Source organism: Lithobates pipiens, unplaced genomic scaffold, assembly GCF_037356315.1.
Source record: "Lithobates pipiens isolate NorthernLeopardFrog02 unplaced genomic scaffold, aLitPip1_a1.2 Scaffold_16, whole genome shotgun sequence".
NCBI classification, from domain to species: domain Eukaryota; kingdom Metazoa; phylum Chordata; class Amphibia; order Anura; family Ranidae; genus Lithobates; species Lithobates pipiens.
Window position 1 is genome coordinate 5,514,479 of NW_027507748.1, and position 121,896 is coordinate 5,636,374.

At 47.4% G+C, this 121,896-nt stretch overlaps 1 protein-coding gene across 2 annotated transcripts; it reads left to right on the forward strand.

Moving 5' to 3' along the window:
• Positions 1 to 39,692: 39,692 nt before the first annotated feature.
• Positions 39,693 to 120,202, forward strand: LOC143981558 (uncharacterized). 2 transcript variants are annotated; one of them, XM_077479503.1, is made up of 4 exons: positions 39,693 to 39,835; positions 83,851 to 84,186; positions 87,414 to 87,665; positions 119,581 to 120,202. In XM_077479503.1, the coding sequence occupies exons 1-4, from the start codon at positions 39,712 to 39,714 to the stop codon at positions 119,772 to 119,774; spliced, it is 906 nt and encodes a 301-aa protein (XP_077335629.1). In that variant the 5' UTR covers positions 39,693 to 39,711; the 3' UTR covers positions 119,775 to 120,202. The 2 variants fall into 2 exon arrangements, with proteins under 2 accessions (XP_077335629.1, XP_077335628.1); XM_077479502.1 differs by lacking the exon at positions 119,581 to 120,202 and adding an exon at positions 105,680 to 106,202.
• Positions 120,203 to 121,896: the final 1,694 nt, after the last annotated feature.

Sequence of the window (121,896 nt, forward strand, 5' to 3'; positions counted from 1 at the left end):
ATGCCCCCCCTTGGAAAAAGTTCTGCGGACGCCCATGCCGTGGGGCACGTTTGTCCTTTTTCCTGAAGCTGGCCATCTTATTGAGCCACAACATGCTGAAGAGTTGGTGGAATGGATAACAAAGCCTAATCCTCCTCATCCTCTGTCACCCAAGCTCAGAGTGGTTTGCCTGCCAATGCAGCTGCCAAAGCAGCCTCTTCCATCAGCTCCATGTCAACAGTCACTCCTTCCCTAGACCTACCATCATTCATGGAGGAGTCCCCTGAACTATTAGACCACAGTGTCGGGTGCATGCTGCAGGAGGATGCGCAGCGATTTGAAGGCTCCAATGATGGTACCCAGTTTGAGGAAGGGAGTAACATCAGCCTAGAGAGAGGGGGTGCCCAATAAGGTCAAGAAACTGGCAGTCATGTTCCCCCAGCTGTAGCATACTGCCAAGTTTGCTCCAGTGATGAGGAGGGAGGGGATGATGAGGTCACTGACTCAACTTGGGTGCCTGATAGAAGAAAGGAGGAGGAGAAGGAGGAGGAGGCACATCTCCAATGAGGTAGGATAGCCTCCAGGGGGCAGCTTAGGGGCAGCCACACTATTGTATCACACCACAGAGCTAAGCAAGTGCAGGGCGCTGCTGACTCCTCTCATATTTTCAAAAGTTCTTTGGTGTGGGCCCTTTTTGACACATGTGTAGCAGATCGCACCGTTTGCAACATATGTCTGAAGCGTATCAAGCGTGGCCAAAACAGCAGCCGCTTGGGCACCACATGCTTGACCCGACATATGACGACCTCCCATGCAGTCCGTGCAATAGCACTTAAAAGACCCACATCAAAGAACAAGGTGGACCTCTCCTTGCTCCTCATTGGCTAGGATCTCCAACCCCGGTACACCAACATTGGATTTTAGTAGGCAAAGTTCCCTACCCAAGTTGCTAAACCGTGTAAAGAAATTCAGTCCCAGCCATCCACATGATCAGAGTCTGAATGCTAGTTTGGCCAAATTGCTAGCACTGCAACTGCTGCCTTTTCAGCTGGTAGACTCTGCCCCCTTTTGTGAATTTGTGGGGTACGTCAGTGGCAGGTTCCCAAAAGCCATTTCTTTTCACGGAAGGCCATTCTGGCTCTCTACCATCATGTGGAAGGCAATGTCTTGGCCTCGTTGGGCATGGCGGTCAGCGCTAAGGTGCATATTGCTGCTGACTCATGGTCCAGCAGGCATGGACAGGGAGGTTACCTGTCTTTCACGGTGCACTGGGTAACTCTGCTGGCAGCTGCAAGGATGCAGGACAGGGTTCAGTATTGTTGGAGCTTTTTCCGCCACCACTCTCTCCTCCACCCCCTCCTCTGCTTCTTCCTCTATGGCCTCTTCTGCAGATTTATCCTCTGCACCAGCGGTGCTCCATAAGCGTTCAAGGGCCTGTGCAAGCACTCAGTGAAAAAGATGCCATGCGGTGCTTGAGTTGGTCTGCTTAGGGGACAGGAGCCCCGCTGGGGCAGAGATTCTGTCAGCTCTGCAGGGGCAGGCTCAGAGGTGGTTGACGCCATGCCAGCTTCAGCCAGAAATGGTTGTATGTGACAATGGCACCAACTTCCTCTCAGCCCTCCGACAGGGACACTTGACCCATATTCCCTGTTTGGCTCACGACCTGAATTTGGTGGTGCAGTGGTTCTTGAGCAGGTACCCGGGTTTACAGGATCTCCTGAGGCAGGACAGAAAAGTCTGTGGTCATTTCCGCCGGTCATATAATGCCAGTGCTCAGCTGGCTGACATTCAAAGAGAATGCAACCTTCCCAAGAACCGCTTCATGCCCACCAGGTGGAACTCAATGTTGGCAATACTGCAGAGGCTGCACACGCAGTAGAGGGCCATCAATGAGTACCTGTGTGAGTATGGCACCAGGACAGGTTCAGGGGAGCTTGGCTTTTTTTTTGCCACGCTAGTGGCTACTGATCAAGGATGCATGCACTGTCCTGTCAGCATTTGAGAAGGCCACGAGGATGGTGAGCAGTGACAGTGCACGCATCAGTGATAATGTCCTTCTTGTCTTCCTGTTGGAGCACATGCTTCATGGAATAATGGACAGGGCACTTGAGGCAGAACAGTGGGAGGAAGAGGAAGACTTACCTCTCAAGGCCCCTTTATCCAGATACTAGTATTCCTGCAGGCCCGCCGATCACATAGGAAGAAGAAGAGGAGGAGGAGGAGGATTGTGTCAGCATGTAGGTGTAGGGTAACACTCAGCATCAGCAGCAGTCTTCAAGGAATTGTTTGCAGTCCCCAGAAACCCATGGAGTTGTACGTGGCTGGGAGGAGGTGGTTGAGGATCATGTGATCCTTAGTGACCCAGATGACTCAGGATAGAATACCTCTGTAAACTTACGCTGCATTGTCTCCCTGATCCTGCAAAGCCTGCTAAAGGACCCTAGGATTCCTGGTATCAAGGAGAGGGATCATTACGGGCTGGTAACCCTTCTTGATCAATGTTATAAGGGTAAGGTTGCAGAACTTATCCAGCCTTTACAGAGGGAGCAGAGGATGAAACATCTTCGGGAGGCCTTGCAGAAAGGTTTGTGCAATGTGTTTCCAGAGCCTGGGAGGTTACAATTTCCTGGTGCTGGACAATGTATTGCTTCGTTCAGTCACAGAAAGAGTGGTGGAGTAGGTGGCCGGCTGACTGATGCCTTCAGGCAATTCTTCAGTCCTCAGCACCCAGGTCTGATCAGTTCCAGCAACCATCGCCAGTGTCTGATTTACATGGCGCAGAAATATCTAGTGGCAAGATCAGACCTGGAGACCTTTCCACCAGAACATCCACTGGGTTACTGGGTCTTGAAGATGGACCACTGGTATGTGATTGAGCCACTGGCCTGTCCTGCATCCAGCGCTCTTCCTGAACGCACATTCAGTGCAGCTGGAGGCTGTGTGAACGATCACAGAGTGCGCCTGTCCACAGACTCTGTTGATTGGCTCACATTCATAAAAATGAATAAGTCTTGGATCACCAGCTACCAAGCACCTGATGTTGATGTAACCAATTGATTTATCTATGGATGTGGGATTCCTTGAAGACTGCATATGCTGAGTGACTATCCTATTCCTCCTCAATTTTCATGATGATAGCTTCTAAGAATATTTTTGGTTCAGGTCACCACCACCACTACCTAAGGCCCAATTTTTCTGCCCCTGTTTAACAGGAGCATGTAATTACAATTCTTGATATAATAGTTCACAGCAAGGCCCATTGCTGCACCCACCAAGAGTAACTGTAGTACCTTTGGTGTTGGTACCACCGATACCTGAGTGCATAGGGCAGGCCGTATAATATATACAGGCGGTCCCCTATTTTCAAACATTCGACTTACAAATGATTCCTACTTAGAAATGGATGGAGACAACAGGAAGTGAGAGGAAATCTACCACTAGGAAGGGAAATTTTCCCCTGTAAGAGTTAATATGGGAAAAAGGTGTCTCCACTGATGCTTTATTACAAAGCCTTATTTCCCTAAGCCCTTGTACACACAGTCGGACATTCCGATGGAAAATATCCGATGGAAAATGTCCGATCGGACCGTGTTGTCGGATAATCTGACTGTGTGTGGGCTCCATCGGACTGTTTCTGTTGGAATATCCGACGGACAAAGTTTTATAGCTGGGCTATAAAACTTTCTGACAACATGATCTGATCGGACTTTGTCCAATCATGTGTAGAGAATTCCGATCAAATAAAGTGCCACGCATGCTCAGATCAAATTCCTATACCAAAGCTATTGGCTACTAGCCTGAACGTAGTCCCATCGTAATGAAATAACGTCATCACGTTCTGAACGATCGGATTTTCCGACAACTTTGTCCGACCGTGTGTATGCAACAGTTTCGGACAAAATCCGTCGAAAAAAATCAGTCGGACAAAATCTAACGGATTTGGTTGTCAGAATATCCGACCGTGTGTACAAGGGCTTATAACCCCAAATTTTCAAAATCCAATTGTCATTGGGACAGAAAGTGAGGTGAAATCTTCTGAACAGGGACACAGACAGCAAAACAAATGTTACAGGGGTGATATGTTCCCTATTCCCTTCCCTATGTTATCAAAAAAGCTTAAAAATAGATTTTTTGTCTGTAGCTACACTTACAAAATGTACCAGTTCCAAATTACAAACCGATTTAACTTAACAACAAACCTACAGTTCTTATCTTGTTTGTAACCCGGGGACCGCCTGTATAGTGCTGGGCAGAGTATATAGGGCCCAGGAACCCCCATGCCTTTTTTATATTAATTGGGTGCGGGGTTCACCTTAATATCCATACCAGACCCAAAGGGCCTAGTAATGAGCTGGGAGGGGGGGGGGGGGGGGCAACATTACATTACAGCTGCAAGCAGTTTTAAATGCATTTTATTCCTTTAGAAAAGTCATTTTGCTCGAGAAAAATGCAACTTTACAGGCATATTATAGACACCCCCCAGGTATGATATTTAAAGGAGTATTTGACTTTTATTGTTTCTCTTTAAGCATTATTAAAATCACCGCTCCCAAAAAAAAAGGGATTTTTAAAACTTTTTTGATACATGTCCCCTGGAGCAGGACCCGGGTCCCCAAACACTTTTTATGACAATAACTTGTATATTAGCCTTTAAAATTAGCACTTTAGATTTTTCATGTTGGGGTCCCATAGACATTTTTTGCCTGTTGGCATGTTCTGCTGCCAGTCAAACTGGGGGGGGGGGGGGGGGGAGGTGTTTGGCTCATCCCTAGTGCTAAGTAATAGAGGCAAATAATGGCTCCAAATCGATCTATAAGAGGAATGAATGTAGTTGAGTGTGACCAATCAGATGCTGCCACCTCAGAGCGATAGATAGAGCTCATACCCGTCAGGAATGGAGGAAATCCAGAAGATGTGAGTTGGAGAATGTCGCCTCGTGTCATCAGAAGGTGAAGCGAGAGCACTGAGAGTTCCATGGAGAATGACCTCTCTCCAAAAGAAGGAGGAAATAGAATGAGAGATGTGAATGAATGAAAAGTGAATCCCCTTCTGGTACTACGTGATCCCATCACCCCAGTATGGAATACAAGACCATCCAATAGTGCAGCAGGGAAGACTATCTGCACCATGTGGGGATGTATATATGACCCCGACGTGTCCCCCGGGTAGACATGGGCCGTTTGTTTCATTCCAGATTTAAATTAGGATTTTGGAAATTCTAAATTAAAATTTTTCGGAAATTCTGATGTATCTGAATTACAATAGTACCAAATGTAACCACTTAACCGCTTCAGCCCTGGAAGATTTTACCCCCTTACTGACCAGAGCGCTTTTTGCGATTCGGTACTGCGTCACTTTAACTGACAATTGCGCGGTCGTGTGACGTGACTCCCAAACAAAACTGATGTCATTTTTTCCCCACAAATAGAGATTTCTTTTGGTGGTATTTGATCTCCTCTGCGGTTTTTATTTTTTGCGCTATAAACAAAAATAGAGCGACAATTTTGAAAAAAACGCATTATTTTTTACTTTTTGCTATAATAAATATCCCCCAAAAATATATAGAAAAATTTTTTTTTCCCTCAGTTTAGGCCGATACGTATTCTTCTTCTTCTACAGATTTTTGGTAAAAACAAATCGCAATAAGCGTTTATTGATTGGTTTGCCCAATAATTATAGCGTTTACAAACTAGGGGATAGTTTTATGGCATTTTCAATATAATTTAGTTTTTACTAGAAATGGCGGTGATCTGCGCTTTTTATTGGGACTGCAACATTGCGGCGGACACATCGGACACTTTTTTGGGACAGATGACATTGATACAGAGCTAAAAATAGCCACTGATTACTGTATAAATTTCACTGGCAGGGAAGGGGTTAACACCAGGGGGCAATCAAGGGGTTAAGTGTGTCCTAGGGAGTGATTCTAACTGTGGGGGATGGGGATGACTGGGGGAGGAGACCGATCGTTGTTCATACTTAGTATAAACAACAGCAGATCTGTCTCCTCTCTCCTGACAGAACGGAGATCTGTCTGTTTACATTGACAGATTTACATTCTCTCTCTCAGGAGAGATTGCGGGTGCCCTGTGGACATTGCAACCGCGGGGCACCATTGTTGCGCTGTGGGTGTGCATGCGCCCCCTAGTGGTCTTAAAGTGTCCAACATAGAGCTACGCCGATTTGCCCAAGAGAGACAACCTGCTGTAGTATAACTGCGCGGCTGGTCCTCTAGTGGTTAAACAAATCTGAAATAACAAAAACAAGATTCGAATCATTTTCAAATTTAAATAGTTTTCCAAAGAGAATAAAATAGAATAGAAAATAAAGGAATAGAATAGAAAAAAAAATAGAATAAAAAATAATATAACAGGAAATAAAAGAATATAATATAATAGTGTAAAAGAAAACAAAACAGAATAGAAAATAAAAGAACAGAATAAACTAGAATATAATATAAAAAATAAAATAAGATAACATAGAATATAACCATCTTCTGAAAATTGAATTTCAGATAGAATAAATGGAAATTTGAATACATAAGAGAAGAATAGAATATTAAAAAAAATGGAATAGAAGAAAGAATAGGATAGACTATAAAAGAATACAAACGAAAAGAATAAAATAAACAATAGAATAGAATGAATATAATCATTTCCCAAAATTCAAATAGAATCAATTGTGAATTTGAATAGAAAAGAATAGATTAGAATAGAATAGGAAATAATAGAATAGTATAAAAAAAAACATCAGAATAGATTAGAATAGAATGAATATAACCATCCAGCAAAATTTGAATTTTGAATAGAATTTGAATAGAAAATAAAATAATAGAATAGAAAATAATAGAATAGAATAAACAAATAGAAAAAGAATACAATTAAAAAAGATATTAGAATTGAAAGAATATAACCATTTCCCAAAATATAAATAGAATCAATTCGGATTTGAACAGAATAGAAAATAATAGATTAGAATAGGAAGATGTTTATGTTCATTTTATTCTTTTATTTTCCTTTTTCTATACTGTGGTGCTATTTTCTATTCTATTCTACTCTATTCTTTTCTATTCTATTCAAATTCAAATTGATTCTATTTTGGAAAATGGTTATATTATTTCTATTAAATTTTTTTTAAATTCTATTCTTTTCTATTGTATTCGAATTTCAGAGGATGATTATAATCTTTCTATTTAATTCTATTCTTTATTTATTCTATTCCATTCTGCTATTTTCTATCCTATTTTGTTCTGTTTTACTCTATTATATTCTACTATTTTATTTGCTATACTATTTTCTTTTCTTTGCAAATTGGAAAACTGTTTGAAATTGATTAGAAAAATGTTTTGAATCGATCCGAATTTGAAGTAGAAAATTTGAATATGAACAAAGCAAATTCTGAAAAATGAATTAAACGGATTAAACAAATCTCACTAAACTAAATTTATGTAAAAAAAATTAAATAAAAATTGTTCTTCACACGTCTCCCCCCCCCCGGGCCTCTCCCGGCGTCACGCTGACATGATAAATAGTGGGAGGAGTCCGCCGCCAAGAAATTGGAGCCAAAAACCGCCCCCCACACATGGATCAGCCAAGATGGCGGAAAGCACGCCAGCACAGTGACGCAGAATAATGACATCACACGTGCGTCTCATGTACGGCACCGATGTGTATGAGGATGCCAGCCCGCCCCATCCCCCACCCCCAGAGGGCGGACGAGGAGGGATAGGGGGCGGGGCCTGGTGCCCATCGCAGTTCCCGGGTTCTAGACAACAAGCCCCTCCCACTGATCCAGATGTTGGATTTTTTATTGATTAGTCTCACGAGATTCCAGATGGTTCTACATCAATGTGTGTTATATGAGGGGGAGGGGAGTACACTGTGACCTGACTGGGATCTGTATTCTGTCTGTGCAGGAAAAGTCCCGGAAATATTCACCCGGCCGGGATCTGACCTTCTCATCCCCACCAGACGTCATCTCACCCTCAACCGTACAGATAGAGGGAGATGTGACTGGATTGATTGGCAATATAAATACTCAACCGGACATTATTACCGGTACATCACAATACAGGAACATGGGGGATGTACACTGAGGAAATCTCGCAACGACCCCTCCCCCAATACAAGATTATCAGAGAATGGAAGTCTCATCATATCCAATGTGACTCCGGAGAATGACGGGAGATACAGTGTGGATATATACAACTCTACAGGACCCCGTATACAGATAGAGTATTACACCGTCCATGTAGTAGGTAAGTCCATCCAACCCCCACCCCCAGTCCTAGCAGTGTCCTCCCCACTCCGTGTCTTTATATACACCGTCCATGTAGAAGGTAAGTCCACCCAACCCCCACCCCCAGTCCTAGCAGTGTCCTCCCCGCTCCGTGTCTTTATATACACCGTCCATGTAGAAGGTAAGTCCACCCAACCCCCACCCCCAGTCCTAGCAGTGTCCCCCCCGCTCCGTGTCTTTATATACACCGTCCATGTAGTAGGTAAGTCCATCCAACCCCCACCCCCAGTCCTAGCAGTGTCCTCCCCGCTCCGTGTCTTTATATACACCATCCATGTAGAAGGTAAGTCCATCCAACCCCCACCCCCAGTCCTAGCAATGTCCTCCCCACTCCGTGTCTTTATATACACCGTCCATGTAGAAGGTAAGTCCATCCAACCCCCACCCCCAGTCCTAGCAGTGTCCTCCCCGCTCCGTGTATTTATATACACCGTCCATGTAAAAGGTAAGTCCACCCAACCCCCACCCCCAGTCCTAGCAGTGTCCCCCCCGCTCCGTGTCTTTATATACACCGTCCATGTAGAAGGTAAGTCCACCCAACCCCCACCCCCAGTCCTAGCAGTGTCCTCCCGCTCCGTGTCTTTATATACACCGTCCATGTAGAAGGTAAGTCCACCCAACCCCCACCCCCAGTCCTAGCAGTGTCCTCCCCGCTCCGTGTCTTTATATACACCATCCATGTAGAAGGTAAATCCACCCAACCCCCACCCCCAGTCCTAGCAGTGTCCTCCCCGCTCCGTGTCTTTATATACACCGTCCATGTAGAAGGTAAGTCCACCCAACCCCCACCCCCAGTCCTAGCAGTGTCCTCCCGCTCCGTGTCTTTATATACACCGTCCATGTAGAAGGTAAGTCCACCCAACCCCCACCCCCAGTCCTAGCAGTGTCCTCCCCGCTCCGTGTCTTTATATACACCATCCATGTAGAAGGTAAGTCCACCCAACCCCCACCCCCAGTCCTAGCAGTGTCCTCCCTGCTCCGTATTTTTATATACACCGTCCATGTAGAAGGTGAGTTCACCCAACCCCCACCACCAGTCCTAGCAGTGTCCTCCCCGCTCCGTGTCTTTATATACACCGTCCATGTAGAAGGTAAGTCCATCCAACCCCCACCCCCAGTCCTAGCAGTGTCCTCCCCGCTCCGTGTCTTTATATACACCCTCCATGTAGAAGGTAAGTCCATCCAACCCCCACCCCCAGTCCTAGCAGTGTCCTCCCCGCTCCGTGTCTTTATATACACCGTCCATGTAGAAGGTAAGTCCATCCAACCCCCACCCCCAGTCCTAGCAGTGTCCTCCCCGCTCCGTGTCTTTATATACACCGTCCATGTAGAAGGTAAGTCCATCCAACCCCCACCCCCATTCCTAGCAGTGTCCTCCCCGCTCCGTGTCTTTATATACACCGTCCATGTAGAAGGTAAGTCCATCCAACCCCCACCCCCAGTCCTAGCAGTGTCCTCCCCGCTCCGTGTCTTTATATACACTGTCCATGTAGAAGGTAAGTCCATCCAACCCCCACCCCCAGTCCTAGCAGTGTCCTCCCCGCTCCGTGTCTTTATATACACCGTCCATGTAGAAGGTAAGTCCACCCAACCCCCACCCCCAGTCCTAGCAGTGTCCTCCCCACTCCGTGTCTTTATATACACCGTCCATGTAGAAGGTAAGTCCACCCAACCCCCACCCCCAGTCCTAGCAGTGTCCTCCCCGCTCCGTGTCTTTATATACACCGTCCATGTAGAAGGTAAGTCCACCCAACCCCCACCCCCAGTCCTAGCAGTGTCCCCCCCGCTCCGTGTCTTTATATACACCGTCCATGTAGTAGGTAAGTCCATCCAACCCCCACCCCCAGTCCTAGCAGTGTCCTCCCCGCTCCGTGTCTTTATATACACCATCCATGTAGAAGGTAAGTCCATCCAACCCCCACCCCCAGTCCTAGCAGTGTCCTCCCCGCTCCGTGTATTTATATACACCGTCCATGTAAAAGGTAAGTCCACCCAACCCCCACCCCCAGTCCTAGCAGTGTCCCCCCCGCTCCGTGTCTTTATATACACCGTCCATGTAGAAGGTAAGTCCACCCAACCCCCACCCCCAGTCCTAGCAGTGTCCTCCCGCTCCGTGTCTTTATATACACCGTCCATGTAGAAGGTAAGTCCACCCAACCCCCACCCCCAGTCCTAGCAGTGTCCTCCCCGCTCCGTGTCTTTATATACACCATCCATGTAGAAGGTAAATCCACCCAACCCCCACCCCCAGTCCTAGCAGTGTCCTCCCCGCTCCGTGTCTTTATATACACCGTCCATGTAGAAGGTAAGTCCATCCAACCCCCACCCCCAGTCCTAGCAGTGTCCTCCCCGCTCCGTGTCTTTATATACACCGTCCATGTAGAAGGTAAGTCCATCCAACCCCCACCCCCATTCCTAGCAGTGTCCTCCCCGCTCCGTGTCTTTATATACACCGTCCATGTAGAAGGTAAGTCCATCCAACCCCCACCCCCAGTCCTAGCAGTGTCCTCCCCGCTCCGTGTCTTTATATACACTGTCCATGTAGAAGGTAAGTCCATCCAACCCCCACCCCCAGTCCTAGCAGTGTCCTCCCCGCTCCGTGTCTTTATATACACCGTCCATGTAGAAGGTAAGTCCACCCAACCCCCACCCCCAGTCCTAGCAGTGTCCTCCCCACTCCGTGTCTTTATATACACCGTCCATGTAGAAGGTAAGTCCACCCAACCCCCACCCCCAGTCCTAGCAGTGTCCTCCCCGCTCCGTGTCTTTATATACACCGTCCATGTAGAAGGTAAGTCCACCCAACCCCCACCCCCAGTCCTAGCAGTGTCCCCCCCGCTCCGTGTCTTTATATACACCGTCCATGTAGTAGGTAAGTCCATCCAACCCCCACCCCCAGTCCTAGCAGTGTCCTCCCCGCTCCGTGTCTTTATATACACCATCCATGTAGAAGGTAAGTCCATCCAACCCCCACCCCCAGTCCTAGCAATGTCCTCCCCACTCCGTGTCTTTATATACACCGTCCATGTAGAAGGTAAGTCCATCCAACCCCCACCCCCAGTCCTAGCAGTGTCCTCCCCGCTCCGTGTATTTATATACACCGTCCATGTAAAAGGTAAGTCCACCCAACCCCCACCCCCAGTCCTAGCAGTGTCCCCCCCGCTCCGTGTCTTTATATACACCGTCCATGTAGAAGGTAAGTCCACCCAACCCCCACCCCCAGTCCTAGCAGTGTCCTCCCGCTCCGTGTCTTTATATACACCGTCCATGTAGAAGGTAAGTCCACCCAACCCCCACCCCCAGTCCTAGCAGTGTCCTCCCCGCTCCGTGTCTTTATATACACCATCCATGTAGAAGGTAAATCCACCCAACCCCCACCCCCAGTCCTAGCAGTGTCCTCCCCGCTCCGTGTCTTTATATACACCGTCCATGTAGAAGGTAAGTCCACCCAACCCCCACCCCCAGTCCTAGCAGTGTCCTCCCGCTCCGTGTCTTTATATACACCGTCCATGTAGAAGGTAAGTCCACCCAACCCCCACCCCCAGTCCTAGCAGTGTCCTCCCCGCTCCGTGTCTTTATATACACCATCCATGTAGAAGGTAAGTCCACCCAACCCCCACCCCCAGTCCTAGCAGTGTCCTCCCTGCTCCGTATTTTTATATACACCGTCCATGTAGAAGGTGAGTTCACCCAACCCCCACCACCAGTCCTAGCAGTGTCCTCCCCGCTCCGTGTCTTTATATACACCGTCCATGTAGAAGGTAAGTCCATCCAACCCCCACCCCCAGTCCTAGCAGTGTCCTCCCCGCTCCGTGTCTTTATATACACCCTCCATGTAGAAGGTAAGTCCATCCAACCCCCACCCCCAGTCCTAGCAGTGTCCTCCCCGCTCCGTGTCTTTATATACACCGTCCATGTAGAAGGTAAGTCCATCCAACCCCCACCCCCAGTCCTAGCAGTGTCCTCCCCGCTCCGTGTCTTTATATACACCGTCCATGTAGAAGGTAAGTCCATCCAACCCCCACCCCCATTCCTAGCAGTGTCCTCCCCGCTCCGTGTCTTTATATACACCGTCCATGTAGAAGGTAAGTCCATCCAACCCCCACCCCCAGTCCTAGCAGTGTCCTCCCCGCTCCGTGTCTTTATATACACTGTCCATGTAGAAGGTAAGTCCATCCAACCCCCACCCCCAGTCCTAGCAGTGTCCTCCCTGCTCCGTGTCTTTATATACACCGTCCATGTAGAAGGTAAGTCCATCCAACCCCCACCCCCATTCCTAGCAGTGTCCTCCCCGCTCCGTGTCTTTATATACACCGTCCATGTAGAAGGTAAGTCCATCCAACCCCCACCACCAGTCCTAGCAGTGTCCTCCCCGCTCCGTGTCTTTATATACACCGTCCATGTAGAAGGTAAGTCCATCCAACCCCCACCACCAGTCCTAGCAGTGTCCTCCCCGCACTGTGTCTCTGGGAGAGACGTATGTACAATGTCCTCTGATTACTGCCCCATCCTCAAATGGGATTTGTTTCTGAGAGACCAGGTGTAGATACCCCCCTCCTTCCGAGTCACCCCTTGTCTCCGCCCCCTACCCACCTCCAGACACCATCCCTTGGCCCCACCCCCTACCTACCTCCCAGTACTCCCCCTTTTATAGAATACAAAACCATTCATTTTGTATAAATTATAATTTGTATCCCATCAACAATAGATCCCTAAGTAGCAATGTACCCCTCAGAGCAACAGATTTCTCAGCATCAATAGACTCCCCAGTAACAATAGATCCACCCCTGCAACAACACACCTTCTGCAGCAACAACTGATTTCCCAGCAGCCAGCAACAGTAGATCCCTCCCAGTAACAACAGATCCCCCACAACAAAATTGCCCCCAGTAACAATAGATCTCCACCAGCAACAATTGAGCTCCCAGTGGCCAGCAACAATACACCTCTCCCTCCAAGCAACATAAGACCCCCCATTAGCAACAATAAACCTCCCAGCTATAACAGACACACCCGAAAAACAATAGATCCCTGTGACAATAGATCCCCCAGCAGACAGCAACAATAGACCCTCCAACACACCCCAACCCCCCTTCCATTACACACATTCAGTGCTGGAGGTTCCCAGAACTGCGCTCCCCCTGAATAAAATCCCTGACAATATATATTTGTCTGCAATCCAGTAAATGAGATTTATATCAATAAAAAGGTCCTTTGTCTCCAATCTGGGAAATACAACCAACCCCTCCCCCGTCTCCACTCTTCATTGGAATGATGTTTTCTTTAAGTTTCAGGTCATCAAGTTATCTGTAGAGAAAGTCAATTTATAAATAATCATCTTATTCACCATCTCCATCCATAAAGGAAATTGTATGTAATTGTCTGAGATAAAGCAGTAGAGATCTATATCGATATATCAATCCTTTGGGTTCATCATATTCAATAAAGTGTCTCATTAGGTGGATTTACTAAAGAAGTTGAACATCTTCACTTTGTACAATGAATTCCACTTCTCTTAGTGATTGGGTGTAAGGAAATATCCTGTCTTTTTATTTTTTCCTTGCACATCTTTACTTCATTCACTAAGCTCATTTAAAATGTACCTTGTAGAGTGAATATTCTCTACTCCCTTACTAAATCATCTCCACCATGCCTCCCCCACCATGTCCCTTTTTTCATGTCCCCTCCACCCCGTTTCCCTCACCATATCTCCTCCACAATGTCCTCTCCACTGTGTTTCCTCCATCAGGTCTCCTCCACCATGTCCCCTCCACATTATCACCTCAACCATGTCCCCTCCAACATATCTCCTCTACCACATCTTCTCCACTGTGTCTTCTCCTTCATGTCTCCTTCAGGTTGTCTCTTCAACCATGTTCCTCCATCGTGTCTTCTCCATTATGTCTCCCTTAGTGTTTTCAAGAGTTGTTCTCCATGTCCTAAAAGGTGGTTTTGATGATCTGGAGATAAGAGCGCTCCCCACGGTGGTGTAGAGATAAAGCACTTAAGATCAGCATAGGTTGGGAGGCTAGAGCTAGAGATATTCGGTGCCCCCATACCTCCAGAGGGAATAGGTGTACACAGTGTATTACGTCTAAGCCGTGAGCGCTTTCCATTCCAGATATGAGGTTATGATTGTAGCGGGGTCTCTTTAAGGACTATAAAACTACTGTTCCCAGAACCCCGCTGGTTCCCAGGATGTTTGGAGTTATGCCCTAGAGACTCATGGGGGAGGGAATATAAGGAGGGGGAGAGGCCTAGTTCGCTCTCTTTGGACACCCCCCCTCTCTCCTAGCAAGAGGAAGTCTGTGCTGGACTGCTGGAGGCACAAGGCCTGAAGCCTGGGCCTTGTGCTCTTTTCCAAAGAGCCCTCTGCCAGCCTAGCTGCACCTGAGAGACATTTCTCATCCTTGCTGCGGTACACCAGAAGGATTGAAGACTCGGAGGTCGGTGGATTCCTGTTCCTAGACGAAACGGTGGAGGAGACTTGACTTTTTCCGGGTGGTGAGAGCTGTTTAAAGACAGATACTTTATCTTTATTATTCGTTTGGATTACAAAGTTGTTCTTCAAGTGCACCACCGAAAGATTGCTAGCGAATATCGTTTCACTGGACTTCCATCTAGATCAGTCAGGCCTGACTGCATAGGTAGACAGTGCTGGGTGTTTACCCATGCGGGGAAGTAGCTGAAAAAAGGGCAGCGCTAGAGTTGCATAGCAATACTTTATTATGCTGATTACTCTGTTTATCTTTATTACTGGTTACTGCAGGGACCTGCTTATGTGTTGTAAACCAAATCTTCGATTCATGTTATTCCTTTTATAAGAACAACAAGTAAAGTCAGTTATATACTTTCAAAGATTGTCTATGAGCTTGAGTTATCCACCCACGCACACACACATATTTAGAGTGTAAGCGATTTAATGTGTATTGCTAGATACTAACTGTGCCAGAGTGGGTAGAGCAGATTGCCGGGGGGTTGGCGGAGCTGTGCTCAGGGCCCAAGCCAAACTTGCGGCCCTCTTAAGTGAGGGTATCGCTATACGTGGGGGCTCGTAAATCCGGGATTTCTGAGACAGCGGTGAACACGCCAGAGGTACCGGCATGGACCCACAGGGAGTCAGAGCGTGGTGTGAAGCGGCTAAGGCCGACCTAAGTCAGTCAGTGGTCATTAGCCTCCCAGGGGAGAAATGGTCAACTGAGACCGTAGAGAAGTTAATGAAGTCAGTGTCCCCAGACCACGAACCATGGGTGATGGAGATAAAATCAGACCCAGACATCTCATATCAGTACGCGCTAGTGGAATACTGGGATGGGATGCCGGAGGCTTGCAAGCGCAACTGTGTACGGACACAAGACAACAGATCCTTTAGGTTGGCGCACGCAACAAAGGAGGAGCCATCGCCAACGGGATCATCGCAGGCTGCGGCCCGTACCTCACCCGAGAGTCTCAGATCAGCACCGGCCACCCTTAGCGCAGAACTGTGTGCTGTCCTGGGGAAGATTGTGGCCCAGTGCAAGAAGGATCCCACAGATTACCCGATGTCGGGGTACAGAAAACTCCGGATGTTTTTAGGGAGGAAACCTGTACCTTCGGAAGAAGAGGGATTTGAAGAGTGGTTAGATAGCACAACTCAGGCACTAGAGGAATGGGACGTTCCAGAGCGCAGAAAGAAGCAGAGGATTGTGGAAAGTCTAAAGGGGCCTGCTCTAGAGGCCGTACGCAACCTGAAGATGAGCAGGACAGACTGTAATGCGCAGGAGTACCTAGATGTACTACAGATTGTGTTTGGTATGACAGAGAAAATCTCTGAGCTCGCTTATCAGTTAGAGCATTGCTACCAGAAGAAAGGTGAAAAACGATCAGACTACATGGGACGTTTAGATAAAATCCTGCATAGGATGATCCTAAGGAAGGGGATCAGCCCAGGAAAAGTAGATGAGGCCCGTGCTCAACAGGTACTGAGGGGAGCTCAACCCATGGATCCTATTGCATGGACACTGCTTGCCCAACAGGATGGGAAGAATCTGGAGTACACTGACCTCATCCGAATGATCAGAGAGGAAGAGGCCCTACTGGAAGAGAAAAGGGAAGAACATCTCACCAAGCCCGTCAAACAACCGGTAGCAATAGTTACACCGGCCATGACTCCCGCTAGAGATAAGGAGGTGGACACTTTGAAGTTACAGATGTCCCAGGTGATGGAGATGTTGACTGCTATGATGGCGAAAGGTCAAGGGGGAGCCGAGAAATCAAGTCCTAGGAGGGAGTTGTTTCCAGATACACCAACACCAAGCCCCACTCGAGACCAAGAAGAGATGCTATGCTACAACTGCGGGGGCAGTGGCCACTTCGCCAGTATATGTTCCAGTCCCAAGAAGAAGAAGATAGATAACCGCCAGCCGGCGGGAAACTTCAGAGGGCCCCGGTGAGGGAGTCAACCGGGTGCCCATGCCTTTCAGTGAACTCCAAACTGAATAGAAGGAAGAGAGAGAGAGAGAAAACCAGACCCCTCAGAAGGAATGTCTACAAATAAGAGACAATAACATCCCTCAGTGGGTTTGTACTCCCATTACTGTGGGGAGGGTCAATGCATACCAGGCTCGAAAAAGAATAAAGTCTAAAACCAACTGGATGAAGACGGGTCCCCAGAAGAGGGTGGCCTCAACCCGGCCCTACCCAGAAGAATTGGTCGGCCCGTCCCCCACTGTCTCCATCCAGGTGGAAGGAGTCTACACGAAGGCCCTCCTGGACACTGGAGCTCAAGTGACTTTGTTGTACAGAGACTTCTATAATAGGCACTTGAGCCATTTGCCTATACAGAAGATAGAAGAGCTGGAGATATGGGGCCTGGGAGCTCAGAGTTTCCCCTACGATGGTTACCTGCCCATAAAGCTGACCTTCGATCCCTCTGTGGCGGGGAAAACAGAGGTGTTTGACACCCTGGCAGTTGTGTGTCCTAGACCGCCCGGGGCCAGCAAGATGTCCCTCATCATAGGGACCAATACGGATCTGGTGCGAAGACTTCTGACCCCTCTAGTGGAGACGAGAAACCATCAAGATCCCAATATCCATCCCATGCTGAAGACAGCCTACCAACGGTTGGTCCTAGAGCAGAAGACCCCAGGAGAGGGGATAGGGAAGGTGTGGAGACTTGGGAGAGAGGGAGTGGTGCTGCAGCCCGGAGAGGTAGCCTGCCTCAGGGCCACGGTGAAGCTTACCTGGGAGCAGCCTGGCCCTTTTGTCATGCTGGAATACGATCCAAGGGAGGACCACTCAGGCCTGGAAGTGATTCCAATCAAGGCCCTGAAGAAGGCTCGAGGAAGAGTCCCAGTGAGTGTGAGAAACCCTACGGAGAGACCCATAGAGATCCCTGCCAGGATGCTGTTGGGGCAGGTGAGTCCTGCGGCCCCAGTCAGCTGGTCGGAAGTAAAAGGAACGGGTGAAGGAGGAGATGTTTGGGAAAAACTTTCCATGGAGAACCCGGACCTACCTGGAGCCTGGAAGGAGAGAGCCAAGGCCCAGCTGACTAGATGGGAGAGGATTTTCTCAAAGGATGAGTTTGATGTGGGATGTGCCAGGAGTGCCACCCACCGAATCCGCCTCCAAGAAGACAAACCCTTCAGGGAAAGGGTTAGGCGGGTCCCTCTAGCTGATCTGGAGGATCTGAGGGAGCAGCTTGCGGAGTTGAAGAAGACTGGTGTGATTCGGGAGTCTAGAAGTCCCTATGCCTCCCCCATAGTGGTGGTCAGGAAAAAGAATGGGTCGTTGAGGCTTTGTATCGACTACAGGACTCTCAACAGGAGGACCATCCCTGACCAGTATACCACACCGAGAATAGAGGATGCCCTACAGAGTTTGTCTGGTGCCAAGTGGTTCAGTGTAATGGACCTCAAGAGTGGGTACTACCAAATCCCCATGCACCAGGAAGACCGAGAGAAGACAGCTTTCATAACCCCAGTGGGATTCTTTGAATTCAACAGAATGCCTCAGGGCCTGTCTGGAGCCCCTGCTACCTTTCAACGCCTCATGGAGAAGACCGTTGGAGACATGAACCTCATAGAAGTCCTTGTGTACTTGGACGATGTCATTGTCTTCGGGAAGACTTTGGAAGAACATGAGGCCAGGTTGGAGAAGGTGTTGAGAAGACTCAGCGAAGAGGGACTCAAGCTTTCTCCCGAGAAGTGCCGGTTTTACCAATCCTCTGTGAACTATCTGGGACACATAGTGTCTGAAAAGGGAGTGGCTACAGACCCTGAGAAGTTGGAGGCAGTTACCTCTTGGCCAAGACCGACAACAGTCACAGAGCTCAGATCTTTCCTGGGGTTCTGCTCCTATTATAGAAGATTTGTGGAGGGGTTTGCCCGGATTGCCAAGCCACTAAACGAATTGCTCAAGACTGAAGGAGAAGAGGATGGCTTGGGACCTAGGAGGGCCGGTAAATCGGTTCAAGATCAGTGGAACCCAAGGTGTGAAGAGGCTTTCCGAACCTTGAAGAGGAGCCTTACTACGGCCCCAGTCCTGGCCTATGCCGACCCCACCAGACCATATGAGCTACATGTCGATGCCAGTCATGAGGGCCTAGGCGGAGTGCTCTATCAAGAGTATGAAGGGCAGCTGCGACCAGTGGCCTATGTGAACCGGAGCCTGACTCCCTCGGAGAAGAACTACCCCACTCATAAATTGGAGTTCTTGGCCCTCAAATGGGCAGTAGTAGACAAACTGAAGGACTATCTCTATGGGGCGGAGTTTACCGTAAAGACAGATAACAATCCTCTGACCTACCTCTTCACTACTGCAAAATTAGATGCAACCAGACACAGATGGTTGGCTGCATTATCCGGATTCAACTTCAGTCTAAAGTACAGACCAGGGGCTGGAAATAGGGATGCAGATGCCCTGTCCCGAAGATCTCATGTCATGGTCAATGACTGGGAAGACTGGACCCAGGTAGCACCGGAAGGAGTGCGAGCACTCTGTCAGGGTGCTGAGTTTCAAGCAAGAGGGGGCTCCAGAGCCGAGGAGATAGGAGTCACCGCAGTGGGAGTCCCTCAACCCTACTGTGGGGTAACTCAACTAGCAGAGGAACTCCTGCCAAAGCTGTCCAGAAAGGAGCTGAGCTATGACCAATTGGAAGACCCCATGGGGAGATTGGTCCTTGAAGCTTTGGAGAACGAGAATTCAGAGGGACTTCGACGTCACCCTTCCAAGGAGGCTCGCCTGCTGAGGAAAGAGTTGGATAAGCTACAAGTACATCAGGGAGTGGTCTACCGAAGGGGCCCCTCTGATAACTCAGAAGATAAGTGGCAGTTGTTTCTCCCAGAGAAGCACCGAGAGACGGTACTAATTGCCTTACATGACCAGCATGGCCATCTAGGGGCGGAGAGGACTTTCCAGCTTGTCAGAAGCCGGTTCTATTGGCCCTGTATGAGGGCAGAAGTGGAGGAATATTGCCGTTCTTGTGCACGATGCATCCAGAGGAAGACTCTACCCCATCAAGCTGCCCCAATGGGCCACCTACAGAGTCAGGGTCCAATGGATCTGGTGTGCATTGACTTTCTCTGCCTCGAACCTGATTTGAGTGGATTGGGAAATGTTCTGGTGGTAACAGATCATTTCACCCGTTATGCCCAGGCTTTCCCCACCAAAGACCAAAAGGCCTCCACTGTGGCCAAGGTGCTCATGGAAAAATACTTTGTCCACTATGGATTACCACAGAGAATCCACTCAGGCCAAGGAAGGGACTTTGAGAGTCGTCTGATCCGGAACCTACTGGACTCATTGGGATTAGAGAAGACCAGGACTGCACCTTATCATCCACAAGGAGATGCCCAACCTGAGAGGTTTAATCGGACCTTACTAAACATGCTTGGAACTCTAGAGACAGAGAAGAAGCAACACTGGAGCCAACACATATCAGCTTTGGTGCACGCTTACAACTGCACCACAAGTGATGTGACGGGTTACTCCCCCTACCGGCTCATGTTTGGGAGAGAAGCAAGATTGCCGGTGGATCTGGCCTTTGGCATTTCCCTAGACCATACCTCTGCTAACTCCCACAAGGGATATGTGGACCGACTTAGACACAATTTGAAAGTGGCCCATGAACGAGCTCAGGCGGCCTTGGACCAAAGGGGAGCCCGCAACAAGAGGAACTTCGATCTGAAGGTTCGAGTGCAAGACCTGCAGCCTGGGGACCGTGTACTGCTACGCAATCTGGGGGTCCCTGGGAAGCACAAGCTTGCTGATAGATGGAGATCGGAGCCCTATGTCATTTGCAGAAAGCTACCTGGATTGCCTGTGTATAAGTTAAAACCAGAGGGGAAAGTGGGGCCCTTGAAGACTTGGCACAGGAATCATTTGCTCCCGCTTACTGAAGCAGTCAGAATACCTCCAGTGAGAAATCCACCTGAATCTGTTTCCATTCTGGATACCCCGGGACCTAGCACTCGGTCTCAGACCTCCCGGGTTAGAGATGGACAAGATTCCCAACGAGGTGAAGGTGGAAGAGGAGAGCTTGAGTGGCTGTGGCCTTCATCAACTCCAGGAAATTCTGCCATAGATCTCCCACTTACTGAGGATACACAGGATGGGACACTGAACCCAGAAGCTACAGAGTTCATTCCATCTAGTGGTGTGCCTGAAGGCTGGGAAGATATCCCTAGCATTTACTCAGAAGAGGAAAGGACCGATGTTCCAGAACCAGTGATGCTGTCAGAGTGTGTTCCTGAAGTAGAGCCTGTGGCACCAGAGCCTGAAGTCCCAAGAGAACAGAGAGCTCGCCGAGTTGTGAGACCCCCCAAGAAGCTAACCTACTCTCAAATGGGGGAGAGCTCTGAGGACTCTGTTGTGACTGCTAGAAGAAGTGCTGAACGCTCTAATCCTTCCACTGACCATTTGGTGGAGGGCAACCCCAGCTCACTCTCTGGCACAGTTAGGCAGGCCACTCATGTCAGTGTGACCTGAGGGACAGGGAATCCCACCTCTGAGTTCTGGTGGAAATTCCCTGTACCAACATTATACCCAGCACTTTCAAAATTGGTACAGGATATGTGTTAAAAGTTTATCTTTGGGGACCAAAGAGTTTAAGTGGGGGGAGTGTGTAGCGGGGTCTCTTTAAGGACTATAAAACTACTGTTCCCAGAACCCCGCTGGTTCCCAGGATGTTTGGAGTTATGCCCTAGAGACTCATGGGGGAGGGAATATAAGGAGGGGGAGAGGCCTAGTTCGCTCTCTTTGGACACCCCCCTCTCCTAGCAAGAGGAAGTCTGTGCTGGACTGCTGGAGGCACAAGGCCTGAAGCCTGGGCCTTGTGCTCTTTTCAAAAGAGCCCTCTGCCAGCCTAGCTGCACCTGAGAGACATTTCTCATCCTTGCTGCGGTACACCAGAAGGATTGAAGACTCTGAGGTCGGTGGATTCCTGTTCCTAGATGAAACGGTGGAGGAGACTTGGACTTGTCCGGGTGGTGAGAGCTGTTTAAAGACAGATGCTTTATCTTTATTATTCGTTTGGATTACAAAGTTGTTCTTCAAGTGCACCACCGAAAGATTGCTAGGGAATATTGTTTCACTGGACTTCCATCTAGATCAGTCAGGCCTGACTGCATAGGTAGATAGTGCTGGGTGTTAGTTTACCCATGCGGGGAAGTAGCTGAAAAAGGGCAGCGCTAGAGTTGCATAGCAAACTTTATTATGCTGATTACTGTGTTTATCTTTATTACTGGTTACTGCAGGGACCTGCTTATGTGTTGTAAACCAAATGTTCGATTCATGTTATTCCTTTTATAAGAACAACAAGTAAAGTCAGTTATATACTTTCAAAGATTGTCTATGAGCTTGAGTTATCCACCCACGCACACACACATATTTAGAGTGTAAGCGATTTAATGTGTATTGCTAGATACTAACTGTGCCAGAGTGGGTAGAGATTGCCGGGGGGTTGGCGGAGCTGTGCTCAGGGCCCAAGCCAAACTTGCGGCCCTCTTAAGTGAGGGTATCGCTATATGATATTTTGGAGTTTCTTGTGTTGCACTTGAAGGAAGGGAAGGGGGTCCTTCTAAAGGTGTAAGGTATATGCGGAAGTCGGTACATCTTAGATGGGGCAATTTGACCTGCCCATGACGCTTGAGTATGACGGGGGTCTAGTATTGTTTTAAGAGGAGGTTAGAGAAGTTGAGAGATTAGTTGAGAAGAGGGAGAGATTAGCTGAATACCCAGGTAAGAAAGGGAAGAATTAGGGGTCCATGAGAAAGAGGTTAATTCTCTGTCTGGTAGCTGGATCTAGGTCCAGGGTGTGATGGAGTTCAGGTAAAGACATGACAGGGTCAGTGAGGGATATAATCACCATCATCAGCGTAGAGGCCGATTTTATGCGAGTGATAACCGATTTCAATATACCCGAGATAAGGGGATTAGTGGGAATGGATTGGTCCAGGGGCTCCATAATTAGGGCAAATATTAAGGGGGGAAGTGGACATCCCTGGTGTGTCCCATTGGTGATGTGGAAAGGGTCAGAAAGTATGCCTGATGTTATGACCCTAGCGCTGGGGGAAGAGTAGAGAGATGAGATGGCTTTCATGATCGTTCCAGAGAAGCCAAATCTTTGGAAAAATGTCTCTAAGGTACTTCCAGTCGTCTCTATCAAACGTCTTCTATGCATCAAGGGAGATGAGCAGAGAAGGCGTTCGATGGTGCTCTGCCCATTACAATAGATCAATAAATCTCCTAGTGCCATCCGATGCTTGTCTGCCAGCCACAAAACCCACCTAATTGATATGTACTAAGGAGGGGATGATGTTGGAGAGTCGCATAGCTAGAAGTTTAGTGAATAGCTTGGTGTCGGTGTTCAGTAAGGAGAAGGGTCTGTAGCTGGTAGGATCATCATGTGGTGTGCCTGGTTTTGGAATGGTGGTGATTTTGGTTTGTAAGGATTCTGCAGGTATGGAGCCCGTAGAGGCAATATGGTTGAATGAATAATTTAAGTGGGGGGTAAGAATTTTGGAGAATAGTTTGTAGTAATTGTTACTAAAACCATCAGGCCCCGGGGCCTTATGGGGTGTTAGCGAAGCAATAGCTTTATCTACTCCTGATGGCGTGAAAGGGGATGAAAGAGAATGTATCTGGTCCTGTGAAAGTGAGGGTAACTGTAAGTTATTTAAGAAGCTCTCAATATCAGCAAATGCAGGAGTTGGTGCCGTGGTGGAAGATGTGAGGTTGTATAGCTTGGCATAGAAAGAGAGAAATTGGTCAGCAATATCTTTAGGGTTGGTGTGTCGGGTGCCGGAATGATCAGTGAGATGGGGGATTTTGGCATGAGCCAATCTACGTTTAGGTTGCTTGGCTCCGGGTTTATTATTCTGGGAATAATATTGTATATGTAGTCGTTTAAGGTGGAGATCAAAAATGGAGGTGGTCACTAAGGGATTGTCTAGTAGTGTGGAGGTCAGAGAAAAGGAGAACAAAAATTGTGTAATCCAAAAGAAAAATGAAAACACAGCTGGACAGACTGCCACTGAGAACCTAGAACAGAAACATATCACTTATCTAACAATAATTCTATACAATTAACACACAGCCATATAGTCAAATACACCTTACATAGAAAACTAAAGGAAAGAACACACCATGGTATCAGCAAACCCAATAAAACATAACCCACCATGCTGTATGTGGGACCCTGCCAAGGTTTAACCCCTTGGTGCCAGCTACCGCCGGCCCTTTAAGGGGTTTGCTATTCTGGGAGGCGGGGCAGAGCTTTTGGCCATGTGACCACTGTGATTGGCTGTCATGGCGGCCACATGATCAGAAGTCTCCAGATTGCAAGGAGCGATTGGGAACTTTCACGGCACGCGCTCTCAGCACAGCACTGCTGGTTCTATTGCATACAAATATGCGGCCGCTCGGAGCCAACTGGTTAAACATAGAACAATGGCTGGTGACTCTCTCACATAGTCATGTCCTCACTCGGCCCGCTGTCATTGGGTGATGATAATCTGACCTTCTTCTATCCTCCATGTTTACTGGATGAGTTATTAAATGGCCGGCTATGTCCTTATCAAGACAACCAGAATCTCTGCCCTGTTACCAGTGTGACTGTCCTGTTATACTAACAGAGATTTGGGGGGCGCACCCTAAAAGATGCATTAAAGATGGTGCAGCCCTATAATATTGTGTTCTGTCCTGTTATACTGACACTGCTGTACTGAAGATCTGACTGGATTTCATATATAATATTTACTATTCTGTACAACTCTCTCATTGTACCCCATTATCTCCATTTAGGAGAAGTTTGGCCTGGGATACGTCACCTCCTGCCCCCCATTGCGGTCTTTGTCCTCTACACTGTTCTCCTCATCTTTATAGTCAATGACCTGAGGAAGATGAAGGATGAGAAGAATCGGAGTGAGAGGAAGACAAGGAGAAGGGATCAGATGGAGATGGAAATGGAACCAACTTACTATAATGACAGGAATTGAAACGTCTCCCCAGATTGTCAGCCTGGAAATTGTATGAGAACAAAGCACACCGTATGTAAAGAACTCCAACTGGGGAAACTTACAGGGCCACCAACTTCTCCAATTTCAGCTGATTCAGCAGGTATTGGTAGAAATGGGAGCCATCTAGGGCCAGCTTAAGTCTCCGGCTCAAAGTTGACAAGTGACTTGAAGGATTGGTGACCATTGGTGGCTGTATCTGAATGTTTTCTGATTTTATTTGTGCTTAGTCGTATTATTCAACAGCTGCTTTTTTACTTTCTATATACAATATATTATTTTTAAATGCAGATTTTGATGCTTTTTATCTGACAACCACCTTAGAAGATAAAGTAGATCTTTATTATTGATTAACATACATATTATTTTTTTCTTGTGTATTCTCAATAAAATATTCTTATACCAACAATACCGACTTCTGGTTCAGTTCCACCTCCTTTCCATCTCATTTCCTTCCCCTAGGACTCATTGGTATACCACCCTGATAATCCCCCCACCTTCCTGACAATCACTAACAAAGATGAAGAGCTTTGACTGACCTGAGGAGACCACAATCTCTACTAGGAGAAGAGAGATGAGTAAAGTATCCAAATGTTGTCCTGATTGCAACTTACAAAGACTTGTGATAGAGAGTAAAAGAACCACTCTACTCTTCTGCTACTTCAAGCTCCTCCATTTCCACCCCTCCCCCTCCTATACAAGATTAACTATCATCAACCTCAAACAATAGGGATGAAAGTATTTCAAGGGGTGTCAGAGGTTTTCCTTACAGCACTTCTTGGGGGGGGGGGGGCTCAGTATCAGTACATGAAGGGTGGGGGCAAGTATAGGCTACAACCATGCTCAGATTCAGCCATCAATGCCCTGCCATCTCCAGTATTGAGCAGGCAGGTTTCTATGTCCCAGCTACTAGAACAAAAGGAAAAGTACACCTCTAGCTAACCTCATACCCATCATCTCAATACCAGCTTGGTAAAATTGCCGGATTTACAGCTTCTGCCATTTCAGCTGGTGGATATAGACCTTTTCCATCAATTTGTGGCTTTTGTTTTACCACAGGGGCAGTTTTCCAACCCATAAGGCCATCGCTATCCTTCACCATCACATGGAAGATCATTTTTCCATGTTTCTGGATCATGTGGTCATCTGCAGGGGGTCCACATGACCACAGACAAGAACAGTCAGTAGGTAGAACATTCTCTCTCATTAATGGCCCTGTGAGCTGAACACATCCCCCGCTTTGGTTCGCACCAGAACTTGCAAACAGACAAAAAAATTTGTGTGAACGCCATTAAAGTCTATGGGATACGAACATGAAAAATCCAAGTGCTCATTTCAAAGGTTTATATGCAAGTTATTGCCATAAAAAGTGTTTGGGGACCCGGTACTGCCCCAGGGGACATGTATCAATGCAAACATTTTTTTTAAATGGCTATTTTTTCAGGAGCAGTGATTTTAAGAATGCTTACAGTGAAACAATAAAAATGCAATGCAATATCTTCCCGGGGGGGGGGGGGGGGGGGTGCCTTAGTCTGCTTGTAAAGTAGCACATTTTTCCCATGTTTACAAAAGTACTGCAGCAAAATGACATTTCTAAAGTAAAAAATGTAATTTAAAATTGCTCACCTCTGTAATTTACTGCCAGATCCCGGCAATAAACATAAAAAAATCATTTAAAAAAGCATTTTTTTTTAAATGGCGTTGGGGTCCCCCCAAAATCCATACCAGACCCAAAGGGCCTGGTATGGACGGGGGGAATCCATGCTGTTTTTTCCTTAATTCTGTCATAGGGCTCCCCTTAACCACTGCAATACACTATATTATATATTGTACACTGCACTATATACCCTGCATTGTATTATATATACTACACTGAGGGCACTATATACTCTGAATTGCAGTATATATACTATACGGACTGCACTATATACTCTTCTGAAAAATTGGGCATTAGGTGTTGGTGGTGGCAGAACACAGTAACCCCTCACAGTTACTCTTGTTGGGTGCAGGAACAGTACCTGCTGTTAAATATTATTTCAGAGGCTGCTTGCCCTCTTTTAGTGGCCTGTGAGTGTCTGCCTCTCCTTGGAGGCCTTCTGGACATGATGGGTATGTTTTTTAAACACCACAATACACTGTATTATATACTGTACAACACCAAATGCACTGTATATAGAGCCTACTCTTAATGCAGAATATATATATATATATATATATATATATATATATATATATATATATATATATATATATATATACATACATATATATTGTAGGGGATCAGGGGGGTGAAGAGCTGGCTCAGAGGCAGTCCAGTAATATAAAAGTGTCTTTTATTCAGCAAAACAGCAATAAAAACATAAGACCAGACAGACTTGTCTTATCACATGGATGTGCACACAGGTACAGCTCACAGTCCATCAGCACACAGGCTTAGAGGTAACAGTACACGGATCCAAACACAGCTACAGTCTTTTTGTGGTTTAAGCTCACCCAGCAGGTCCACCTTCCAGCAATGGACATTTCCACACAGCATGCTGCTGTGTCTCTTTCTCCTACTCAACAACTCCACACTAACACTAACAGCACACCTGATAATAAGCATTCCTGAAGGGGAAGTACCTGCCTTCTTCAATTAACCCCCTCTTACCCCTGCCCCAGGCTGACCCTCTACAATACATACATACACACTAGTAGACTGTGTGTGTGTGTACTCTGCATTCATTGTAGCCTATATATACAATGTAAACTTTATATTCAGTCAGTACAGGCAGTATATTTGAGATAGATATATATATATATATATACGCACACACACACACACACACACACACAATACAGTGCAGCCGCAGTACAGTTGATACTACTGTGACGGATCTCGGATACCCCTGCTGAGCATCTCTGCCAGACCCGTGTCCGTGTGTTGATGGACACAGACAGTGTGTGTCATTTGAAGCTGTTGCAATTACAGTCTGTGTGTTGTGCCATCTGCACAGTGTGCACCTGAAGCTACCCCAATTGCTGGTGTTCTGCTGATCCTATCCACAGGCAGCTGCAGTAATTGCAGTCGGTGTACTGTGTACTCTGCACAGTGTGCACATAAAGCTACCCCAATTGCTGGTGTTCTCATACTAATAATACTACAGGCAGGCAGTTAATTCTGCTAGCTGCAGTATGTCAGTATATACGTCCCAGCTTTGTGCAGCTATATCTCCCGGCAGGCCATTAGTATGTCTAAAAAGGCCAACAAGGAGAGGCAGACAGTCAGAAGGCAATAAAAGAGGGCAAGCAGGCTCTGTGTCTAGAGACAACAGCGCTGGTCATGGACACAGTGCATTCTCATCAGCACATGGCCGTGGGAGTTGCTTGTCCTTTTTTTTGGCAGCTGGACATGTTGAGCCGCAACATGCTGAAGACTTGGTAGAGTGGATCAGGGGCGGGCTGGGCTGGGGGGCAGGGATGCATTTGCCCCCTGGGCTGCTCTGATTCAATATAAAAAGGCTGATGTGCTGCCAGCTGAGCTGGGAAGTGCACATGATGTGCAGTTCAGCAGTTGGCCACATGTTACTGCTCGGTCCGGAGGGAGGCTGACAGGGCTGGATAACAGGCCAGAAGCGCAGGAACGTTTGTGCTGTGAGCGGACATCTGTCCTGTCACAGTGCTGTCCCTGGCTTCTGAGCTGACAGTCTGTGTCCATTGTGAGCACAGCCGAATGGAAGAGGGTGGATCCGCTCCGCCTCCTCCAGCCCCCTCTCTCACTGTCCCCGCCCACAGCCTATGTGCTGAGTCTGAATAGGATGTATGGGCGGGAACATTTAAACAGAGCAGACAGTGCTTTCTATGGGACGCTGTGGAAGCTGTGATGACTGAGCCTCGTGCTGGGTCCTTCCTTCAAAGTAAGTGAGCTGTGACCAGCCTCCCCCCCCCCACAGATAAGGAAGTTTCTTTCAGCAGCATGTGCAGTAGCTGGTCCTATGATGTGGCTCACACTGGTGTGCTGCAATGTTGCTGATCTCACTGTCTTCCTGCATGTTCCCCCCAGTCACATGCAGCCACATTGTGCCCACCAAATGTAACCTCACTGTGCCCACCAAATGCAGCCACACTGTGCCCACCAAATGCAACCTCACTGTGCCCACAAAATGCAGCCACACTGTGCCCACCAAATGTAACCTCACTGTGCCCACCAAATGCAGCCACACTGTGACCAACATATGTAACCTCACTGTGCCCACAAAATGCAGCCACACTGTGCCCACCAAATGTAACCTCACTGTGCCCACCAAATGCAACCTCACTGTGCCCACCAAATGCAACCTCACTGTGCCCACCAAATGCAGCCACACTATGCCCACCAAATGCAACCTCACTGTGCCCACCAAATGCAGCCACAAAGTGCCCACCAAATGTAACCTCACTGTGCCCACCAAATGCAACCTCACTGTGCCCACCAAATGCAGCCACACTGTGCCCACAAATGTAACCTCACTGTGCCCACCAAATGCAACCTTAATTTAGCACACCAAATGTAAATTCACTGTGCCAACCAAATGCAGCCACACTGTGCCCACCAAATGTAACCTCACTGTGCCCATGAAATGCAACCTCACTGTGCCCACCAAATGTAACCTCACTGTGCCCACCAAATGCAGCCACACTGTGCCCACCAAATGCAACCTCACTGTGCCCACCAAATGTAACCTCACTGTGCCCACCAAATGTAACCTCACTGTGCCCACCAAATGCAGCCACACTGTGCCCAAATGCAGCCTCATTGTTCCCATCAATTGCAGACACATTGTGCCCATCAATTGCAGCCTCACTGTGCCCATCAATTGCAGCCTCACTGTGCCCATCAATTGCAACCACACTGTGCCCACAAATGTAACCTCACTGTGCCCACAAATGTAACCTCACTGTGCCCACCAAATGCAACCTCACTTTGCCCACCAAATGCAACCTCACTGTGCCCATCAATTGCAGCCACATTGTGCCCATCAATTGCAGCCTCACTGTGCCCATCAAATGCAGCCTCATTGTGCCCATCAAATGCAGCCTCACTGTGCCCATCAAATGTAACCTCACTTTGCCCACCAAATGCAACCTCACTTTGCCCACCAAATGCAGCGACACTGTGCCCATCAAATGCAGCCTCATTGTGCCCATCAATTGCAGCCACATTGTGCCCATCAAATGCAGCCTCACTGTGCCCATCAAATGCAATCACACTGTGCCCATCAAATGCAGCCGCAGCGACCCCCCCAGCAGCATTTAAGCAGCACAACCCCTGCCCGCTCGCTTTCTGACTGCCACTTACCGCATCTTGGTGGTGGGTCAGGCAGCAGATGATGGGGGTGAGCCGTGGGACGGGCAGTGGGTCAGGCAGTGGCTCCTGTGTCCTCCATGCTTCCTCCTGCTAGATGTCCAAAAGGAGCGCCTGACCTTCCAGCCAGGTGATGGGTATTAGACCTGCGCTATCCTGATTGGTGGAGAGCTGATTCAGTGTTAAAAAAAGCAAATATTCATTTGCTTTTCTAATATACCTGGGTGGGCTCCAAGTGCAATGCTCTGCACTCTGAGTCCACCCTATTTTGAAGCCTATTAGAGACTATGGCTCTAATCAGGTGCAGTGAAATGTGGAGCAGGGTCTCTCTCTCGCTGTGCAGAGAAATTTGGAGCGGTGTCTCTGTGTGGCATAGCTTTACTCACAAAGTGACCCTGCTGGCCAAGATGCGTTTGTTCCACTGCTGGCCGCTATCGTCTGCAGGGGTTGCTAGGATTGCCTGGCATCTAGCAACCAGTGATGTCACAGTCCCCAGGAGGAAAGGATCTTCCGCCTCCTCCACGCCTATTAGGCCGCGTACACACGGGCGGACTGTTCGCCCAACTTTGTCCGCTGAACAGTGTTTCAGCGGACAGTCCGCTCGTGTGTGGGCTTCAGCGGACAGTTTCAGCGGACAGTCTGACGAACAAAGTTTTTCGGAATTTCCGAAATTTGGTTTGAGCGGACAGTCCGCCTCGTGTGTAGGCTTGTTCGTCAAACTAAGTTCCGCGCATACTCAGAAAGGATTTACACGCCGAAGGTTGCATTGCAGTGTACAGGACGTCGTTTTCTAGTCCCGTCGTACGTGCCGTTCACGTCATCGCGCACGGTTTCAGCGGACTGTTCGTTCATCGTGTGTGGTCATGTCCGTCCATGCTAATTTTGAGCGGACTGTTTGTCAAACTGTTTGACGAACAAAGTTAGGCGAACAGTCCGCCCGTGTGTACGCGGTCTTAGTGTTTTATCCACCCACCTCCTCCCTCCATCTTCTCCTGTGCGGCGGCATGCACCTCGGTGCCTGCCTGAGGGAAGGGAACGGTCACTGACTGACAGAAGCACCTCTGCCTGAGGTGAGGGAGCAGTGAATGAATTAGAACATATGTGTAATGTGGCGCATATGTGTCATGGGAGAATGAGCTGGTAGCAGAGGAGGAGATTACATCCTTAAATCTCAGCCAGGGGTCATGCTGGGACTTGTAGTCCTTTACTTTTGGGGATGTGATATCCCAAAAGTAAAGGGCTACAGGTCCCAGCATGAACCCCTCAGAGCTCAGGACCTAAGGGGACACATCCTTAGATCTCAGGGGTTCATGCTGGGACTTGTAGTCCTTCACTAGTTGGGGAGTCAAATCCTTAAATCTCAGGCGGTAATGCTTGGACTTGTAGTCCCTCACAGGTTGGTCTGGGGGGGGGGTCAGGTCCTCAGCTCTGAGGGATTCATACAAGGACTTGTTTGCACTTTAGTTTCTGGAGGCCATGGTGGTACAGGTCCTCCACGGGCCCTGGGGGGCCACATTGTCCTCCCTGACCCTCCTCCCCACCTTTGTGATCATGGAAAACCTTAGTCTGTTTTCCCTATCCATCACTTTGCCACCACCGGTTATATGGGCCACTTGACTGGACTTGCCCCCCTGGCCTAGGGCTGCCAGCCCTCCCCTGGAGTGGATGATCAAGCCGTCCTCATCCTCCTCATCCTCTCTCATCCAGGCTCAGTGTACTGGCAAAGCAGCTGCCAACATGGCCTCTTCCCTCTGCTCAATGGCATCAGTCACTCCTTCTCTAGCCCCACCATGTCCTCCTGAGGAGTCCCCCAAAAAGTTTGAGCACAGTGTTGTGTACATGCTCCATGAGGATGCCCAGCGTTTTGAAGGCTCTGATGATGATACCCAGCTGAAGGAAGGCAGTAACATGAGCCCAGAGAGAGGGGATGCCCAATAAGGACAGCAATCTGGCAGTCATGTTCCCCCAGCTGCAGCATACTGCCAGGTTTGCTCCAGTGATGAGGAGGGAGGGGATGATGAGGCCACTGACTCCATGTGGGTGCCTGATAGGAGAGAGGAGGCACATCTCCAATGAGGCAGGGGCCAGCTTAAGGGCAGCACACTGACTGCATCACACTGCAGAGCTCCGCATTTGAAGGGCACTGCCTCTACACGTTATTCCAAAAGTTCTTTGGTGTGGACCTTTTTTGAGACAAGTGCATCAGATCACACCGCTGCTATTTGCAAGATATGTCTCAAGCGTATTTTGCGTGGCCAAAACATCATCCGCTTGGGCACCACATGCTTGACTAGATATATGTCGATCTGCCATGCAGTTCGAAGGCGATTCCAGATCTCTACCGGCATGTGGAAGGCAATGTCCATGCCTCACTGGACAGGGCGGTCCGCGGTAAGGTGCATATTACCGCTGACTCATGGTCCAGTGGGCATGGACAGCGACGTTACCTATCTTTCACGGCGCATTGGGTGACTCTTCTGGCAGCTGGGAAGGATGCAGGACAAGGTGCAGTAGTGTTGGAGGCTGTTCCGCCACCACGCCTCCAAAATGATACTACTGGTGATTCTGACACACCTCTCTCCTCCACCCCCTCCTCTTCTTCTTCCTCTATGGCCTCATTCTGTGCTTTGTCCTCGGAACCAGCGGTGCTCTGTAGGCGTTCAAGGAGCTACGCAAGTGCACAGGCAAAAAGATGCCACGTGGTGCTTGCACTGGTGTGCTTGGGGGACGGGAGCCACACTGGGTCAGAGATTGTCAGCTCTGCAGGGGCAGGCTGAGAGGTGGTTGACGCTATGCCAGCTTAAGCCAGGAATGGTGATTTGTGACAATGGCACCAACCTCCTCTCCGCCCTCCGACAGGGACAACTGACCCATGTGCCCTGTTTGGCTCATGTCCTTGTCAGTACTAGAATCCCTTTAGGACCCAGCACAATTCACCTGACACAGCCTTTGTCTGGGAAACAGTGATTGGCCAGCTCACCTTTAAATCACCTGTATCAGCATTCAGCCAGTGCTCATGTTAGAATTTACATTTGTGTTTGATCCAGCTTATAACTGCTCTGTGTCTTTCATGTATGACCCGGCTTGTTTGATCCTCCTTGCTCGCTTCTGATTCGGTACCATTTGGACTCTGATCTACCTGTGTATGACCCAGCTTGCCTAGACTATGCTTTGCCTGATTCTACTGTAGTACCTTCATCTGCAGCAGTGAACAACAAGGTCCAGCAAACATCTACCTTCATCTGCAGCTGTGAACTACAAGTCCCAGCTGACCTGCTCTGCTTAGTCCTGCTCATGGTATGTGCTCTTGTTCTTTGAACTCTTTGTATAATCAGCACACCTGAACTGTTACCTGTTATCTGCTCCTAGTGGTTCTTGTGCAGGTACCCGGGCTTACAGGATGTCCTGAGGCAGGCCAGGAAAGTCTGTGTGCATTTCCGCTGGTCATATAATGCCAGTGCTCGGCTGGCTGACCTCCAAAAGGAGGATTGTGTCAGTATGGAGGTGGAGCCTGGCACTCAGCATCAGCAGCAGCAGCAGTCTTTTAGGGATATTTTACTGTCCCAAGAAACCTGTGGACTTGTATGTGGCTGGGAGGAGGTGGCTGCGGATCATGTCTTCCTTAGTGACCCAGAGGACTCCGGACGGAATGCCTCAGCTAACCTACACTGCATGGCCTCCCTGATCCTGCAAAGCCTGCGGAACGATCCTCGTATTCCTCGGATCAAGGAGAGGGATCATTACTGGCTGGCAACCCTCCTTGATCCACGTTACAAGAGTAAGGTTGCGGACCTTATCTTGCCATCGCAGAGGGAGCAGAGGATGAGACATCTCCAGGAGGCCTTGCAGAAAGGTCTGTGCAACGCATTCACAGAGACTGGGAAGTTAGAAAATTCTGGCCCTGGACAATGTGTTGCTGAGGCTTTGGTCAGTCACAGAAGGAGCGGTGGAGAAGATGGCCGTCTGACCAATGTGTTCAGACATTTTTTTTTAGTCTGCAACCCCAAGATATGATCGGTTCCAGCAACCATCGCCAACATCTGATTTACATGATGCAGGAATACCTAGGGACAAGATCCTACTTGGACACCTTTCCCACCGAAAATCCTCTGGGTTACTGGGTCTTGAGGATGGATCACTGGCCAGAGCTTGCCCAGTATGCAATTGAGCTACTGGCCTGTCCTGCATCCAGCATTCCTTCAGAACGCACATTCAGTGCTGCTGGAGGCTTTGTAACCGATCACAGAGTGCGCCTGTCCACCGACTCAGTTGATCGACTGACCTTCATAAAGATGAATCAGTCTTGGATCACCAAGCTACCAAGCATCTGATGCTGATGTAACCGAATAATTTTTTTTTAAAATGTCAGATCCCTTCAAGACTGCCTATGCTGATGCTGAGTGACTATCCTGTAATGCTGAGTGACTATCCTCTTCCTCCTCAATGATCATGCTGATAGCTTGGAAACAAAATTTTGGTTCTGGGCGCTGCCACCAGTGGCTAAGGCCCAATTTTTCAGCCCTGTTTAACAGGCACGTGCAATTACATTTTTTTATGCAATACTTTGCAGCAGGGCTCATTCCTGTACTCAAACTAGAATATTTGTGAGGTGTTGCAGTGTTGTAGCACCAGTGCCTAAGGCCCAATTTTTCAGCCCCGGTTTAACAGGGGTATGTAATTAAAATTTTTGATGCAATACTTTGCAACAGGGCTCATTCCTGCTATCCAACTAGAGTATTTGTGAGGGGTTGCAGTGTTGTGGCACCAGTGCCTAAGGCCCAATGTTTCTGCCCCTTGTTTAACAGGGACATGTAATTACAATTTTTGATCTAATATTGCTCAGCAAGGCCCATTCCTGCACCCACCAAGAGTAGCTATGAGGGAGGGCTTACAGTGTTGTGGCAACACCACCACCACCATCAAATGCCCAATTTTTCTGCCCCTGTTCAACAGGTGTGTGTAATTACAAATCTTGATATAATATTTCACAGCAAGGCCCGTTCCTGCGCCAAACAAGAGTAACTGTGAGGGCTTACAGTGTTATGGCAACACCACCACCACCAAAGGCCCAATTTTTCTACCACTATTCAATAGGGATGACGCGAACACCCCATGGTTCGGTTCGCACCAGAACCTGCGAACGGACCGAAAATATGCGTGAACTTTAGAACGTTCAAAATAAAAAGTGATAATTTTAAAGGCTAATATGCAAGTTATTGTCCTAAAAAAGGATTTGGGGACCCGGCTCCTGCCCCAGGGAACATGTATCAATGCATAAAAAAGTTTTAAAAGCAACCGTTTTTTCAGGAGCACTGATTAATGATGCTTAAAGTGAAAAAAAAATGAAATATTCCTTTAAATATGGTGCCTGGGGGATGTCTATAGTATGCCTGTTAAGTGGCACATGTTTCCCGTGTTTAGAACAGTCTTTGCACAAAATGACATTTCTAACGGAAAAAAAGTCATTTAAAACTGCTTGCAGTTTTAATGTAATGTCTAGTCCTGGCAATATGGATGAAAATCATTGAGAAAAATGGCATGGGTACCCCCCTGCCCATTACCAGCCCCTTTGGGTCTTGTACAGATATTAAGGGGAACTCCGTACCCAAATAAAAAAAAAAGGAAAGGCATGGGGCCCTCAGGCCCTTTATATTCAGAACAGCAGTATACAGGCAGTGCAAACAAGACAGGGACTGTGTAGTTTTTTGTGTTAAGTAGGATCTGTTTGTAATTTTGAACTGGTACATTTTTAAAGTGTAGTTCCAGTCAAAATATCTATTTTTAAGCTTTTTGGAAAACATATGGAAGGGTTATCATCCCTGTAAAAAATGTTTTTTGCTGTTTGTGCACCTCTTCAGAAGATTTCACCTCACTTTCTGTCCCAATGACAGATGTTTTTTGAAAATTTTGTGTTTTTAGTAAAACAAGGATTGGGATAAGCATCAGTGGAGAGGAGACACATTTTTTCCATCTCAACTCTTACAGGAGAGAATTTCCCTTCCTAGGTGTAGATTTCATCTCACTTCCTGCTGTCTCCTTCTGTTTGCAAGTCGGAGATGTTTGTAAGTTGGATATTTGAAAGTAGGGGCCTGCCCTATGCCTCTGCAGAAATTTGAACCTAAGGTGTTGGTGTTGCCACAACACTGTAAGCCCTCAAAGTGACTCTTGGTGGGTGCTGAAATGCCCTGCTATGAACTATTATATCAAGAATTGTAATTGCATGCCATTGTTGAACAGTTGTAGAAAAATTGGGCCTTTGGTGGTGGTGCTGCTGCCATAACACTGTAAGTCCTCACAGTTACTCTTGGTGGGCGCTGGAACGGGTCCTGCTGTGAAATATTATATCAAGAATTGTAATTACATGCACCTGTTGAACAGGAGCACAAAAATTGGGCCTTAGACACTGGTGCCACAACACTGCAACACCTCACAGAAACTCTAGATGGCGTGCAGGAATGAACCCCGCTGAAAAATATTGCATCAAAAATTGTAATTACACATCCCTGTTGAACAGGGGCTGAAAAATTTGGCCTTAGGCACTGGTGCTGGTGCCACGACACTGCAACCACTCACAAAAATGTTAGTTGAGTGCAGCGATGAACCCTCCTGCAAAATATTGCATCAAAAATTGAAATTACCCGTCCCTGTTGAACAGGGGCTGAAAAATTAGGCCTTAGGCACTGGTGCTGGTGCCACAACACTGCAACCCCTCACAGGTACTCTAGTTGGAGTGCAAGAATGAGCCCTGCTGCAAAGTATTGCATCAAAAATTTTAATTACACGCCCCTGTTAAACAGGGGCTGAAAATTGTGTCTTAGCCACTGGTGACGTTGCCCAGAACAAAAAATGTTCTTCCAAGCTATCAGCATGATCATTGAGGAGGAAGAGGATAGTCACTCAGCATAACAGGATAGTCACTGAGCATCAACATAGGCAGTCTTGAAGGGATCTGACATTTAAAAAAAAAATATTCGGTTACATCAGCTTCAGGTGCTTGGTAGCTTGGTGATCCAAGACTGATTCATTTTTATGAAGGTCAGTCGATCAACCGAGTCGGTGGACAGGCGCACCCTGTGATCAGTTACAAAGCCTCCAGCAGCACTGAAGGTGCGTTCCAAAAGAACGCTGGATTCAGGACAGGCCAGTAGCTCAATTGCATACTGTGCAAGCTCTGGCCAGTGATCCATCCTCAAGATCCAGTAACCCAGAGGATTTTTGGTGGGAAAGGTGTCCAACTCTGATCTTGGCCTTAGTTATTCCTGCACCATGTAAATCAGATGCTGGCGATGGTTGCTCGAACCGATCATACCTTGGGGCTGTGTACTAAAAAATTGTCTGAACGCATCGGTCAGATGGCTACCTTCTCCACCGCTCCTTCTGTGACTGACTGAAGCCTCAGCAACATATTGTCCAGGACTAGGAATTTGTAACCTCCCAATCTCTGGGAACGCATTGCACAGACCTTTCTGCAAGGCCTCCCGAAGATATTTCATCATCTTCTCCCTCTGCGATGGCAAGATAAGGTCCGCAATCTTACCCTTGTAACCTGGATCAAGGAGAGTTGCCAGCCAGTAATGATCCCTCTCCTTGATCCAATGAATATGAGGATCCTTCCGCAGGCTTTGCAGGATCAGGGAGGACATGCAGTGTAGGTTAGCTGAGGCATTCGGTCTGGCGTCCTCTGGGTCACTAAGGACGACATGATCTGCAGCCACCTCCTCCCAGCCACGTACAAGTCCATGGGTTTCTTGGGACTGTAAATGATCCCTGATCAGCTGTATCTGCTTACCTGTGTATGTCCTGGCTTGCCTTTGGACTTCACTTCTGCTCCTGCCTCAACTCTGTTTCCCTGACTATCCTGACCCCGGCCTGTTTACTGGACTTGTGTTTGCCTGCTCATTCTGTACTGCTTTTACCAGCTGTTACTGACCTTAGCCTGACTCCTGGACTCGCTCCCTGCTGATTTGGTTCCTTTGCTGCCCAGTTGTTGCTGACTTCTGCCTGTCTCCTGGTCCTGCTTCTGTCTCCTGCTCTGGTGCCAAGCTGCTTCTGCATCTATTCTGATGGCTGTGACTAGCAGCTCTACCTACTTGGAGAGTGGACTTCATCAGCCAGCTAGTCCAGCACTCATGCTACTCTTTGTCTTCACACTCTTTGTCTTCCAGGAGTGGTGGGCATGAGGTGGAAGGGAGGTCGCCACAACATTCCAGTCCTCACCAGGTACATGATAGAACCAGTGATGTCACCTGGCCACATCCATTTAATGGCTGAGAATAACCCATCATTTAAACAAAGGCAGGGATAGTGTGACATCACTGACCGATTATGGCCCACATTTAGGCAATGACGTCACCCAGGAGACCCCATCCCTTTGGTTGCTCTTAGTGGTGGGAACAAGAGATGCAATTCAGTGCCAGTAAACAATGAGATTGTATGTGTCTGTCAATTGGCAGGTTTTTGTTTTTCAGTGGCTGTCATCATTCTGCATCGCTGGATGATGTGATTGTTGATGAAGGTCCTGGTATGAATATTGGGGAGACTTCACCTTTTTTGCACTTTTTTGTCAGCTGACTGCTGAATAGGCCGGGTGCGGATACATTGTGGGTTGTAAGGACACTGGCAGCCACCAGCTCCCTAACAACCAGAAGCCCTGAGCAAGAAGCTGTCACATTTAGTGGCGGTAGTAATACTGCTGATAAATCTTTCAATTCCCATTGCAGCTGGAGGATAGGTTCAGGCAAACACCCATTTAGTTGGGCCATTTGCCATTTCTTCAGGGGATTCTCCTGAGTGACCCAAGAGGATGTTGTGGCCATTTGTCTCCTTTCTGCCATCATGGGACAAACTAGTGACCATGGTGGATTTTGGAGTGGATACGGCATTTATTGTGGCGGAACAATGGAATAACCAGCAGAGATACAGTCTATAGTTATCCTGCCAGTAGAAGTTCTGAGGCCACTATATAAGGAATTCTCATAACCTCATATATCTCAAATTATCTACATGGGATTATTTGCTGATTCTATGGACATCCTTGTTGTTCCTTCACTGACCGCCTCCTGTCCTGAGGAAGTGGGAAATATAGTCCATGAAACTGTGTACATTGAGGATTCTTAGAAATCCAAGTATAAATCTGAGATATGTGATACCATTCAGGAGGGACAAAGAGAGAGAAGGGATGGAATATTTTTGGTTTCATGTTTAAAAAGTCTGTACAGCCTCAATATTCTAATCAAAACTTTTATGGAGATCAAATAAACTTACAACGTTTTTTGTGTATTATTACCTAAATGCCCCACGTTGGTATATTGATATAACTCCTGATAGGGATGTTGGTACCTCTTATATTAGACAGTCAGATACCCTCCTGAGGTCATAATCTCCTACAATAGAAAAAAAGAGGAGATTTGAGATGTTCAGAGCCATGAGAAGCCGAGAACTCATCTCTTCAGCATCTACCAGACAGAGCAATATTGGTTGTGGGTGTATTAACACATCAGGTTTATATATAAACACAAGGAAATACAAGTCACACAATGCAGAATCTTCTTCCTCTTTTATTATTTTCTGCAAATTCTCATTCATCATCCACACAGACCAGAGACCCCGACTGCAGCGATGTGTCCCCTCCATGTCCTCCTCCTGTGTCCCCTCCGTGTCCTCCTCCTGTGTCCCCTCCGTGTCCTCCTCCTGTGTCCCCTCCGTGTCCTCCTCCTGTGGGCTCTTCTCGGTCCAGGCACAGGTATGTAAGAACATTATAAAGAGGTGATGATAGAGTATTTTGCTTAAAAATTTTTTTAAAAATATTGAAACCCCCTTTCAATTGCAGCCCCACTGTGCCCATCATATGCAGCCACTGTGCCCATCATATGCAGCCACTTGTGCCCATCATATGCAGCCACTGTGCCCATCATATGCAGCCACTGTGCCCATCATATGCAGCCATGTGTGCCCATCAAATGCAGCCACTGTGCCAATCATATGCAGCCACTGTGCCCACCGACCCACCCACACGCATCTCTGACAGCACCCAACCCCCACTCCCACACGTCTCTGGCAGCAGCCCCCCGTGTGCGGCTCTGGCAGTACCATCACCCCCTCGCATGGCTCTGGCAGCACTGAACCCCCCCGCGTGCGGCTCTGACAGAGGGGACTTACCGCAGCAGCTCCTCCAGCATGTCTCCTCCGCTCCTCTTCCTAAGTGCCAGACACAACCACACAATTGTCAGTTAAAGTGATGTAGTGCAGTATCGCAAAAAATGGCCTGGTCATTAAGGGGGAAAATCGCTCCAGGGCTGAAGTGGTTAATAAAGGACTTGTCAAAAATGTCTAACTTTAATTAATTGTAAGAACCCGCAGTACAAGGATTATTCTACCTGTGCTCAAAAACAGTAAATAGTCCCATTTCTGCCCCCCGGCCCCTCGCTGAACAAATGGGGCTCAGGAAGTTTTTATTTTATTGTTGCAAAGTTGGAGATTACTCTGTGGTGCCCTGATGCAAAAAGCCTCGCTCTGCCCTTCGGGTTCCCTGATGAATTGCAGGGGCCCAGACCCTGTACAGGAGAGCTGACTCCACCCCCTTATTGGCAGCCATAATTATGTAGGAAAAGTAATAAATAGAAAATAACATCAATTTACTTTTTCCTACAAGTTTTTATTTTGTACAAAAAATGCAACGAGCCCCCAAAATGTCTATACCAGACCCTCATTGTCCTTGACCCCCCTGGATGAGGGTCTGCTATATATATTTTGGGGGTTCCTGTTGAATTTTGTGCAAATAAAGAAAACTTACAGAGAAACAGGAATTATCAGCATTTTAAACAGATTTTTTACCTTTTTAAATGTACTTTTGCTGTACTGCCTGTTTAGATGGTGGAGATGGACCACTTCATAAGAAGGTTTATGGGACTTCTTTTTAGCATTCAGCTAACTTCTCCTTGCCAAACAATCATTAAAAAGAAATAGTTTTGTGTTGGTACATGTCCCCAGAGGCAGGGCCCAACCCCCATGCATTTTTTTTTTTTTGCCAATCCCTTAGCTATTAGCCTTACAAATGGAGAACATTTATTTTGCCACCCACAACATCACCCCCAACTACATCTCCAACCTCCTCTGCAGATATCGCCCAAATTGTCCCCTCCGCTCCTCCCGGGACCTCCTGCTCTCTAGCTCCCTTCTTACCTCCTCTCATGCTCACCTTTAGGACTTCTCCAGAGCTTCTCCCATCCTCTGGAACTCCCTGCCCCGGTATGTCCGATCAGCCCCTAACCTTTCCACCTTCAGAACTTCTCCAGAGCCTCTTCCTTCCTCTGGAACTTCCTGCCCCGGTATATCCGATCAGCCCCTAACCTGTCCACCTTCAGAACTTCTACAGAGCCTCTTCCTTCCTCTGGAACTCCCTGCCCCGGTATATCCGATCAGCCCCTAACCTGTCCACCTTTAGGAGATCCCTGAAAACTCACTTATTCAGGGAAGCCTATCCCACACCCACCTAACAACCCCATCAAATCATTCCCTGCATCTATTACATTTTGTACCACCACCCCCTCCCTTTAGAATGTAAGCTCTATGAGCCGGCCCTCTTGTCCCTTCTGTATTGTACTGTAATTGTGCTGTCCCCCCCATACATTGTAAAGTGCTGCATAAACTGTTGGTGCTATATAAATCATGTATAATAATAATAATAATAATAATAATAATTTTAATAATTTGACAGATTCAGCTCCCAATGACTCAGGGCTGGCAATAGGGGGATACAGGCAGTCCCCGGCCCCTATAACTTCAGCATGGGTGCGTTACCCTTTAGGTCAGCGGGGGTGGGGTGGGTTCACGTCCTGCAGGGGCTGCCTGTGGCTGTCTCCCCAAGGTGCGTTGTGTCCCCCAGTCTGCAGTATATTTGCTCCAGAGCCCCCTGGTGGTGGAAGCCGGCAGACAGGATTACAGAGCACAGAATCTTCTCCCTAAATGGTTGGAGATGGTGGGCGGGGCTGGGGTGTGGCCACATTCTACCTGTCCTCACACAGGTGACCACTGCACTCATTTCCCTGTGGTTATACACCCAGGCTACAGATTCCATTTTTCCTATCAATTGAACTCACATCAGGAGTCATTAATTTATTGAATAACTTTTTACTGACTTACTGCTGTCATATTGTCTTAATTGTGTCCCACTCCTGGACAATTTTAACCCCTCCCCCCTCGTCCCACATATAATACAGCCTTGCTCATATTTGATATCTCTAGTGCAACAAAACACGGCATATTCCAGATGAGGTCTTACTAATGATTTGTACAGATGATGTCTCTCTCTCTGGAGTCCATACCTCTCTAATACAAGAACTGCAGCTTGGCATTGCATGTTATTATGCTCTATGATCTACCAGAACCCCCAGATCCTTCTCCACTATGGATCCCCCAGATCCTTCTCCACTACGGATCCCCCCAGATCCTTCTCCACTATGGATCCCTCCCAGATCCTTCTCCACTATGGATCCCCCCAGATCCTTCTCCACTATGGATTCCCCAGATCCTTCTCCACTACGGATCCCCCCAGATCCTTCTCCACTATGGATCCCTCCCAGATCCTTCTCCACTATGGATCCCCCCAGATCCTTCTCCACTATGGATTCCCCAGATCCTTCTCCACTATGGATCCTTCTCCACTACAGATCCCCCCAGATCCTTCTCCACTACGGATCCCCCCAGATCCTTCTCCACTATGGATCCCCCAGTTGTACTCCCTCTAGTATGTATGATGCATATTCTTAGCCCCCAAGTGCATAACTTTACATTTAATCAACATTAAACCTCATCTGTCACATAGTCGCCCAATTAGACAGAGCATTGAGGTCGGCTGATTCGCCAAACCGGCGGACTGTTCAAGGCAGCCATATTTGTTTACATTGTGAAGAACTTTGACCCATGACACATCCATCATGGGCTACGGTGCTGGTGTGGTGTCAGTGCCCTCTATCTCGGTGCTGGTATGGTCTCAGTGCTCTCTATCACGGTGCTGGTGTCAGTGCTCTCTATCACGGTGCTGGTGCGGTGTCAGTGTTCTCTATCTCGGTGCTGGTGTGGTATCAGCGCTCTCTGTCTAGGTGCTGGTGTGGTTTCAGTGCTCTCTATCACGGTGCTGGTGTCAGTGCTCTCTATCACGGTGCTGGTGTGGTGTCAGTGCTCTCTATCTTGGTGCTGGTGGGGTGTCAGTGCTCTCTATCTCAGTCCTGGTGTGGTCTCAGTGCCCTCTATCTCGGTCCTGGTGTGGTCTCAGTGCCCTCTATCTCGGTCCTGGTGTGGTCTCAGTGCCCTCTATCTCGGTCCTGGTGTGGTCTCAGTGCTCTCTATCTCGGTGCTGGTGTGGTGTCAGTGCTCTCTATCTCAGTGCTGGTGTGGTTTCAGTGCTCTCTATCATGGTGCTGGTGTCAGTGCTCTCTATCTCGGTGCTGGTGTGGTCTCTGTGCTCTCTATCATGATGCTGGTGTCAGTGCTCTCTATCTCGGTGCTGGTGTGGTCTCAGTGCCCTCTATCTCAATGCTGGTGTGGTCTCAGTGCCCTCTATCTCAGTACTGGTGTCAGTGCTCTCTATCTCGGTGCTGGTGTGGTGTCAGTGCTCTCTATCTCAGTGCTGGTGTGGTGTCAGTACTCTCTATCTCTGTGCTGGTGTGGTGTCAGTGCTCTCTATCTCGGTGCTGGTGTGGTCTCAGTGCTCTCTATCACGGTGCTGGTGTCAGTGCTCTCTATCACGGTGCTGATGTGGTCTCAGTGCTCTCTATCTCGGTGCTGGTGTGGTCTCAGTGCTCTCTATTTCGGTGCTGGTGTGGTCTCAGTGCCCTCTATCTCGGTGCTGGTGTGGTCTCAGTGCTCTCTATCACTGTGCTGGTGTGGTGTCAGTGCTCTCTATCTCGGTGCTGGTGTAGTCTCAGTGCTCCCTATCACAGTGCTGGTCTCAGTGCCCTCTATCTCGGTGCTGGTGTGGTCTCAGTGCCCTCTATCTCAGTGCTGGTGTGGTCTCAGTGCCCTCTATCTCAGTGCTGGTGTCAGTGCTCTCTATCACTGTGCTGGTGTGGTGTCAGTGCTCTCTATCTCAGTGCTGGTGTGGTCTCAGTGCTCTCTATCTTGGTGCTGGTGTGGTCTCAGTGCTCTCTATCATGGTGCTGGTGTCAGTGCTCTCAATCACGGTGCTGGTGTGGTGTCAGAGCTCTCTATCATGGTGCTGGTGTGGTGTCAGTGCTCTCTATCTCGGTGCTGGTGTGGTCTCAGTGCTCTCTATCACTGTGCTGGTGTGGTGTCAGTGTTCTCTATGTCGGTGCTGGTGTGGTATCAGCGCTCTCTGTCTCGGTGCTGGTGTGGTCTCAGTGCCCTCTATCTCGATGCTGGTGTGGTGTCAGTGTTCTCTATCTCGGTGCTGGTGTAATATCAGTGCTCTCTGTCTCAGTGCTGGTGTGGTCTCAGTGCCCATTATCTCGGTGCTGGTGTGCTTTCAGTGCTCTCTATCACGGTGCTGGTGTCAGTGCTCTCTATCACGGTGCTGGTGTGGTGTCAGTGTTCTCTATCTCGGTGATGGTGTGGTATCAGCGCTCTCTGTCTCAGTGCTGGTGTGGTTTCAGTGCCCATTAACTCGGTGCTGGGGTGGTGTCAGTGCTCTCCATCACGGTGCTGGTGTGGTGTCAGTGCTCTCCATCTCGGTGCTGGTGGGGTGTAAGTGCTCTCTATCACAGTCCTGGTGTGGTCTCAGTGCCCTCTATCTCGGTCCTGGTGTGGTCTCAGTGCCCTCTATCTCGGTCCTGGTGTGGTCTCAGTGCCCTCTATCTCGGTGCTGGTGTGGTGTCAGTGCTCTCTATCATGGTGCGGTCTCAGTGCTCTCTATCTCGGTGCTGGTGTGGTCTCAGTGCTCTCTATCTCGGTGCTGGTGTGGTCTCAGTGCCCTCTATCTCGGTGCTGGTGTGGTCTCAGTGCTCTCTATCACTGTGCTGGTGTGGTGTCAGTGCTCTCTATCTCGGTGCTGGTGTCAGTGCTCTCTATCTTGGTGCTGGTGTGGTCTCAGTGCCCTCTATCTCAGTGCTGGTGTGGTCTCAGTGCCCTCTATCTCAGTGCTGGTGTCAGTGCTCTCTATCACTGTGCTGGTGTGGTGTCAGTGCTCTCTATCTCGGTGCTGGTGTGGTCTCAGTGCTCTCTATCTTGGTGCTGGTGTGGTCTCAGTGCTCTCTATCATGGTGCTGGTGTCAGTGCTCTCAATCACGGTGCTGGTGTGGTGTCAGTGCTCTCTATCATGGTGCTGGTGTGGTGTCAGTGCTCTCTATCTCGGTGCTGGTGTGGTCTCAGTGCTCTCTATCACTGTGCTGGTGTGGTGTCAGTGTTCTCTATCTCGGTGCTGGTGTGGTCTCAGTGCCCTCTATCTCAGTGCTGGTGTCAGTGCTCTCTATCACTGAGCTGGTGTGGTGTCAGTGCTCTCTATCTCGGTCCTGGTGTGGTCTCAGTGCCCTCTATCTCGGTGCTGGTGTGGTGTCAGTGCTCTCTATCATGGTGCTGGTGTGGTGTCAGTGCTCTCTATCTCGGTGCTGGTGTGGTCTCAGTGCCCTCTATCTCGGTGCTGGTGTGGTCTCAGTGCTCTCTATCTCGGTGCTGGTGTGGTCTCAGTGCTCTCTATCTCGGTGCTGGTGTGGTCTCAGTGCTCTCTATCACTGTGCTGGTGTGGTCTCAGTGCTCTCTATCACTGTGCTGGTGTGGTGTCAGTGCTCTCTATCTTGGTGCTGGTGTGGTCTCAGTGCCCTCTATCTCAGTGCTGGTGTGGTCTCAGTGCCCTCTATCTCAGTGCTGGTGTCAGTGCTCTCTATCACTGTGCTGGTGTGGTGTCAGTGCTCTCTATCTCGGTGCTGGTGTGGTCTCAGTGCTCTCTATCTTGGTGCTGGTGTGGTCTCAGTGCTCTCTATCATGGTGCTGGTGTCAGTGCTCTCAATCACGGTGCTGGTGTGGTGTCAGTGCTCTCTATCATGGTGCTGGTGTGGTGTCAGTGCTCTCTATCTCGGTGCTGGTGTGGTCTCAGTGCTCTCTATCACTGTGCTGGTGTGGTGTCAGTGCTCTCTATCTCAGTGCTGGTGTGGTCTCACTGCCCTTTATATCAGTGCTGGTGTCAGTGCTCTCTATCAATGAGCTGGTGTGGTGTCAGTGCTCTCTATCTCGGTGCTGGTGTGGTCTCAGTGCTCTCTATCTTGGTGCTGGTGTGGTCTCAGTGCTCTCTATCATGGTGCTGGTGTCAGTGCTCTCAATCACGGTGCTGGTGTGGTGTCAGTGCTCTCTATCTCAGTGCTGGTGTGGTCTCAGTGCCCTCTAACATGGTGCTGGTGTTAGTGCTCTCTCTCTTTTTGCTGGTGTGGTGTCAGTGCTCTCTATCTCTGTGCTGGTGTGGTGTCAGTGCTCTCTATCTCGGTGCTGGTGTGGTCTCAGTGCTCTCTATCTCGGTGCTGGTATGGTCTCAGTACTCTCTCTCTCTACTGGTGTGGTCTCAGTGCTCTCTATCACGGTGCTGGTGTCAGTGCTCTCTCTCTTCATGCTGGTGTGGTGTCAGTGCTCTCTATCTCGGTGCTGGTGTGGTCTCGGTGCTTTCTATCACGGTGCTGGTGTCAGTGCTCTCTATCATGGTGCTGGTGTGGAGTCAGTGCTCTCTATCTCAGTGCTGGTGTAGTGTCAGTGCTCTCTATCTCGGTACTGGTGTGGTCTCAGTGCTCTCTATCACGGTGCTGGTGTCAGTGCTCTCTATCTCTGTGCTGGTGTGGTCGCAGTGCCCTCTATCTCAGTGCTGGTGTGGTCTCAGTGCTCTATTTCACGGTGCTGGTGTCAGTGCTCTCTATCACGGTGCTGGTGTGGTGTCAGTGCTCTCTATCACGGTGCTGGTGTCAGTGCTCTCTATCACGGTGCTGGTGTCAGTGCTCTCTATCACGGTGCTGGTGTGGTGTCAGTGTTCTCTATCTCGGTGCTGGTGTGGTATCAGCGCTCTCTGTCTTGGTGCTGGTGTGGTCTCAGTGCCCTCTATCTCAGTGCTGGTGTGGTTTTAGTGCTCTCTATCATGGTGCTGGTGTCAGTGCTCTCTATCACGGTGCTGGTGTGGTGTCAGTGCTCTCTATCTCGGTGCTGGTGTGGTCTCAGTGCTCTCTATCTCGGTCCTGGTGTGGTCTCAGTGCCCTCTATCTCGGTCCTGGTGTGGTCTCAGTGCCCTCTATCTCGGTCCTGGTGTGGTCTCAGTGCTCTCTATCTCGGTCCTGGTGTGGTCTTAGTGCCCTCTATCTCAGTGCTGGTGTGGTGTCAGTGCTCTCTATCTCGGTGCTGGTGTGGTCTCAGTGCTCTCTATCATGGTGCTGGTGTCAGTGCTCTCTATCTCAGTGCTGGTGTGGTGTCAGTGCTCTCTATCTCGGTGCTGGTGTGGTCTCAGTGCTCTCTATCATGGTGCTGGTCTCAGTGCTCTCTATCATGGTGCTGGTCTCAGTGCTCTCTATCATGGTGCTGGTGTAAGTGTTCTCTATCTTGGTGCTGGTGTGGTCTCAGTGCCCTCTATCTCAGTGCTGGTGTGGTCTCAGTGCTCTATTTCACGGTGCTGGTGTCAGTGCTCTCTATCACGGTGCTGGTGTGGTGTCAGTGCTCTCTATCACGGTGTTGGTGTCAGTGCTCTCTATCACGGTGCTGGTGTGGTGTCAGTGTTCTCTGGCTCGGTGCTGGTGTGGTATCAGCGCTCTCTGTCTTGGTGCTTGTGTGGTCTCAGTGCCCTCTATCTCAGTGCTGGTGTGGTTTTAGTGCTCTCTATCATGGTGCTGGTGTCAGTGCTCTCTATCTCGGTGCTGGTGTGGTCTCAGTGCTCTCTATCTCGGTCCTGGTGTGGTCTCAGTGCCCTCTATCTCGGTCCTGGTGTGGTCTCAGTGCTCTCTATCTCGGTCCTGGTGTGGTCTCAGTGCCCTCTATCTCAGTGCTGGTGTGGTGTCAGTGCTCTCTATCTCGGTGCTGGTGTGGTCTCAGTGCTCTCTATCATGGTGCTGTGTCAGTGCTCTCTATCTTGGTGCTGGTGTGGTCTCAGTTCTCTCTATCATGGTGCTGGTGTAAGTGTTCTCTATCTTGGTGCTGGTGTGGTCTCAGTGCCCTCTATCTCAGTGCTGGTGTGGTCTCAGTGCCCTCTATCTCAGTGCTGGTGTCAGTGCTCTCTATTATGGTGCTGGTGTGGTGTCAGTGTTCTCTATCTCAGTGCTGGTGTGGTCTCAGTGCTCTCTATCTCAGTGCTGGTGTGGTGTCAGTGCTCTCTATCTCAGTGCTGGTGTGGTGTCAGTGCTCTCTATCTCGGTGCTGGTGTGGTCTCAGTGCTCTCTATCACGGTGCTGGTGTCAGTGCTCTCTATCTCGGTGCTGGTGTGGTGTCAGTGCTCTCTATCTCGGTGCTGGTGTGGTCTCGGTGCTCTCTATCTTGGTGCTGGTGTGGTCTCGGTGCTCTCTATCTCGGTGCTGGTGTGGTCTCAGTGCTCTCTATCATGGTGCTGGTGTCAGTACTCTCTATCATGGTGCTGGTGTGGTCTCTATCTGGGTGCTGGTGTGGTCTCAGTGCTCTCTATCTGGGTGCGGGTGTGGTCTCAGTGCCCTCTATCTCAGAGCTGGTGTGGTCTCAGTGCTCTCTATCATGGTGCTGGTGTCAGTGCTCTCTATTTTGGTGCTGGTGTCAGTGCTCAGTCTCTATCGCGGTGCTGGTGTCAGTGCTATATCTCAGTGCTGGTGTCAGTGAGGGAGATAGCAGAGGAGAAGTCAATCAGCAGGCAGTGCCAGCACCATGGCTGAGGATCAGCACTGGACTGGCACCTCCGGACCACCTCAGTGGAGCCCTGCATAGGTATGGGTAAGGGCCGGGCAGAGGGAGGGGCTCAAGCACAGGTTAGCACACTGGGACACTGGCACAGGACTGCGCTGCCCTGACTGTGGCACTGATCATCTCCTGCACCCCCTTCATAGCCTGGCCTGACCTTGCCTCTCCTCCATGACCTTCATGCGCTCCTGAATTGTCAAAATTTCACAGATAAAAAAGAATGCTTGTCGTTGTCGATCCCAAATTCACTTCATACTTTTGTTATGTCAGTGTCCATGTTGTGGGACTATGTGTGCACAGCTAGTAAGTATTTTGTGGCTGAAAATATGGCCTGGAGGTTTTTAAGGTTCGCCTGCCATTAAAGTCAATGGGGTCTGCCGCAAACTTTGCGGTTCGTGAGCTTTTGGCCGCGGTTGGTGTTTGTGAAATGTCCCGTCGGAAGTTCGTCCATCACTAATCCTGTAAGGAAGTTTTTCCAACTGCATAGTTTGGTATCATATGCAAAGATGGAAATGTTACTTTTGATCTCAGACCTAGGAATGAGCTTCATGTTCGAGTCGAACGTATGTTCGACTCGAACATCGGCTGTTTGCCCGTTCGGCGAATTCCGAACGTTATGGACCGTTCACGCCAAATTCGTGTGGCGCTCACGGCCATCGCAGTGCATTGCTGGCTCATGATTAGCCAAGCATGCACTGTGACCCCGCATGCTTGGTCAATCACAGCGCCGGCAGCGAGGAGAGCCATGATTGGCCACCGGCAGGATGCCTGTGGCCAATCATAGCTCAGGCTGTGTAGTACACGCCCCACACTATATAAGGCCGCCAGCGCGGTGGCCTTGTGTAGTGTGTTGGCGTCTGTAGGAGTTAGTGGGTGTTCTGTGTACCTTCCATACAGTATACACCGAACGTTATCGGCTGATTTTTCATTCTTGCTCTTCTGTAGTGGCTGTTGTCTGCGTGCCCTGACCGCAGTATACACCGCTATCTTGCTAGTTTTAAATAGAGCTTGCAGTCAGTGGTAGGATATTGTGAGTGCTGTCTGCATGCTCTGAACCCAGTATACACCGCTATATCCATCTATATAGCTAGCTATCTTGCTCGTTTTAAATAGAGCTTGCAGTCAGTTAGGGATGAGCCGAACACCCCCCGGTTCGGTTCGCACCAGAACTTTCGAACGGACTCCGCGTTCGTAACGAACGTTAGAACCCCATTGAAGTCTATGGGACTCGAACATTCGAAATGGAAAGTGCTAATTTTAACGGCTAATATGCAAGATACTGTCCTAAAAAGGGTTTGGGGACCTGACTCCTGCCCCAGGGGACATGGGTCAATGCAAAAAAAAAGTTTTAAAAATGTCCGTTTTGGCGGGAGCACTGATTTTAATGACGATTAAAGTGAAAACAAAAGTGAAATATTCCTTTAAATATGGTGCCTGGGGGTGTCTGTAGTATGCCTGTGAAGTGCCACGTGTTTCCCGTGTTTAGAACAGTCCCTGCACAAAATGACATTAAACGGAAATAACACCATTTAAAACTGCTTGTGGTTTTAATGTTATATCTGGTTCCTGCAATATGGTTGAAAATCATTCAGAAAAATGGCATGGGTAGCCCTCCCTGCCCATTACCAGCCTATTTGGGTCTTGTACGCATATTAAGGGGAACCCCGTACCCATATTAAAAAAAGGAAATGCGTGTGGCCCCCAGGCCCTATATACTCAGAACAGCAGTATACAGGCGGTGCAAACAAGACAGGGACTGTGTAGGTTTGTTGTGTTAAGTTGAATCTGTTTGTAATTTTCAACTGGTACATTTTTAAAGTGTAGCTCCAGTCAAAAAAACTATTTTTAAGCTTTTTGGAAAACATAGGGAAGGGTTATCACCCCTGTATAATTTGTTTTGTCGTCCATCTTTTTTCATCTCACTTCCTGTTGTCTCCTTCCGTTTGCAAGTAGGAGATGTTTGTAAGTTGGATGTTTGAAAGTAGGGGCCTGCCCTATATGCTCTGCAGAAATGGCGGAACAAGGTGTTGGTGTTGCTACAACATTGTAAGCCCTCAAAGTGACTCTTGGTGGGCGCTGGAGCGCTCTGCTGTGAACGATTATATCAAGAATTGTAATTACATGCCATTGTTGAACAGTGGTAGAAAAATTGACCTTTGGTGGTTGTGGTGCTGGTGCCACAACACTATAAGTCCTCACCGTTACTCTGGGTGGGCACAGGAACGGGCCCTCTGGTGAAATATTATATCAAGAATTGTAATTACATGTCCCTGTTAAACAGGGGCAGAAAAATTGGGCCTTAGGCACTGGTGCCATCACACTGCAAACTCTGCCATATACTCTAGTTTTATTGCAGGAATTAGCCCTGCTGCAAAGCATTGCATCAAAAATTGTAATTAAACGCCCCTGTTAAACAGGGGCAGAAAAATTGGGCTGATGGCATCACCCAGAACCAGAAATGTTCTTCCAACATATCAGCGGAGGAGGAAGAGGATAGACAATCAACATAACAGGACAGTCACTCAGCATCAGCATAGGCAGTCTTGAAGGGATGTGGTATTTCAAAAAAAATTATTCAGTTACATCAGCTTCAGGTGCTTGGTAGCTGTGGGTGATCCAAGACTGATTCATCTTGATGAAGGTCAGTCGATCAACTGATTCGGTGGACAGGCGCACCCTGTGATCGGTAACGAAGCCACCAGCAGCACTGAAGGTGCATTCCGAAAGAACGCTGGATGCAGGACAGCCCAGTAGCTCAATTGCATACTGTGCAAGCTCTGGCCAGTGATCCATCCTCAAGACCCAGTAAGCCAGAGGATTTTCAGTGGGAAAGGTGTCCAAGTCTGACCTTGCCCCTAGGTATTCCTGCACCATGTAAATTAGACGCTGGCGATGGGTGCTGGAACCAATCATACCTTGGGGCTGCGGACTAAAAAATTGTCTGAAAGCATCAGTCAGACGGCCACCTTCTCCACCGCTCCTTCTGACTGATGCCTCAGCAACACATTGTCCAGGACCAGGAGTTTGTGACCTCCCAGTCTCTGGGAACGCGTTGCACAGAGCTTTCTGCAAGGCCTCCCGGAGATGTCTCATCCTCTGCTCCCTCTGCGATGGCAAGATAAGGTCGGCAACCTTACCCTTGTACCGTGGATCAAGGAGAGTGGCCAGCCAGTAATGGTCCCTCTCCTTGATCCGAAGAATACGAGGATCCTTCCGCAGGCTTTGCAGGATCAGGGAGGCCATGCAGCGTAGGTTAGCTGAGGCATTCGGTCCGGAGTCCTCTGGGTCACTAAGGACAACATGATCCGCAGCTACCTCCTCCCAGCCACGTACAAGTCCACGTGTTTCTTGGGACTGTAAATCATCCCTATAAGACTGCTGCTGCTGCTGCTGATGCATTGTGCCAGCCTCCACCTCCATGCTGACACAATCATCCTCCTCCTCCTCTTCCTCCTCCTCACCCTCTTCCTGTGTGATGGGTGGCACAGCAGGAACACTGTTTGGATAAAGGGGGCCTTGAGAGGCAAGGAAGTCCTCCTCTTCCTGCCTCTGTTCTGCCTCAAGTGCCCTGTCCATTATTCCACGCAGCGTATGCTCCAAGAGGTGGACAAGAGGTACAGTGTCACTGATGCATGCACTGTCACTGCTCACCATCCTTGTGGCCTCCTCAAACGGTGACAGGACAGTGCATGCATCCCTGATCATGCCCCACTGGCGTGGTGAGAAAAAAAACAAGCTCCCCTGACCCTGTCCTGGTGCCGTAGTCGCACAGGTACTGATTGATGGCCCTCTGCTGCGTGTGCAGCCGCTGCAGCATGGCCAATGTTGAGTTTCATCTGGTGGGCATGTCACATATAAGGCGGTTCTTGGGCAGGTTCAACTCCTTTTGGAGCTCAGCCAGCCGAGCACAGGCATTAAATGATCGGCGGAAATGCACACAGACTTTCCTGGCCTGCTTCAGGACATCCTGTAAGCCGGGGTACCTGCCCAAGAACCGCTGCACCACCAGGTTAAGGACGTGAGCTACACAGGGCACATGGGTCAGTTGTCCCTTTTGGAAGGGCGGAGAGGAGGTTGGTGCCATTGTCGCAAACCACCATTGCTGGCTTAAGCTGGCGTGGCGTCAACCACTTCTCGGCCTGCCCCTGCAGAGCTGACAAAACATCCGCCCCAGTGTGGCTCCTGTCCCCCAAACAAACCAGCGCAAGCACGGCATGGCATCGTTTTGCCTACGTACTTGCGTAGCCCCTGCAACGCCTACGGAGCACCGCTGGTTCTGAGGACAGAGCACTGGAAGAGGCCATGGAGGAAGAAGAAGAGGAGGGGGTGGAGGTGAGAGGTGTGTCACAACCAATAGTAGCATTTTGGAGGCGTGGTGGCGGAACAACCTCCAACACTACTGCACCTTGTCCTGCATCCTTCCCAGCAGCCAGAAGAGTGACCCAATGGGCCGTGAAAGACAGGTAACGTCCCTATCCATGCCTGCTGGAGCATGAGTCAGCGGTAATATGCACCTTACCTCTGACCGCCCTGTCCAGCGAGGCAAGGACATTGCCTTCCACATGCCGGTAGAGAGCCGGAATCGCCTTCCGTGAGAAAAAGTGGCGTTTGGGGACCTGCCACTGAGGAACCGCACATTGTACAAACTCACGGAAGGGGGCCGAGTCTACCAACTGAAAAGGCAGCAGTTGAAGTGCTAGCAATTTAGCCAAGCTAGCATTCAACCGCTGGGCATGTGGATGGCTGGGAGTAAACTTCTTCCGCCGGTCCAGCAGCTGGGGCAGGGACATTTGCCTGCTATAATCGGACGTGGATGTACCACTAGCAGAGTTCCCGGAAGCACTTGGCTGTGACACACCTAATTCTACACCTTCATTCCTCTCAGAGCAGGTTTCAGAGAGGACTGAAGATCTAGTGGGATTGGAGATGCCAGCTGATGAGGATTAAGGAGAGGTCCGCTTTGTTCTTTGGTGTGGGTCTTTGAGGTACGCTTGCCAACGAGCTGCATGGCAGGTCAACATATGTCTGGTCAAGCATGTGGTGCCCAAGCGGCTGATGTTTTGGCCACGTGAGATACGCTTGAGACATATGTTGCAAATAGCAGCGGTGCGATCTGATGCACTCGTCTCAAAAAAGGCCCACACCAAAGAACTTTTAGAATAACGCGCAGAGGAAGCGCTCTGCGCAGGCGGAGCTCTGCGGTGTGATTCAGTCGGTGTGCTGCCCCTAAGCTGGCCCCCGGAGGGCATCCTGCCTCGTTGGACATGTTCCTCCTCCTCCTCCTCCTCCCTCCTTCCAGGCACCCACATGGAGTCAGTGCCCTCATCATCCCCTCCCTCTTCATCGCTGTAGCAAACCTGGCAGTATGCTGCAGCTTGTGGAACATGACTGCCAGATTGCTGTCCTTCTTGAGCATCCCCTCTCTCTGCGCTCACGCTACTGCCTTCCTCTAGCTGAGTGTCATCATCAGAGCCCACCAAACACTGGGCATCCTCCTGGAGCATGTACCCAACACTGTGCTCAAAGAGTTCGGGAGACTCCTCAGGAGGACGTGGTGGGTCTAGGGAAGGAGTCACTGATGATGACATTGAGAGGAGGGAAGACGATGCGTTGGCAGCTGCTTTGCTACTACCCTGAGACTGGGTGAGAGAGGATGAGGAGGATGAAGAGGGCTTGGTCATCCACTCTACCAAGTCGTTGGCATGTTGTGGTTCAACATGTCCAGCTGCAGAAAAGAAGGACAAGCATGTCCCATGGCCACGTGCTGATGACAATGCACCGCGTCCACGACCAGCACTGTTGTCTCTAGACACAGAGCCTGCTTGCCCTCTTTTATCGGCTCGCGCCTGTCTGCCTCTCCTTGCTGGCCTTCCAGACATGGTAATGGCCTGAAGGGAGTTGGGTAAAACAGTAGTTGGGTAGTTTATATTGTGCTGGAGGCACACAACACCCACTAACTCCTGCAGATGCCTTTTTTATAGAACAGCAGAGATAAAGGGGTATATACAGATGTATACTGTGCTGTGCTGGAAGCACACACAACTTCCAAAAACCACTGCAGATGGCAATTGGGCTCAAATAGAGAAGAGCTATGTAGGTGGATATAGTGGTATGTACTGGGTACAGAGCACGCAGACAGCACGCACTATCTCCTGACACTACTGACTGCAAGCGCTATTATTAAAGATGGACCACTAGCTATATAGGTGAGGTGAATATCACGGTGTATACTGCGGTCAGGGCACGCAGACAATAACCAGAAAACAGCAGAGTTAAAGGGGTATACACAGATGTATACTGTACTGTGCTGTGCTGGAAGCACACACAACTTCCAATAACTCCCGCAGATGGCAATTGGGCCCAAATAGAGAACAGCTATGTAGGTGGATTATAGCGGTATGTACTGGGTACAGAGCACGCAGACAGCACGCACTATCTCCTGCCACTACTGACTGCAAGCGCTATTATTAAAGATGGACCACTAGCTATATAGGTGAGGTGAATATCACGGTGTATACTGCGGTCAGGGCACGCAGACAATAACCAGAAAACAGCAGAGTTAAAGGGGTATATACAGATGTATACTGTGCTGTGCTGGAGGCACACACAACTTCCAATAACTCCTGCAGATGGCAATTGGGCTCAAATAGAGAACAGCTATGTAGGTGGATATAGTGGTATGTACTGGGTACAGAGCACGCAGACAGCACGCACTATCTCCTAACACTACTGACAGCAAGCTCTATTATTAAAGCTAGATCACTAGCTATATAGGTGAGGTGAATATAGTGGTGTATACTGCGGTCAGGGCACAGACAGTAACCACTACACAAGAGCAAGATAGGAAATCAGCCAAAAACGATTGGTGTGTAACTGTGTTGAAGGTACACAGAACACCCACTGCTTCAGATGCTAACTAACACACTACACGAGGCCGCCTCAAAGGCGGCCTTATATAGTGTGGGGCGTGCACTACACAGCCTGAGCTATGATTGGCCACAGGCAGGATGCCTGTGGCCAACCATGGCTCTCCTCGCTGCTGGCGCTGCGATTGGCCAAGCATGCGGGGTCACAGTGCATGCTTGGCCAATCATGAGCCAGCAATGCACTGCGCCATCGCAGTGCATTGTGGGCCACACGAATTTTGCCGCGAACGGCCCAAACGTTCGGAATTCGGCGAACGCCCGAACGACCAATGTTCGAGTCGAACTTACGTTCGACTCGAACACGAAGCTCATCCCTACAGTCAGTGGTAGGAGATTGTGCGTGCTGTCTGCGTGCTCTGAACCCAGTACACACCGCTATATCCACTATATAGCTAACTATCTTGCTCGTTTTAAATAGAGCTTGCAGTCAGTGGTAGGAGATTGTGCGTGCTGTCTGCATGCTCTGAACCCAGTATACACCGCTGTATCCATCTATATAGCTAGCTATCTTGCTCGTTTTAAATAGAGCTTGCAGCCAGTGGTAGGAGATTGTGCGTGCTGTCTGCGTACTCTGAACCCAGTATACACCGCTATAGTCATCTATATAGCTAACTATCTTGCTCGTTTTAAATAGAGCTTGCAGTCAGTGGTAGGAGATTGTGCGTGCTGTCTGCATGCTCTGAACCCAGTATACACTGCTATATCCATCTATATAGCTAGCTATCTTGCTCGTTTTAAATAGAGCTTGCAGTTAGTTGTAGGAGATTGTGCGTGCTGTCTGCATGCTCTGAACCCAGTATACACCGTTATATCCACCTACATAGCTCTTCTCTAATTGAGCCATCTGCCATCTGCAGGAGTTAGTGAATGTTGTGTGTGCCTCCAGCACAATATACACTACCCAATTGCTGGTTTTCCCAACTCCCTTCAGGCCATTACCATGTCTGGAAGACCAGCAAGGAGAGGCAGACAGGCGCAAGCCAATAAAAGAGGGCAAGCAGGCTCTGTGTCTAGAGACAACAGTGCTGGTCGTGGACGCGGTGCATCATCATCATCAGCACATGGCCATGGGACACGCTTGTCCTTTTCGGCAGCTGGACATGTTGAGCCACAACATGTCAACGACTTGGTAGAGTGGATGACCAAGCCCTCTTCATCCTCCTCATCCTCTCTCACCCAGTCTCAGGGTACTAGCAAAGCAGCTGCCAACGCATTGTCTTCCCTCCTCTCAATGTCATCATCAGTGACTCCTTCCCTAGACCCACCACGTCCTCCTGAGGAGTCTCCTGAACTCTTTGAGCGCAATGTTGGGTACATGCTCCAGGAGGATGCCCAGTGTTTTGTAGGCTCTGATGATGATACTCAGCTAGAGGAAAGCAGTAGCGTGAATGCAGAGAGAGGGGATGCTCAAGAAGGACAGCAATCTGGCAGTCATGTTCCACAAGCTGCAGCATACTGCCAGGTTTGCTCCAGCGATGAAGAGGGAGGGGATGATGAGCGCACTGACTCCACGTGGGTGCCTGGTAGGAGAGAGGAGGAGGAGGAGGCACATATCCAACGAGGCAGGATGCCCTCCGGGGGCCAGCTTAGGGGCAGCACACCGACTGAATTACACCACAGAGCTCCGCCTCTGCAGGGCGCTGCCTCTGCGCGTTATTCTAAAAGTTCTTTGGTGTGGGCCTTTTTTGAGGCGAGTGCATCAGATCGCACCGCTGCTATTTGCAACATATGTCTCAAGCGTATCTCGCGTGGCCAAAACATCAGCTGCTTGGGCACCACATGCTTGACCAGACATATGTTGACCTGCCATGCAGCTCGTTGGCAAGCGTACCTCAAAGACCCACACCAAAGAACAAAGTGGACCTCTCCTTGCTCCTCATCAGCTGGGATCTCCAACCCCACTAGACCTTCAGTCCTCTCTGAAACCTGCTCTGAGAGGAATGAAGGTGTAGAATTAGGTGTGCCACAGCCAAGTGCTTCCAGGCAATCTGCTAGCAGTACACCCACGTCCGATTATTGCAGGCAAATGTCCCTGCCCCAGCTGCTGGACCGGCAAAAGAAGTTCACTCCCAGCCATCCACATGCCCAGCGGTTGAATGCTGGCTTGGCTAAATTGCTAGCACTTTAACTGCTGCCTTTTTAGTTGGTAGACTCGGCCCCCTTCCGTGAGTTTGTACAATGTGCGGTTCTTCAGTGGCAGGTCCCCAAACTTTTTCACCACTTTTTCTCACGGAAGGCGATTCCGGCTCTCTACCGGCATGTGGAAGGCAATGTCCTTGCCTCGCTGGACAGGGCGGTCAGCGGTAAGGTGCATATTACCGCTGACTCATGGTCCAGCAGGCATGGACAGGGACGTTACATGTCTTTCACGGCCCATTGGGTCACTCTTCTGGCAGCTGGGAAGGATGCAGGACAAGGTGCAGTAGTGTTGGAGGTTGTTCCGCCACCACGCCTCCAAAATGCTACTATTGGTTGTGACATACCTCTCTCCTTCACCCCCTCCTCTTCTTCTTCCTCCATGGCCTCTTCCAGTGCTCTGTTCTCGGAACCAGCGGTGCTCCGTAGGCATTCCAGGGGCTACGCAAGCACGCAGGCAAAACAATGCCATGCCGTGCTTGCGCTGGTTTGTTTGGGGGACAGGAGCCACACTGGGGTGGATGTTTTGTCAGCTCTGCAGGGGCAGGCCGAGAGGTGGTTGACGCCACGCCAGCTTAAGCCAGGAATGGTGGTTTGTGACAATGGCACCAACCTCCTCTCCACCCTCCGACAGGGACAACTGACCCATGTGCCCTGTGTGGCTCACGTCCTTAACCTGGTGGTTCAGCGGTTCTTGGGCAGGTACCCGGGCTTACAGGAAGTCCTGAAGCAGGCCAGGAAAGTCTGTGTACATTTCCGCCGATCTTTTAATGCCTGTGCTCGGCTGTCTTAGCTCCAAAAGGAGTTGAACCTGCCCAAGAACCGCCTTATATGTGACATGCCCACCAGGTGGAACTCAACATTGGCCATGCTGCAGCGGCTGAACACGCAGCAGAGGGCCATCAATGAGTACCTGTACTACGGCACCAGGACAGGGTCAGGGGAGCTCGGTTTTTTCTCACCACGCCAGTGGGGCATGATCAGGTATGCATGCACTGTCCTGTCACCGTTTGAGGAGGCCACAAGGATGGTGAGCAGTGACAGTGCATGCATCAGTGACACTGTACCTCTTGTCCACCTCTTGGAGCATACGCTGCGTTGAATAATGGACAGGGCACTTGAGGCAGAACAGAGGCAGGAAGAGGAGGACTTCCTTGCCTCTCAAGGCCCCCTTTATCCAGACAGTGTTCCTGCTGTGCCACCCATCACACAGGAAGAGGATGAGGAGGAGGAGGATGATTGTGTCAGCATGGAGGTGGAGGCTGGCACTCAGCATCAGCAGTCTTGTAGGGATGATTTACAGTACCAAGAAACCCATGGACTTGTATGTGGCTGGGAGGAGGTAGCTGCGGATCATGTTGTCCTTAGTGACCCAGAGGACTCCGGACCGAATGCCTCAGCTAACCTACGCTGCATGGCCTCCCTGATCCTGCAAAGCCTGCGGAAGGATCCTCGTATTCTTCAGATCAAGGAGAGGGACCATTACTGGCTGGCCACTCTCCTTGATCCACGGTACAAGGGTGAGGTTGCCGACCTTATCTTGCTGTTGCAGAGGGAGCAGAGGATGAGACATCTCCAGGAGGCCTTGCAGAAAGGTCTGTGCAACGCGTTCCCAGAGACTGGGAGGTTACAAACTCCTGGTCCTGGACAACGTGTTGCTGAGGCATTGGTCAGAAGGAGCGGTGGAGAAGGTGGCCGTCTGACCGATGCTTTCAGACAATTTTTTAGTCCGCCACCCCTCTGTCCAAGTATACCACGTGCACAGCCACCCCTCTGTCCAAGTATACCACGTCCACAGCCACCCCTCTGTCCAAGTATACCACGTCCACAGCCACCCCTCTGTCCAAGTATACCACATCCACAGCCACCCCTCTGCCCAGTATACCACATCTAATGCCACCCCTCTGTCCACGTAAACCACATCCACATTCACCCCTCTGTCCAAGTATACCACGTCCACTGCTACCCCTCTGTTCAAGTATACCACGTTCATAGCCACCCCTCTATTCAAGGTTTTACTTACCTCCTCATGAAAAGAAATCATGTTTGTCTGACAACTTCTGTCTTTCATTAATCCATGCTGTCTGTTGCTTAAAATACTTTTTTCCTGGAAGAACCCATCTATGTGGTCTTTTATTAATCGCTCCAGTATCTTCCCAACTATAGAAGTTAAACTAACAGGTCTATAGTTACTTGGTAAAGACTTTGTTCCCTTTTTAAATATAGGCACTACGTATGCCCTGTGCCAATCCAGTGGTACTATTCCTGTCATTAATGAGTCCCTAAAAATTAGATACAATGGCTTTGAAATTACAGAGCTCAATTCTTTTAGGATCCGTGGGTGGATGCCATCAGGTCCAGGTGCTTTATCCACCTTCATTCTGTCCAAATATTTCTGGACCATATCACTTTTGAGCTATTGTGGATTTGGGGCTGCGTCACTACCACCCCCATTATGGACATGAGCCCCCCCATGCTCCTTTTTATACACAGAGCTGAAGAAAGTATTTAATAAGTTATCCTTCTCTTTGTCCCCAGTCACCCACTCCAGATTATTTTGTAAAGGGCCTACATGCTCAGACTTGACCTTTTTACTATTAATATATTTGAAGAATTTTTTGGGGCTTGTCCTATTATCTTTTGCAATCTGTCGTTCAATTTGAATTTTTGCATCCTTGATTTCCTTTTTACATATTCTGTTATATTCTTTGTAACATTATAATGACACTAGTGTTCCTTCATTTTTATATTTTTTAAAAGCTCTTTTCTTATAGTTTATAGCTTTTTTAACTTTGGCCGTGAGCCACATAGGTTTTATTTTTAGCCTTTTAAACTTACAGCCCATGGGAATATACTTTGCTGTGAGTTCACAAACAGTCTTATTGAAGAATTCCCATTTCTGTTCTGTGCCCATTAATGCCAATATTCTCTGCCAGTCCAGGTCCTGGAGAGCAGCCCTCATCTTTGGAAAATTTGCTCTCTTGAAATTAAGTGTTTTTATCTTTCCCGTATGTATTTCTTTCTTAAAGCTAACATCAAAAGAAATCATGTTATGGTCACTGCTACCCAGGTGTTCCTTTATCTGAACATTAGTAATACGCTCTGAATGGTTTGAGATTACCAGGTCCAACAGAGCATCATTCCTAGTTGGGGCCTCAATAAACTGGACCACAAAATTGTCCTGTAATAGGTTTATACATTTTTGCCCTTTAACTGTCCCAGCAGTGCCATTATTCCAGTCAATTTCTGGGTAGTTAAAATCCCCCATTATTATCACCGTCCCAGCCCTTGCAGCCCTTTCCATCTGTGCAAGGAGCTGAGTCTCCACCTCCTCATTAACACTGGGTGGTCTATAACAAATTCCAATGATTAACTTTGAACTACGCACATCTGTATGCAGTTCCACCCATAATGCTTCAGACTCATCACACTCTCCATCCACCAGGTCCTCTTTCTCACTCGCTTTGAGATCCCTTCTCACATACAGACAGACCCCTCCACCTTTCCTTTTTACTCTGTCTTTCCGAAAGAGTGCATAGCCAGGAATATTAATAGCCCAGTCATGTGAGGAATGAAGCCAAGTTTCAGCAATACCGATTACATCATAGCTCTCCTGATGCACCAGAGCTTCCAACTCACCTATTTTGCTTGGCAGACTTCTGACATTGCTGAACAAACACTTTAATGCATTAATATATTTTGCTCTGGTGTTTTTCATATCATTTTTAGTAGTACAAATTGCACTATAGTTTCCAATGACTGTTTGCAACATGGGAACTTTCTTGTCACCTGTCATAACCCTCCCCCATCTATCCCCATTCCACCCTCCATTAATATCTGACCCCTAACTGACCTGTCTGCCCGATGTAATTCTAGTTCACCCTCCCCCCTCAATTCTAGTTTAAATTCTCCTCCAGCCTTCCCATAAACCTCTCCCCCAGCACAGCAGACCCCCTTCCATTCAAGGGCAAACTGTCTTTAGCATATAGGTTGCACCCCAATGAAAAGTCAGCCCAGTGCTGAAACTCAAATCCCTCCTCCCTACACCAGGTCTTTAGCCATGCATTCAGCTCTCTAATCACCCCCCGCCTTTCCTGTGATGTGCATGGCACAGGCAATATTTCAGAGAATATCACCTTGGAGGTCCTTCCCTTCAACTTGCAGTCATTGGTTCCAACGTGGACCAAGACAGCTGGGTCATGCCCAGCCCCTCCCAGTAATTTATCCACCCGGTCCACCACATGCCGGACCCTATCAGTCCTTCTGATTATAGAATCCCCTATTACCACCAACTGTCTAGGCCTACCTGCACTCCCCTCACCACCTCTACTAGATGCATCTAGGGCTGCCACCTCTGTGTTTGCCACCTCCACATCTTCACCCAACTTGGAAAATTTGTTTTGATGCACAAATACAGGACCGGCCTTCCTTTTCTGCGAGCTCCTTCCACTCCCTCTAATGACATTAACCCGTCTTCCTATCTGATAATCCTGACTTGCCCCTCCACCCTCCACATCAACCCTACTGACCACCTGATCAGCGAGCAGAGGACCCCTTTCAAGGTTGTCCTTTCTGCCCAGTGTTGCAGCTTGCTCCTCCAGATCTCTAATGCCAGCTTCCAGGAGGGCGACCCGCTCACATCTGTCACAGCGGTCTCCATCCTGGAGCTGTTGCACCAAATTTTGCATGACTATAGGATTCGCCAACCTTGGGACTTACCATTAAATTAAAGACACAAACTGCGTGACATGGGCTTTACATGGCCACAGCAGCCACATTTTTATTAACCAAAGAATAAAATAACATCACGTAAAACATGTAAAACAAAACCCTTAACAACAAGAGGTCTTTGGGTGTCTTTAAGGCACAATTTTACCTGTAATGGTCTATGTCCACAGCTGTGCCCCGACCGGCTCGAGGACTCTCTGATGTCACCCATACTTCCATATTACCTTCCCCCAGGGGACCCGGCTCCTGGGAGAACCCCCGCTAACCAAGTGTAAGCGCCATACCTTATGCCGCGTACACACGATCGGAATTCTCCTCGGAAAAAGTTCTGATGGTTTTCCCGATGGAATTCCGATGGAATTAGGCTCAAGCTGTCTTGCCTACACACGGTCACATCAAATTCCGATCGTTTATAACGCGGTGATGTACAACGCGTACGACGGGACTAGAAAAAGGAAGTTCAATAGCCAGTAGCCAATAACTTCCGTCTCGTAGTTGAATCTGAGCATGCTTGATTTTTGGTGTGTCGGAATTGCATACACACGATCGGAATTACCGATAGAAAGATTTTCCGTTGGGAAAATTGAGAACACACTATAAATTTTTGGCTGGCGGAAATTCGGGCAGCTAAATTCCGATGGAGCGTACACACGGACGCATTTTCCGATGAAAAGCTCTCATCGGTCTTTTTCTGGCCGGAAATTCCGATCGTGTGTACGCGGCATTAGATGGGCCCCACTAATCCTGTAACCACGTAATTCCTCACTGACCCCCCAAAGACTCCTCCAACCGCCAACTGCTGTGACAAATGAACACCATACATCATTCAAGCAAATATACCCAAATCCAACACGTTTGATGTGCAATTTATTTATTCATTTATGATTTTTTTTTTTTTTTTTTTATTTCTTTTCATTTTTTTTATTTTTTTACCAAATCACAATAAGAGTATATTGATTGGTTTGCACAATAATTATGGCGTCTACAAAATAGGGGATAGATTTATGGCATTTTCATTACAATTTTGTTTTTACTAGTAATGGCGGCGATCTGCGATTTTTATTGGGACTGCGACTTTGCGGCGGACGCATCGGACACTTTTTTTGGGACCATTTATGCAGCGATCAGAGCTAAAAATAGCCACTGATTACTGTATAAATGACACTGGCAGGAAAGGGGTTAATACCAGTGGGCAATCAAGGGGTTAAATGTGTCCTAGGGAGTGATTCTAACTGTGGGGGGATGGGACTGACTGGGGGAGGAGACCGATCGTTGTTCATACTTAGTATAAACAACAGCAGATCTGTCTCCTCTCTCCTGACAGAACGGAGATCTGTCTGTTTACATTGACAGATTTACGTTCTCTCTCTCAGGAGAGATTGCGGGTGCCCTGTGGACATCGCGCCCGCCGGGCACCGTCGTGGCACTGTGGGCGCGCTCGTGCCCCCTAGTGGTCTTAAAGTGTCCAACATAGAGCTACACCGATTTGCCCAGGAGAGACAACCTGCTGTAGTATAACTGCGGCGGCTGGTCCTCTAGTGGTTTAACAAATCCAAAATAACAAAAAAATTTGGATGAAATTTGAATTTGAATCGTTTTCACATTTCCAAAGAGAATAAAACAGAATAGAAAATAAAGAAATAGAATAGAAAAAAAAATTGAATAGAAAAGAATATAACAGAAAATAAAAGAATATAATATAATAGCGTAGAAGAAAGGGAATTGTCCCTCAAAGTGGGGTTTTCTAGGCAGCAACAAATTAGAAAAAAATATATATCAACGTTTTAAAAATAGAAAAAGTTTTAATAGCACATATAAGTATCAGGAAACAAAATAGTAGTAAATTATGAGCTATGATCCAGGAGGTAACAACAAAACAGCATATATAAATCTAATCTAATAGTGTAAAACACAAAAAAAAATAGAATAGAAAATACAAGAAAGAAACAGAATAGACTAAAATATAAAATAAACAAATAGAATAGAATAACATAGAATATAACCATCTTCTGAAATTTGAATTTCAAATTGAATAAATGTAAATTTGAATACATAAGAGAAGAATAGAATTAAAATAAAAGGATAGAATAGAAAAAAGAATAGGATAGACTATAATATAATAGAAAATAAGAAAAAAAAAGAAACAATAGAATAGAATAGAAAGAATATAACCATTTCCCAAAATTCAAATGGCATCCATTTTGATTTTTTTTTTTTTTTTTCAAAATAATTTTTATTGAATTTTCAAATATAGATACAAGGATTGCTTTAGAAACAAAATAGAAAAGAAAGTAGACAGAGCTGTTCTCATAAAAACATACAAATCTTAAACAATGGAATCATATGTAGTCTGCCCATTAGAGATGTAGGTTAAACATAAATACAGAAAAAAAAGCAAAAAATTTAGTTCGACCATAGTTTGTCACGAACAGCAACAAAATTAGATACACTATTGTGTTTGATGCAGTAACAATATTACGTAAATAGGTATTACTTGTGTAGAAAAGCAGAACAGATAAGTCAAGTCAAGGCAATACATCAGTTTGTAAAGATAAGGTCTAATTTGTTTTGTTGAATTTATCCCATAATGACCACTGGGCATGGACTTTCTTGTCCTTCTTGGACTTTCTTCACGGGACCCGGCGCAACACGGATCGCGGTAAAGGACCAATAGCAGCGGTCCTTTACCACGTGATCGCTCCGTCCAATGACGGAGCGATCACAAAATATAAACAAAAAACGTCATGGGTCATGTAAAGTTCACTTCTCTCCTCTCCTCACACCGATGCAGCGTGAGAGGAGAGGAGCGCTACATAGGTATACGTGAGTGGGAAAAACAGTGCCCAGCAGTGCCCAGCAGTGCCCTAGCAGTGCCCCAGCACTGCCCAGCAGTGCCACAACAGGGATCAGCAGTGCCACAACAGTGCCATCTGTCACCTCTGTGCCATCTGTCACCTCTGTGCCACCTGTGCCACACCTGTGCCACCCCTGTGCCACCCCTGTGCCACCAGATCCACACCAGATCCACACCAGTGCCACTACAGTGCACACCAGTGCCACACCAGTGCCACCTGTGCCCATCAGTGCCCCACCAGTGCCGCCTATGCCCCACCAGTGCCGCCTGTGCCCCACCAGTGCCGCCTGTGCCCGCCAGTGCCATCTGTGTGCTAGTCAGTGCCACCAGAGCCACACCAGTGCAACCAAAGCCACTATAGTGACATCAGTGCCGCCTGTGCCCACCAGTGCCGCCTGTGCCCACCAGTGCCATCTGTGTGCCCACCAGTTCCATCTGTGTGCCCACCAGTGCCATCTGTGTGCTAATCAGTGCCACCAGAGCCACACCAGTGCAACCAAAGCCACTATAGTGCCCAGTGCCGCCTGTGTCCACCAGTGCCGCCTGTGCCCACCAGTGCCACCTGTGCCCACCAGTGCAGCCTCACCAGCCACCAGTATGGCAAAAAAATATTTTACTAGCGAGGAGGCCTACCAGCTTTTAAGTATAACCGATGAGAGCAGCGCGGAGCTCTCTGATTCTCTGTCCAATTCGGATTCTGCCTATGAACCCGTTACAAGCAGCGGGTCTGATACTGAATCAGAAGAAGAATATGTGCCCGTGAAAAGAATGCGTTCTGGCGTGGAGCAGCAGCCTACTACCAGCAGCGCAGTGCCGTCCACCTCGAGAGCAGTGCCGTCCACCTCGAGAGCAGTGCCGTCCACCCCGAGAGCAGTGCTGTCCACCCCGAGAGCAGTGCCGTCCACCCCGAGAGCAGTCCCGAGAGCAGTGCCGTCCACCTCGAATAGGGGCCATGCCAGCCTTCCCTATGCCCTTCAACACCCCCTGTGGCTGCCCTCTAATTCCGGAGAAGCAAATATCCCCCCCTTCACCGCCCAGCCAGGTGTCCAGGTGAACACCGATGATTTTTCAATGCTAGAGTTTTTTCATTTGGCTTTCACCGAAGACTTACTATCATCCATTGTGGCCCAGTGCAACCTCTACGCACAGCAGCACATAGTAAGCAACCCTGGCTCTAGTTATGCCCGTCCCTTTCAGTGGAGAGAACTAACTGTAGAGGAATTCAAAATTTTCTTAGGCCTAACATTTTCTATGGGACTTTCAAAAAAAAACAATTGTACTCCTATTGGTCTACCAAACCTGTCCACCACATGCCACTCTTCTCATCTCTTATGCCAAGATCACGATACGTAATGATTATGCGGTTCCTCCACTACAATGACAACACCCAGTGCCTTCCCCGAAATGACCCAGCTTTTGACAAACTATTTAAAATTTGGCCACTCCTAAATTATTTCTCTGAAAAATTTCCCCAATTATATACCCCCGAACAGAATATTTCCGTGGATGAGTCCCTTGTAAAATTCTCAGGCAGGCTTGGCATCAAACAGTTTATCCCCAGCAAAAGGGCCCGATATGGGGTTAAAATGTACAAACTTTGTGACCGAGCCACGGGATACATCTACTCCTTCCTGGTGTACGAAGGAAAGGACTCCCAACTGCACCCCCCTGAATGCCCAGAGTACATTGGAGCCAGCGGAAGAGTGGTCTGGCATCTTGTCTATCCACTCCTTGGAAAGGGATACCATCTTTATGTGGATAATTTTTATATGAGCTTGCCCCTCTTCCGCAATCTTCACCGGAGAGACACCCCAGCATGTGGTACAGTGAGAGCCAATAGAAAGGGCTTCCCGCAAAAACTCGTCAATGAAAAGCTACAACGAGGGGAGACTGCATCTTTGCGGAACCAGGAGCTATTGGCTGTCAAGTGGAGGGACAAACGAAACGTCCACATGCTGACGACAATACATAATGACACCTACATAGAAGTCTCCAGAAGAAACGGCCCAATCCAGAAACCAGCCTGCATCTATGATTACAATTTGTTTATGGGAGGAGTGGACTTTAACGATCAGATGATTGAACCCTACCTTCCCACAAGAAAATCCCGCCACTGGTATAAAAAAGTGTCCATTTATCTTTTCAGTTTGGCCATGTATAACACTTATGTCCTTTACCAAAAATCTACAGAGAACCCCGTATCCTATTTGTCCTACCAAGAAGAAGTTATTTCCGCCCTTTTGTACCCTGAAGGCCCACCAGAAACTATTCGCTCTGATTGTGTGAGCAGACTCCACGAACGCCACTTTCCTGACAAAATCCCCCCCAGTGAAACAGGCTGCAGACGTCAGAAAAAATGCCGGGTGTGCTCCAGAGGAGGAATTAGAAGAGACACCACATTTTATTGTCCCGATTGTCCTTCCCAACCAGGCCTCTGTATAGGTGAATGCTTCCGCCGTTACCATACTTCTCTACATTATTAGGGAAGTATGGTAAACGTAATTCTCATTTCCTGTCATTTTCCTCCACACCCCTTATGCCACTGCACTGAACTGTACATACCTCTGCCTTCTCCGACACCGACCCTGGCCTGTTATACGACCAAGCTTTTGCCTAACGCTAAACGTACCTCTGCCTTCTCTGGAACTGATCCTGGCCTGTTATACGACCAAGCTTTTGCCTAACGCTAAACATACCTCTGCCTTCTCCGGAACTGACCATGGCCTGTTATACGACCACGCTTCTGCCTAACGCTAAACTGTACCTGCCTCTGCCTTCTCTGGAACTGACCATGGACTGTTTGACCACGTTTTTTACCTGCCTCTTGGATTGATCTTTTACCCTGCTATGCTAGTGGGAACAAAAGGGGTCTCACATATGTGAGGGGCTCCAGAATAGTTTTTCTGGATGAAGAAAACTAATTTTTTAGTTTTCTTATTCCCGAATTAGGGACTGGAGACTCAGAGGCTTCAAAGAGATTTGGGCGGGAGAAGCCTCTACCCCTTTCCCCATTATTTCATAGCCTGCTACTTGGACCATGTTCCTGCTTACTACCAGGATGGACAATATTCCTGCCTGCTACCTGGACAATTCCATTTACTGTCGCTGACCATGTCCCTGCCTGCTGCCTGGATCAGGGCTCTCCTGCGGACAATTGGACTACTAAAACCACAGGTAATTTTTTGTTTACCCCTTACTTGGTATGTATGTGCTATGTTAGAAATATGAAGGGCCTTCAAAAATGTGATAGATTGTAAGGAAATTGGATGCGCAAGTTATGTTCCTAGAACACCTGATGATGCTTCTAAGATGTTGGGCCTCTATGTGGCCAGGCTGTGTAAAAGTCTCACACATGTGGTATCACCATACTCAGGAGTAATAGCAGAATATATTTTGGGGTGTCATTTTTGCTATGTACATGCTATGTGTTGGAAATATCTTATAAATGGACAACTTTTTGTAAAAAAAATGCATTTTCATTTTTTTCCCACATTTTCCAAAAACTTTGGGAAAAAAATGAACCATTCAAAGGACTCATTATGCCTCATAGATTATACGTTGGGGTGTTTGCTTTCCAAAATGGGGTCACTTTGTGGGCGTTTCCATTGTCCTGGTGCTCCAGGGCCTTCAAAAGTGTAATAGGTGGTTGAGAGATTAGATGGGTAATTTATGCTCCTAGAACGCCTGAAGTTGCTACTTCAATGTTGGGCCTGTGTATGTGGCCAGGCTGTGTAAAAGTCTCACACATGTGGTATCGCCATACTCAGGAGGAGTAGCAGAATATATTTTGGGGTGTCATTTTTGCTATGTACATGCTATGTGTTGGAAATATCTTAGAAATGGACAACTTTTTGTAAAAAAAATGCATTTTCATTTTTTTCCCACATTTTCCAAAAACTTTGGGAAAAAAAATGAACCATTCAAAGGACTCATTATGCCTCAGATTATACGTTGGGGTGTTTGCTTTCCAAAATGGGGTCACTTTGTGGGCGTTTCCATTGTCCTGGTGCTCCAGGGCCTTCAAAAGTGTAATAGGTGGTTGAGAGATTAGATGGGTAATTTATGCTCCTAGAACGCCTGAAGTTGCTACTTCAATGTTGGGCCTGTGTATGTGGCCAGGCTGTGTAAAAGTCTCACACATGTGGTATCGCCATACTCAGGAGGAGTAGCAGAATATATTTTGGGGTGTCATTTTTGCTATGTACATGCTATGTGTTGGAAATATCTTAGAAATGGACAACTTTTTGTAAAAAAAATGCATTTTCATTTTTTTCCCACATTTTCCAAAAACTTTGGGAAAAAAAATGAACCATTCAAAGGACTCATTATGCCTCATAGATTATACGTTGGGGTGTTTGCTTTCCAAAATGGGGTCACTTTGTGGGCGTTTCCATTGTCCTGGTGCTCCAGGGCCTTCAAAAGTGTAATAGGTGGTTGAGAGATTAGATGGGTAATTTATGCTCCTCGAACGCCTGAAGTTGCTACTTCAATGTTGGGCCTGTGTATGTGGCCAGGCTGTGTAAAAGTCTCACACATGTGGTATCGCCATACTCAGGAGGAGTAGCAGAATATATTTTGGGGTGTCATTTTTGCTATGTACATGCTATGTGTTGGAAATATCTTATAAATGGACAACTTTTTGTAAAAAAATGCATTTTCATTTTTTTCCCACATTTTCCAAAAACGTTGGGGAAAAAATGAACCATTCAAAGGACTCATTATGCCTCATAGATTATACGTTGGGGTATTTGCTTTCCAAAATGGGGTCACTTTGTGGGCGTTTCCATTGTCCTGGTGCTCCAGGGCCTTCAAAAGTGTAATAGGTGGTTGAGAGATTAGATGGGTAATTTATGCTCCTAGAACGCCTGAAGTTGCTACTTCAATGTTGGGCCTGTGTATGTGGCCAGGTTGTGTAAAAGTCTCACACATGTGGTATCGCCATACTCAGGAGGAGTAGCAGAATATATTTTGGGGTGTCATTTTTGCTATGTACATGCTATGTGTTGGAAATATCTTAGAAATGGACAACTTTTTGTAAAAAAAATGCATTTTCATTTTTTTCCCACATTTTCCAAAAACTTTGGGAAAAAAATGAACCATTCAAAGGACTCATTATGCCTCATAGATTATACGTTGGGGTGTTTGCTTTCCAAAATGGGGTCACTTTGTGGGCGTTTCCATTGTCCTGGTGCTCCAGGGCCTTCAAAAGTGTAATAGGTGGTTGAGAGATTAGATGGGTAATTTATGCTCCTCGAACGCCTGAAGTTGCTACTTCAATGTTGGGTGTGTGTATGTGACCAGGCTGTGTAAAAGTCTCACACATGTGGTATTGCCGTACTCAGGAGGAGCAGCAGAATTTATTTTGGGGTTTCATTTGTTGAATGTACATGCTGTGTGAGAGAAATAACCTGTTATAATGACAATTTGGTGTGAAAAAAAATTAAATTTAAAAAAATCTTCATTTTGCAAAGAATTGTGGGAAAAAATGACAAGTTCAAAAAACTAACGGTGCCATGTACTAAATACCTTGGAATGTCTACTTTCCAAAATGGGGTCATTTGGGGTTTTTTTGTACTTTACTGGCTTGTTAGGGTCTCAAGAAATGAGATCAGCGATTGGCACCATAGCTTGTACACCCTATAACTTTCACAGAGAATAAAAAATTTCCACTAATTTGGATTATTTTTACTAAAGATATTTAGCAGTATACATTTTTGGCCAAAATTATGAAGAAAAATTACTTATTTACAAAAAAAATTAATAGAAATGAAGAAAAAAGCATTTTTTCATTTATAGCACAAAAAATAAATAACCCAGAGGCGATCAAATACCACCAAAAGAAAGCTCTATTTGTGTGAAAAAAAGGACGAAAATTTCATATGGGTACAGTGTTACATGACTGAGTAACTGTCATTCAAATTGTGAGAGCACTGAAAGCTGAAAATTGGTCTGGTTATTAAGGGTGTTTAAGTGCCCAGTTGTCAAGTGGTTAACCAGTTGTAAAACCTCTCTGATTAGTGGAGGAGATGTTGACTTCCAGTGTCGGGCTATAACTAGTCGTGCAGCGTGCAAAATGTGTAGCACTACAGAGCGGCAGTTGCCAGGGTATATGTCGAGATCAACACTTAGTAGGGCCTGTGCAGCAGTCACCTTGTTTAATATGCCTGTCACACCGGCTATTAAGTTTGATATTACCGCCCAATAGCTCCTCAAGGAAATACAAGACCAAACCATGTGCTCCAAGTTTCCCACCTGACCACAGCCCCTCCAACATAGGTTATTCTGTGTTTTATCAAATTTCGCTATTATATACGGAGTTTTATACCATCTAAGCTTTAATTTTTGCGTAGTTTCTTTATAGCTAGCACATTTTGTAAGAGTATTATTATATCTTATGGCTTGAAGCCATTGCTCTCGAGATATAATAATTTTCAACTCTGATTCCCATTTTTGGAGTTGTCTAGGGAGCTCTAAATGTTTTTTGCTATTTAGTAGGTTATAAAAACATGAGATACCTTTTTTTCCGACTGACCATAATTTATGTACCTCCGCCGGGATATCAATCACATGGGTAGAAGTTGCTCTCAGAGTATGTGAGATTCTAGCGAATGTTAGAAACACCGAAGGCGGTAGTAAGTATTCGGACTGTAAGCGCGTAAAAGGTTTCAATTTTTGTGTATCGTAAAGGTCAGCTAGGAAATGAATTCCTGCCTTTTCCCAGTTTTGAAGTTGCAGATCTGGTGTAAGTAAAAGAAGAGAACTAATAGGGATCTGTGATGTAACGTGTTTAACGTGGGGGTTTTTAACTTGCAAGAAATAGATCCATGCTTTGAGAGTAGCATGAATCGTGGGGTGGCTCCCATATATTGGTAGACTAGATAGTATTACAGTTCCCAGTAAGTTTTGCGTTTCTCCCTTCTGTACATAAGTTTTTTCAGCCCTACACCAATGTATTGGTTGTGGTGAGTCCTACCATGCCGCGGCTTGTGTTAAAATAGCCGCCATATGGTAGTCCTTTAACCACTTGCTTACTGGGCACTTAAACCCCCCTCAGTCCCAGACCAATTTTCAGCTTTCAGTGCTCTCACATTTTGAATGACAATTACTCACTCATGCAACACTGTAACCAAATGATTTTTTTGTCCTTTTCTTCATACCAATAGAGCTTTCTTTTGGTGGTATTTGATCACCTCTCGTTTTTTTATTTTCTGCGCTATAGATGAAAAAAGACCGAAAATTTTGAAAAAAAAATGAATTTTTCTTCGTTTCTGTGACAAAATTTAGCAAATTAGCCATTTTTCTTCATAAATTTTGGCCACAATTTATACTACTACACATCTTTGGTAAAAATAACCCAAATTTTTGCATATTATATGATCTGTGTGAAATTTATAGAGTCTACAAGCTATGGTGCAAATCATAAAGATTTGCAAAAAAAGATCACATCTGATGTACTAAGGCCTATCTCCATTCTTGAGACCCTAACAAGCCAGGAAAGTACAAATGCCCCCCAAATGACCCCTTTTTGGAAAGTAGACATTCCAATGTATTTAGTAAGAGGCATGGTTAGTTATTTGAAGTTGTCATTTTTTCCCACAATTCTTTGCAAAATTACGATTTTTTTTTTTTCCCACAAAATTTTCATTGTAATAGCTTATTTCTCCCACACGGAATGTGCATACCACAAATAACACCCCAAAATACATTCTCCTACTCCTCCTGAGTATAACGATACCACATGTGTGAGACTTTCGCACAGCCTGGCCACATACAGAGGCCTAATTTTGAAGTAGCACCTTCAGGCATTCTAGGAGCATAAATTACACATTTCATTTCTCAACCACCTATTACAGTTTTGAAGGCCCTGGAACACCAGGGCAATGGAAACGTCCAGAAAATGACCCCATTTTGGAAAGCTAACACCCCAACGTATAATCTATGAGGCATAATGAGTCTTTTCAATGGTTCATTTTTTTCCAGAAGTTTTCGGAAAATGTGGAAAAAAATGAAAACGCATTTTTTTTTTACACAAAGTTGTCCGTTTATAAGATATTTCCAACACATAGCATTTACATAGCAAAAATAACACCCCAAAATACATTCTACTACTCCTCCTGAGTATAACGATACCACATGTGTGAGACTTTTACACAGCCTGACCAAATATAGAAGCCTAATTTTGAAGTAGCACCTTCAGGCATTCTAGGAGCATAAATTACACATTTCATTTCTCAACCACCTATTACAGTTTTGAAGGCCCTGGAACACCAGAGCAATGGAAACGTCCAGAAAATGACCCCATTTTGGAAAGCTAACACCCCAACGTATAATCTATGAGGCATAATGAGTCTTTTCAATGGTTCATTTTTTTCCAGAAGTTTTTGGAAAATGTGGAAAAAAATGAAAACACATTTTTTTTTACACAAAGTTGTCCGTTTATAAGATATTTCCAACGCATAGCATTTACATAGCAAAAATAACACCCCAAAATACATTCTACTACTCCTCCTGAGTATAACGATACCACATGTGTGAAACGTTTACACAGCCTGGCCACATACCGAGGCGCAACATGCAAGAAACACAGTCGGCGTTCCAGGGACACATAGCCTGCACATACCAAGAATTACACCCCCCAAATACATTATGCTGAGCAAAGGGTAAAGAAAATATTACCTGTGGTTTTAGAAGCGCAGTTGTCCACAGGAGGATATCACTGGTCCAGGCAGCAGGCAGGGACTTGGTCAGCAACAGCGAACACAGTTTTTTAGGCAGCAGGCAGGGATACTGTCCATATTACAGTCCAGGGTTAGTGCAGAGATGTCAGCAGTGCCAAAAATATTGGTCCTGGTAGTAGGCAGGTCCTTGTGGTGTGGTCAGTGCGGCATGACGGCAGTAAGTCCTACAGGCAGCAGACAGAAGTAGAGCCTCGTTCAGGACAGAATGGGGATAGGGGTAGAGGCTTCTCCCTCCCAAATCTCTTTAAAGCCTCCGAGTCTCCAGACCCTAATCTAGGAATAAGAAAACAAAGAAAATTGTTTTCTTCTTCCAGAAAAACTATACTGGAGCCCCTCACATATGTGAGACCCCGTGTTGAATCCCACTAGTCCAGTTGCAGAATACAAGATCAGTCCAAGAGGCAGGCAAATATCGTGGTCAAACAGTCCAAGGTCAGTTCCAGATCAGGCAGAGATATGTACAGAATCGTTAGACAGAAGCATGGTCGAATAACAGTCCAGGGTCAGTTCCAGATCAGGCAGAGGTATGTACAGAATCGTTAGGCAGAAGCATGGTCGAATAACAGTCCAGGGTCAGTTCCAGATCAGGCAGCGGTATGTACAGAATCGGCAGGCATAAGAGTGGTCAAATAACAAGCCAGGGTCCGTTACAGAGCAGGCAGTGGCATAAGGGGTGTGAAGGTGTATGAAGGCAGGAACTGAGGATTATGTTTACCATACTTCACAAAAAATGTATTGAAGTATGGTAACGCCGAAAACAGTCGCCTATACAGAGGCCTGGTTGGGAAGGACATTGTGCACAATAATAAGATGTGTCTCTTCTGACTCCTGCTTTGGTACACACCTTACATCTTTTTTGGCGTCTTTTGCCTGTTGGTGTGGGGGGAATTTTATCCGGAAAGTGGCGCTCGGAGAGTCGACTAACAACGTCTGATCTAATATTTTCTGGTGGGCCGTTTGGGAAAATAAGGGCTGTGAAAACTTCCTCCTGGTAGCCAAAGAAACGTTTGGGGTTTTGGGTGGCGTTGCTGTAAATGACATATGAATTATAAATGGCCAATTGAAAAAAATAAATTGTTACTTTTTTGTACCAATGATATGTCCGTCTTGAGACCAGATATGGTTCCATCATTTGGTCGTTGAAGTCGACTCCTCCCATGAACAATTTATACTCGGAAATGCATTGGGGTTTCTTTACGGGGCCATTCCTTCTGGGGATTTCCACGAAAGTATCGTTGTGGATAGAAGACAACATATACACATCCCTTCTGTCCCTCCACTTCACTGCCAGAACCTCCTTGTTTCTTAGACTTGCGGTTTCTCCTTTCCGCAGCTTCTTGTTCACCAGACTTTGAGGAAAGCCCTTCCGGTTCTTTTTTACAGTGCCACATGCTGGCGTCTTCTTCCGGTGAAGGTTGTGGAACAGGGGCAGAGATGTGTAGAAGTTATCTACATAGAGGTGGTAGCCTTTATCCAGTAGGGGGTATATGAGGTCCCAAACAATTTTTCCGCTGGATCCCAAGTAGTCCGGACAATTAGGGGGCTGTAGCTGGGTGTCCTTCCCTTCGTACACCTTGAAGGAATATGTGTACCCTGTGGCTCGGTCACATAATTTGTAGACCTTCACCCCATAGCGGGCCCTTTTGCTGGGCATAAATTGCTTCATCCTAAGCCTGCCACTAAATTTAATAAGGGACTCATCCACACATATGTGTTGGTCCGGGGTAAACAATTTGGGGAATATTTCTGAAAAATAATTTAGTATTGGTCGAATTTTGTAAAGGCGGTCATAATTTGGATCATTTCATGGAAGGCACTGGGAATTGTCACTGAAATGTAAGAACCTCAGGATCATCTGATATCTGGTTCTGGGCATTACCGCGGAGAAGAGCGGTGAGTGGTGGAGGGGGTGGGTTGACCAGTAGGTACGTAATTGATTTTTTTTGTTGAGTCCCATATTAAATGTGAGGCCTAAAAAAAGCTTGAACTCCTCCACCGTTAGGTCTCTCCATTCGTAGGGACGGGCATAATAGGAGGTCGGATTTTGAAAAATAAATTGTTGTGCATACAGGTTGCACTGGGCCACAATTGACGCCAACATGTCCTCCGTAAAAATTAAATTAAAAAAATCGATAGGGCTAAAATTCTCCGTGTCCACCTGGACTCCTGGCTGGGCGGTGAAAGGGGGAACATTGGCCTCTCCTGAATTAGGAGGAAGCCACAAGGGGTTCTGAAGGGCATAGGGAAGGCCAGCATGGCTCCTAACCCTTTGGGGCTGAGATGACACCCCACTGGTACTTGGCCTTTCTTGCTGGGGCACTGCGGTGCTAGTGGACGGCACTGCGGTGCTGGTGGACGGCACTGCGGTGCTGGTGGACGGCACTGCAGTGCTGGTGGACGGCACTGCCTCACTAGAACACCTTCGCTTGATGGGCCGGATATCTTCCTCCTCGGATTCATCAGTCAGTGTTTCACTGCTGAGGACTGGCTCATAATTTACGTCGGCTTCAGAATCCGAATCCGAAAAGGAATCTGAAGAGGAGAGCTCCCCGTTGCTCTCGTCGGCCGCGGAAATAATTTGGTACGCCTCCTCAGCGGAAAAGACACGTTTAGCCATGGTAGCACTGATGGGCACTGATGAGGTGGCACAGATGGGCACTTTTGAGGTGGCACAGATGGGCGCTTTTGAGGTGGCACAAATGGGCACTGATGGGTCGGCACAGATGTGCACTGATTTATTGCACAGATGTGCAGATTTATTGCACGGATGTGCACTGATGAGGCGGCAGATGGTCACTGCTGAGGCGGCACAGATGGGCACTGCTGAGGCGGCACAGATGGGCACTGCTGAGGCGGCACAGATGGGCACTGCTGAGGCGGCAGATGGGCACTGATGGGTCGGCACAGATGTGCACTGATTTATTGCACGGATATGCACTGATGAGGCGGCAGATGGGCACTGCTGAGGCGGCAGATGGGCACTGCTGAGTCGGCACAGATGGGCACTGCTGAGTCGGCACAGATGGGCACTGCTGAGTCGGCACAGATGTGCACTGATTTATTGCACGCATGTGCACTGATAAGGCAGCAGATGGGCACAGATGGGCACTGCTGAGGCGGCACAGATGGGCACTGCTGAGGCGGCACAGATGGGCACTGCTGAGGCGGCACAGATGGGCACTGCTTAGGCGGCACAGATGGGCACTGCTGAGGCACAGATGGGCACCAATTGGTACAGATGGGCACCGGCGGGCACTGGCGGTGCACAGATGGAGCACTGGCGGTGCACAGGTGGGCACTGGCGGTGCACAGGTGGGCACAGGTGGGCACAGGTGGCCACAGGTGGGCACAGGTGGGGTAGATCTGGGCACAGGTGGGGTATATCTGGGCACTGGCAGGGTAGATCTGGGCACTGGCAGGGTTTATTAGTATGACTGGCACTTTTTATTTATGACTGGACTGGCAGAGAAGCTCACTCACTGTTCGCTGTCTCCTCACACGCTATCGCTGTGTGAGGAGACACATTCGGCAATGGGTGATGATCTCATTTGTTTACATTTGAGATCATCACCCATTGGAGGAGGCGATCGTGCTGTAAACGGCCGCTGTGATTGGCCGTTTACAGCGATCTGTGATTGGCTGTGTGACACGGCCAACACAGATTTTCCCCGATGCGCGCTCCCGGGAGCGCGCAGGGAACTCTTAAAGGGGACGACGTCAATAGACGTAGTTCCGGAAATTGAGATCCGCGCTGTAGCCGTCATTTGACTATAGCGCGGATCTCAAGTGGTTAAAAGTGGAACCCCCATACCTCCTACCTCTCTGTGCTTCGTAAGGAGATTATGATGACATCTAGCCTTTTTCCCATCCCACAGGAAATGTGACAAAGCAGTTTGCATTTTAGAGTAGAATGAAGCTGGTACCCGGACAGGGAGCGCTCTAAAGTAATATAACAATTTGGGGAGCAGGATCATCTTATATACTGCCAGTCTACCTGACCAGGATAAATAATAACGTTTCATTTTCATCATTTCTTGTGTAAATTCTGCAATTAGTGGTTCAAAGTTGGCTTGGTAGAGCTGGGAAATTTGGCTCGTAATGGAAATGCCCAGATATTGAAAAGAACCGTCTACCCATGTAAATGGTAGCGAATTTTTTAATGAGAGTTCCACATCCAAAGGTAAAACCAAACCCATGATATTGGATTTTGACTCGTTAACCTTGTAATAGGAAATCGCATTAAATTGAGTGAGTAGATCCTGGATAACTGTGAGTGATTGAGTCGGGTTGGACAATGAAAGTATAATGTCATCTGCAAATAAAGTAATAGTGTGTTCTTCCTTTCCTACAAGTATGCCTTTTATTTGAGGATGTTGTCTGATTGTTTCTGCTAACGGTTCCATCATAAGTGCAAAAATTACAGGCGACAGGGGGCACCCCTGTCGCGTTCCATTAGAAATGGAAAATGGTTCCGAGAAAACGCCCTCTGTAAATACCATGGCTGACGGAGTAGAATATAAAGCATTGATAACCAATTTAATTTGCCCGTTAAATCCAAATTTATCTAGCACTTTAGACATGTATCCCCAATGTATCCTGTCAAAAGCCTTTTCGGCGTCTAATGAGAGGAGAACAGAGGGTTGTCTGGAATCGTTTGCACAGTGTACAATGTTAATTATACGCCTTGTAGCGTCCGTGGCTTGTCTGCTTTCTACAAAACCCACCTGGTCTTGATTAATAAGACGTGGAAGAGCCTTCGCCAGTCTATTTGCTATAATTTTTGCGTACAATTTAACATCTGTATTTAACAGCGATATGGGTCTGAAATTCTGGGCACTATTTGGTTCCTTTCCCGGTTTGGGCAGTGTGATAATTGTAGCTTGTAACATCTCTTCAGGGAATGAGGCCGAGAAGGCAGCGCTCTGGAAGACCTTCTGTAGGTGTGGAGCTAGTATTTCTTTATATTGTTTATAATATTCTGGGGAATATCCGTCTGGTCCTGGTGTTTTACCATTGGGAAGTTTAGCTATAGTTTCTTTGATCTCTAGTACAGTAAATGGGGAATTCAATATGTCTAAATCCCCAGGCTGGACCGCAGGAAGCGAGATGTCTTTAAAGAAGGAGTTCATCATGTTTAATGACGGTTGGGGGGGTATCGGGGTCTTTACCTATATTGTACAAGTTTTCGTAATAGTCTTTGAAAGTGTCTGCAATATCTTTAGGGTTAATGTGTTTAGTTCTAGTCTTATGGTGAAATAGGAAGGGAATTTTTTGTCTAATAATTTTATCTTTCAGTTGGTTTGCTAGTAGTTTACCTGCCTTGTTGCCATGCATATAAAAGTTAGCTTTAAGTCTATGTATAGTCCTGACATGTTGGGAAACTAACAGGTTCCTAAGGTCTTCTCTTGCCTTACATAGCTTAGAACTAGTATCTAGGGAAGGTGTCAATTTATTTAGGGATTCCAATTGGTTAATGTCATTCAGTACGTCTTCCATTCGCTGCCTCCTCTTCCTCCGTAAGGCCGCACTATGTTTCAATAAAATCCCCCTTACATACGCCTTGTGGGATAACCATAGGGTGAACGGGTCAACATTGGGCATTAAATTGAAAAAACTCTTTGATTGAATTCTCTATTTCCGATGCAAGCGCCGGATCTGCGAACAGTAGGGTATCGTTGCGCCATCTGTTGGCTCTAGTAGTAAAATTTGGAGTGCCCACCGTCACAGACACCGGCGCGTGGTCGGACCAAGAGATTTGTCCTATGTCAGACTTTGAGATTTTTTGTAAAAGAAATTTGTCCACTAAGAAAACATCGATTCTAGAATACGTCAAGTGGACTTTTGAGAAGAATGAAAAATCCCTTTCATTGGAGTGTTGGCATCTCCAAACATCGTACAAATTATTTCTACACATGAAACCAGATAGGGAAGATCTAATCGCTTTCCCGCCACCAGATTTAGACACGTCCAGCTGGTGGTCAGCAATAACGTTCAGATCCCCACAAAGTATAACATGACCATACATATGTAGTCGTACTTTTTTCCATAACTTATTTAAAAAAGCTATTTGGTTATTGTTGGGGGCATAAACATTGACAATGGTATAGGCAACATCCCCTATCTCACATGTCAGAATAATATATCTGCCTTCAATATCACTGTAGTGGGCTTTGTATTTAAACGTTAATGACTGTTTAATTAGGATAGCGACTCCTCTTTTTTTTTATTGCGCACATGCGTAATAGCAGTGCGGAAATTGGTTATGGGATAGGAGAGGATGCCCTTTTACTTTAAAATGTGTCTCTTGTAAACATAGTATATCACATTTTTGGGAATGGGCCTCTTTCCACACCATATGCCTTTTAAAAGGAATATTTAAACCGTTTACGTTCATGGAAGTAATTTTAAACGCCATTTTCACAGAAAGGGTAGCAATATGAACAGAGCAGCAAGTTACTTGGTACACAGGAGTGGGATTTTAGTAGTAACGGTAAACAGTTAGTAGCCTGGGCGAAGAAATATGATGATGGAACAGTGGGATAAGCCAGTGTGTCGTGGGAAGCATATAAGGTAAGTATTAATCTCAGAGGTATGGGGTACCGTAATTCAGTAGATCAGAGTTATTGTCTTGTAGAGCTTCTGTCGAAGAGTCTTCCTAGTGGACTGAAAATCGGGAAGCAAAAAGGTGTAACAAAGAAAGAGATGATAAACAAAGGAGAAACTAAAGAGAAAGTCAAACAAACAATTGTGCTTTAGCACCTGGAATAAAAAGGTACGATTTCTCGCGAAATCTGAACAGGCGTGCACCTGCTATTTTTAGGGGAAAGATGAACTAGTCCATGTCGCCGGTACAGCTCTCCGGAGTGTACGAAGTTGAACTGTAGGCACCAACTTGTGGGAAGTTCAAGTGTAATGGTCGGAATCACGCTTGCCATCCATCTCGTCCTGCTGATGAGCGTCGTTCTGGCGGGGGATGATGTTCCATTTTTCTAACAGCTTGATGCCATCCTCCAGGGTGGAGATCATGTAGTCACGGTCGCCTCTCATCACCACCAATTTAGCTGGGTAGCTCCAACGGTAGGGAATTTTGTGGTTCCTTAACGGTTTGGTGATGGTCACCAAGTTGCGTCTGCGTTGCATTGTGTGGGCCGAGAGATCTGCGAAGAACGACAGTCCCTGCAGGGTTTCTGGTAGTTGGGTCGTATTTCTGGTCGCGGCCATAAACTTTTCTTTGACATGAAAGTAATGAATTCGAGCTATAGTGTCTCTCGGAAGTTGTTCAGGGATGTGGCGGGGTTTCGGCAGTCTATGAATCCTGTCTATTGTTAATTCTTCCCCAGACAGGTCTGGTAATGCATCTTTCATTACCTTAGCCAGGAAGGTCACTAGCTCTTGCGGTTTAACTGCTTCGGGGATCCCCCTTATCTTAATGTTGTTCCTCCTGGAACGATCCTCAAGGTCCGCGACCTTTGATTTCAGCCATTGAATATCATCGTCATGGTCATTGTGTGCGTCCACCATTGCATTAAAGGTTTCAGTAATTTCACCCATCTTATTCTCGATGTGTGTCACTCTGCTGCTAACCGCTTTAACTTCTGATTTACATTGTTTGACCAGTTGCAGCATATCTGTGTGAATTGCACTACGCAGGGTTAATAGCATCTCCTTCATAGTTGAGTCCATTACTGGGGCATTGTTGGTAGGAAAGGCCGCAATGGCGTCTTGGAACTCCAAGGTGTCATCTAACACTACTCCTCTGTTGTCTGAATCTGAGCCCACAGGAGATGTGTCAGCTATCCTTTGTTTGGCTTTAGCAGGACTGTTTGAAGCAGACGAGGCAAGGGAGTCTGGGAAGCGCTGTCCCCGCTCCTCCGCTGGGGAACCGTCTCCTCTCCATCCCCCTCTGATATGCGGGGAGGACGGACGCGTGTTGCTGGCGCTATGGCCGGCGCCATCTTGGCTAGCGGCGCGGCCTGAGCGGGCGAAAAAGTCTGTAAGCTTACCGGGTTCCCTCCGGTCTTTTCTCTTTCTCTGCATTCCCGTTATGGTCAGCACTCCTTCCTCGGTCTGATCGTGCGGAGATTCGGTGCCTTTCGTTGCTGTATGTTGCTCCAGAGAGATTACACGGCGGGAGCTGTACTCCTAAGCAGCCATACACTCCGCCGGCCGGCTCCGCCCCCCCCCCCATTTTGAATTTTAATAGAAAATAATAGATTAGAATAGTATAGAAAAAAAAACAACAGAAAAGAATAGAAAGTATATAACCACCTTCCAAAATTTGAATTTCAAAAAGAATTTGAATAGAAAATAATAGAATAGAATATTATAGAACAAATAGAAAGATAATACTAATATACTAATACTATAATTATAATTAAAAAAACATTAGAATTTAAAGACTATAACCATTGCACAAAATTTAAATCGAATCAATTCAGATTTGAACAGAATAGAAAATAATAGATTAGAATAAGAAGATGGTTATATTCATTCTATTCTATTCTATTCGACTATGTTCTATTTTTCTATACTATTGTGTTATTTTCTATTCTATTCTTTTATATTCTATTCAAATTCATATTGATTCTATTTGAATTTTGGAAAACGGTTATATTATTTCTATTCTATTTTAATTTAGTCTATTGTTTTTTTTTTAATCTCTCTATTCTATTCAAATTTCAGAAATGGGTATAATCTTTCTATTTAATTCCATTCTTTATTCTATTCTAGTTCACTCTATTGTATTCCAATTCCATGCTGTTCTTTTATTTTCTATCCTATTTTGTTCTGTTTTACTCTATTATATTTTACTATTTTATTTTCTATTCTATTCCTTTATTTTCTATTCAATTTTTTTCTTTGGAAATTGGAATACAATTCAAATTCGAAAACTTTTGAAATTTGAAAATCATTTGAAAAACTTTTTGAATCGATCTGAATTTGAATTAGAACATTTTAATTGATTTGAATATGAACAAAACGAATTCTGAAAATAAATTAAACAAATTAAACAAATCTAATTAAACGAATTCATGTAAAGAACAAATCAAAACAAAACACATTTTTCCGTTCTTCACACGTCTCCCCCCCGGGCCTCTCCCAGCGTCACGCTGACATGATAAATAGTGGGAGGAGTCTGCCGCCAAGGAATTGGAGCCAAAAACCGCCTCCCACACATGGATCAGCCAAGATGGCGGAAAGCACGGCATCACAGTGACGCAGAAGAATGACATCACACGTGCATCTCATGTACGGCACCGATGTGTATGAGGATGCCAGCCTGCCCCATCCCCCACCCCCAGAGGGTGGACAAGGAGGGATGGGGGTGGGGCAAAGGGCGGACAGCAGGGATAGGGGGCGGGGCCTGGTGCCCATCGCAGTTCCCGGGTTCTAGACAACAAGCCCCTCCCACTGATCCAGATGTTGGATTTTTTATTCATTAGTCTCACGAGATTCCAGATGGTTCTACATCAATGTGTGTTATATGAGGGGGAGGGGAGTACACTGTGACCTGACTGGGACCTGTATTCTGTCTGTGCAGGAAATGTCCCGGAAATATTCACCCGGCCGGGATCTGACCTTCTCATCCCCATCAGACATCATGTCACCCTCAACCATCCAGATACAGGGAGATGTGACCGGATTGATTGGCATTATAAATACCCAACCGGACATTATTACATCACAATACAGGAACACTGGGGATGTAGACTGAGGAAATCTGACAACATCCCCTCCCCCAATACAAGATTATCAGAGAATGGAAGTCTCATCATATCCAATGTGACTCCGGAGAATGACGGGAGATACCGTGTGATTATATACAGCTCTGCAGGACACCATACACAGATAGATTATTACACCGTCCATGTAGAAGGTAAGTCCACCCAACCCCCACCCCCAGTCCTAGCAGTGTCCTCCCCGCTCCGTGTCTTTATATACACCGTCCATGTAGAAGGTAAGTCCATCCAACCCCCACCCCCAGTCCTAGCAGTGTCCTCCCCACTCCATGTATTTATATACACCGTCCATGTAGAAGGTAAGTCCACCCAACCCCCACCCCCAGTCCTAGCAGTGTCCTCCCCGCTCCGTGTCTTTATATACACCGTCCATGTAGAAGGTAAGTCCATCCAACCCCCACCCCCAGTCCTAGCAGTGTTCTCCCCGCTCCGTGTCTTTATATACACCGTCCATGTAGAAGGTAAGTCCATCCAACCCCCACCCCCAGTCCTAGCAGTGTCCTCCCCGCTCCGTGTCTTTATATACACCGTCCATGTAGAAGGTAAGTCCATCCAACCCCCACCCCCAGTCCTAGCAGTGTCCTCCCCACTCCATGTATTTATATACACCGTCCATGTAGAAGGTAAGTCCACCCAACCCCCACCCCCAGTCCTAGCAGTGTCCTCCCCGCTCCGTGTCTTTATATACACCGTCCATGTAGAAGGTAAGTCCACCCAACCCCCACCCCCAGTCCTAGCAGTGTCCTCCCCGCTCCGTGTCTTTATATACACCGTCCATGTAGAAGGTAAGTCCATCCAACCCCCACCCCCAGTCCTAGCAGTGTCCTCCCCGCTCCGTGTCTTTATATACACCGTCCATGTAGAAGGTAAGTCCATCCAACCCCCACCCCCAGTCCTAGCAGTGTCCTCCCCGCTCCGTGTCTTTATATACACCGTCCATGTAGAAGGTAAGTCCATCCAACCCCCACCCTCAGTCCTAGCAGTGTCCTCCCCGCTCCGTGTCTTTATATACACCGTCCATGTAGAAGGTAAGTCCATCCAACCCCCACCCTCAGTCCTAGCAGTGTCCTCCCCGCTCCGTGTCTTTATATACACCCTCCATGTAGAAGGTAAGTCCATCCAACCCCCACCCCCAGTCCTAGCAGTGTCCTCCCCGCTCCGTGTCTTTATATACACCGTCCATGTAGAAGGTAAGTCCACCCAACCCCCACCCCCAGTCCTAGCAGTGTCCTCCCCGCTCCGTGTCTTTATATACACCGTCCATGTAGAAGGTAAGTCCATCCAACCCCCACCCCCAGTCCTAGCAGTGTCCTCCCCGCTCCGTGTCTTTATATACACCGTCCATGTAGAAGGTAAGTCCATCCAACCCCCACCCCCAGTCCTAGCAGTGTCCTCCCCACTCCATGTATTTATATACACCGTCCATGTAGAAGGTAAGTCCATCCAACCCCCACCTCCAGTCCTAGCAGTGTCCTCCCCGCTCCGTATCTTTATATACACCGTCCATATAGAAGGTAAGTCCATCCAACCCCCACCTCCAGTCCTAGCAGTGTCCTCCCCGCTCCGTGTCTTTATATACACCGTCCATGTAGAAGGTAAGTACATCCAACCCCCACCTCCAGTCCTAGCAGTGTCCTCCCCGCTCCGTATCTTTATATACACCGTCCATGTAGAAGGTAAGTCCATCCAACCCCCACCTCCAGTCCTAGCAGTGTCCTCCCCACTCCGTGTCTTTATATACACCGTCCATGTAGAAGGTAAGTCCATCCAACCCCCACCTCCAGTCCTAGCAGTGTCCTCCCCGCTCCGTGTCTTTATATACACCGTCCATGTAGAAGGTAAGTCCACCCATCCCCCACCCCCACCCCCACTCCTAGCAGTGTCCTCCCCGCTCCGTGTCTTTATATACACCGTCCATGTAGAAGGTAAGTCCATCCAACCCCCACCTCCAGTCCTAGCAGTGTCCTCCCCGCTCCGTGTCTTTATATACACCATCCATGTAGAAGGTAAGTCCATCCAACCCCCACCCCCAGTCGTAGCAGTGTCCTCCTCGCTCCGTGTCTTTATATACACCGTCCATGTAGAAGGTAAGTCCATCCAACCCCCACCCCCAGTCCTAGCAGTGTCCTCCCCGCTCCGTGTCTTTATATACACCGTCCATGTAGAAGGTAAGTCCATCCAACCCCCACCTCCAGTCCTAGCAGTGTCCTCCCCGCTCCGTGTCTTTATATACACCATCCATGTAGAAGGTAAGTCCATCCAACCCCCACCCCCAGTCGTAGCAGTGTCCTCCTCGCTCCGTGTCTTTATATACACCGTCCATGTAGAAGGTAAGTCCATCCAACCCCCACCCCCAGTCCTAGCAGTGTCCTCCCCGCTCCGTGTCTTTATATACACTGTCCATGTAGAAGGTAAGTCCACCCAACCCCCACCCCCAGTCCTAGCAGTGTCCTCCCCGCTCCGTGTCTTTATATACACCGTCCATGTAGAAGGTAAGTCCATCCAACCCCCACCTCCAGTCCTAGCAGTGTCCTCCCCACTCCGTGTCTTTATATACACCGTCCATGTAGAAGGTAAGTCTATCCAACCCCCACCCCCAGTCCTAGCAGTGTCCTCCCCGCTCCGTGTCTTTATATACACCGTCCATGTAGAAGGTAAGTCCACCCATCCCCCACCCCCACTCCTAGCAGTGTCCTCCCCGCTCCGTGTCTTTATATACACCGTCCATGTAGAAGGTAAGTCCATCCAACCCCCACCCCCAGTCCTAGCAGTGTCCTCCCCGCTCCGTGTCTTTATCTCCATACATTATATAGTAGAAGATCTGGGAGAGACGTATGTACAATGTCCTCTGATTACTGCCCCATCCTCACCATTCCCTGTGGAGTCACATCTGCAGTGCTCAGCCCTCCTGAAGTTGCTGTGATCTGAACTGTGCTGTGCCTTCTGCTCGGGGTCCCCATGTGGTAGATGTGACCATTGATGGGGGGGTGACAGATCCCCAATGGAGGGCGGAGCTTCTGCCAATGGCAGCCAATCAGGTTTCACCTCTTAGGAAAGAGTCGTCTCTAATAGGAGTTTCTGTCATATTTCAGGTTGTCAGTAATATAATGAGCTTCTTCTGTAGATTCTCAATAAGTAAATAAAAGTTGTGGGGGTGACAACCCTGATGGGGGTCACATGACTGAAGAAAATGGGTGTGATGTTAGTGGGGGGATTTAGTGTTGGGGGAGGGGTGCACACAGACACAATCTATCTCCTCCAGTCTCCAGGAAGATGTCTGCACACCTGATTATAGGTAAGGGTGGGGGAGGGGCATGCTGTGTATATATTGGATCTGATCAATGGAAATGATTGTCTCTCTCAGTTCCAGTATCGGTTCCGCTCCTCCATGTCTCATGTCCCCGGAATGGCAGCGCTGAGATCTCCTGCAGGGTGGAGGAGGGGACTAAGCCGAATATCCGTCTATCTGTGATTGGAGAATCCCAGAAAAGACATTCCACATCCACCAATAACATTACAGCCATTGTGGGGTCTCCGGGGCCCTGGAACATCACCTGTACTGTGGAGAATGGGGTCAGCCGGTCGGAGGAGAGCAGAGCCGGGGTCACCTGTCCAGGTGAGGAGAGATCAGAAGTGGAGAAATGTCTGTAGATGACAATATAAAGAGATTTGTTTCTGAGAGACCAGGTGTAGATACCCCCCTCCTTCCGAGTCACCCCTTGTCTCCGCCCCCTACCCACCTCCAGACACCGTCCCTTGGCTCCACCCCCTACCTACCTCCCGGTACTCCCCCTTTTATAGAATACAGAACCATTCATTTCGGGGTGTCATGTAATTTGTATGAATTATAATTTGTATCCCATCAACAATAGATCCCCAAGTAGCAATGTACCCCTCCCAGCAACAGTAGATTTCCCCCCAGCAATAATAGACCCCTCCTCCCAACAATAGATTTCTCAGCAACAATAGATCCACCCCTGCAACAACAGACCTTCTGCAGCAACAAATGATCTCTCAGCAGCCAGCAACAGTAGATCTCTCCCTCACCAGTAGATCCCTCCCAGTAACAACAGATCCCCCACAACAAAATAGCCCCCAGTAACAATAGATCTCCACCAGCAACAATTGAGCTCCCAGTGGCCAGCAACAATAAACCTCTCCCTCCCAGCAACAACAGACCCCCCATTAGCAACAATAAACCTCCTAGCTACAAAAGACCTACCCAAAACAATAGATCCCCCGTGACAATAGACCCTCCAGCAAACAGCAACAATAGACCCTCCAGCACACCCCAACCCCCCTTCCATTACACACATTCAGTGCTGGAGGTTCCCAGAACTGCGCTCCCCCTGAATAAAATCCCTGACAATATATATTTGTCTGCAATCCAATAAATGAGATTTATATCAATAAAAAGGTCCTTTGTCTCCAATCTGGGAAATACAACCAACCCCTCCCCCGTCTCCACTCTTCATTGGAATGATGTTTTCTTTAAATTTCAGGTCATCAAGTTATCTGTAGAGAAAGTCAATTTATAAATAATCATCTAATTCACCATCTCCATCCATAAAGGAAATTGTATTTAATTGTCTGAGATAAAGCAGTAGAGATCTCTATCGATATATCGATCCTTTGGGTTCATCATATTCAATAAAGTGTCTCATTAGGTGGATTTACTAAAGAAGTTGAACATCTTCACTTTGTACAATGAATTCCACTTATCTTATGCCGCGTACACACGAGCGGATTGAACTCCATGGAAACGGACTTGCCTACACACGATCCCACTAAAGTCCGCCCGTCCGGTACGCGGTGACGTACACCAGGTCTGACGAGACTATAAAACGGAAGTTCAATACCAAGTGCGCCACCCTTTGGGCTCCTTCTGCTAATTTCGTGTTTACCTCGTGTTAGCAGAAGTTTGGTGAGAGGCGATTGGCGCTTTTCAGACTCGTATTTTTCAGAACGTTTAACTGCTTTTCAGTTTGTGCTTGTGAGGTTTGTATCTGTTTTTTAGTGCGTGTAGTCAGGTCGTCTCTGTATTTTACAGTGCCATCTGCCGCGCTCGTTGCTGACTTTCAGCTCGCTCTTCACAGGCCTTGCTGTTCTTCAGTGACTTCTGTTAAGTTCGTTCTGACAAGCCGACCGTTTTGAAGCCATGTTGCGTGTACGTACTCGTCGTCGAGTTCGTGCTTTGCTTGTGCTTGGTGTTGTAGTTCATTCTTCAACCCAAGACCAGTCCGTGAACAGGGAGGGGAGGAGTTTGTGGTCCAAGAATTGGTTGCGCCAGTGTGACCAGTTCTCGCACATGCCTTTGCTGCGTGAGATCCGGGAGAATAATCCTGATGATTTCAGGAATTATCTCCGGATGACGGACCCCGTTTTTCACCGTCTGCTGGCTTTGCTGTCCCCTTATATCACCAGGCAGGATACCTACATGCGGCAAGTCATCACTCCGGAGCAGAGGCTCATCGCCACGTTGTGCTACTTGGCGACAGGGAGAAGCCTTCAGGACCTCAAGTTCTCTACAGGCATCTCCCCCCCAGGCTCTGGGGATCATTATTCCAGAGACCTGTTCTGCCATCATTCAGGCCCTGCAGAAGGACTATATGAAGGTAAGTTTTATCCTTTAATATCACATTCTATGTATTTCATGATTGCTAATGTCTTGTATTTCTTTCCTCATTCCCTAATTACCATCATTGCAATATGCTGTGAATGTCCCCTTTGTCCTCATACATGCTGTAATCTTTTAATGCTCCTTTTTTGTCTTTCCTGCATATTTGCCTTCATTAAACCTCACCAACATGCTATGGTAGGCCCATATCCACTTAGTCTAGTCACTTAAAATGTCTTTTGTCAGATCCATGGTATTGCTTTATCCTAAAACCAAACATTTAACATTATTCCAAATGGTCTGTGTCCCCTTAACTGAATCCCCCCCCCCCCCCCCCCTTAATAGTATCCCAAATGGTCTGTATGTCCTTAACTGAATCCCCCCCCCAATAGTATTCCAAATGGTCTGTGTGTCCTTAACTGAATCCCCCCCCAATAGTATTCCAAATGGTCTGTGTGTCCTTAACTGAATCCCCCCCCCCCCCAATAGTATTCCAAATGGTCTGTGTGTCCTTAACTGAATCCCCCCCCCCCCAATAGTATTCCAAATGGTCTGTGTGTCCTTAACTGAATCCCCCCCCCCCAATAGTATTCCAAACGGTCTGTGTGTCCTTAACTGAATCCCCCCCTTAATAGTATTCCAAATGGTCTGTGTGTCCTTAACTGAATCCCCCCCCCCCCAATAGTATTCCAAATGGTCTGTGTGTCCTTAACTGAATCCCCCCCCCCCCAATAGTATTCCAAATGGTCTGTGTGTCCTTAACTGAATCCCCCCCCCCCCAATAGTATTCCAAATGGTCTGTGTGTCCTTAACTGAATCCCCCCCCCCCAATAGTATTCCAAATGGTCTGTGTGTCCTTAACTGAATCCCCCCCCCCCAATAGTATTCCAAACGGTCTGTGTGTCCTTAACTGAATCCCCCCCTTAATAGTATTCCAAATGGTCTGTGTGTCCTTAACTGAATCCCCCCCCCCCCAATAGTATTCCAAATGGTCTGTGTGTCCTTAACTGAATCCCCCCCCCCCAATAGTATTCCAAATGGTCTGTGTGTCCTTAACTGAATCCCCCCCTTAATAGTATTCCAAATGGTCTAGGAAAAATGTAAACCGCGCTAGGAAAAATAATGTGAATTTAACAAACTAACAAAATAGGCTGCAGCAATAAATGTGATATGGCACCCAACAGTAATAAAGTATATACAAAGCCGCGCCAACCCTCCACTACATATAATATGAAAATATGATTAAACAGATAAATAAAATAAAATATGAAGATAATACAGAAATACTGATACAATTATATAAAAAGACCTCAAATAATGTGTAGATGACCAAAAAAGTCAAACATGGCATTAAAGTGAAAAAAGTCCAATTAAAGAAAAGTTCATAAGTGAATCCAAATGACGGACGTAAGTGTTCTTAAATGACAACACCACAGTGGTTCAACACTTTCCAAGGCGCGTGAAATACCCGTCACCATATGTTGAATGCGCTTACCAGAAAATATATGGAATGAAGCATATACAAATGATAAGTGGATGACATCCAGGTTAACCTTCCTCAGCTGGGTCAGCACTCCATCTCTTAACGGTGTTTCCAAGATGATAGTCTGTTCAGTGGTCTCGATATGAAGCACTCAGAGACCCCCCAGAAAAGAAAGGGACTGTCGCCTCCTCTCACTCTCCGCTTCCACCGATTCCAAATGGTCTGTGTCCCCTTAACTGAATCCCCCCCCCCCAATAGTATTCCAAATGGTCTATGTGTCCTTAACTGAACCCCCCCCCAATAGTATTCCAAATGGTCTGTGTGTCCTTAACTGAACCCCCCCCCCAATAGTATTCCAAATGGTCTATGTGTCCTTAACTGAACCCCCCCCCAATAGTATTCCAAATGGTCTGTGTGTCCTTAACTGAACCCCCCCCCCCAATAGTATTCCAAATGGTCTATGTGTCCTTAACTGAACCCCCCCCCAATAGTATTCCAAATGGTCTGTGTGTCCTTAACTGAACCCCCCCCCAATAGTATTCCAAATGGTCTATGTGTCCTTAACTGAACCCCCCCCCAATAGTATTCCAAATGGTCTGTGTGTCCTTAACTGAACCCCCCCCCCAATAGTATTCCAAATGGTCTGTGTGTCCTTAACTGAACCCCCCCCCCCCCTAATAGTATTCCAAATGGTCTGTGTCCCCTTAACTGAATCCCCCCCCCCAATAGTATTCCAAATGGTCTGTGTGTCCTTAACTGAACCCCCCCCCCCTAATAGTATTCCAAATGGTCTGTGTGTCCTTAAATTAATGTTGAATTATATATTGTATTTTTAACCCACTTCAACCCTGGAATGATTTTCCCCCTTCCTGACCATCAGCACTTTTTGTGATTTGGCAGTGCGTTGCTTGAATTGACAATTGTGCGTCCTTGTAACATGGCTCCTCCTAGTAAATTATCGTCATTTTATTAGCACAAATAGAGGTTTTATTTGGTTGTCTTTGATCACCTCTGCTTTTTTTGTTTTTGCGATTAACCATCAACAAAACCAAACCGCATTTTTACAAATATGCATTATTTTTCACTTTTCGCTATAAGAAATATAGCCCCAAAAATATATTAACCAGAATTTTTTGTACATCATTTTATGCTGATACGTATTCTTAAAGCGGGATTCCACCCTAAAGTGGAACCCCTGCTGATCGGAACCCCCCCCCCCTCCGGTGTCACAATTGACATCTTTCAGGGGGGAGGGGGGGTGGAGATACCTGTCAAAGACAGGTATTTTCACCCACTTCCGGGCATAGACTCCCAAGGGAGTCTACGCCATTTCCTGTCCTGCCGCGCTGTCTGCTGGGACACACACGGGTCCCAGCAGACAGCGCGGACCATTCCCCTTGCGCGGCGCGGCTCACGCATGCACAGTAGGGAACCGGGAAGTGAAGCCGATTCGCTTTACTTCCTGATTCCCTCACCTCGAATGGCGGCAGCAGCCGAGGCCCGAGCGGTCGATCGGCCTCGGCTGCCGGCATCGCTGGAACCCGGGACAGGTGAGTTTCCATTTATTAAAAGTCAGCAGCTGTAGTATTTATAGCTGCTGGCTTTTAATATTTTTTTTTTTGGGCGGAATCCCTCTTTAAACTAATTTGTTCAAATGAATCGCAATAAGCGTTTATTGATTGGTTTGTGCAAAAGTTCTAGCGCAGTGATGGCGAACCTATGGCACGCGTGCCACAGCTGGCACATCAAGCCCTCCCTGTCGGCACGCCAGGGGAATCCCCCAGCCAGGCAGTCACTTGCACTGACGTTGCAGGCAGGGAGGAGCCGGCTCTCTTCCTTGCATCAGTGCCAGTGACATAGGCAGGGGAGTGGGCAGTTCAGCACCTTATTGCCTCCCCCAGACCCCTACACTTCTGGTAAGGCATTCAGGGATTCCTTTCTGCAGGTACCCTATTTCAGCTTCCCCTGCTCCAGGACAACTTTGGTTCAGTCTGTCCTAGTGCAGCCTGTGAAAAAGAGAAGGGGGGGGGGCAGTGCTCGGAGCTGATTTTCCATTGGGAGAGGTGCAATGGCTGCTAGCTGGCATCCAGGCGGCGGGGATATTGAGGAGTGGCCGGATGTCGGGGATTCCTTCAATACTGTCTGGGGAGAGCTGGACGACGAGGCAATAGAAAGTTAAGGAGGAGGGTGGATCCTCCGATCTACATTGTACTGTGTGGGGGCATGTTAGTAGTGCAGGAAGCATGTGTCATGTAGGTGAGTGTAATGGTCATGTAGGTGAGTGTAATGGTCATGTAGGTGAGTGCATGTGTCATGTAGGTGAGTGCATGTGTCATGTAGGTGAGTGCATGTGTCATGTAGGTGAGTGTAATGGTCAGGTAGGTGAGTGTAATGGTCATGTAGGTGAGTGCATGTGTCATGTAGGTGAGTGCATGTGTCATGTAGGTGAGTGTAATGGTCATGTAGGTGAGTGTAATGGTCATGTAGGTGAGTGCATGTGTCATGTAGGTGAGTACATGTGTCATGTAGGTGAGTGTAATGGTCATGTAGGTGAGTGTAATGGTCATGTAGGTGAGTGCATGTGTCATGTAGGTGAGTGCATGTGTCATGTAGGTGAGTGCATGTGTCATGTAGGTGAGTGTAATGGTCAGGTAGGTGAGTTCATGTGTCATGTAGGTGAGTGTAATGGTCAGGTAGGTGAGTGCATGTGTCATGTAGGTGAGTGTAATGGTCAGGTAGGTGAGTACATGTGTCATGTAGGTGAGTGTAATGGTCAGGTAGGTGAGTTCATGTGTCATGTAGGTGAGTGCATGTGCCATGTAGGTGAGTGTAATGGTCAGGTAGGTGAGTACATGTGTCATGTAGGTGAGTGTAATGGTCAGGTAGGTGAGTTCATGTGTCATGTAGGTGAGTGCATGTGCCATGTAGGTGAGTGTAATGGTCATGTAGGTGAGTTCATGTGTCATGTACGTGAGTGTAATGGTCAGGTAGGTGAGTACATGTGTCATGTAGGTGAGTGTAATGGTCAGGTAGGTGAGTGCATGCGTCATGTACGTGAGTGTAATGGTCAGGTAGGTGAGTACATGTGCCATGTAGGTGAGTGTAATGGTCAGGTAGGTGAGTACATGTGTCATGTAGGTGAGTTCATGTGTCATGTAGGTGAGTTCATGTGTCATGTAGGTGAGTGTAATGGTCAGGTAGGTGAGTACATGTGTCATGTAGGTGAGTGTAATGGTCAGGTAGGTGAGTTCATGTGTCATGTAGGTGAGTGCATGTGCCATGTAGGTGAGTGTAATGGTCAGGTAGGTGAGTACATGTGTCATGTAGGTGAGTGTAATGGTCAGGTAGGTGAGTTCATGTGTCATGTAGGTGAGTGTAATGGTCAGGTAGGTGAGTACATGTGTCATGTAGGTGAGTGTAATGGTCAGGTAGGTGAGTTCATGTGTCATGTAGGTGAGTGCATGTGCCATGTAGGTGAGTGTAATGGTCAGGTAGGTGAGTGCATGTGCCATGTAGGTGAGTGTAATGGTCAGGTAGGTGAGTACATGTGTCATGTAGGTGAGTGTAATGGTCAGGTAGGTGAGTACATGTGTCATGTAGGTGAGTGTAATGGTCAGGTAGGTGAGTTCATGTGCCATGTAGGTGAGTGTAATGGTCATGTAGGTGAGTGCATGTGTGATGTAGGTAAGTGCATGTGTCAGTTAGTGCATGTGTCATGTAGGTGAGTGTAATGGTCAGGTAGGTGAGTACATGTGTCATGTAGGTGAGTGTAATGGTCAGGTAGGTGAGTTCATGTGCCATGTAGGTGAGTGTAATGGTCATGTAGGTGAGTACATGTGTCATGTAGGTGAGTGTAATGGTCAGGTAGGTGAGTGCATGTGTGATGTAGGTAAGTGCATGTGTCAGTTAGTGCATGTGTCATGTAGGTGAGTGTAATGGTCAGGTAGGTGAGTACATGTGTCATGTAGGTGAGTGTAATGGTCAGGTAGGTGAGTTCATGTGCCATGTAGGTGAGTGTAATGGTCAGGTAGGTGAGTACATGTGTCATGTAGGTGAGTGTAATGGTCAGGTAGGTGAGTTCATGTGTCATGTAGGTGAGTGCATGTGCCATGTAGGTGAGTGTAATGGTCATGTAGGTGAGTACATGTGTCATGTAGGTGAGTGTAATGGTCAGGTAGGTGAGTGCATGTGTGATGTAGGTAAGTGCATGTGTCAGTTAGTGCATGTGTCATGTAGGTGAGTGTAATGGTCAGGTAGGTGAGTGCATGTGTGATGTAGGTAAGTGCATGTGTCAGTTAGTGCATGTGTCATGTAGGTGAGTGTAATGGTCAGGTAGGTGAGTACATGTGCCATGTAGGTGAGTGTAATGGTCAGGTAGGTGAGTTCATGTGTCAGGTAGGTGAGTACATGTGTCATGTAGGTGAGTGTAATGGTCAGGTAGGTGAGTTCATGTGTCATGTAGGTGAGTGCATGTGCCATGTAGGTGAGTGTAATGGTCAGGTAGGTGAGTGCATGTGCCATGTAGGTGAGTGTAATGGTCAGGTAGGTGAGTACATGTGTCATGTAGGTGAGTGTAATGGTCAGGTAGGTGAGTTCATGTGTCATGTAGGTGAGTGCATGTGCCATGTAGGTGAGTGTAATGGTCATGTAGGTGAGTACATGTGTCATGTAGGTGAGTGTAATGGTCAGGTAGGTGAGTGCATGTGTGATGTAGGTAAGTGCATGTGTCAGTTAGTGCATGTGTCATGTAGGTGAGTGTAATGGTCAGGTAGGTGAGTACATGTGTCATGTAGGTGAGTGTAATGGTCAGGTAGGTGAGTTCATGTGCCATGTAGGTGAGTGTAATGGTCAGGTAGGTGAGTTCATGTGTCATGTAGGTGAGTGCATGTGCCATGTAGGTGAGTGTAATGGTCATGTAGGTGAGTACATGTGTCATGTAGGTGAGTGTAATGGTCAGGTAGGTGAGTACATGTGTCATGTAGGTGAGTGTAATGGTCAGGTAGGTGAGTACATGTGTCATGTAGGTGAGTGTAATGGTCAGGTAGGTGAGTTCATGTGTCATGTAGGTGAGTGCATGTGCCATGTAGGTGAGTGTAATGGTCATGTAGGTGAGTACATGTGTCATGTAGGTGAGTGTAATGGTCAGGTAGGTGAGTGCATGTGTGATGTAGGTAAGTGCATGTGTCAGTTAGTGCATGTGTCATGTAGGTGAGTGTAATGGTCAGGTAGGTGAGTGCATGTGTGATGTAGGTAAGTGCATGTGTCAGTTAGTGCATGTGTCATGTAGGTGAGTGTAATGGTCAGGTAGGTGAGTGCATGTGTGATGTAGGTAAGTGCATGTGTCAGTTAGTGCATGTGTCATGTAGGTGAGTGTAATGGTCAGGTAGGGCAGTATATGTTGCACAGTGCATTCTGCATTCTTTTTGGTCCCTTAGGGCTCATTCAAACCTGTCAGGTTTAATTCTGTGTTGGCACTTTGAAAGAAATAAGTTGGTTTTGCGTCGCGGTTTGGGCACTCGGGCTCAAAAAGGTTCACCATCACTGTTCTAGCGTATCCAAAATATGGTCTATTTTGATGGCATTTTTTAAATCTTGCAATTTTTGGAAATAGTAATGGCGGTGATAACCGATTTTTTTTTTTTTTTTTTTTTTTTTTTTTTTTTTTTTTTTTTTTTTTTTATTGTGACTGCCACATTATGGCGGACACATTGGACAATTTCCATACATTTTTGGGACCATTGTCATTAATACAGTGATCAATGCTCTAAAATTGTATTGATTACTGTAAAAAATGTCACATGCAGAGAAGGTGTTAACCACAAGGGGGCCGAGGAATGGTTAAAGAGGAGGGCCAGTTTAAAAAAAAAAAAAAAAAAAAAAAGTCAGCAGCTGCAAACACTGCAGCTGCTGACTTAATAAAATCACTTACCTGTCCAGGGCGCCCGCGATGTCGGCCTCCCGAGGCCGAGCCGTCCCTCGGCTCTCGGGTCCCGGCGCCGCCATTCCCTCTAAGGGAAACAGGCAGCGGAGCCTTACGGCTTCACTGCCCGTTTCCTACTGCGCATGCGCGAGTCCCGCAGCGCTTTCTGAATGGGACGCGCTGTGTTCTGGAACACAGCGCGACCCATTACCCAGAAGACGCCGCGACGAAGACAGAAGACGGAAGATCTCCGCGGAGGAGGAAGAGGAAGATTAGGATAAAGTGCCTAGCAACAGGCATTTCTGGTAAGTAAAAAAAAAAAATTTTTCTCATTTTATATTTTTTTAGATTTTTTTGTCATTTTTAAAATTTTTTGGTTTTCAGGGTGGCCCTCCACTTTAAGTGTGTTCTGGGTGAGTGTTTATAACTGTCTGGGGGATGGGCTAGCAGTGACATGACCCTGATCACTGCTCCCGATGACAGGGAGCAGACGATCGGTGTCCTGTCACTAGGCAGAAGCGGGAAATAATGTTTTTGTTGTAATGTACAATGTTTAATGTGCAAAAGTACTTATTTTGTTTTTTTATGCTTTGCCTCCCCAGTTTCCTTCATCGCCACAGGAATGGCAGACTGTGGCATCCCATTTTGCCACCCGTTGGGACTTTCCCAACTGCGGTGGGGCGATAGATGGGAAGCACGTCCACATCGTGCCACCACCCCATTCGGGGTCATACTATTACAACTACAAGGGGTTGCACAGTATTGTGTTAATGGCGGTGGTGTCGGCACAATATGAATTTATGTATGTGGACATGGGGAAGAATGGCCGGATGTCAGATGGAGGAGTCTTCGCCCAGACGGAGTTCTACCGCCGTCTACAGACAGGTGGACTGGGATTGCCACCTGATACAGATAATGTGGAAGGACTCCCCTTCGTCTTCATAGCTGATGAAGCTTTCAGTCTGGACGAGCACGTGATGAGGCCCTTCCCCCAAAGAACCCTCACCCCGGAGAGAAGGGTTTTCAACTACTCGCTGGCCAGAGCGAGAAGAGTTGTTGAAAATGCCTTTGGAATAATGGCCAGCCGGTTCCGCGTTTTTCTAACTCCCATACACATGGCGGAATACAAACTTAATCATCTTGTCCTTACATGTTGCATCTTGCACAATTATTTAAATAAGAACTCTTCGAATTATCTATCTTCATTTGGGCCTGAGGCTGGACTTGTTCCCGAAACTATGACAGGCCTGGATACTGGCTGTACTGGCTTGCCCCCCCCCAAAGTGCCCGTGAGGTTCGGGAAAAATATGTGACTTATTTTAACGGTAGGGGGGGCCATTGCAATGCCACACAATCTTTAAGTTTTAAAAATTTAAATAATAAAAGGAAATATTTTTCTTGCTTGCTTTTGTTTTGTGCTGTCTCCTATGTTATCCTAGTGCACTTGTAGTGCCAAGTGTATTTTCATTAATTAAATAAGGCCCATTGTCACTGGAAACACAAAATCACTTTTCCAAAACTGGTATTGAGCATTAAAAGAATACGCCACACATTGTTGATTATTCAAATTTTTAATTTGGCCACATTCACATGTGCCTTTGAATATTTATATGTAAAATATATTTTTTTTGTATTAATTTTTTTATTTATTTTAAAGACATTTTATTTGACTTTTTTTATATTTTTTAACTTTTTTTTTTCTTTTTCGTTAAAATTTAGAAAAATGTAACAACAATCAGCCCCAATATTTCTAATTTGGGAAGTTCCAATCTTAATAAAAACAAGGGAAATGAAGAACATGATCGATATTCTGGAGAAACGGATTATATTCTCCCCAAAATATCGATCATGTTCTTCATTTCCTGCTGCATATTGTCAAGCCGATTCTTCATGAGATCCAGACTAGTTCGCATGGCATCTATTTCCCCATTCCAGCCCATTATCTGGCCAATCAGCCTTTGTGCGCTGTCACTGGAAAACGGGGCCCTTTCCACAAACAGAACATCACCTACAATAGATGGTAAAAATTGGTTGTAAAAATATGCAGTCATACATGGATTTAACCAAGCTGGGGTGTCAGACACTCACCTGGTGGGGTGCCCATCTCCCCTACTTCCTCCACCTCTCCTTCCTCAACCTCTCCTTCCTCCACATCCTCTGGGGGGGGGGGGGTGCTTGGAAATGTGTCCCTTTCCACAACCAGAACATCACCTAAAATAGATGTAAAAACATGTGTTTTGAAATATGCAGGTATACATCGATTACCTGAAGCTGTGGTGTCAGACACTCACCTGGTGGGGTGCCCATCTCCTCTCCTTCTTCCACCTCTCCTTCCTCCACATGCACATCCACGGGGGGGGTGGGGCTAACCTCACATTCATGCTGGCAAGGGTGGCGGTCCCTGGGATCCTGCTTTGTGAGTCTTTTCTCCCCTATGAGAAATTAACAAACAAAAAGGTATACTTAGCACACAGATATTTGAGGCCAGAACTAGGAAGATGAAACCTTGATTAAAAGTGTTGTACAATTGTCGGTTTATGAAGAGATGCAAAATGTGAAGACATGATAAATAAATTCACTTTGCAAAAAACTACAATACTTACCTTTTTGGGCCAAGTTTCACAGATGCGCCCCCCCCCCCCCCCCAAGTATACCAAGGAACCCCGTGTGGTTTACCCTAATAAATGTTCTCTGGTGTCCCACACTTTTGCTCATGAGTGCAGATGTGTTAACCAGCTGCCAAGTGTCCTCTCCTTCAATTCCACTGAATGTTCTTTTCTAGTCATTGTAGTTTGAAACACATCTAAACCTTAATGCCCTAATCTTTTTTTTCTTAAGAAAAATTACACTGAAAAAAAATGATGATTAAACCCTGTATCATAAACGATGTTTGACATGAACAACAAACGAGGGTTTGTTATGAACGATACGATTACTGTATCCACCAACAAGAAAGCAGCAATTTTACATTGTGCAAAGGTAAATAAAAGCCTATGGATCTGTATGCAATAATCAAAATAGGAACACACGACAAGTACTTACTTTTTTAAAGAACTTTCTTGATCCTTCTGTACTGATCCGGCTCCCTCAATTTAAGGTCGGACCACCGTTTCCTCAATTGGTCTTTTGACCGTCGTACCCCAAAAAGATTGTGCAGGGTCTTTACAAATTTGGCCATGATTCTGGCCTTGCGCAAGTTCGGATGGGTGTATGGTCCATGCTTGCCATCATAATCCTTACTTCGCAAGATTGCCACCATCTCTTCAAAGGCCATATTGGAGGCCTTAAATCTCCTCTTTCCGGATTGGGACGTTTGTGGCTCCGGGGATTCGTGACTACTGGAGTCATTAATATCAAGCACCTGTTGTGTTTCCGCCATGTTTCTCCTACTGCGCACCGTAGAGAAAAAGGGGCGGGAATATTCTTGTAAAAGAACGTCATGGGCGGGCAACGCAGGCGTGGTTCTACGCGTGCGCACTGTATATAACGCCCACATGCACATGTCGTACGTGCTTACGTACGTTATGTGCGCACAAAAGGGCGGGAAAAAAGACTTGACCAAAAGAACGTCATGGGCGGGCAACGCAGGCGTGGTTCTACGCGTGCGCACTGTATATAACGCCAACATGCACATGTCATACGTGCTTGGAGAAAATAGGAACGGAAGTTGTGAGCAAGGAAAACGAAGGTAAGTTTAAAAAAAATCCCCAAATCAGTGGCATATACTGCTTATAGATTGGGGTCTATATTGGGCTAAGATTAGGAGAGTCTGGGCTAACATTATTGTTTTTGGCTTGTGTATTGTCTTTCAGAAAAATGAATAAGACATTTAAAGATCCAGAATTCTTGAGCCTATTTATCAATAAGTACAAGGAGCTGACAAATCTGTGGCAAGTAAAGCACAGTGCTTACTATAATAAACAAGTAAGGAAGGCAACGCTGGAGAAACTTCTGGCATTTGTGCAGACTTGGATCCCAGAGGCAGACGTGGACTTTCTGGAAAAGAAAATTGGCATATTGAGAAATATGTACCGAAAGGAGCAGAATAAAATCCTTCAATCCATCAGATCAGGAGCATCCGCAGATGCTGTATATGTACCCAGGCTGTGGTACTTTGACAAACTACGTTTTATTGGCGACCAGAGTAAGGCCAGGGAATCGCTTTCAACCCTTCCCTCCACCCTTCCCTGCAGCATTCCCCCCACCCTTCCCTGCAGCATTCCCTCCACCCTTCCCTCCACTCTTCCCTGCAGCATTCCCTCCACCCTTCCCTCCACCCTTCCCTGCAGCATTCCCTCCACCCTTCCCTGCAGCATTCCCTCCACCCTTCCCTCCACCCTTCCCTGCAGCATTCCCTCCACCCTTCCCTCCACCCTTCCCTGCAGCATTCCCTCCACCCTTCCCTGCAGCATTCCCTCCACCCTTCCCTCCACCCTTCCCTGCAGCATTCCCTCCACCCTTCCCTCCACCCTTCCCTGCAGCATTCCCTCCACCCTTTCCTGCAGCATTCCCTCCACCCTTCCCTGCAGCATTCCCTCCACCCTTCCCTCCACTCTTCCCTGCAGCATTCCCTCCACCCTTCCCTCCACCCTTCCCTCCACCCCAGCAGAGCAACCTGGGCCTTCCATCTTGGAAGAAGCGGATGCACCCAGGTATATTGTTACAATAAATATTTATAGTCATAATATTAATGATGTTAACTAGATGTTATAATTTAAACAATATTATTGATGTTACAAAAAAAAAAAAGATTTTGACATCAATTTACAGTAGTGGTCACAAATGTTTGTCACCAGCAGAAACAATAAATACTGAGGTCAGAATGATACTCTTTTATATGTATTAACAGAATTTTAAAGTCAGGAGCTGAAAAATGTTTATGATTGATGAACAAAAAACTAAAACGATGTCCCTTTTTTATACACAGGATGAGCTCAGCCAGGAGGAAGTTGTGGAAAGTGGCAGGCAGGAGGAGGCTGGGCCCACTGTCGGCCCAGTAGGAGCCTCACCCAGTCGCAGGTGCCTCCCCTCCGTCTTCAGGCAAAAAGGCAAAAGAAGATGGTGGTCACACAGGAGGAATCACTGCGCCTCATTAGAGAGGCTACAAATGTCTTAAGGAGCCCCCCCCCCCCCCCCGAAGCTGAAGAGGCCTATGGCTGCTATATAGCCAGCCGGTTGCAGCAATTAGAGAGGGGCCAACGCCTCCAATGTGAGCGAATCATTTTCTCGGCCTTGCAGAAGGGGCTGAGTGCCGAGTTAACTGCCACAAGCGAAATCTTGGATCAAGTTCCTCCTGTTCCTCCTCCTCCTCCTGCCACAAGTACACCACCAGAGACACGGCCTCACAGGAAGGCTGCTGAGAAGTCTGCAGTGAAGGGTGCAGTGAAGGGTGCAGTGAAGGGTGCAGGGAAGGGTGCAGGGAAGGGTGGAGCGAAGGGTGGAGCGAAGAGAAGAAAGTGATGACCTGGCTTCAGTCTGGTCTGACCAAAGACGCAGCCTGTTGTACCACAGCCTGGGGACATATATACCATCTGCTGCTGCTCCTGATCTCTGGGATTCAGGGACCAGATTGTGCTCCCCATTATATGTACTTCTCAATATCCCAATTTTCTTTTCCACAGACTGTAATGTTTGCCCTGGGGCCAAAAGGCTACACAAATGTCACAAGTTTCTCCAGTGTTGCCTTCATCTTTATTTTTTGAACCAGAATAAATGGATATTTTTTTTGGGGAAAATATACTTGCCTATGTGTTTTTAGTCAAAGACATTTCTAAAAGACAATGTGAAATTAACAAGGGACACCAACCTCCTTGAGGTTCCAAAAAAAATAAAAAAAAAATAAAAAAATGTTATTGTGGTAACTTGTCACCAGAATAAAAATAAAAAGGTTATTGTGGTAATGACACACACAAAATAAAAAGGTTATTGTGGTAATGACACACACAAAATAAAAAGGTTATTGTGGTAATGACACACAAAATAAAAAGGTTATTGTGGTAATGACACACACAAAATAAAAAGGTTATTGTGGTAATGACACACAAAATAAAAAGGTTATTGTGGTAATGACACACACAAAATAAAAAGGTTATTGTGGTAATGACACACACAAAATAAAAAGGTTATTGTAGTAATGACACACAAAATAAAAAGGTTATTGTGGTAATGACACACACAAAATAAAAAGTTTTTTGGTGTTAACTTAACAGAATAATTAAATATGGAGATCACTAGAAAATAATTGGGAAATAATTATACTAAAAATATGGATGAAAGAAAAAAAAAAAAAAAAGAGGACTACCAAAAAAAAAAAAAAGTAAAATACATTATTACTGAGATGGGGCTTTAAACTAAAAACAATATCATTCATGAGATGAGGAGAAAAAAATCCAGAAATGTGTTTGTGAGAACTCTGTGTGAGTGAATATGAGCAGCAAAGCAACTTCGTTCTTCTAGCATTATAAAGAAGATGCGCTGCATTTAAACGAGCACAGAATTTGAAGCATGGCGAATGTGCTACTTCCAATACGAACTGGAGTTTTACAAGACCGAGCACTTCCGTCTCGTACTTGCTTCAGAGCATGCGTCGTTTTTGGCCTGTCGGAACAGCATACAGACGAGCGGACTTCTACATCGGAACTGGGTCCGGCGGAGTTCCGTCGGAAAAATTTGAAACATGTTCCATTTCTAAAGTCTGTCGGATTTTTGAAAATCAAAGGTCCGCTGCAGCCCACACACGATCGAATAGTCTGCCGGAATTGTTCCGTCGGACCTTTGATGTTGAAAAGTCCGCTCGTGTGTACGCGGTATTAGTGATTGGGTGTAAGAAAATATCCTGTATTTTTATTTTTTCCTTGCACATCTTTACTTCATTCGCTAAGCTCATTTAAAATGTATCTTGTAGAGTGAATATTCTCTACTCCCTTACTAAATCAGCTCCGCCATGCCTCCCCCACCATGTCCCTTTTTCATGTCTCCCCCACCCCCGTTTCCCTCACCATATCTCCTCCACAATGTCCCCTCCACTGTGTTTCCTCCATCAGGTCTCCTCCACCATGTCCCCTCCACATTATCACCTCAACCATGTCCCCTCCAACATATCTCCTCTACCACATCTTCTCCACTGTGTCTTCTCCTTCATGTCTCCTTCAGGTTGTCTCTTCAACCATGTTCCTCCATCGTGTCTTCTCCATTATGTCTCCTCCACCGTGTTTACCCCATCATGTCTTCTCTACAATGTTCCCTCCATCATGTCTCCTCTACAGTGTCTTCTCCACCTTGTCTCCTTCATTGTGCCCCCTACACTGCTTCTCCTCCACCATGTTCCCTCCACTATGTCTCCCCCATCATGCCTCCTGCATCATGTCCTCTCCACCACATATCCTTTACCGCTATGTCTCCTCCACTGTGTCCTCTACACCACATATCCTTTACCACTATGTCTCCTCCAATGAGAATCCTCCATCATGTCTCCTGCATCATGTCCTCTCCATCACATCCTTTACCACCATGTCTCCTCCATTGTGTCTCCTCCATCATGTCTCCTTCCACCAGGTTCCAGAAATGTGTCTCTCTGCCTTTGTCTCCTCCACCATGTTCCTTTATCAGTTCTCCATCACCATGTCTCCTACACCTTGTTTCCTCCAACGTGTCTCCCCCACAGTGTTCTTTTATAACAGGAACAGCTGAGCCAATCACTATCACTTACCAGACAGGGTTGTCTAAGGTGAGATTTGCTCAGTCTTAAAGGGACAGCCCTGGTACTGACATTACCCCCCTTCTTGAGGGGGAGCTCCTGCAACCCCAGACTTACCGGGCGTTAAAAATGTAACTGCCTTTTAAGTTGGTCAGTGTGACAATCCAAATTCCAATGGTACGGAATCAGCAGCAAGGAAGATCCGGGTCAGAACAAGCCGGGTCATACACAAGTAGATCAGAGAAGATATCAGCTGGGTCAAACACACAAAGGTAGGTATGCTACCACAAGCACTGGTGGTGTTTTCACACAGGTGTTTTAAAGGTGATCAGTGATTAGCTGGCCAATCACCATCACTTCCCAGGCCAGGGCTGTCTCAGGTGAGATTTGCCTAGTCTTATACTGACAGCCCAAATCCCGGTACTCTGTCTCACCATCCAGGGGTTCTCAGATGGGAACTGTACAAGAGACCTTCCTCACCATCTCAGGGTCTGCATACAGGTAGGTGGCCGTACCATTCAGCCAAATGGAGCCTGAAAGGAGGACCTTGTCTATGGATGGTCTCTGTCAGAAAATAACAGCAGGTCTTATCCTGATGGCTGGTAACACGTTCCTGACATCTGACATGGAAGGATGTAGTGGAGGAGACACAGTTGAGGAGCAACGTAGGAGGAGACATGGTGGAGGAGACATCAACTTTTTAAGATGGGAATAAGGGACACCTATTAGCAAAAGTATGTGGCCATAGGACACACCCCCTGCCACACCCCCTTAAAGGAGAATTCTACAAAAAGATCAGACCAAAATTAGGGACAAATGAGGGACAATTGGGATCTATGTATACTTCATTCATTTCTGTTTTTCTTTATTTCTGCTTTTCTAATCTTCCCATAATGTGATTTCTCCTCCCCCAGTCCCCCTCTCTGACATCACTGTGACCTCCTCCTGTCTCCCGGATGGGAGCGCAGAGGCTGAATGTTCGGTGAAAGGATCAGATCCGCGTTATTCCTGGAGTTTGGATAGAAGATCCGTCTCCTCACACCGCCGGGTAACTCTTCCTCCTCCAGTCTCTGGAATCTTTCACTGTGATGTCACCAATCAGATCAATAATCTAAGTAGATCCATTAACATCTCCTGTGCAGGTGAGTGAGAGAAATGTCTCCAGGCTGCATTTACTACTAAAGATTTTACTGAGAGATAAAATATTCCAGACATAAAAATTACAATCCAGGAAATACATAACATGACAGAATGATCAGCTTCCATCAGAGCCTTTTACCTTCCCATATAGATCACACCCAGAGGTGTATCATGGATGGGGCCACAGGGTTGGTTTCCCTGAGTGAAGAATTCTTAGAGGGCACAGAGAAGCTGTCCAAGCTGACAGCCAATAATGGGCAGTGGAGGTATCCCTCGCCCCACAGCATGCCCATTGCATACATGCAGTTGCGGGGTGGGCAATGCCTCCAACACCTATGATTTGTTGTCAGCTTTGATAGCTTTCAGGCAGGATAGCTTGGGTGGTTTTAGACTTGTCACCCCTACCTAGGAGGGAACCCTGGACACTGGCAACAAGGAATGAGCTTTATGTTCGAGTCGAACTCATGTTCCACTTGAACATTGGCTGTTCGCCAGTTCACCGGAGAAATTTTGGGTGTTCACGGCAAATTCAAAAGCCGCGGAACACCCTTTAAAAGTCTATGGGAGAAATCAAAAGTGTTTATTTTAAAGGCTTATATGCATTGTATTGTCATAAAAAGTGTTTGGAGACCAGGGTCCTGCCCTCGGGGACATGTATCAATGCAAAAAAGTCATTTAAAACTACTGGCAGCTACAATGAATTGTCGGTCACATTGTCGGTCAATACACATAAAAGTTCATTGATAAAAACAGCATGGGGATTTCCCCACAGGGGAACCCCGAACCAAAAAAAAAAAATGCGTGGGGGTCCCCCTAAATTCCATACCAGGCCCTTCAGGTCTGGCATGGATATTAAGGGGAGCCCTGAGCCAACATTTTTAAAAAATGGCGTGGGGTCCGCCTCAAAATCCATCCATCCATCTCGTCTTTTTTGCCGAGCACAAGAGTGTGAGGAATATCTAGTTGGTGAATGTTTTATCTGATGGGAGAGGAATCACTGACACTCGGGGGTGGTGGATAATTAGAGAAATTCTACACTTAATCAACAATTGCATTAGTTTTTGGACTTTATCATTTACACATTTATGTTATTTTTATGTTATTTTTTTTTACTACTGGCACGGGGTGATTATTGTGATATTATTTTAGTTCGTTTATGTTGTAGTTCTGTGTAAACAGACATTCACCATATCACTTTTGAAGTGTTATTTAAGCACAGCTTATATTCATTTTTTTTTCACTATTGTAATAGAGTTTAAATTAATATACTATTTCACATTTCATTTATTTAAATGATATATTGCTCACACATGCCATGGGCATATTTGAAATCACACCCCAAAATGCATTCTGCTGCTTCTCCTGAGTACGGGGATAGCACATGTGTGGGACTCCCCAGAACCTGTTCTGCCGCAGAGTTCGTAAAGGTAGTTGTTAACTGCACGTTTCTGCTGGAGCAACCTATCAAGCATATAGAAGGTTGAGTTCCATCGCGTCGGGCAATCGCAAGTAAGACGTCTGACCTGCAGATTGTGCCGCCGCTGAATGTCAGCAAGGCGAGCCATGGCCGTGTAATTTCTTCTGAAATGGGCCGAGATTTTCCTTGTATGCCGCAAGATGTCCTGGACCCTAGGGTATTTGACCACGAATCGCTGCACGACCAAGTTTAAGACGTGTGCCATGCATGGCACGTGTGTAATTTTGCCCTGTTTCAATGCGCTAAGCAGATTGGCACCGTTGTCACACACCACTTTACCAACTGTCAAATTGAGCGGTGTTAGCCACTGATCTGTCTGTGAACGCAAAGCTGAAAGGAGTGCCGGGGCAGTGTGGCTCTTGGCTTCCAGGCACAACACAGGCACGGCATGGCAACGTCTAACCTGGCATGTCGAATAGGTTCTGGGGAGCTTGGGCGGCGCAGCGGAAGAGACGCTAGCAGCGGAAAAGGAGGAGTCAGCCGAGGAGGAGAGGTAGGAGGATGGAGGAGGAGAATAAGAGCCAGGCCTGCATGCAATCCGTGGCGGTGAAACCAAATCTACACTGATACCACGGGTTACATGCTTGACGGCCATCAGAAGGTTCACCCAGCGGGCAGTAAAAGTTATATACCTTCTCTGCCCGTGTCTGCTAGACCACGTGTCTGTGGTCAGATGTATCTTGGCACTGACACTATGTGGCTTTGTGGGTTCCGTTGCTCCCACTGGGATCGGTGATGGCTGCTCATGTGCCTTCTTAAGGCGGTCGTCCCTAGGTGAGTGCTGGGCTTACCGCGACTTATGCGTTTATTGTAAAGGCTGCAGATGGCAACACTATTGTCAGCAGCGGACACGTTAAAAAAAGCCCACACTGCGGAGCCATGTGCCGGTGTGTCCTGGGAGCGCCAGATGTGACCGTACATGGTTGATGCCTCGCTCCTTATACATTAGCAGTCTGGTTTGTCCCCCCTGTGCAATCTAAGTTCTGCCTGCTTCTCCTCCCTATCTGCTGGTCCATATCTCTCTCTGAACTCCCCTCCTCTTCCTCTCTTGTGGGCACCCACGTGACATCACTTGACACGTCATCATCAACGTCACCTTCCCCACCGCTATAATTCGAGATCTCGGAGTAGGCAGCAACACCAGGGACCAACCTCCTCCTTGGGCTAATCTGGGTACTGTCGTCAGACTGCTGAGTGGCGGTTGTTGCTGCCTCCTCTTCCTGATCCAATGCCAAGAGTGGCTGCGCATCGGCAATGTCTTGTGATGGATAGGAAAATATTTCCTGTGACTCAAGCGGATGTTATATGGTTTGGACAGGCAGACAGCAACTACCGGTTTGGCTATGTTGTCACTGATGGAGGCAGCAACATGGTTAGGGCTGTAAGGGATGACAGGTTTGTAGGGGTGCGCTTCTCAGCCCACCTTCTCCACCAGGTGGTAACTGACAGTTTTCTGTTGGTGGAGACCATTTCTGGCGGCGATGGAAGGCTGTCCAAAGTGGTGGACTTTTGTCGGGAAGATGGCTGGCCACTTCCATCGGAGTGTGAGGGACAGCCACCTCCTCGGGGTGGAACAGAGGAAGGCAGGCCTTCCAGAACTTTGCCTAAAACAGGATGTGGGGACTAGGTGGAATTCAACCCTAGCAATGCTGGAACGCATCCTTGAGCAGCAGAAGGCTCTCCATGCCATGGCCTGTGATCATAACATTGGCATAGAGAGACCTTTAGGCAGGAAGGACTGGGCCATAATTGGGAAGATTGTGGCAGTCCTCAAACCTTTCCTCTCTGTCACAGAACACCTAAGCCGCGAGGATGCCAGCATTGGTCATGTGCTCCCACTCTTCAACCACCTTCAGAGCAAATTGGAGCAGTTCAAGTTGGCTGAGGAACCTTTGCCTGGTGGTGGCCCTCAACCTGATGTGTTGGCTCTGCTAAACACATTTCTGATGGATTTGGGCAGGTGCACGCAAGATTTGACCGCCTCTTGCCCAGAACTGATGCTGGCTGCCATGTGTGACCCTCGCATCAAGGGCAAAATTGCTGTGCAGTGAGTGTAGCGCTCTGACAACATGGCAGAACAGACTAAGCGACAGGGTGCGTCAGAGGGAAAGGCAGATGGTAAGGCCGGCAGAAAAGGAAAAGGAGGGAGAAGATATTGAAGACCCCCTCTCCCATGCATCATCTAGAGAAGTGAGCAGAGCTCCTGCCAGCGGAGCATCTTCTGTCTTAGCTGAGGCACTTGGCACCCTAATGGGAACCTTCAGCATAGTGCACCCCAAGAAACCCATATCAGCAAAGGAGGTTGTCATGTCCTATTTGTCAGCTCCACCAGTGTACCCCACCACAGATCCAATGTTTTTTTGGCAGGAGAAGAGTGAGGAGTGGCCTGCCCTCAGAGATATTGCCAAGGAGCTACTGTCCTGCCCTCCGACAGGTGTCCAGAGTGAGCAGATGTTTTCTGTGATGGGAAACATCCTGTCACCCCAAAGATCCCAGTTGTCCCCCCAGCTAATGGAGCAGTTAGCATTTTTGAAAATCAATTTGCCAAAGCTGGGGTACCCCTCCCTCACTCTGAACATTCCTTGAACTGACTGTCTGCAGCAGAGATGGCTATTTGGTCTTAGTTGGTCCCTGTCCCTCCACACAATCCCTCCCCTCGCTTCTCATCTACCCCTTTTTGCTTGTGACATCATCTGGGATGGACCAGAAGTTCCTGCGCTACTCTGCATGCTGGCTGGTAAACGCTGTGCCCTGATGTTCCCCAATGTGCCCTGATGTTCCCCAATATGCCCTGATGTGCCCCAATGTGCCCCAATGTGCTCCAATATGCACTGATGTGCCTCAATGTGCCCTGATGTGCTCCAATGTGCCCTGATGTACCCCCACCATTCTTCTAATTTACACATATGACTGCTAGAACAGATAAAAAGACATTTAGGGAAATTGATTAAAATTGGAGTGAACAGAATCTGGAGCGGTTGCCCATGGCAACCAATCGGCTTCTCTTCAGTTCGTTCCGTTAAGATTTGAAAATGAAAGAGAGAAGCGGATTGTCTGCCATGCACTGCTGGTCCAGTTTTCACCTGTTCCAGTTTTGATAGATCCCTCACACTGTTTGGGGTCACTGGGGATGTGCAGAGAGTACATGCGTGGTAACACCAAACAATTTCCAGTGACCCCGCACATCCCGGTGACCCCGTACAGTGTGGGGGATCAAAACTGGAGCAGGCAAAAACTGGAGCAGCTGTGCATGGCAGCCATGTGCTCATTGTAAGGGGCTCCCACCATCCCTGTGCTGACTTCTTCCTGGGGCTGTACCCCTGCTGTGCTCAGTATGTCACCACGAGGATGACAGAGTTCAATTTTGTTGAAGTGCATGAACTGCAAGATCTGCTCGTATTGTGCCCTGGTCATGGAGGCAGAGAACACGGGCATATGGTGAATTGGGTCAGTGGACCAATATGACCGCAACATACTCATTTTAACTATGCCCATGTCAAGGGATATGCCCAGAAAGGTCTTAAATTTGGAAACTGTAAGGCCGCGTACACACGGGCGGACTGTTCGCTCAACTTTGTCCGCTGAACAGTGTTTCAGCGGACAGTCCGCTCGTGTGTGGGCTTCAGCGGACAGTTTCAGCGGACAGTTTCAGCGGACTGTTTGACGAACAAAGTTTTTCGGAAATCCCGAAAAACTGTCCGCTGAAACTTTGTTTCAGCGGACAGTCCGCCCGTGTGTGGGCCAGTCCACTGTACTTTCGAAATGAGCGGACTGTTCCCGCCCGGAGAAAAGTCTGCTCATTTCGAGCGCGTCTCAAGGTAGGCGGGGCCCGCGACGGAGACGTCGCAGGCTCCGCCGCCTGGAATGGACTTAAAGGGGAACCCCAACGCCGAAAAAAATCGGCGTGGGGGTCCCCCCAAAGTCCACAACAGACCCTTGTCCGAGCACGCTACCCGGCTGGCCAGGAAAGGGGGGCGAGCGAGCGCGCCCCCCCTCCTGAGCCGTACCAGGCCGCGTGCCCTCAACATGGGGGGTGCCTTGGGGAAGGGGGGGCCTCGCGGCCCCCCCACCCCAAAGCACCTTGTCCCCATGTTGATGAGGACAAGGGCCTCTTCCCGACAACCCTGGCCGTTGGTTGTCGGGGTCTGCGGGCGGGGGGCTTATCGGAATCCGGGAGCCCCCTTTAATAAGGGGGCCCCCGGATACCGGCCCCCCACCCTATGTGAATGAGTATGGGGTACAATGTACCCCTACCCATTCACCTGTAAAATTAAAAGTACCCCAAAAAAAACACAACACACGAGATAAAATATTTTATTGCACAGCTCGGGGGGTCTTCCGTCTTCGGGGGTCTTGTCCCCCTCTTCGGTTCTTCTGCCGGGCCACCGCGCCTTCTTATAGCTCTTTTACAGGCGGTGGCCCGGTCTTCTGTCGCCGCCTTCCGTTCTTCTGCCGGGCCACCGCGCCTTCTTATAGCTCTTTTAGAGGCGGTGGCCCGGTCTTCTGTCACCGCTGTCGCCGTCGTCGCCGCCTTCCGTTCTTCTTCTTCTTCTTCTTCTTCTTCTTCTTCTTCTCCAGGAGATGTTGACACGTCGCTCTCTCCGGCCGGAATGCCAGAGCCGCGCTGCGCAGCCACTTATATAGTGACAATGGGGCGGTGTCACATGGTATATGTCACATGGGTTGGTCACATGGGTTGATGTCACATGGGGACTATGACATCGTAAGGGGGCGGGGTCACCATGTGACCAACCCATGTGACATATACCATGTGACACCGCCCCATTGTCACTATATAAGTGGCCGCGCAGTGCGGCTCTGGCATTCCGGCCGGAGAGAGCGACGTGTCAACATCTCCTGGAGAAGAAGAAGAAGAAGAAGAACGGAAGGCGACCGGAAGGCGACAGCGGCGACAGAAGACCGGGCCACCGCCTCTAAAAGAGCTATAAGAAGGCGCGGTGGCCCGGCAGAAGAACGGAAGGCGGCGACAGAAGACCGGGCCACCGCCTGTAAAAGAGCTATAAGAAGGCGCGGTGGCCCGGCAGAAGAACCGAAGAGGGGGACAAGACCCCCGAAGACGGAAGACCCCCGGAGCTGTGCAATAAAATATTTTATCTCGTGTGTTGTGGTTTTTTTGGGTACTTTTATTTTACAGGTGAATGGGTAGGGGTACATTGTACCCCATACTCATTCACATAGGGTGGGGGGCCGGTATCCGGGGGCCCCCTTATTAAAGGGGGCTCCCGGATTCCGATAAGCCCCCCGCCTGCAGACCCCGACAACCAACGGCCAGGGTTGTCGGGAAGAGGCCCTTGTCCTCATCAACATGGGGACAAGGTGCTTTGGGGTGGGGGGGCCGCGCGGCCCCCCCTTCCCCAAGGCACCCCCCATGTTGAGGGCACGCGGCCTGGTACGGCTCAGGAGGGGGGGTCCGCGCTCGCTCGCCCCCCTTTCCTGGCCGGCCGGGTAGCGTGCTCGGACAAGGGTCTGTTGTGGACTTTGGGGGGACCCCCACGCCGATTTTTTTCGGCGTTGGGGTTCCCCTTTAAGTCCATTCCAGGCGCCGGAGCCCGCGACGTCTCCGGCGCGGGCCCCGCCTACCTTGACACGCGCTCGAAATGAGCGGACTGTTCCCTCGTGTGTGGGCGAGTCCGTTCATTTCAAAAGTTGCGCGGACTTAGTACAATGAACTAAGTCCGCTCAAAAAAAGTGCCGTGTGTGGGCAAGTTCGTTCATTCAAAAGTTTGAGCGGACTGTTTGACGAACTTAGTTTCGGCAGACAGTCCGCCCGTGTGTACACCGCCTAATTGGTTTGCAATCTCTGGCAAGGGAGGACTGGGGATTAGTGGCAATGTATTGACCAGCATACAAATTGCTTTTGTCCACAATAGATCTATAGAGATCTTCGGTGAAAAACAGCGAATACAAATCAAGTAATGTATAATCAACTGTTTCCACTGGAATAGAGGCACTAGTACTTCTCTGCTCCATATGAGGGACCTGCGGTTCTTGCACCTCAAAGACAGCAGAAGACCGGGGTCTGGTACGCCAGACCTTGGCAGGGACCACAACTCCATCATCAGAGCTATCTGTCATGGAGCAGCTTCTACGTCTTCTACAGGATCGTATTCTGAGCCTGAATCTGACAGATGAGTGACTTCCTCTTCACTATCTGTCATGCTCAGAAATGTGTAGATCTCTTCACTACTGTACCTTCGATTTGCCATTTTGGGCTCTAAATTTACTGGTAGTGAGACTCACAGGTAAAAAAGCTCCTAAAGCCCCGTACACACGAGAGGACTTATGTCCGACAGACTTCCGAAGGAGTTCTGCTGGAGTTCTGCTGGAGTTCCGACAGAGTTCTGATGGACTTTTCGACTGAGCGGACTTGGCCACACACAATCACACTAAACTCCGACGGATTCGAACGTGATGACATACGACTGGACTCAAATAAGGAAGTTCATAGCCAGTAGCCAATAGCTGCCCTAGCGTCGGTTTTAGTCCGTCGGAATAGCACACACACGAGTGAATTTTTCGAAGGGACTGGGTCCGGCAGAGTTCCCTTGGAAAAATTTGAAGCATGTTCCATATTCTAAAGTCCTTCAGACTTTGGCAAATCAAAAGTCTGTTGCAGCCCACACACAATCGAATAGTCTGACGGAATCAGTCTGTCGGACTTTGGATGTTGAAAAGTCCGCTCGTGTGTACGGGGCATAAGCTATCAGCAACCGTATCAAACGCTAACAAAAAAACTGTTAGCGATGGCAGGGATCAGGCCTGACTCTGCGAACGCTGCAGTTATATGTTTAGTGTTTTTTAAGTGACAGTGATCGATCGATACTGCACTTGGGTGGGCTGGGCTGGGCGGAGGGGCAAAATGCAGGTGCCAGCAGGTATCTGGGCTGATCCTGCTAACGCTGCGTTTTTGGGAACCCTAAACTGCTGGGGACGCTAATGTAGGCCTGATCAGATATCGATCCGTTCAGACACTATACTACTGACAGGGGGTGCAGGGGGGTGATCGGGGGGTTATGTGCCTATGTGTACTAGTGTTAGTGTAGTGTTGGTGCAAACTCACATTGATGTCTTCTATCCTCGGGTGCCGGAATGAAAAGGCTGCATGAGGCGAGATGACATCACTTCCTCTGCTTCTGTTTACATTTCAGAAGCAGAGGAAGCTTTTTATTTGTCAGGAGTGATCGCGAGGGGGTGACCATGAATCGTGGCCTCCCCCTCAGCATGGATCACTCCTGTAACAATGCCGACTGCCTCGCGCACCAGGGGGTGTGATTGTGCCCCTGCCCGTGGGAGGGGAGTAACGTACCCATACGTTACTCTGACTGCCCATGCCATTCTGCTGCAGTATATCTGCGTGAGGCGGTCAGCAAGTGGTTAATCTAAATGATACTATCTCTCCATACACAGATAGTGGTATGCCCCTAAATTTGATATTATTCCTCCTGGAGCGATCCTCTAAATCAGCCACTATCACTTGGAAGAATCATATTTCTTCAGTGTGATGGTCATAGGCATCCGCCATTTCGTTAAAAACTGAGGTATGTTTTGTCACCACTTTTTCCAGGTCGGTCGTGCGCTCCTCTACCCGATTTCTTTTGTGTAAGGTAGAAATAGAGGAGCGTAATGTCGAAAATCCGCGCTAACCCCAATATGGATTGGTGAAAATAAGTATATATAAAAATACTAAATACTGATAAGTGATATATAAATGAAGGTGCTGCAATCTAAAAAAAAAACTGAATATTCAACTTTGAAGGTATGTATAAATAAAAAATAGATGCAATATTCATAAATTTAAACCCGTGCTGAACCAACAGCGTACTAAAGGAAAAAAGTCAATAAGGTGTTCACAAATAGTCCAAATGGTAGATATTTAGCCGTGAGATCCAAACCTGAAGTTCTTCTCACAATACAGTCCCACCCGGTATCCACGGAATAATAAAATGCCAGGTGGCTGCTTACCAGAACCGTAGGATCTCTATTACAGAGACCAGACAGGTACAGACAGGAGGGATCATTCAGGCAAGAGTGGCAAATTCAAACCTCCTTCCCTTTGGATCCTCTCCTCCACTGGTAGGTCCAGACTCTAATCTGTTCCGTGGAACCCGCATTTAAGAGTAAGGACTTTCAGAAAGGTGAGTCATAAAATATAAAAAGAGGGTTTCATAGTGCAGTGGATTTTTTAAAAAATCTAAGTTTCTTTATTTTTCAAAAAGATACAAACTCTGCACCACCAAGTAAAAACAACGAGCAGGTACTTTCAAGCGAAAGACACAGCCGCGGCTCACGCCAGCTGACTGGTGGGTGGTGGGATGTGACGTCCTGTCTACTAGCTCCGCCTGACGCTGCATTTCTCCGTAATAGGCATCCACAGGGAAAGGAGGCTAGGGCGGAATTGGTTCAGCACGGGTTTAAATGTATGAATATTTACCTTGTTGCTTTTTCCTTGTTTTGTTTGAACAAAACTGTTTGTATAGGAGTTGTAAATGTATTTGTTTGGGTTTGCACATATTGGTATCATTTTTGGACGCGCATCTATGTTTTATTTATACAGAAATAAAGGAGCGCAGTTCCGAAAGTCTCTTTGCAGAGAAAGCAGAATGAGCTTTAGTGTGTGCTCAGATGCTGGCTGGTTACTGGCAGGGAGGGCTGCTAGGGAGTCTGAGGGATTTCCTCAGGGTTTGTGTGTGTCTGGACATCCCAGTGCTGCTTCTTTAGCAGAGGTTCCTTAGCAGGGGAAAGTGCTGGGGACAGTGCAGTCCGCTTACCTCTATCTGAAGGTGATTGCTGGGGAGAGGTAGGCTCTGATGTGAGACTTCCCATGGGCTCCGATGTGTCTGCAGGTCCTTGCATGACGCCTGTGTCCTATGAGGAATCATGAAGTGCCGCGTCAGCGCCATCTTTGGATGATTGCATGGCCGGCTGTGGGAAATAATCGGTGAGGCGGCACGGCTTGTGGATGCTGAGGTATTTCTTCTTGGACATATTGTCCAGTCGCTGAGGATGAGGGCTCCCCTCCGGTGTATCAGGGAGAGGGAGCTGCTGCTGGTAAGTGATGGGAACTGCTGTTTTTCCTGGGACTGAGCAGAGCTGGGTGGTTAAGCAGCCATCTTGCTCCATGGCCGGCCACGCCCCCCAGGAAAGAGTACATTTTTATTGGTTGCTGGTCCCCTCCTGTAGAGATCAACCAAAGCCTAGAAATCCCAGTCACACAATTGGCCCCTTTAGGATCTGGGAATAAAAGTTTCTGCAGCAAAGATATTTCAGGAATTCTGTGACTTTTTATGACTGTAATGGATTGGGGTGGACGGGGTATTACAGGGGAAATCATATTTCATTATAGTACAATGTTACAGATCTCCCCATCTCTGTGTCTCTCAGTTCCGGTATCAGATCCAGTCCTGGATGTGAGGTGTCTCCAGAATGGCAGCGCTGAGATCTCCTGCTGGGTGGAGAACGGGACTGACCCCTCCATATACCTGACTGTGAGTGGAGGATTGGAGGTATATGATGTCACCAGTTCAGAGCGGACAGTCCGTGTCACTGTGCCTCCTGTGCCACCGCCCCATTCCTGGAATATCAGATGTTCAGCAAAGAACAACATAAGTGAGAGATCCACCAATCAGACACAAGATGCTTGTCCAGGTCAGTGACGTGTGTCCTGTCCCTCCTGAGTCCCATCTATTAACTCTTATTTAACCCATTATAGATTAAATCTGTCAGATCCCAGGAATAGCTGAGATCCCATGATGACATTGACCAAATATGGTCATATCCATATATGGTAAATGATATCACCCAGAACACCCGCCCCTTTGTATATATCAGCTGTTATCCACCAGAGGTGTCAGTACATTCTACAATGTGTTTGTTATTGAGTAGGGTATCACCCCTTACTTATTCACAAAGAGGGTGGGTGTTATCTGGGTGCCCCCCAAATTTATTGGGGGCTTCTAAATGTGAATAAGCCTCCTGCCTGCAGACCTCCACAACCACTAAGCCAGGGAAGAGACTGTTGTCCTCATTAACATCTTGATAAGGTGGTTTGCTAGGGTTGTCCCTGCTGACAAGGCACCCTCCCATGGTGAGAATGTTTTTTTAACTATCCCCCTCTCCAGTGTTTACATGGTTGGGGATTCTATTCATCTTTAGCTCACATAACTGAAAATAAAGGGGCCACCAATTATGCTTTTCACTCTGGAGTCTCCGGTATTTACAAAATTGTGTAATCCAGTGGTGGTTTGTGAAGTTTTAGGATGGGGACGCCAGACCCTGCCCTTCCTTTTTGACCCCTCCCACTTGGTGAAAATGGGTGTGGTTTCAGTAAAATAGTGGGTGTGGCTCTAAGGTGGTATGGTTAGCGTCTGAGATGAACGAGGGATTAAGGGAGAGAGGGATGGAGGGACAGCAGGCCCAGATCATATACAACACTAGAAATGTGTATTCTAGAACGTTTAACAATCATCAGATAAAGATACTCCAAACACCTGGTGTTAGCACTTCAATCATCCCGGCACCATGGTTGTTATGGTGTCAGGATGATTGAAGCGCATTATTTCTATTATTATATTGTAACATAAAGGGAAATCATTCAACTCACCATAATGCAGAATCAGTGGGAGCCCTGTGCGTGTCACTAGCCACGTCGCCTCCCACCAGATGTCATCAGGTGCCCCCAGCAGAGTCCCTCCTTAGATGCAGACTGTGCCCCATCAAAAGCAGCCTGTGTCCCATCAAACGCAGCCTGTGTCCCATCAAACGCAGCCTGTGTCCCATCAAACGCAGCCTGTGTCCCATCAAAGGCAGCCTGTGTCCCATCAAACGCAGCCTCTGTCCAAATGAATCCTGTGTCCCATTAAATGCATCCTGTGTCCAAAGCTGTGTCCTCTTTAAACCCCCCTTCTTGTACTTACCTTGCTGTGGTGTCTCCTTCACACTGACAGTGGTGATGGAGGAGTCCGCTCTCATACTTCCGGTTTTCTCTCTCCCGGGTGCAATGGAAGAGAGAAAACAGGAAGTGACATCTAACTCAGATGTGAATCAAACCAACCAGCCGTAGTAATAGATACTACGAGCGCCGGGCGGAAGCTACTCGGCTCTTCGGAAAGGTGAGAGAAAAGCCCACAAATGAAATGCCGTGTCTGCAATCTCGTAATTGCATAAACATGGTGCTTCTCATAAGCGCACTGTGTTCAGCGTCTGAACACATTGCATTTAAGGACATTTTTGTTGTATTTTTTTTTAAGGGCCAGTTTTAAATAAAAACATTTTTTTTGTGACTGCCTGCAGGGGGGGGGGGGGGTGTCGATTCCCACGTGCCCCCTATATATAGGCCGCCACTGGTGTAATCCAAAAGAAATATGAAAACACAGCTGGACAGACTGCCACTGGGAACCTAGAACAAAAACATATCACTTATCTAACAATAATTCTATACAATTAACACACAGCCATATAGTCAAAAAACACCTTATATAGTAAACTAAAGGAAAGAACACACCATGGTATCAGAAAACCCAATAAAAACATAACCCACATGCTGTATATGGGACCCTGCTAAGGTTTATAAAGTTTAACCCCTTGGTGCTAGCTATCACTGGGGTTTGCTATTCTGGTAGGTGGGGGCAGGGCTTTTGGCCATGTGACCACTGTGATTGGCCACATGATCGGAAGACTTCCGATTGCAATGAGCGTTTGTGAATTTTCTGTGTCTGCCGGTTACTGTACCGGGAGCGTGCACGGCACGCGCTCTCAGTACAGCACTGCTGGCACTATTGCATGCAAATATGCGGCCGCTCGGAGCCAACTGGTTAACCATAGAACAATGGCTGGTGACTCTCTCACATAGTCATGTCCTCACTCGGCCCGCTGTCATTGTGTGATGATAATCTGACCTTCTTCTATCCTCCATGTTTACTGGACGAGTTATTAAATGGCCGGCTATGTCCTTATCAAGACAATCAGAATCTCTGCCCTGTTACCAGTGTGACTGTCCTGTTATACTAACAGAGATTTGGGGGCGCACCCTAAAAGATGCATTAAAGATGGTGCAGCCCTATAATATTGTGTTCTGTCCTGTTATACTGACACTGCTGTACTGAAGATCTGACTGGATTTCATATCTAATATTTACTATTCTGTACAACTCTCTCATTGTACCCCATTATCTCCATTTAGGAGAAGTTTGGCCTGGGATACGTCACCTCCTGTCCCCCATTGCGGTCTTTGTCCTCTACACTGTTCTCCTCATCTTTATAGTCAATGACCTGAGGAAGATGAAGGATGAGAAGAATCGGAGTGAGAGGAAGACAAGGAGAAGGGATCAGATGGAGATGGAAATGGAACCAACTTACTATAATGACAGGAATTGAAACGTCTCCCCAGATTGTCAGCCTGGAAATTGTATGAGAACAAAGCACACCGTATGTAAAGAACTCCAACTGGGGAAACTTACAGGGCCACCAACTTCTCCAATTTCAGCTGATTCAGCAGGTATTGGTAGAAATGGGAGCCATCTAGGGCCAGCTTAAGCCTCCGGCTCAAAGTTGACAAGTGACTTGAAGGATTGGTGACCATTGGTGGCTGTATCTGAATGTTTTCTGATTTTATTTGTGCTTAGTCGTATTATTCAACAGCTGCTTTTTTACTTTCTATATACAATATATTATTTTTTAAATGCAGCTTTTGTTTCTTTTTATCTGACAACCACCTTAGAAGATACAGTAGATCTTTATTATTGATTAACATACGTATTATTTTTTTCTTGTGTATTCTCAATAAAATATTCTTATACCAATAATACCGACTTCTGGTTCAGTTCCACCTCCTTTCCATCTCATTTCCTTCCCCTAGGACTCATTGGTATACCACCCTGATAATCCCCCCACCTTCCTGACAATCACTAACAAAGATGAAGAGCTTTGACTGACCTGAGGAGACCACAATCTCTACTAGGAGAAGAGAGATGAGTAAAGTATCCAAATGTTGTCCTGATTGCAACTTACAAAGACTTGTGATAGAGAGTAAAAGAACCACTCTACTCTTCTGCTACTTCAAGCTCCTCCATTTCCACCCCTCCTCCTATACAAGATTAACTATCATCAACCTCAAACAATAGGGATGAAAGTATTTCAAGGAGTGTCAGAGGTTTTCCTTACAGCACTTCCTGGGGGGGGGGGCTCAGTATCAGTACATGAAGGGGGGGGGGCAAGTATAGGCTACAACCATGCTCAGATTCAGCCATCAATGCCCTGCCATCTCCAGTATTGAGCAGGCAGGTTTCTATGTCCCAGCTACTCGAACAAATGGAAAAGTACACCTCTAGCTAACCTCATACCCATCATCTCAATACCAGCTTGGTAAAATTGCTGGCTTTACAGCTTCTGCCATTTCATCTGGTGGATATAGATCTTTTCCATCAATTTGTGGCTTTTGTTTTACCACAGGGGCAGTTTTCCAACCCATAAGGCCATTGCTATCCTTCACCATCACATGGAAGATCATTTTTCCATGTTTCTGGATCATGTGGTCATCTGCAGGGGGTCCACATGACCACAGACAAGAAAAGTCAGTAGGTAGAACATTCTTTCTCATTAATGGCCCACTGGATCACTTCTTTGAAATGTGCAGTAGGGATGAGCTGAACACATCCCCCGCTTTGGTTCACACCAGAACTTGTGAACAGACAAACAATTGGTTCGGACACCGTTAAAGTCTATGGGACACGAAGATGAAAAATCCAAGTGCTCATTTCAAAGGCTTATATGCAAGTTATTGCCAAAAAAAGTGTTTAGGGACCCGGGTATTAATGTAATGTATTAATGCAAAAAAAAAAAAAAGTTTTTGAAACTGAAGTTTTTCAGGAGCAGTGATTTTAATAAAATGTATAAAAATGAAATATTCCTTTAAATATTGTGCCTGGGGGTAATGTACAGGGGCCCTTTCGCTGGCGGACACATCTCCACTCTGCAAACACCTCTCTCCAATCCCAGGAAGTTCTCCACTACATAACGGATCTCACCCAGCGTCAGTCTGCCCCAGTCAGCACTTTAGAGCGACCTGCAGGAGCGCTACCACTGGGAGACTCTTATGACAATACATTAAAATACATCTTCATAAAATTTTCCACAGCAGTTCGTCCTCTTTGTCATATGCTCTCATGTATCCCTCGATTAAAAAATTGATCGTCTTCTTACACCTGGAAATAAATCAGTCCTTACAGTCCATATGAGTCCATAAAAAGGAAAACACGGCTTGACATGTAGACTCAGTTCCTCAGGAGGGATGACATGGTGAGCTGTAGTAATCGCTGGTCGGTCTGAGATCCTCTGTGACTTGTACGTGGGTTGGCCTTCGGGGTTTCTCATCGAGGAAGATGTGGTCATCTGCTCGGGCTCTGGTCACGCGTCCAATCAGGCAACAGGAGCGCCTCATCAAGGCATATAGAAGGAATAGAAACAAAAACAGGAGTATGTATACCCCTACTCCCTTCAA

What these genes read in the sequence shown, in the direction of transcription:
- LOC143981558 (XM_077479502.1), top strand. Translation starts at nt 39,712, where the DNA reads ATGTGTCCCCTCCATGTCCTCCTCCTGTGTCCCCTCCGTGTCCTCCTC. An exon ending in TTACACCGTCCATGTAGAAG is followed by an intron (nt 84,187 to 87,413) that starts GTAAGTCCACCC and finishes TGTCTCTCTCAG; the next exon opens with TTCCAGTATCGGTTCCGCTC. An exon ending in AGCCGGGGTCACCTGTCCAG is followed by an intron (nt 87,666 to 105,679) that starts GTGAGGAGAGAT and finishes CTCCTCCCCCAG; the next exon opens with TCCCCCTCTCTGACATCACT.